The 113,759-nt window shown below is 39.7% G+C and overlaps 11 protein-coding genes and 1 non-coding gene across 20 annotated transcripts; 5 read left to right on the plus strand and 7 right to left on the minus strand.

The window, feature by feature from the left end:
• The first annotated feature begins 6,648 nt into the window (after nucleotides 1-6,648).
• On the plus strand, nucleotides 6,649-13,631 carry kri1 (KRI1 homolog). The gene is made up of 19 exons (XM_027003321.2): nucleotides 6,649-6,865; nucleotides 7,643-7,722; nucleotides 7,832-7,937; nucleotides 8,020-8,119; nucleotides 8,217-8,274; nucleotides 8,354-8,403; nucleotides 8,523-8,613; nucleotides 8,736-8,813; nucleotides 9,072-9,178; nucleotides 9,486-9,618; nucleotides 9,958-10,053; nucleotides 10,741-10,911; nucleotides 11,255-11,327; nucleotides 11,431-11,543; nucleotides 11,652-11,820; nucleotides 12,025-12,155; nucleotides 12,396-12,460; nucleotides 12,545-12,640; nucleotides 12,911-13,631. Exons 1-19 carry the CDS (start codon nucleotides 6,790-6,792, stop codon nucleotides 13,428-13,430), a joined length of 2,313 nt encoding a protein of 770 aa, XP_026859122.2. The 5' UTR covers nucleotides 6,649-6,789; the 3' UTR covers nucleotides 13,431-13,631.
• LOC113573278 lies at nucleotides 12,226-12,322 on the plus strand. The gene has a single exon (XR_003410194.1). It is a non-coding gene; the product is annotated as a Z30 small nucleolar RNA (small nucleolar RNA).
• Nucleotides 13,632-14,775: 1,144 nt separating the features above from the next.
• spc24 (SPC24 component of NDC80 kinetochore complex) lies at nucleotides 14,776-19,273 on the plus strand. 5 transcript variants are annotated; one of them, XM_027003322.2, is made up of 6 exons: nucleotides 14,776-14,855; nucleotides 15,763-15,964; nucleotides 16,193-16,337; nucleotides 17,035-17,139; nucleotides 17,470-17,546; nucleotides 18,161-19,273. In XM_027003322.2, the coding sequence occupies exons 2-6, from the start codon at nucleotides 15,793-15,795 to the stop codon at nucleotides 18,265-18,267; spliced, it is 606 nt and encodes a 201-aa protein (XP_026859123.1). In that variant the 5' UTR covers nucleotides 14,776-14,855; nucleotides 15,763-15,792; the 3' UTR covers nucleotides 18,268-19,273. The 5 variants fall into 5 exon arrangements, with proteins under 5 accessions (XP_026859123.1, XP_026859124.1, XP_026859125.1 ...); XM_027003323.2 differs by having other exon boundaries at nucleotides 14,781-14,851; XM_027003324.2 differs by lacking the exon at nucleotides 14,776-14,855 and adding an exon at nucleotides 14,936-15,169.
• An 832-nt stretch (nucleotides 19,274-20,105) lies between these two features.
• On the minus strand, nucleotides 20,106-23,309 carry s1pr5a (sphingosine-1-phosphate receptor 5a). Its single transcript, XM_027003333.2, is given in 3 exon segments — nucleotides 20,106-21,616; nucleotides 21,619-22,126; nucleotides 23,113-23,309. Coding segments are annotated over 2 exon segments (1,179 nt in total). The 5' UTR covers nucleotides 21,968-22,126; nucleotides 23,113-23,309; the 3' UTR covers nucleotides 20,106-20,786.
• Nucleotides 23,310-46,344: 23,035 nt separating this feature from the next.
• Nucleotides 46,345-48,814, plus strand: zgc:162612 (forkhead box transcription factor). Its single transcript, XM_027003365.2, has one exon. The coding sequence runs from the start codon at nucleotides 46,732-46,734 to the stop codon at nucleotides 47,707-47,709; it is 978 nt and encodes a 325-aa protein (XP_026859166.2). The 5' UTR covers nucleotides 46,345-46,731; the 3' UTR covers nucleotides 47,710-48,814.
• A 15,347-nt stretch (nucleotides 48,815-64,161) lies between these two features.
• si:dkeyp-69e1.8 (uncharacterized protein LOC100001340 homolog) lies at nucleotides 64,162-68,331 on the minus strand. Its single transcript, XM_027003335.2, has 4 exons — nucleotides 68,056-68,331; nucleotides 67,506-67,593; nucleotides 66,134-66,300; nucleotides 64,162-65,960 (listed from the first exon to the last, which is right to left on the minus strand). Exons 2-4 carry the CDS (start codon nucleotides 67,588-67,590, stop codon nucleotides 65,091-65,093), a joined length of 1,122 nt encoding a protein of 373 aa, XP_026859136.2. The 5' UTR covers nucleotides 67,591-67,593; nucleotides 68,056-68,331; the 3' UTR covers nucleotides 64,162-65,090.
• Nucleotides 68,332-68,608: 277 nt separating this feature from the next.
• Nucleotides 68,609-75,362, minus strand: hmgxb4a (HMG box domain containing 4a). Of its 3 annotated transcripts, none has more exons than XM_027003415.2 (13): nucleotides 75,304-75,362; nucleotides 74,256-74,346; nucleotides 74,061-74,170; nucleotides 73,453-73,531; nucleotides 72,351-72,989; nucleotides 71,806-72,036; nucleotides 71,525-71,694; nucleotides 71,298-71,379; nucleotides 71,037-71,101; nucleotides 70,836-70,935; nucleotides 70,432-70,607; nucleotides 69,609-69,731; nucleotides 68,609-69,510 (listed from the first exon to the last, which is right to left on the minus strand). In XM_027003415.2, exons 2-13 carry the CDS (start codon nucleotides 74,290-74,292, stop codon nucleotides 69,466-69,468), a joined length of 1,857 nt encoding a protein of 618 aa, XP_026859216.2. In that variant the 5' UTR covers nucleotides 74,293-74,346; nucleotides 75,304-75,362; the 3' UTR covers nucleotides 68,609-69,465. The 3 variants fall into 3 exon arrangements, with proteins under 3 accessions (XP_026859216.2, XP_026859215.2, XP_026859218.2); XM_027003414.2 differs by having other exon boundaries at nucleotides 74,031-74,170; XM_027003417.2 differs by lacking the exons at nucleotides 68,609-69,510; nucleotides 69,609-69,731 and adding an exon at nucleotides 69,816-70,163 and having other exon boundaries at nucleotides 74,031-74,170.
• A 423-nt stretch (nucleotides 75,363-75,785) lies between these two features.
• On the minus strand, nucleotides 75,786-78,949 carry ankrd54 (ankyrin repeat domain 54). 2 transcript variants are annotated; one of them, XM_035527583.1, is made up of 9 exons: nucleotides 78,777-78,949; nucleotides 78,275-78,642; nucleotides 78,078-78,125; nucleotides 77,838-77,936; nucleotides 77,640-77,711; nucleotides 77,424-77,471; nucleotides 77,152-77,276; nucleotides 76,540-76,647; nucleotides 75,786-76,041 (listed from the first exon to the last, which is right to left on the minus strand). In XM_035527583.1, the coding sequence occupies exons 2-9, from the start codon at nucleotides 78,639-78,641 to the stop codon at nucleotides 75,967-75,969; spliced, it is 942 nt and encodes a 313-aa protein (XP_035383476.1). In that variant the 5' UTR covers nucleotide 78,642; nucleotides 78,777-78,949; the 3' UTR covers nucleotides 75,786-75,966. The 2 variants fall into 2 exon arrangements, with proteins under 2 accessions (XP_035383476.1, XP_035383467.1); XM_035527574.1 differs by having other exon boundaries at nucleotides 78,275-78,949.
• Nucleotides 78,950-79,440: 491 nt separating this feature from the next.
• Nucleotides 79,441-85,231, minus strand: foxred2 (FAD-dependent oxidoreductase domain containing 2). Its single transcript, XM_027003326.2, has 10 exons — nucleotides 85,106-85,231; nucleotides 83,929-84,159; nucleotides 83,310-83,621; nucleotides 82,827-83,078; nucleotides 82,148-82,480; nucleotides 81,467-81,633; nucleotides 80,986-81,151; nucleotides 80,647-80,873; nucleotides 80,237-80,407; nucleotides 79,441-80,056 (listed from the first exon to the last, which is right to left on the minus strand). The coding sequence occupies exons 2-10, from the start codon at nucleotides 84,144-84,146 to the stop codon at nucleotides 79,830-79,832; spliced, it is 2,073 nt and encodes a 690-aa protein (XP_026859127.1). The 5' UTR covers nucleotides 84,147-84,159; nucleotides 85,106-85,231; the 3' UTR covers nucleotides 79,441-79,829.
• Nucleotides 85,232-86,018: 787 nt separating this feature from the next.
• hmox1a (heme oxygenase 1a) lies at nucleotides 86,019-89,032 on the plus strand. Of its 2 annotated transcripts, none has more exons than XM_027003406.2 (6): nucleotides 86,019-86,232; nucleotides 86,532-86,643; nucleotides 87,332-87,547; nucleotides 88,031-88,303; nucleotides 88,538-88,586; nucleotides 88,688-89,032. In XM_027003406.2, the coding sequence occupies exons 1-6, from the start codon at nucleotides 86,192-86,194 to the stop codon at nucleotides 88,816-88,818; spliced, it is 822 nt and encodes a 273-aa protein (XP_026859207.1). In that variant the 5' UTR covers nucleotides 86,019-86,191; the 3' UTR covers nucleotides 88,819-89,032. The 2 variants fall into 2 exon arrangements, with proteins under 2 accessions (XP_026859207.1, XP_026859209.1); XM_027003408.2 differs by having other exon boundaries at nucleotides 86,039-86,123.
• Nucleotides 89,033-89,412: 380 nt separating this feature from the next.
• On the minus strand, nucleotides 89,413-96,781 carry mcm5 (minichromosome maintenance complex component 5). The gene is made up of 16 exons (XM_027003405.2): nucleotides 96,430-96,781; nucleotides 95,908-96,034; nucleotides 95,438-95,566; nucleotides 95,038-95,210; nucleotides 94,651-94,806; nucleotides 94,180-94,349; nucleotides 93,906-94,077; nucleotides 93,602-93,713; nucleotides 93,256-93,399; nucleotides 93,078-93,143; nucleotides 92,776-92,952; nucleotides 92,572-92,684; nucleotides 92,252-92,380; nucleotides 91,801-91,943; nucleotides 91,401-91,528; nucleotides 89,413-89,946 (listed from the first exon to the last, which is right to left on the minus strand). The coding sequence occupies exons 1-16, from the start codon at nucleotides 96,597-96,599 to the stop codon at nucleotides 89,845-89,847; spliced, it is 2,211 nt and encodes a 736-aa protein (XP_026859206.2). The 5' UTR covers nucleotides 96,600-96,781; the 3' UTR covers nucleotides 89,413-89,844.
• A 1,078-nt stretch (nucleotides 96,782-97,859) lies between these two features.
• On the minus strand, nucleotides 97,860-102,190 carry gcat (glycine C-acetyltransferase). Its single transcript, XM_027003319.2, has 9 exons — nucleotides 101,912-102,190; nucleotides 101,168-101,298; nucleotides 100,955-101,056; nucleotides 100,614-100,760; nucleotides 99,731-99,885; nucleotides 99,384-99,466; nucleotides 99,019-99,190; nucleotides 98,595-98,716; nucleotides 97,860-98,219 (listed from the first exon to the last, which is right to left on the minus strand). The coding sequence occupies exons 1-9, from the start codon at nucleotides 102,132-102,134 to the stop codon at nucleotides 98,068-98,070; spliced, it is 1,287 nt and encodes a 428-aa protein (XP_026859120.2). The 5' UTR covers nucleotides 102,135-102,190; the 3' UTR covers nucleotides 97,860-98,067.
• Between the last annotated feature and the right edge of the window lie 11,569 nt (nucleotides 102,191-113,759).

The raw sequence follows: 113,759 nt of genomic DNA on the forward strand, positions 1-113,759 counted from the left end.
AGTTTCTTATTATACCCTCTCTTCTCTCCTGCGGAGGACTGATTCCCTGTCCACTGTGCAAGTGCACCATGCTATAACAATAAAAGTCCTTGGGCAAGACTCCTTTCACCACATTCGCATACCTCTGTAACATGACTGTATGCTGCTCTGGATAAGAGTGCCTGCCAAATGCATACATATAACTATTTATTTTCAATTGCTTTGTATGAGTCAGTCAACTACATACTGGATAAACATTAATAGTATTAAGTATGTGTATGACTCATTTTTAGTTTGTGAGAGGCACACTTGGAAATCCTACTAGACTTGAACCCTAGTTATTTCAGAAGACTTCAGAAGTTAAAAGTGCTAAAGAGAATGTAGCTTGCTCAGAATTGTTCATTTGGTGTTTCTGTTGCATGACAGCCCTTTAAAAAAATAATATCAGGCTCCTTACAGTTATCTTTCTTGCATCTTCCAAATGCAGAAAATGTCCAAGAATTTATGTTTCCAAATATGTTTGCTGTTGTTGTTTTAGTGTCATACATTGTTATTTCCTGCTTAATATTCCAGTATTCAAGTTGAGTTTCTGGTCACATCTTATTCAGACATTTGTATATTTCTTAGCTTTGGTCCACTCAACCATGCTTTATTGTTATTATTTATAAAGTATGCTATTGGTTACATTTTAATATTTGTTCTTTATGGTTTACTTGGTCACCAAAAACATCAAATGAAACACTACAGAATCACTGAAGATCAGATTTTTGTATGAGCCACCACAATATTTACTCTATATGGGTCTATAATACTGTTTCCTACTGAGGGGCTACCAAGACAATCAAATATGAGACCCTTTATAAAGTGTCATATTTTAAAACCTCAGCTTCTCAGTTGTAATTCAGTTTAAATAGCATGTTTAAAAAAACAACAACTAAGGGATCATGTATTTACTTGTAGAAAACCTGATTTTCATTTGCTGTTCTCTTGGATCATGTCTAGTCCTTATACTAGAGCATTACCTGGTCAGTTTGAGAACACTTGATTTCAGATCTGTGGAAGAGCTACTGTCTGAATGTATAAGATAGTCATATCAAACCATGACTTGGACACAACAGAAACAAGCAAACATGAGGTGAATCCTTAGCCTATATCTTCCTTCCCCAAATAAACCCATCACACTATGCCCTTCTATGATTCACAACAGCCCAGCAGAGAGAGTGGCCAACCACTAGATCTAGCCAATGAGAGGAGAGGATGTCTCTCACCCAACTATACACATAGTTTCTGTTCAACGTGATTGGTCAAGCAGCTCCACCTCCGATGGGCCAGTTTTGTCAGCCTTGAGTTTCTGGCACTCACTTCTGTGATAATCATATGGCTCTTTTGAGTATTATCCTTCAAAACCTGCTGTCCAGTAAAACAATATCTGTGAAAGGGAAAAGGGAAGGGCTTCCAGCCAATAAGGGCTAGTGTTGTTTCGTCAGTCATGTGAGTCTACCACAGCTGCCCCTGGCAGGCAAAGTCCAGGGCCTGCTCTTGGCTTCCTTGCACTGTCTGTGTGTATGTCCGTTTGTACGGGTTGCCTTATTTGATGCACCCTGCTGATATCATGTCCAAGTAAATTTTATAAAATAAGATAAACGCGTGGTTTCATTAATCTCTCTCCCTTATCGGTGAGATTGATTCCTGTTATAAAGTTCTTGTTATGTGAATGTAAACACATGAGACCAATGGCAGAACTGCTTAGCTTACATCAGAGTTCCAGTACAGCATGTTATTCCTGGTATGAAACTTTTCAGAAAAGCATTATTAATGATTAACCATTAAACACAGAATTTTTTTTTTTAATTATAAATTTTGAAAAAGGTTACAGCCGAGGTGTACAAAAACTACCTCAAATTCAAATACAAACCATAAGAGTTAAAGCTAGAGGTAATTTGTTTTAATTAACCAATTTTAACAAACAAATTAAAATTTTACTTTATTGTGCATTCTCCATCCTGATACATTTCTCTAAACAATGGCAAAAGCAGTCACTAAGCAACAAAACTCTGATAATAAAACAAACAAAAAAAATCACATTCTTAGACGTGTGCCAAATTGGCAGGGGACACTTGGATGGGCTGGAGATTTACCTAGTCTTGTAAAAGAAGGCTAAAAAATTTAATATTTAAGCTGACTTAATAAGTCTTTATGAAGTTATAGCAAAATAAGGTGAATTATACACAAATATTTAAATTTTTGTGACAAAAAAAAAAAAAAAAAAACAGGCTTTGACCTGCCATGTACATATTTAACCTATTTGCCTAAAGATACATGGCTGTTTTTGTCTGCACTTCCAAACACACAGAAAAAGCAACAGTGGTACTAAACCATTATGGCCTCTATGGCCAACATTCACAAACACCTCCATCTGCAGATACTTCCCAGGGAGACCTCAGAGCTGTATCAACAGAAAACAGTGGCAGTACACATGCAAGGAAGGACTCTGCCCTTTTTGTCTTTATGTACCTTGGCACCTTGCCAGGTGTATATATATATATAGTGTGGTGAAAATTATTTACATTTCCAGGAGATGCAGGGCAGTTCTGAGTAGAAGGGAAACAGGGCTAGAGGCAAAGAGAATTCCCCCAGATGTGTGTAGCTCCCAAGTTCTTCAAAAGACCCAAAGATCAAACCCATAACAGATCTTTAATACTCATCTGTTTACTTCAATAATGACCTTGTAAGCAAAGGTATACCACCTTGCTATAGAACCAGCATACAAAACGTTTGTTATATATTATCTTAAGGACATTCAATGAAATATGTTGATGGTATGATCCACTGCTCAATTTATATAAGCATGAATACACAAATTATTTTGGCTCTACTATTTATCCTATTTTCAATAACTAAATTTAAATTTCAACTTCCCTGCCTGTCCACACTGCTCACAGGTGGAGTTTTCTACCCCAAGTCCAAACAAACAGCAGCTCATTATGGGAGAACCTAGCTGCTCGCCCAACTGCCTGGAAATCCAAGAAACTTGTGGATGATACTTTCAGAAATTAAAAATAATAGGAAATTAGGTTTAAAAAAAAAACAACAACTTTATCCTCTTGCTGTTAAGTATCTTCTGGGGTGGTGTGGGGAGGGGGGAAGATAGAGAGAGAGAGAGAGAGAGAGAGAGAGAGAGAGAGAGACTTAAGATTACTGACAATTTAGGAGCAAATAATGAACTGTTACATGTTGTTGAGAAACTGAGTGGATCTAAATTCAACAGTTTTTTTTAATCATGAAACCAAATTGTATGTTACCATGTATTAATAATCCTTAATTATTTATCAAATGTATAAAAATCCCAGCGATTACAAAGAAACAGCTGGGATTTAATATACAAAAATCACATCTGTCAAAAACAGATAAAGGACACGGAGGGTTATTATGGGAAATCTGCTAGTCCCGGGAGACAATCACAAAACCGATTTTGCTAAGACAATATTAGTGAAAACGACAGAAAAAGAAAATAAGGTCAAAAAGGCTATGGGCACAATTGAAAATACAGACCAGTAAAAATTATTAATGTTACGTTCTTTAACAGAACAAATACTGCAGAAGTGTGTGATTAGGAGGACGAGCACAGAATTTAAAGGATGCTGTAGCACCACCTACTGGCCGTTTAATACGTGTCGATAAATTTATTTCGCATTTTCATCAGCATGGATAGTCTCAAGCCAGTCTTTATTTTTTGTCAAAATTCCTTACAGTTTCATAACACAAATGGGGCTCATTTTGAGTTTGTAATTCATGCGCATGTACGGGAGAACGTGGTGAGTTTGGCGTTCTGAATCGGCTTGCTAGAAAAGAGGATGAAGTCTAATTGAAATTGAGTGCTACATTTGTTTTACATTCCGTTTGTTTCTGGCCTGCCTGTGTGGAAGTGAAGGTAAACTTTATCGGGAAAGGTTTGCTTGCTGTTTTAACCCATGTTTTCTGCCCTTAAAGCGACAGAAACCAGAGATGAGTAAATGCTCACATACGCTGTGTACTTTTTATCGCAGTGTTGGTTCATTCGAATAATAAGATCTTGTTTTGTTGGGTAACTATAGCGAGTGGGAGACCCGCAAAAAGCCCCAGAAAGATCAGTGTTTCTTTTCAATTTTAACCTGGTTGGTGTTCCCATGGAATTTTATTATTGTTGAGACGACAAAAGGCAAAAAGGTGGGGGTTTTATTATTTTTTAATACATATTTTGTAATATTGTTTTTGTTTTTTTTAATAAATTGAGTAGTGGTAAAGGTTAGTTTCTTTGTTTCTCTAGTTTCTTTTTGTTAATTTTTGTTGTGCTCTATTTATTTAGAGCCTTCCTGACTGTAATGGTGATCCTGAGATGCTGGGAGGGTGTCCAGATGGTAAATAACTGCTTATAAAATAGAGCCCGTTAGCAATACAGGTATGGGATGCGTTATGGTGGCATAGGCAGTTGCCTACGGTGGTAAAAGGTTTGGAGGCTCGGATAGTTCTTTCTCCTTTTGCCAAGGGTGTACAGCAGCTTAGCACTTAGCACTAACCACTGTTTTGTAATATTGTTTTGTGATACATTTATTTTGTTTTGTAGTATGGGTTTTTTTTGGACTTGTAATATTTTCTGGTTTCTGTTGTCTCTCTAAGGCCTGCTATTATAAATGAAGATTAAAGTTTATTTTTTACAGTATAGTTTTGCACTTTCCCCTGCTGATAGTGGTGGAGCCCACTGGTATGCATGAGTGCTATGTATTGTTGTTTTCCTTTGTGTGTTCTTTTGATTTGCTGTGGATTTCATCTATTTGTTATTGGTTTGGTGATGTTACTGTGATTGGAGGGTTTAGTCTAAGGCCCCAGTGGATATCCTTTTTATGCTTAGGAAATGTCGGAGATCATCTTAACATAAATATTTGTGATTTGGAAGATGCAAATAAATTACACATGAGCTGTTTTTACTCATAGTTCAGATTTTATAACATTGGCTAAAAAACTATTTCTTGCACCTCTGCCAGCTGATATTCATTTAATTGTGAGGGGGAATGATTAATTGTTAGTGCTTTATATCTATTTCCTTGTGACTACAATCAATCAATATGTTGCTCTCATCCCTCAAATGAGAGTGGCATAATTGGGGCTGGGTTTCATATGCCACAGTAGCTTAACCACCTTCAAAAGGTCCAGTGAAACGCCACTAAAGTCATGGATAATCACGAAACAAGACCGAGATGGCATTGTAGCTCATTGCACTTGCATGGCAGGATGTTATTTATGCTTGCCTGTCTTTTGAGTAACTGTTAACCCTGATATAAGTATTAGTGGTGTTGCCATCACCATTGCAGACCCACAGATGAACTGGGCAAACTACAATTTCCATTTGTAAACAATAATGAAATGTCTATTCTATTCTACTCACAGATTGTCAGAACCCCGTTCCCATGTTGGGGTGGATATTTTCCACTGCACCTGCAGCTGGTGTTAAGATGCAAGATGCACAACTTGAGCCTCCTGCACAAAGGAAACGTGCAAGCAGATGATCCCACCACATCACATTTAATTCACATTTTTTACATTAAATCTAAGAAGTTGGGGAGCCCAGTGTGAAACTTTTTTGTCTTGCCTTCATTCTTCTGAAAAGACTCTTGGCTAAACTGTGTGTTTTAATGCTTTAGTCCCAAGATCATCCAGTTCTGTAGTGGTTTGCTTCAGAACATCCTAAATCCTCTGTCAGCCGTAGTGTCTGGAATCCTGCATTTGCATACAATATATGGTGGTAGAGAGTGGTATTAGGTATTCAAATTACTCTCCAAATTATTAATGCTGTGAACTGTTGTCTAGAAGTGTTCTTAGTTGTCAACATACTTATAAAAAGTACAAGTCTAGTCCAGTGTATTTGCAGATTCAATCAGAAGAAACTGTTAACTAAATTGTGTAAGCCTAATTCAAAGGTTAAATACATTGCGCTGTCAGAATCACATCTGCCTTATCCAACTATAATCTAAGATACTGGCTACACTTAATAATACAATTAATTTACCTTGTCGATACTCGGGGATCCCCTGAGTAAAGAAAAACTAACTTTGGCTAACGTTATAAAATATGGAAACGATTTTCTAGCTAACCACATAAAATAGGTAGCCAAGCTACGTTTCCTGTGACGAAGTGGTCACTGCACACAATGGTTCGCAAGCATTTTTTGGTCAGTTTCCCCCTTATGAACAACAATTTTGGGTAGTCGATAAAATCTCCTCGTGCTCTTTCGGTTAGATCGATTTGAGCAACTGTAAAGGACGCAAACCACAGGCGTTTTGATAGCGTGTAATAGTGCGTCCCATACACAAAACCAATTCCTGCTGTTCATCTGTACCTTTTTTCCCCCTCCACTTGCAGTTCGCGCCACAGCAACGCCGACATGACGTAATATGCAAACAAGCTTACAACTCTGACGTTCAGTTCAGTTCCCTTACCCTGCTGGTAGTAAAACAATATACCAATGTCTAATTTTCATCAGCGTAATTTAGTATTTCAGATTTAAACCAGACTTCGCTGATACAAACATCTACCTTTATATTTACACCCAAACGTTTTTTTTCACATTCGTGAAATGTTTGGTCCTTGAACTGTATGACGTCGTGGTCACGTGGTACCTCCTCGCGACCATATCTCTAGTTCAGGACACTTTCTTGACCATGCTGGTGTGTTTGGGAGGTGTGAGGACGTTGTGTACTTCCTTATGTGTATTTTAAAAAATATGCTGTTTTTAGAATATTAGATATCTATATAGAATATTAATACCGAGTTATAATGTCGGAACTGAAAGTTAACAAGAAGTTCGCGGAAAACTACGACAAGTATAGACAGAAGGAAGAACTACAGAAACGTAGGTCTTTCAAATGTGGCAAATTTTGCTAGCTGTTTAGGTTAGCTTGCTAACCAGCTAGTCGTAATTGGTGTCTTTTTTTTTTTTTTTTTTTCTTGTTGCTCATTGCTTATTCGAGTTAGCTGTCGATGGTACTGCGCCACATGTAGGTTAGCTAGCTAGCTATCTGTTAGGAAATTTGGATTTTTACATAGAATGATATTTAGCGGGCTGGCTAACTCATCACTGTGCAATTGTTGTTTATTGAGGTTAGCTAACCTACGTAACTAGTTATCTAGCTAGCTAGATGGTCAGCTAGGCCAGGATATGTTTGTATAAGTTAATGATATTTAAATGTTTTCAGTATGCAGTCTTGGTGCTTCCGTTCGCAAGGATCGCATGCATTAATAATCACGGGAGTGCCTACTTATAAATTTGTGGATTTCACATAATCTTTCTCTGTCTCGAGGTATATTTTATATAGCTAGCTGGATAGATTTAACTGTATCTTGATCCAACATTCGTCAGGGTTCTTTAAAACATTTCAGACTTTTTGTTTCTTATATTTGTAATTTCCAGAAATTAAAACATTTTTCAAGAATGTGGCTTTGAGACTCTCTCTTTTTCTCTCTCTCGCTCTCTTATTTGTTTTGACGCCCACCTCTTTCTTGGAGTTTTTGATTATCATTACCATTCGGAGTGATCTACTGCAGACGCACTACTGTTAAAACTATCGGTTAATGCAAATCTCAAAGTAAAATGTATACCTGACTTGTTCTTTTGTCTGTATAATTCCAGTGAAAGATCGATATGGGGACCAGGACAGGGAAGGTTCCTCCAGCTCCTCAGATTCAGAGTCCGATGATGAGAGTGAAATGGTAAGAACTTGTATTGCTGTAATAACGAGCTGATCTGTCCAGGTTTTGTGCTATCTCTTACTTGTATTCATCATAAAACAATACTTATGTTTTCTAAATTAACTTTTAGGAACTTGATCCCAGACTTGAGAGGGATTTTTACAGAACACTCTCTCTACTGAAGAAGAAGGACCCAAAGATCTATCAGAAGGATGTAAATTTCTATACAGAGCAGGGTATGTGAAGTAGCATATCCATAACTGATATGGTGTGAAACATTTTTACTCTAGATTTTCAGTGTCTTCTCTTTACTGATAGCATCATCTTCCAGCGATGAAAAACCCTCCACTTCTAAAAAGACTGAGAGAGCCATGTTCCTGAAGGACTTTGAGCGTAAAGTCATTTTGGAAAGGGGAGGGTAAGTCACATTTTTAATAGATCTAAAACTCTACTTTTACTTTGTGAAATTCCATGCAGAAAGTTTCTTGAAAGCTGGCTATTTTTGCTTATTTTAGAAAATATGATGATGAGGAAGACAGTGCTGATGAAGAGGTTTCCAGATGGATGAAGAAGGTAACTTGTGCTATAGTCATATTTCACAATGAAATTTCTACTTCAGCACTGTCTTGCTTAACCTTGTTTCCTCTCACAGAGAGCTGCATCTCCCAGCTACATCCAAGAACAGAAAGAACTGAAAGAGAGGTAGGAATATGGATATAAAGTCAGGTATTTGATAAGGTATTAGACTAAAAGAGCTTTGTTAAAAGCGCTTTGCCCATGTCTGTGACTTAAGCAGACCCGTTGCCTCGTTGTCCTGGTAGCTTTCGCAGGTTTGTGCAGGACAGTGATACTGAGGCCAGCGATGAAGAGGACCAGCTGCTGAGACGCAGGACCAAAACCCAAGACGAGAAGGTACCCCAGCCATGACCCTCCTCTGCCTCATGCTTTCAGTGATGGACTGATGAGCTTAAGATGAGCGTTGGCTGCTTGTTTGCATCTGTAATAGTGTAAAGTATTCTGGATAATTGTCCTAGGACCGAGAGGAGGCCGACTACATGGAGTGGCTGAAAGGACAAGCAGAGCTAGAGGAGAAGGAAGAGATTCAGGACATGGTAAGTGCAGACTGCATCAGTCACGTCCATCTTGCTCTGTACCATCGCAGCTGTCTTTCACCTGGTGCACAGGTGAGAACGGTTAAGCATATCATGTAAGACAGTGGCAAAGTCCTGCCTCATTTTCTCTCTGGTTATTCCGTTTGCTTGAAACTTGTGCCTATATGGGATTTGCATGCCTTCTGCATATGAGGAAGATCTAGTTCATAGCTGTAGCCATGAAGAGTCACTGGTGTGACACTAGTACTGTTTTTGCAGAAATATCTGAAAGATTACTGGAATGACCCCCATCTGGATGAGAAGGAATCTTTTTTACGTGACTATATCCTCAATAAGGGATACCTTGATCAAGATAAGGAAGAAAGGTGGGCCTTATTGATCTGTATCTCTTTTTTGCATGGCTGTCTGCATAGGCACTGTAAAAATGCATTGCATTTTGCATTATTTGCATGATGTAAGAATTATTTTCACTCAGCCTAATCGGTTCTTTTAGAGCGCCAGGTTTAGCAGGGCAGCTCAACATGGCCAAGAGTGGTGATGATGATGATGATGATGATGGCATTATTATTGAAATAAAGTATTGCTAACAAGCAGAGGAAGATTCTTGAATTGCTGTTAAATAGCAGAACCTTGCACTAGAATTGGACTGAATTGTGTGTGGCTGCTGTTCAGAATTCCCACCTATGATGAGCTGATGCAGGAGGATGTGGAGGACTCTGAGGAGGAGGGGGAGTCCTTCCTGCAGAAACAAGAGGAATTTGAGAGGCACTACAATTTTCGGTTTGAGGAGCCTGGTGCTCATAAGGCATGTCTTTTTGTTTTTAAAGTGCAAGTCTGTGGTGTGTGATAAAATGCATAGTTCATTGCTCAGGTGTAGTTCCTGGCGACTAGCTACTTTAAAAAAAGAAAAGAATAAAATTAAGATATAGTGTAAAACTCCAAAAACAGATTTAGTGTAAAACTACAAAAATGTTGGCTGTGGTGACTAAAGTAAATGTGTTTTCATACGGTAACACCCAGCTCATGCTAGCTGGCGCAAATAACCCAGCATTATGTGTCTGTGTCAGAGATAATGGGAGAGAATGGCAGTCTCTGTTCATTTGATGTTTTGATCAGTTTCTCTTGTGTACACTGTTAATCCCAGATCCAAACTTTCCCCCGCAATATTGCCACTTCTGTCCGAAGCAAAGACGACAGGAGAAGGAGGAAGAGGGATGAGGTAAAGGAGAGAAAGAGAAAGGTAAATTCTAATCAGTTTTCATATTATATAATTAATACATCAGATATGTTTATGGTTGTCTTTGAGCTATTATCAATGGTACTTAATATCGGTGTTTACAAGTAACTTGGAATAAATTTTTAAAAAAATAGGCAGTCATACTTTGTAACTACAGACACTCCTTGGATTACGATGGATCAGTTTGTTTGTTTTTTTATATATATATATATATATATATATATATATATATATATATATATATATATATATAAAAAAAACAAACACACTTTTTAATCATTTGCTACTGTTTGGAAGTAATTACTTAATTAGCAGGTCTACAGCAGAATGATCCAACCTTGTTTAAATCAATTTACTAATGTTAATAGGCAAGTATAAAAGGACAGTGGCATGGTGACCAAGTAAAGCAGGGCTTCACCAAAAAATCACAACTGAAAAATTACAACTTTAATCATACTAAACATTTGTTACATATATTTAGTAGTGGTCATGAACACTGTTCTGATCAGTTCATGGCATTTGACCTCAGTGGTAAGCATACTCCTTGGAGATACAATCAAGTCATGGTTTGTAAGTCAATTCTCTCAGTAGCCAGTAGTCATGCACAGAAAATACCCGCAGAAAGCATCCTTCTATGGAAGTGGCATCTGAAGGTATGACGCAACCTCTGCTTTGGTCTGGGATGCGTAGGAGAAGGAACAGAAACGCCAGCAGCTGAAGGAGCTGAAGAACCTGAAGCGAACTGAGATCATGGACAAGCTGAAGAAACTGCAAGAGCTGACAGGGAATGAACAGCTTGCATTCAGAGAGGGAGACTTGGAGGGAGACTTCAACCCGCAGCAACATGACCGGCTCATGCAGGTGTGACGAGAAGGACAGATGAACGTGTTTGGATCACTGCAACTAGCGCTTGGCTGGGCTGGGTGTGGGGGGTGGGGGGGGGGGGGGTGGGGGGGAGATTGTTCTGTGTGCATGTAGATCTACTAAAGATGCTGTAAGAATTTATTTAAGGAATTTTCAAATTTATTTTTTCTTGTTGGTAACTAATTTTTTTTTTACCTCTGTTTGTTTCTTATCCAGGGCCCAGATTCTCGATGTTATTTTATTAGTTTTATGTATTACAATGTTATCTGTCATAGATGTTTTAGTTACATTTGAATTGAACATGATGGCTTTATTGTTATTATTTTTTTTACATCTACAGAAAGTTTTTGGAGATGAATACTATGCAGAGAATGAGGAGGAGAAGCCTCAGTTTGATGATGATGAGCTGGAGGGTAAGGTGGTTTTTTTTTCTTTGAGTGACCAACTTTTGGGGCACAGTGGTTGAAACAGTATTGCGGAGCCAGCGTGCAGCGGTCTCAACATTTTGTGCATCAGGTCACTGGAATTGGGATACATGGACAGGTGAGGATGAAGGATGCGAAGAGGAGGAGGCTTATGAAGGTGAATCTGAGAGCTACGAGCCTAACTGTGAAGATCCAGATTTCATTGTAAGTGCTTTTTGAAGCAGTTGTGTGTCTGTTCCAGTGCTGAGTAGCTCATAGCATTTGTCTTGACTAGAGGGAGCTTGTCTGAGGTATGTTGACCTGCTTTGACAGATGGATGCTGACTATGAACCAAGTCTGCAGCCACTATCTAAGAAGAAAAAGAAAGATAAAAATCTGAGGAGAAAGATGACCAAAGACGACGCTCCTCTCATGGGCAAGAAGGGGAAGAAATCTCACTTTGCTGAAATTGTTACTAAAAACAAACCAGTTTTTAATCCAGGTAAATTTAGCTCAGTGAACGGAGTTCAATAAGTTTTACTTTGTAGATGCATTCTGTTTTTCAGAACATTTTATGCAGATTTCTCCAGCTTTCATCATGATGCACCTTGCAGTATTAAAACTCTCCAAAAAATATTTTGGTTTGGTATTGTACATAATGTAACATTTTAAGTATTTTATGTTGTTGTTGTATTGCATCTTTCAGAGGAGAAGACATTTGAGCAGTACCTAGATGAGTACTACAAACTGGACTATGAGGACCTCATACATGACCTGCCTTGCCGGTTCCGCTACAGACAAGTGGTACCCAATGATTTTGGTCTGACCACTGAAGAGGTGAGAACACTTTATTCATACATGATTATTGACCAGATTGGGTCACAGGTTTGACTGGGAAAAGCCCATCTTGCAGTGATGAACTATGGTTTGTCTGACCTGGTATTGCTGTTCCTCTGGGAATAACTCTGACCAGGGCCTGAGGACTTAATCTTCTCTCTGAGCAAACATTGCAGGAATACTCGCTGCTAAACTGCATCTAATCATATGCTACTTGGCTAACTTTCTCCTCCCTTGTAGATCTTGGGGGCAGACGAGAGAGAGTTGAATCGATGGTGCTCTTTGAAGAAGACCTGTATGTACAGGTAAATGGTTCACAATGGACAGAGAATTAAGATGTTTTTGAAAGACTGTCATTTGTATTTGTCTCTAATGGTGATGTGTGGCAGGCCTGAGGGAGAAGAGCTCTGTGATGTGAAGAACTATCAGATCAAAGCTCAGAACATCAAAAAGAAGAAACATGTATTGAATTCCTTATATAATGAGTGAGTATTCAAGCCCATGTGGATTGCAAGAATAGGCTATGCATCCAACGGTTTTATGAAATCAAAAAGCTTTCTGTAACATGGGAGGGTATTACAGCATTAGTGTTTGGTATTATGCTTGTTGAATACAAACCAATGAGATCACTATTATTTGATTACTTGTTTTAAAAACCTTGATCTTTCTTCAAAAGTTGTAATATATTAATTTATGTGGCTATAGGGGGGAATGGCACATGCCTCTTAGGTTAACAAGTACTTTGTACTTTTCAGGAATGATGAGGGGCAAATGGATGCTAAGGTGAAAGTTGGTAAGAAGAGGAGAGATCGCCTGAAGAAAGCAGAGATGGAAAAGGAGACGAGAGAGCAAAGTGAACAGGAAGAGGCACTGGAGGGGGACAAAGAAGCGGCCTCTAATCAGGAAGCTCCTACACCCTTCTCAGCTGACAAAAGGGCAGACCAGGCTTTGAATAAGACAGCGGCAGAGGAAGGTGATGCTGAGTTCTTGGTGCCTAAGAAAAAGATGAAAATGGAAAGCATTCCAGAAGCCACCAAAGATAAACCCCGGACTGAAAAGGATAAATGGCCAAAGAAGCAGAAGAGGCGACCAGGTAAAAGGACCCCTGGTCTTTTCAAGGTGAAAATGGGTGGCAAAGAGTTTAGTGGACAGAGATTGCGAGCCTATGGCCTGAATCCTAAGAGGCTGCATTTCAGGGAATTCTACAGGCAGAAACGAAAAGACAGGGAAAAGAGAGAAAAGATGAAAAACAAAAGCAAAGTGACTGAGAGCTAAGGTTAACCAACTTTTATTGCTCTGCACACAAGCAATGGCGGATTACTGAACGTGTTTTTGTTGTAACAAAAGCCTATAGAGAAAAAATGGTAGATTTCTGACCATTTGTAAAAATTCAGTATTACATACTGTAGTGTTACCTTTCAGATTGATTGATTGATTTAATTGTTTAATATTTTAATAAATCTTTTATCAACTCAACTCCTTTGATATCGGAGCATTTGTTGCATCCTCCATGATTGTAATTTCAGCAGATTTGCGTCATGAATAACAAGCCCAACAATTAGGTGTCCTTTTTTTTTTTTCTTCATTTTAACTAGTTTGACGTTAGTTACTTGTTTTACTACAAGATTACCTTCTAGCAATGACAAAGAATATCAGTTTCTATTAAGTAATTCCCTTTCTTAATATAGGTTGGTACGTTTCGTTTTACACTTATTAAACTCAATAATAATAATAATTAGAGCCTCTAATTTAATTACTTATTTGGGCCGTAAGGATTTTCCTTGATGCTTACATGACAGTACACGTCCGTCCGTGATCGTTACCAGATAAGATGGAGGTACGACAGCCGTACACCAAATAAGAAAAATAATTAAAAACAAATAGGCCTACATGAACTGTTAGACTTACAAAAAAAAGAAAAGTTAGATAGGGGTGTCAAAGTTAAGTGTTTTGCAGTTTCTTATTTAATTGGGAATGTAAGATCAAGGTTGAAACAATTCGTCTGTATAAAAGGAGTATACCATAGTATCTTGGAAAATTGGTTTGTGTATATAAAGGGTATTTAATATAACTAAATGTATTCTAGCGCTGGTCAGGGCGTTCCAGACAGGTCCTTCATTAGCTAGTTTAAAAAAAATAAAAGACAGTATGTGTGAGTTGTGGAAAACCGATAATTTTCTAGGTAATCTGGCAATGTTGTAAGGGTATCTAAGAAAGAATTCCGATCCCCGAGACTTGTTGGAAAAAGAATATTAGGTTGTCGGATAATTCCAAGTATCTGAATAGTTATGCTACTAAGACTTAATACAATTATTTTTAGCAGTTTTATTGGGTGTGGCGAAGCCCACAACGTCAAGTCCTCTATTTCTTATTCTATTTTACGACATCTCTTCACTTTGAGATGTTTCTCCAGTTAAAGCTGAGTAGCATTTTAACTAATTGAGAGGTTTGCTTTAGGCGCCTGTAAAAAAGAAAATGATGGAAGCAGCTCTAAAGAGGCCCCTGGTTTACTCAGCAGCGCTCGACCTTGGATATACAAATCTACACAAGGGGGTATCGTACCTGCCACTCTTGTGTTTTGTAGACATTCTTGGCAAGTCCCACAAGTCGCAGCTTTGACCAGAGAAAAGCGTCATCGAAGGTGAGGCATTGGGGTTGTTTGCCTGATAGTAAATGCTGGTGGAAAAAGAAAATCTGTAAGTAAGTGTTGATTTTGTAATATCTAGTGCCTAATACACAAATAGTGTTTAAATTATGCAAAAAGACGTATTAATTATGCAAACAGAATTTGGAAAGAAAAAATGCTACTTCGTAAGGTAAAGACCTAAGACGTCGTCCAGGCACAGCATCGTAAAGCGCGGCAATGAACAGCGCAGTTTGAAAACTAAACGAGGGAGGTTGGTGTAATACTTCTCGATGGCTATATATTTTTGAGTAGTTGGCTAGAACAGGAAAAACAAACGTTTAAACGTATCTCTACCTAATAACAAATGCATACTGGAACATAGCATCCAGTAAGATATACAATTTGATATAGATAGCTTAGCTAAAGTATGAAAATAGTTAGCTAACTAACTTAACTTGGTAATGTATCTAAGCTAACCCTATCTAGGTTAGATAACCTATCTAGAGAGTAAAGCTTATTTTTGTCTGTTGTCAGATACAATATTATTAATTAACAGGCTAACGTTTTTCAGCTAAAATTCAAAACAACTGCATTGTTTTGTAAACTCTAGACAGCAAGCTAGCCACCTAACTACTTTAGCTAACTAGCTGTTAGGATGTCTGTGGTAACCCTAGTCGTTTTGTCCCGTTATGCATGAAGTATTGGTAGCTTTAGGTAGCTCGACAGTGTGAATTTAAGTTCTCATTTCCAGAATGCATGAAAGCTTCTCTGAATGTTTACAGCAGACAACTAAGTTATCTCAGTGGATTTAGCAATAGCTGTCTTACTGTCTTAACGTCATATATATATTTACATTCAGCATTTGGTGGACGCGCTTATCCAGAGCGACTTGGCTAACTAGGTTAACGCTAGCTAGTTATCTAACTAGCTAAGTTCCATAGCTAGCTATAGTTATCGCCATAATTCCTTTATTCCTCGTAGGAGTAAGGTAACTTCAGCGGCACGATAAACATGTTACAAAACGACGCATTAGATCATGATCTCGAGAACACAGGGGAGATGGTTATCAAGCTCATTGAGAGCAGTAAAGCCGAGGACGCGCTGAGGGCAGCAAGAAAGAAGCAGCAGGCGCTCTTTGACCACCACCTAGAGACCAAGAAAATAGTCACCCAGCTCTTAAATAGTAAGTAATGACTATACAACTTGCACTTGGTTTGATGGTCTTTGATATTGCATATTTTGTTACCCTAGGATGTAATATGCACATTTCAGCCTTTAATGGACCATTATGAAACCGAGTTCAAAATGTTTCTCTCTTTAATCAAATATTGAATTCACAGGGCATTGTATATGATGTCATTAAAAGGAAATGTAAGCTTGTTGGTAAAAACCAATACCTACCCCACCCCAGGCCTGGTGCACTCTGAAGAAGTTGTAGGCCAGAAGCTTCTGGATTTGGAGGGTCAGAAGACCCAAATGACAAGGGAGCTATACAAGGTAGATCAGGAGGTGCAGCAGAGTCTGGCCAAGAGTCTCACTCTGGACTCAGAGATGGAGTATCCTTTAGTTACACTCCACATGGAAGGTGCTCTGTCCTGCAACTTTTACAAAGGTACAAGTTCTATGTACCAGACCTGTTTGTGAAAGCTATGGCATAGTTTGTGAATAGCACCTACTGGTGTCTTAAATATCATTGTATCTGAAGTTTGTCATCAGTAGACATCTACTGTAGACTGCTATCACACATTTGCTATCATTGATAGTGTAATAAATCAAGAAAGGTTGTGCAAAATTAACCAAACCTCAACCATCTTAATCTTCTACATCAGTAACATCAGTATGTGAAAGAATATTCGTCTTTGATGTATGGAAAAGGTATGGAGTTAGCATGGTTTTCAGCCTTTTGAGATTCTGGAAACAAACCTGTTACTGAGTTGCACACATTGTAAGAGATTATTATTTTTATACTAGCTGTAAATCAGTCTTTTTTTTTTAAACAAATTGTATGTACAATCAGCATACTAATCCCAAATTAGGGGGGGATGTAGTCCTCCTCATCATGTGACACTGTTGACAGCCAAGGGAGTGCATCACACCGTTCTATCCTCACTGTGCATCTCAATGATTGTTTCACAAGAACTTCTGGTCAGACTTGATGAAATGCAAAAAAACAACTTTGGTACATTTGCATGTAGATGCACTTGTGGTTGTTTTTGCTTTTCCTGGTGTTGTTTCTTTGACTTCATACATCAGATTCCTTCAGAAAGAGTTGGAAAAACTTAAGGAAAGTGAGAAGGAGATTCAAAGTCTGCAGCAGGAAGTAGATGAGGACACTACAGAAGTCATTCCCTCAGCCATGTAAGGACCAACTGCTGACTAACTTGCCATTTAAATTAGCCAGGATCGTGGTCACCTGCAATGTGCTTCACATTTACTGTCATACTTCACATTTAATGTCATACTATTTTCTAACATACCTGTATTAACATGAATTACTTTATAATTAGATAATGAGATGAATTGGACAGGGAAACTACTAGGCTTTGACACAGTACGTTGTCAGGACTGGAACTAACAATCGGTTTGATTAAAAGTACCAGTATTAATGTCCCTAATATTTGGGGGGGGGGGGGGGGGTTACAGTTATATCTCTTTATAATTAACTTTTCTTTATTGCATTTGTTGCAGATATTTAGCTCAGCTCTATCTTAAAGTTACTGGAATAAAGCTGGAGTTGGACACAGAACCACACATATTGCGGGGAGGTAAATCACTCAAGTTCAGTCGTACTTTCTGTCTCTTTCAAGTAACTTTGCTTAGAACAGAGATCAGATAATGAAAGTTATGTAGGTTTAGTGAATTTTACAGTTGTATGACAGCAGTGGCACCATGTGAGTTTCATTTTTGTGTTCGAGTGACCACATTTAGTGCAGTTTCTATATGTTAGTGTTTTGTAGTTGTGAAATGGGAAGTTGTTTAATGATTTACTTTAAGAACAAAGCTACTCTGCTGGCCTTAGTTGTAAATTTCATATGTTCTGGATTTAATGTGGCATTGTGATATTGTAAGGAAGATGATATACTCTCAAATACGTCACTAGGGGGCAATCAAAACCCAATTATAGGAGATCAAATTTCCTCTTGAGGATCAAGATCACTCCAAATCTATTACACTTTATTTTAACCTTTTAGATGTTCTTAAAGATTTAACTTTACATCTGGATTTAAGATCTGAATGTTTATCAGATATAAGTATACTATTTTCACTGGCCTATTACTTGAGTGTGCGAAGTTGAATCCTAATTATAATAGGTTATAACATATTTGAGCACCTATGGCAGGAATACCTTTTCACTAATTTATTATTTATTTAATCACAGTCCACTATGGTGCAGATGTGGCAACCCCTATCAACATAGACACATCCACTCGCTCCACCTGTGAAACGAGTGATGAGCTCTGGAGTTTGGTCAACACAGACTGGTAGAATTCTGTTTAGCCATTGCCATCCTATTTTAAATTTCTTTTTGTTTATTCATGTTATTTTTCTGTCATTTATATTTATTAAATAAACCCTTCAAATTTTGGTTATAACTACTCTGGAAGCAGTGGAGTAGATGTTCATCTTTTGTGCAGTCTGCCCTCTAAATCTTTTGTTTTCCTAATGTACATCACCACATTCTGGGGTGCCTTAATGGACTGGCTTTGTACAACAACAAATGTTTTATGGACGTTTGTGACATCCTTGACACTTTCCCTAAATTGTTTTTTTTTTTTCTTCTCACCCTTTTTCTAAGTTGAACTTAATGTGTAAATGTTACAGCAGAAGTAAATCAGACAGCCATAACCTTGCTTGTGTGATGGTCTGATGTTTTTTCTTTCTCTGTTACTTCACAAATGAGTCAGAATGCAACTTTTCTCTTTCTGTGGTGAGGTGGGCATGTACCAGGGTTTCAGGCCTTTGCACCTCATCTAGATGTGACCTGGCATGAGCCAGTGACCTTGTTTTGCTGTTTCCTGTCAAGGCAGCAGTGGCACAGTTGGCACATGTGTTGTGTAGTGATTAAACCACACTGAATGCAGAGTATCTCAGTGGTATGCCAGAGAGCAGTAGGGCATGAAACTGTCATGGGAAAGATTGATGTAAGTCATACAGTAGTTTGAGTTTAGAAAAGAACTGTAAAATTTTAATCTACATATAGACCTACAGTTTTCATGTGTGTGTCCATATATTGGGGTTATTCTGCCAAACTGATTCCTGGACCAGCTTCCTAAGTTAAAACATTGTGTTGTTTTAAAATGAATGTGTTTTCTTTGCATTAGATGAGGCCTGAAAACCATTTGTTGTCATTTTCTGCAAATTAATGCTCTAAATGACACACATTTTTATTTGGAATTTGTGAGAAATTTCAGTAGTTTATGGAAAAACCAAGGAAACATCATTTTGAAGGGCAAATTTCACTGCAATTTTGAATGTCTACACTACAATTACATGGAATAATCTTTGGATATTGATATATAATCATGTACAGGGCCAGACTGGACAGAGGTCCTTTTGAAGTTCTAGTCCTATATCTTTAGAATTCTCGTGTACTACTCTGCAATTTTTACTATGTCTCACTGTCCCCCATACATATTAAATCAATATATTCTCAATAAATGTGTGTTGTTTTCAAAAACTTGATTAAAAACCTTTTTTATTTTTTTTTAAGCAGCAGCTATTTAAACATCAGTGAAGTGCAAGCATAACAGGTCAGACATATGCCAAATATTTTAATATTTTCAGTGAATATGCTATAGTGTCTCTTTCCTGTCATCACTGCTGATTATTAGGTTCTATTTTTTGTCTTTTGTTTTGGTTTTTTTGTCACCACTTTTTTAAATATTTATTTTTGTACAATGTAATTTAAAAATTCAGCAACTATTGGGCAACATTAAATAACCTGGAAAAAAATTGTATGCAATGCTAACCATTCTCTAGCTTTTGCCTCAGTGTCACTAAACACTAGGCCTTTAATTATCTGGTAAAACTCCAAGGTTGACCATGTTTCTTTACGTGTGTTGACGAGGCAAAACAGCATGTGTGCGATGTGAATAATCAAAGGGAGACTATATCTCACACCTATTGCAAGAACATGTTTTAGCCAGTTTGTGAAGTGGAAGTATATAAAAGATAAATAAATCAGTATGTACTGTTGTACTGAAATATACAAGTCACTCTGGAATTCGAGCATTTACAGTTAGGGCGTTTGCCAAATGTCTTAAATGTAAATGTTCAATACCTTTGTCATATGTGGGGGTAAAGTGAAAAGAAGTAAAACAAAATACAAAAAAAATATCACTTTATTGTCAATGTACATATATTTACACACGCACATGAGTATAAATTAGGAATAGCTGAAACACAACCTCGACCAACAAATGCTTCTTTATTTTATTCACAACACTAAAATCTTTACAAGTATACACAGAAGACTACATAACGCTGAAATTATCACTCTCCACATTGCACTCTCACTCTCTACTGAAGCATCCTTACAATTAATTTATAATGCTCTTTAATGTATTTACTCTGGTAGTTTTGGAACACAAAATATGCTTTATGTAAAATTTGAAGTTAGTCCCGAGAAAAGGGGACAGATGAACAGCTTTCTTTGCATGAAGATGAAACTGATGCTCTCGTAAGTGCACTCTTGGTATGCAGGCAGTTAGGTGCTCACCTCTGGCCAGGTGTATAACTGTTTTTCTCCCCATTTTATATATATTTATATATTTTAAAGCTGCAGATAGTAAATCATATGGGACACCATTGAAGCCACCACAAATTGCTGCCATCTCAGTTTGTTTGGTCTTAAGTGCATGTTGCTTAAAGCTCTAATGAATGATAAGAAAGCACTTTCAGTACAGTTTGAGCTGGCCAACTGACTCACACTTCACCTTCTTGTCAAAACACACTTGACTATACCAGTCCATGATGAAATTACCTTGATACAAATTTCTAAAAATTCAAGTCTTTGACATTCTGGGATAAATAGCTTTGATTGTGGATGGTGTAAAGTTCCCTGATGTCACAGTGGTCTCCAGGCCCTCCAGCTTCTGGGATGGCATCTCAGTCTTACTTGTGCTGCACTCCAGGAAAAGTACTCCAAACCTCTTCACCTCTCCATCCTTAGTCAGCAGACAGTAGCTAAAGATCAACCTCAGGATGGCCCTTCGCATGTCTTTACTGGTTAATGTGTAGATGATGGGGTTGAACAATGAGTTAAGCATAGCAACACCCAGAAAGTAGTCTGCCTTCAAGAGCACCTGGCAGCTTTGGGCCGGACAACAGAAGTCCAAAAGAAGGAGTACAAAGAGGGGGAGCCAGCAGATGATGAAAACCCCAACCACTATGGTGACAGTTTTTAGCAGAGCCATGTACTTCTGGGCTTTCCTTATAGAACTTTTGCGCTGCGGTCCCCACACTAAACGTGGTGTGGTTGACTTTACAATGCAGAAGATACGTACATAGAGCACCACAATGGCTAATAATATTGCAGAGAAGACTGTGATGCAGCAGAGAATGAAGCTTTTGGAATACAGTGGCAAGACGGTGGAGCACTGGTCCAAGATGTCTATGCAGTTCCAGCCCATAATGGGTAGCACACCCAGGAAGACAGAAAGCACCCAGCTAGCAACAATCAGAGCAAACATGCGCCCACGCTTGCTCCCCTGGTATGGCTTCATCTGCACCATGGTAACGTGGCGTTCAATAGCAATGGCCAATAGGCTGATGATGGAGGCAGCTAGTGTGATGAAGACACCACCTTCTCTTATAAACCACTGAATAGGGGTCATTTCAATGTGTTTGCTCCAGATGTTACAATATTCACCATGTAGGTGAAGCCTGCCAGCAGATCTGAGAAAGTCAAGTTGCCCAAAAGGTAATACATGGGAAGATGGAACTTCTTATTCTTCCAAATTGCTGCAAGAACCACAGAATTCTCTAGGACGATGAGCAAACAGATAATGAGGAAAACAATGGCTTCTGGTTTTAGTCCATCCTTGTACTTGTTCTCTTTAAGCTTCCCTGTGAAGTTGTAATGGGTTACAATGACTGCATTGTTTTGGTACTCCTGAAACATGTTGAGGTGTCCTGCAGCTGGTGTCATGAGAACCGCTGTAGGAGGTGTGGGGTGATGTTTCATTTGTTCATGTGAAACTTTCTTTATGTTCTCTGCTCACACATTAGTCCTTTGGGGTCTCATTATTCCAACATCAAAGATGAAAGTAATAAATCCACAGAAGATTGAGGCTGGAAGATTTATTGAATATTTACCCTTTGGACAGTTTGGAGTTTTCAGAACCTAAAAGAATGGAATTAAGAATATATATTTTTAAAAGCTTAAAACATGTTATAGAAATCTACAGTACAAACAGAATCAAAATCAATATTTATTCTCCAGTGATTGTCAGAAAAGTGCTTGGGCATACAAGAAGCAATGAACCGCTGCAATGCCGGAACAAGCGAACTGACATTACTAACCAACTATGGTATAAATGTACAAGGAACAGGAAAAGCATCACAGTAATCAAATAAATAACAGATAAATAGGTGCAGGGGCAAATGACTTTTTTTTGCAATATATATGCAAAAACTTTTTTTTTAATTGTGTCACATCAGAGATTAATAGAGAGAGTTAATATTAGAAGAAACGTAAGGAAAAATAAGGAAGCCAAGGTAAAGAATCTGTTGGGCAGATAGTGACGCAAAACTAAAGTATTAGTCTGAGTATGACTAAAGAAGACGGGTGTGTTTGATATCTCAGAAGGTAAAGCCCTCGAGCAAAACAATGAAAAATGTTCTCACCTTTACATATCATGCTTTCACGACGTGCGTGTTTGTAAGGGGTGGTGGTGCTCTATCGATAAACATTATGAAGCTTAGTTACATTTCTAAGGTAGTTATCTACAATTAACTTTACATGACGCTTACGATCGTTGGGTCGTTTCTGAAATAATTAAGACTGGTATTTATTACTTTATACGTGTATCCCTTAGCTTATAAACAGCCTGTAACAAAATTTAAGGAATCACATGCATGTGAACCTAACGTGTAAAATGCGCGTAACATATAAAACGCGGCATAAACTTTGATTATAATTAGCATAAGATACTGTATCGAAAACCAAAAGTAACAATTTAATAAAGCATTACCCTATACGCAAAATGCATTTTATTTAGCAAACATGTCACAGCTGCTCATGTTACTACAACGTGTTCAACATTATTCCCTTTTCGCAGGTTTTAAAAACTTGTTCAAACACCTGTAAAATATACAAAATATACGCACCTTTTCCTGCAGGCCTATGTGCGAAAATGTACCAAAAAAATTGGAGCCCCCGAACGGTCTTCACGATCTGCGCGCTATTGACAAACTGATCTTACAAAAGGTGATGGTGAAAAGGAGTAGTTTCGAACAGGATTAGACATGAAGTGGGATGGCTCTTGCCCTCAACCTTCTTAGTCTCCCTTCTCCTCTACTTGGTTGCTTAAGCGGCACACGGGAGGTGAAAAATGAATCAGCCTACGCTTTGAATTACCCTACGTAAACATTATTATTCGTCAAATGTTAGCCATTCGGAGTTTATATAGCGTCGTTGAGTAGAAATTAGATGAAAGAACAAACGTTTTAATGAAAATAGACAGAATATGATCTGTTAAATCTTACCGATGTGTGTTTTGATATATAAAGATTCTTCGGAATACTGAGATAGGAATTAATTAATAACTCAGACCTTTTACGTTTTGAATGTTTTCACAGTACAACTCTTTTCCACTCAACTAAGCACAAAGACATTAATTTTTGTGAAGATTCCGAGAATACCACTTGTAAGTTAAAAAAAAAAACATTTAAAGAAAAATAAATACTAAGTGCATAAATAAAGGCTCAATAAAAAAGATTTTTTTGTGATACTGACTGACTCATTGTCCTAACAGAAGTAGTAAAGTACTTTACCATTTTTTTTATAGTTCTGGTATAAAAATTACATATTGGATGTTAACTACAAGTAATGATGTATATGGAAATTATGTATTTAGTCTACACTGACTGGTAGGTGGACTGCTTTCTTTAAACAGGAACCTCTGTCATTGTGCCTCGATGGGAGAGCTATTTCCTTGAGAAACACTTATGAGGTCATGCTAGGTTGGACCGGACGGAGCACTCACTCCAGGGGGAACACACTGTCCTCTCAATTTGACTGACCACCACTTCTCCCCTCAGCAGAGTACTTCACAGAACAATAGAAACACATGCCAACATTGCATAGTGTCAGAGAAAGGCACAGAGGACACATTCCAACTATTTTTCCTGCACATTTTGTTCCTTGGAAAATTTGGACCTTCTTGCACTCTTTGACATCTGGCATCTGGAGTTCAGAGTACCCTGTGTATCTGCACCATTCACCTGTTCTAAAAAGGGTCATTCCTTTTAAAGCATTCAACGTATTCTAGTGATTTCGTGTTGGGGGTCACGCTGCCATCAGTGGGTGGACACTTATCTTTATGTCCTCTCTGTCCCCTGCTCCCAGGCCCTTCCACTGACACCCACCGGCACCACAGCAAACAAACGTTTGCCCCTCCTAGTCTGCGTGTCATGGGCTCAGCATGTTACCTGCATTAGCACACAAAAGCATTATCATGCTCTGCTTTGACTGCCTTCTACGAAGGCTTACAGGCACATGGCCGGGCTCCTCCCTTCATCATCAGGGCTTGGAACTTCAGGTCTTTACAGTAACCACCATCAGTTTATACTATGTGCTTTGCCACTCCTGGTGATTTGCGCATGTAAAGTGAGTGCTCTTGAAATGAGGAAGTTGGCAAAAGCGCCCATCAATGATGGACATTTGTAAACTTGTTGTTGTTGTTGTTGTTGTTGTTTGTTTATTGCTGTCAGTTTGCTCTCTTGTGGACAACACCCTACAGAAGTGCTTGACATTTGTATATACAAAATTGTTCCTAGTGAGTTTTCCTTTCTGGTTCAGCAAATGATTTCAAAGGGATTTTGATGCTTTTAAGATAAGCAGGACAATTTGCAGTGTTGGACAATTGCAGTGCACATTGCTTCATTAGTATGCAAATAGCAGTGATAGCATTAGGCTGAGTTTGTGAATGCTTTGTATGGCTAACTTCATTATGCTTATGCAGATCTTAGGTCAGACATTTGGTGCTGCTTTCTTTTGTGTTTACTGATCACCCATTCATTTGCATGCAGTGTGGTGGATAACTAACATGCATTGATTGAACAAATACCTCACACCTCTGAATGAATGTTAAAACACACCATGTGACTCAAGCAGTGGCATCATGAAACTAAACATTAGATGTGGTCTGTATTGTATGGGAAAGTTGCAGTAATGGGTTGATTGATGTCTTATAGTGACCTCACAAGGGTAGTCCACTTGAGGAGCAAAATTCTGACCATTTGTTTTCTTTGTCAATATGACAACACAGCTTTTGTAAAAAAAAAATCTCTCTTTATTCTCCTCATCCCTCCTCTCACATTTTCCCCTAACTTTAATTGGGAAAGAGATGGAAATAAACTCTCTTAACTGCAAACACTGGTTAAAAAGAGCAGTGTGGGAAAATATTATAAAAGTTTTAAGACTTAAACTAATTTAATTGTTTGGAGGTTCACACTGGCCCTGTAATTACTAAGGATCCTAATGAAATGCAAAGCTCTCATAAGTTTGCCTGAATAGAAAAGTATTCCAGATGCACAGGCCTTCTATAGTTGCCCAAGTTCCTGCCTTTAGGTTTTTGTTTACAGTAACATGCACCAACAAAGTTTCCAGATTTCATGCATCCCATGAGCCCGGAGCTACAATAACATCTTTATCTTTATCTGTATTTTTAGTGCCGTAATCAATTACTATCTTTACTTTCTTGCTAATGTTCACTGCTTGGCTTGTTTTGTTCCTGCTGCAAATGTTTCCAGAAATGGTGGTGTTATTTTAGGTGCCCAGTCTGTGTGTGTGAGAGAGAGAGATGTGTCCATAGATTAAAAGAGTGGTTGCACTAATATTCCTGGTTTGTTGTTCCTCAGTTGGGTGGAAAGGCAGGACCCTGAGGTCATGGGATTTCCTTCCCTGTTTGAGGAGGCTGGCCATGACCCTGGCTGCCTGTCATGAGCCCACAGCCACCTCCTGTAACACTAGAGCTCTCGCTCATTGACTCAACTCTTAGGTGGCATTTTGACTCACACATGTAACTCATGCACAATGTAACCTTTAAGATGAATTGAGTTTGTAAAAGGTTTCTTCCTAAAGATCAGACGTGACATTGACTTGTGGATGTGAGTTTATGTATGTTCTGTGTGTAATAAAGTTGGCCCATCAGTGCAGGAGATACTAGGTTGCACTGTGACACTACATGACACTTTATTATGTGACAATATACTGTGTGCAAATTGAGGGTTTTAGTGTTGCTTTAATGAACTTCTTTAGCGTTAGTCTTTGAATCTCTAGGAATGACATCAATGCACATGGGTATAATGAAAGGAACTTCAGAAAGTCTTGGAGTCATTTTCCTTCCATTACACCCTAGGCTGCTGGCCTCAGGAAATAGCTTTTAGGCTGGACTTTACAGGACATTGCAATCCTATATTGTCAAGCTGCTCCCCTCTAACTTTGATCAACAGCCTCTGGAAGTAGAGTATTAATTACTATTTTAATTTAATACAACCACCATAAAATGCCATTAATTTGATCCATTGTCATTCTGACTGCACTAGCAACTAATTGACTGCCCTTTGATGACTTAATTGTATTAATTATAGGAACAATTATATAATTAATTGTATTAATTATTCAGTAGCCCTGTATCTACTGAAATTCTCTAATTTGTTTTCTTTTCTCATCTTTTGGTTTTCTTTCGCATTATCTTTAAAAATCTTAGGTTCTCCAGTGTGTGCAGAGTCAGCTGTCTTGGTGCACCTCAATTCTAAAGTATTTCTTTTAATGATAAAATCTCTTGACGTTTGTGTCTGTGTCAGAAAGCCAGAGAGCATTTATGGAGTGAAGCTGTAAAATGCTGATTGCAGAGGAATGCATCCATGCACCATGCACCATAAAGAACATTGTTGCCAATTTAATCTCATTCCAAAATCAGAATTTCCTTTTCTTTCTTTTTCTTTTTTTAGTGGGGGGGGGGGGGTGCTTTGCCGCTATAGTCATCAGAGACTTCTGGTACAAATAAACAGGAAGAGGCTGCTATTTGGAATCATTACACTGTAATTTACCATACATTAAGTCATTCCTGTATTCACTTGACAGTGATCTGAATTTCCCCAGAATGAACTTGATTTTAGAAACCTTATTTATACATAGATTAATAAGTCTGATAAACTTTAAAAACATTTCACAGAGTTATTTGCAAATAGGTTATATATATAACCCATATAGGTTATATATAACCCTTTATTTAACAAAATCCCTTTATTTTGATAAAAAAAAAAGAAGTAAAGATCTTGTGCTTAAAATGCTATATTTTAATCTAGGATGAACTTGTTTTAGATCAGGATATTTCTTATTGTCCTACTACTGTCTGCCAACTCCTAAGACATTGCTGCTCTCAGCATTTTTTACAACTTTTTTGTCCTGCTAACTCAGAGTCTCACGGCACCCTCACCCCCCCTTTGACTTTCTCTCCCTGCCGCTTTCTCTCAGCCACTCATATCTCACCACCACACACTCTTCCTGATAAGATAAACACATGGAGGTTAGAGATGATAAAGTAATTTCTTTTTGGTGTGGTAGTGATATTTGTCCTGTGAAATAATCAAAATGTAGAGGAAAGAGTTAAATGGAATCAATTGCTATCAAAGGCATAATGAATTTTCCAAAGATTTTAAGATATAATTTTGCATGATAAGAGCAGACAAGAGTGGCATGATAATAGGAAACAGGGTCTGACACCTACAGGGTAAAGAAAATATGACTGGGACAGTGGTTGATGTTTCATTTCTGTGGTACTGTGGTTTCATTTTTCTTACTGTTGGGATGATCAAAGAAGACTAATGGATGACATCTTTCTTTCTTTTCGCAAAGTTAACATTGACTGTATTTATTGGTGATTAAGAGACTTCTCATCCCATACCTTTTTGCCATTTATGCTAAATATTTTAATGATTGATTCAAGCCATGGCTCTAGTGTACTTAATGCATCTGTTTTGCTTCTATTAATGTTAGTTTATTTTTAACTGATGATAGACAAATCCTAAATAAGTTCAGGTTGTTTTCCCTAGCTCTCAAACTACTGTTTCTGGATGTGGAGGTTTCAAGACATCAAGATAAGGCTGTTAAAGCCCAACTGCAGCCAAGCCGAGGCTAATGCTGCATAGCATGTGTTCACTTCTGACACAAAGGCTTTTCACGGTTCCCTTCACTCTTCCCTCATAAGTGCTTATGCATACTGCTTTTTGTTTTCTAATTCTTGTTTTATGAGACAATATCTTTTCTCAGACCCTTCTGGTTCTGCCTCCATATATATGCTAACACATCTGTGCTTACTTGAATCCAAAACAATTCTTTTGTCTTTTCTCACATTGAAAATTTTTAATATGTGGTGTCTCCACTGTCCCAACTCTGGAAAATGGCTGGTTAGCTGTTGACTTGCAGTTGTCCTTTACTAGTGCTTCTCTTCCATTTTGCCAATAGTAGATTGTGAAACTAATCATTTGCTCTGGTCATACATGTTTCTCTGACAGAAGAGGCAGCTTTAAGTGTTCCTCTGTCACAGCTTTCCCATAATTCAGGCTAAGGTATGGTTTCAGAAGCTAGCTGGAATACTAAAACTTAAGTGGCAAACCTGACCTTGCATTTGTATGTATAACCTTTGATCCATGGATATATTGCAGGCTGTTCTTTAAAAAGATGAATGTATGAGATGTTCTCTGTAGGGATAAAACTGGTCTGTGCATGAGAGCTTTTGGCGATTGCTGGCCCTGACAGGAACTGAACTAGTCTGGCTTTTGTGACTTTGTTGTTTTTGGCTAACGTTTGCATCTACTCCATGCATCTCTATAACTCATTAAACCTGGTGAAGTCAGGGACAACTTGTGCTTTAACATAAAAAACATAAAACTGAGGCCCAGTTAAGCCACGCATGAGCCAGGTCTGCTTCCCCTATCTTCGTCTGGATGACCATGGCTCCATTTGGCAGCATATGGCTGTCAGCGTTCAATCATATGTGGTGTCACCACAGCACATGAGCCGAACACAGGCAAGCTTTAAAGATGAGAAACAGCTGCAGGGGCCAAGTGTTGGCGGGTCACAAGGTTCCGCCCTGTAAATCTGAACACCGTGGGGTTGACGGGAGCCAGCACATGGTTAGGAGACACCTTGGCTCCCTGCAGTTTTAGCGTTTCGACAATAAAATGATGGGACGTAGAGCTATGTGAAGCATTTCACTGTAAAATATACTGAGGACACAAGAGGTCTATTCTTTCCACACTCCGCTCTAGACTCCTCTTGCACCCAAAGATTATTCCTGGAAAATGCCAGATGACTGCAGCATGTACAGAGACATCTTCATATTTCTCATCATCTGTTGAAATTGATTCACATGCCTAGCTGCCGCACTTACACTTCTAAACTCAAATGTGATGGAGGAGCACTCAAATGATTATTCTGGTCATATTCTATGCTGATCTTATGGAAGGTAAGCTGGTCCTGGCTCCAATTGTGTTTGTTTCTGTAAAATGAGTGAGACACTTTCACTAGCTAATGATTTATTTACACTGTAGCCTCTCATATGTCTGACTCACCATTTCTTTTAAGTCAGTCAGTTCTATGCTAATCTACATTGAGAGAAGACCGAATACACAGAGGTAATGAACACCTGGAAGTTCTCAAAATGCACCGTGTTGCTTCAGACATTCTTACATAATTAGTGCTAACATTTATATAAAACCGAATATAGGGCATTTATTCTCCTCTTAGCTGAACACCAAACATCTGCTTCCTGTACTCTGGAACACAGTGTTTATGACATGCTGGAGGGACATAATGTCACACTCCATGGTGTAATGTTAGCATTGCCACCCTGTAGCTTGGGTTTTGATTACTGAAGACAGCAGTGGTGGTAGATAAGCACACTTCTTTACTTCAGGGTAAAACAAACATGTATAGCCATCTAAAAGTGAAACTAACTATTTGTGGCCTTGTGTGAGGGGATATGGGATATGAGTCACTGATATGGTCTCTCTCTCTCACACACACACACACATCATCCCTCATCCTGCAACATCAGGCAAGCAGACAATCACCTTTGTCATACAGCTTTGTTATGTCCTAGTGTATTTCAGAGGAACAATGAAAACAGCAATACATAATGATCAATGACACAATAAGAGATTGCTGGCACACCTGTGTTTTGAAATTAAGATTTCTCGTAATGAGATTTAGACCAGTGAGCACAGACAAAACCATTCTGTTAGAGCTCACTGAATTTTGGGACATTGGATGACATGATGTTTGCAGAATTTTTACACAAGCAGGTCTTATATCTGTCTCTGAGATACTGAGAGAAGGAGATGACTTGTAAACTGTTCCATTAAGAAACAGAAATTGATACTGAAATTGGTTAAGATATGTCTTGGTGGTTATGATCACTTTTATTATGGAGAAAAAAGATATATAATTACAGTTAGGAGCAAAATTGTGAGTCATGTATTATGTTGAAAACAGATTTAATGTTCCCTGTTGAGTTTCTGACAAGCGATATAATCTTAGCTACTGAGTCTGCTGAGAGGAACTAAAGGTGTAAAAGTGTCTGGAGTATCATTTTCTTAAACTGCAAAGTTTATAGGCCTGATTCATGTGACAGAAACAGGCTAAGTGTGACTTTGCATCTGTGGTTTGAGGGTGGAGCAGCTGTGAACTGCAGCCCCTAATAGCATATGCACTAGCGTTAAGACATGAATAGTTTATTCTATGCAGAACTGATGCATAAGCAAGATTTGCAGAGCTGAACTGCAAGTATTTTGCATTTCGATGTTGAAGCCGGAAAAGTAGATGAGCTTAAGATTGTCCTCTGCTGCATACATTGATGTGAACTCAACTGTGCACAGAACAACTGCACACAGTCCAAAGAGAAGTCTATCTGCTTGAATTCCAACCAGGACAATTTCTTCCTAATCAGCAGTAGAGAAACAGTAGGCTGTCTGATGTCATCTACCTTCTGGCCTGACAATGTTAACACCGAGAATCTCCATGCATTAGTTATTGGATTTTAATTTATTCCTGTTTTGCCTCATTTCCTTAGATTTGTTATTTGTTTGTTTGTTTTTTAATGTATGATATATTTGTTAGCCCTGCTGTTAGGGCTTATGCACATTTCCTGAATGTTTTGCTGATTTGGCAGCTTGACTTGTCCTTTATACTGACTTGACTCTTGTGTCAAAATTGTCAGGTTTATAATAAAACTTGTTTAATTAAATTTTGTTCATTAAATCATGTGATAAAAACTGTTTTTCACTGATTGTTATTGTAATGTTAATATATTGCAACATTTCAATTTCTGTAATACCATCTATGTTAATAAGAAACATATACAAAAGATATGAGAATGAGAAATGTATGTCTGAAACCAATGATGGTCTGAGTTTAAGCTGTAAAGCTGTTCAGTAGAATTCACTGAATCAAAGTTTTTCAATAAACAGGAAATGACATCACTAATGTTCCTTTATATGGTTCAAGTGAAAAAAAGTTCGTAGGGTTTGGTTTCTCACATTTGGTTACTGAGGTACCTCACGTGCTTTCAGTGTTCTACATTGACACAGTTGCTGGTTTTCACAACACTGCAGAAAAAAGTTGCTATTCTAGTAAATGTGTATTTCTTCGGAAGGTATGTTGCCCCTTTAAATATCTCACTTAGGCTACAAGAAAAGTTATAGTAGTACCTATGGCTATCATCAGGACTGTTAAATAAAATACATCCAAAAGAATTCCCACCCTTTCTGAACCACCCACGCCTGACATGAGGTCATACATTACTATTATGTGACATGTACTTAACAATCTCAGTGCCTCCACCACCGATATCTTAATGTTGTCATTAGTGGGGTTATTTCCTACCCGTATCCACTTATCCACCCTGCTCCTCTTCCTTTTTTCCTGCCTTTGCCACAGCTTTGTGGGTCTGGGAGTTGGAGAGTGATGCCTATCATTACAGCGCCTCGGAGAAACACTTCCCTGCTGTTGCTCTAAAGCTGGCAGAACTCAGGTGCTTCATGTGAGAGGGAGCAAAGCTGCAGAAAAATTGAGCTCTTACATTCAAGCTTAACTCACAGGAAACTATCACTTAACAGCTTGGTCCACTTGCCCTTTAACTAGCATTCTCACATTTGCTCCGTGGGCTTTCTGAAGTTCATGCGAAAGCCATGGGGATTTTTACGAGCACCCAGCCATAGAGACTCTGCAGAACATATCTGTACTAAGTCAGTACTAATTCAACTGTCTACTGCCCCCATTCTCTTTGCAGAATTTGCTATTCTCTCTCTCTCCCTTGACCTCTTTTTTTTTCTCCTCAAATTCTTTCCATCTTTCCACACCAGTCTGAGCTATTTGCCAGTACCTCATCTCAGACCTAGGGCATTCAGCATTCCAGATGGTGAACTTGTTTGGCTTTGCTCATTCAGTACAGAATGTTTCCTGTAACACATGCGCTCTTGCCTTCCCTTTCATGCTTCCATGTCCACCTTACTGTGTTCAGACACCCTTTAGCATTTGTCTTCAACATTTGAACCCTCAATTTACAAACAACCAAAAATTCACCATCAACTTCAATTTCCCTTTGTTACCTGGAAACAGTGATGCTCAAAAGCCAAAGTGGAGTGCACTGTCTCAACAAGTGACATTGTTAGGCCATCAGATTTGCTCTGTGCGTCTAGACCCTGAGATATGGTTATCTAAATTGCTTGCTAATCTTCAGTGGACAAAGCAGGAATCCAGAGCTCATTGTCCAGTAGGACAGATAAAAGCATTGATGGGGCCTTCAAGAACTGATAAATTGCCCCAGGTCAGATGCAAGCTGTTTGCCTATCGATAGCAGTCTCAGGAAACAGAGCACCATGGAGATGATTATTTTCTCTGTCCTCAGGTTTCCATTAACCACATATTACCTCCTGAATCTGCTTTGCTACAGGACAACCAGGGACTGTTATCTCACATGTGACAAACTCGGTCATGTGTTTTCTTTTTTTCTCTTTTTTCAGATCAGTAAAAGTTATCTGCTAGATGAGATAAATGATTCAAATTGAAACAGAATGGAGGGTAAGAAAACCATTGGTAACTGTTAGTAACACCTCTTTGACATGCTAGCGGGTTATTGCCTAAACCTATATGTTTATCAGCCTTAGATGTTCAACACCTGGAATGCCTTAGACCCCTAAATAAGAAGTACCAGTCCTCATAGTCTATGTTTCCATTACAACACCTGGAGTGACTCAAATCTGATTTTATGCCTTAATGTTACTCAAGTCTGATTTTTTCAGGGATGTATGGAAACACAAATCAGATCTTTTCAAATCAGATCTGAGGCACTTAATTATGAGCTCCTAGATCAGATTTGTATCCGATTCATGGCCATGCGACATTTATGGGAACTGGCAGCTTGGCTTTCATGTGGCTTTTTGCCTATATGTATGCACTTAGTCCTGTTGTCAAAATAACAATGGAGGAGAGCAACAGCAGTGACAACACTAGCTGCAAAACCAGCAAAACCTAGCTGTCTGGCTTTTTTTTTTTTTGCTTCCACAACCTGATCACTTACAGCTGACTAACTCCTTGACATCCCTTAGAGCAAAATGTGATGCATACATATGCAAACAATGCATCACATTTTGCCCATTTTAATATAATGAGTCATCTCAAAAATATGACTTTTGTTGTGGATGACTTGTGCAAAAATGCATTAATGTGCACATGCATGCCATTTTGGAGGACAGACAGGTCATATTACAGACAGATACAGGTCTCTTGTAATTATGAATTTCAATGCATTCTTAGCAACAAAAAAAAATGGAATTGAGCAATGTGGCTAGTAATGTAAACATAGCCATATACTCTGGGAAGAAGTAAAAGATATCCTTCGCATTGACAAATGTTCATTGTGTTAATAGTGTGGCCATTCCATGTACAATTCAGGGTCTTATGGTACAGTGCTCTTCACTGAGTCACAACAGTCAGGGCCTCACAGTAATTTGTTATACTCTGACTCATGTTGCTGTGTAGAGGGAAGAGCCTAAAAACCTCACTGCCTTCTGCCTCCCCCGTACTCCCTCCTCCCTGTTCCAGTCTTATCAGACCTTGTCATCAGATACTCATATCCTCACATTGTCCCTAAGGAGGGCTGACCTCCCAGACCTCCCAAATGGAGATTCAAACTAAATCTGAGCTGATCTCTCATTTTTGGGTTTTTTTTTTGGGGGGGGGGGGGGGGGGGGATGGAGGGGTTTCTTTTTCTTTTTTCTCCCCTTGACATACATGGCTGAGAGTGGAAGGGGCAGTGATGCAGAGGCATTTTCTATTTTTGCAGGTCTGCGTTTTAAGCCTACCCTGTGTCCTCAGTAACCTTTGGCTTGGTAAGGGCAAGGTCAGAGATCATTAGCGCCACTATGATACAGCCCCACCCACACGTTCCTCCTCTTCTCTGTGGGAAGCAGCTGTAGGTAGCATGTGATGCAGACAAGAAGTGGAAGGGTCATGAAGTCAGAGATCATGAGGTTAAGGCGAAAGGTACGGGGGTTATTGGGCAGGCATCGTGCTAGCATAGAGGCAATGTGAAGTTGAGCTCTAAGCTCATGCCATGCGAAACTGCAGGTTGGGATTGTGTGATACAACTGCTTCTAGGGAAAAGCACTATATTTATGGAGTGATCTCATTTACATCCTAAGTACCCCCTAACCTGAAGTTTAAAACTTTTGGATTAAAGCGTTATATGAATATCAGTGCCCAAGCCAGAGTCAGAGCTGGTTTCCAGGAAGTTGCAAAGCATTGGAAGATGAAATATTGGTAGATGATATAAAATATTGAATTTCTGAGATTTTGAAGATGACAAGTGCCTGGTATCTGTCAGCAGTTACAATGACCCTTCATCTATTTTGTATACAGCTACTAAAGCTTTGATTTATTTAATTGCCCTGGTATTATTGTTACTATTCTGTGGTTTGTTTATCTTGGACAGCCTTATGCAATGATGTGATCAAGAAAACATCAGGCCAAATTGTGATATCACAGTAAAATGATAAGCACCTGAAGGGTTAACAAAAAGATGTTTTTATTATTGTTATTATTATTATTGTGATTCTTGTTGTTCTTTTTTTTAACATGTTGAATTGCAAAAAGTTATTCATTAAATTATATAATAATGTTATGTAATATAGGTGTGTTTTTTGTGTGACTTCAATTTAGAGGTGGAGAAGGATGATAGTCAGCTTTAAGTGTCAAACTTCACTGTACCATTAGTGTAGCAGAGGTAAATGTGTGTGTGTGTGTGTGTGTGTGTGAGAGAGAGAGAGAGAGAGAGAGAGAGAGAGAGAGAGAGAGAGAGAGAGAGAGAGAGAGAGAGAGAGAGAGAGAGTGAGAGAGAATCAGTGAGTGAGTGAGTGTGTGAGTGTGTGTGTATGTGTGAGAGAGAGATTGGGAGCTGTTTAGGAATGTTGACGAGCACAAGAGACACATATAGTCTATTTTATGGTAAAGAGGAAAGTGAAAACATTATACCTGTAAGTTAAGGTGACCATTTGTTTATTTTATTTGTAAGGAACAGCTGAGTAGAGAGCAGGCAATTATTATTGGTCCTGTAAGTCTAATAAATAGACTTTTTTATTCCCCCCCCCCCCCCCCCCCCCCCACCCTTTTTTTTTTTAAAATCTCCACATGGTCACCTACTGTAGGAGGATGTCATAACTCACATTATGTCATAACTCACATTATTTTCCTGTTTTTAGCAAAATGGATATTGTTCAAATATTGTTTAGCTTGCAGTTCAAATGTCAAACCTGTGGAAACTGCTTAAACAGAACAGACCCCTGCTTAGCTTAGCTTCAGATGGATAGTTAACTAATGAACTAATGAATTCTCCCTTGCATATTCAAACACCAGACCTGAAGGCAAACTGTGTTCTCTAGGGGGCAGAATGAAGAGCTTGAAGAGCCAATCTGTTTGGGAAAAGAAGGTTTTGAATGATTTTGTCCATATGCATGACTGCAGGCCTAGTAAAAAACAAGATAAACATGTTGGGTTGTAATGGCTGTAATGGATGTAGCTGTAGCTATTGAGAACTAACTGCATTCTTTGAGTACTAGACAGTCTGTTCCTAACTAGAGGCCTTTTGAGCTCTAATTCTAGACCATAAACTACAAAGTGATTGCCATTTTCCCCCTGCCTTTGGGTGAAGTCATTTATACGAAATGGTCCTGAACGCCAACCACGCAGCATGATGGTGCTCACATGACCGTCTCTTCCTGGCAGCATGTCAGTCATGCAACTTAGTGCACTGTGACCACCAGCCCCTGAGCAGAGCCTCAGGTTGTTTGGTTTGTGGCATCTCGCTGAGGCTGAGGCTGAGCTAGTGGAACAGTCTATGGGTGGAGCGCAAGAGGGAGACAGAAATTGAAAGTGGAGTTGTCAGGAGAAAACTCACACCACTTCACTGGCCGTCAGAATTCTTTTTGATTTAATGTAATTAATCACTATTCTCCAGGTTTTAGGAAAAGAAAGCTAGATCCACATGAATCAGGCCTGACAAAGCAAATGGCCACAAATCTTTTGCCACTGCGAGCTCCACATCGGTGAGCAGCTCCTCTTCTGCTCACACTGCAGCCTGTGGAACATGAGTGGCAGAGCGAGTTTATAAGGGCCTGCTGAGACTGGATGCCACATGTTGATTTGTTGCTCTCTTGTAGTGGTTCAGCTAAGGATTTGGCTTTGTGATGGCTAGCAGTAGATCAGCGCAAAAGGTCGGCTCTCTACAAAGAGCCTAGGAGCATTCTGGGTGGGAATAATGATGTTGTGGAAGACTGCCATTCCCTTGCTGCTGGGTGCGGCGTTTTGGTCTTTTGGGTATGGGTAATATGCAGGTGGCAAAGCCTCCCTGACGTCTCCCATCCTGCTGTGTGGACCTCACATCTCCCACCCTGCTATATGGAGTAAGGGCAGCCAAGTCATTTGTTAGCTAGCTATGCCCACACAAATATCTAACTCTAAGGAGGAGGTTACCTCAGAATAGATGAATTACTTGGATTGCTGAGTAGTTTAATACAGTTTTAGCTTCAAACAAATTTTTATTGGAAGTTGATTTTGTAATATTTTTTCCCCTACATGGATTATGTGAAGAGTTGCTCTTCTCCAGTATAAATATTTTTTGTGTATAATTTATGGCCATCTTCTGCTATCTGGCTTTACTTATCACAAAGAGATGTCACTTGAAGGCAGAACTCTCATGATTCAGTGTGTGTGTGAAGGATTCTAGTGATGTGTGACTGGTCAAAGAGTGCCAAGATCACAAATCTACTCCTAGTAAATCTCTACTGTTGTGCTAATCTTAAATTTCTATTGGGTTTTTGTTGCTGCCAACAGGAAAGGACACTTGGAGTCAGTCCACAGTGAAGGCAGGTCTACTCATGTGACACATTCAATATCGTGGTGTGGAAGAAAGGATTTATTGAATAAGAAGGATTTCTGTGAAATGAAGAAAATATTTGGCATATTCAGGGTATGATTTGTTCTCATTCAAATCATGACTCGTGGGGGGGGCGGTTGTGAGTGATTGTGTGAGTGTGTGTGTGAGTGTGTGTGTGTGTGTGTGTGTGTGTGTGTGTGTGTGTGTGTGTGTGTGTGTGTGTGTATGTGTGTGTAAGTATGTGCTCTTGTCTGATTTATTCTGATTTAAGCTTATCCTTGCCTCCTGTGGGAAACGTGGTCAAATTCTCCAGTAACCCCAGCCAATCAAAATCACTCAGAATCTGCTGTCTTAACACAGGGGACAACAGTACTGTCTGTGTACTGTCTGTGCTACTCTGTCTAAAAGACACATTCTCTCTCAGCCACCTTTAAGTATTAATGCCTTAGTTCTTATATCAGCTCAGTTTTCCTTAGTATGAGATAAATCAGAGGATGGCCACTGTCCTTAGCCAGATACATCTTATATATAATAATAAAGATGAACCTGAATACACAGACAGAATGAAGTAACAGAACTAGAAGATTTTCTTTGTGTGCCCTTCACTGTCATGGATAATGTGATGGGGAAATGGGGAAATTTGACCTTGTTGGGATGACATGCTTGCTTTGACTTAGACATGACAGAAGGTTACTCCATAATAACTGAAGCCAAACCTTGATAAATGCACTGGACTGAAACCTCTGTGTGCCTCTAAATTTCCCAGATTCCCTCACATCTGGAAGTCATTGTCAGAGGGAAAGAGAGAGACAGGCAGAGATAGACAGAGAGAGAAAGAGAGCGAGACTGAGAGACTTCTGTCTAAAATAAGCAGATGATCAGCAATGTTTGGTTTCAGTTCTGCTTCACCTTGTAGAGAGTGATGGTGCCAACCCTAAAAGGAAATTGTAAATAAATGCAATTTCACTATGCCCCAGCCGAGACATATTCGGGGCCATCTGTGCATGCAGTGTATGCATCCAGCCTGCGCTGCATGCACATTTAAGTGGCATCACTCCAAAAGCTGTGTTCCATGAGGCAGCATGACTCGCAGTGACTGGGAGGCCTGTTTCACTGCGAAACCCACAGCAGGGGTGTGTGAAAGCTGTGAGACTGTTTGAAGTGCAGGCTGGTAAACAATGCGCCAGGGACGTTTCTGAGCATCGGCATGTGGTGGCTTGTTGTGACATGTTCCTTCGTCTTACTTTTTTTCTCTTCTTTTTTTTCTCCTTTTACTGACAGTAGACGAGCCCTAATATAAGACATCCGTGTGAGATCAGTCTTGTGGGACTAGCATGGGAGAGGTGTGGGTGTATGAACGCTATGCTTTTGCACGTCTGAACACGTTGCTTCTGAAATTACACAATAATCATTTTCTTTCAAGAGCTGAAGCAGCCATATTAACCTTACTGCACGTCCACTCATGCTGAATTGACTTGTTTAATGTTACAGAAATATTATTTTTAGATGTTAGGAGACAGACAGAAATATGAGGCTTCAGATTCAGTAGTGTGAGATTTCCACAAACATCAGTATGAAATATCAAAACCAGCTGCTCTATTTTCAATTAAAGAATTGAGAAAAAGGTTACCTTACCTTCAGTTAACTGCTGTTTTTATTCTGCACCTCTTTTTGAGGTCCTTCCTCAGAGGAGTTTTGAAAGCACTTGGGTTTATAATCACTTTAGCCATGGTGCACCTGTGCCTTCTTGCACAGAAGTCAGCTGGTCTGTCTGACTGGGCCACAATGAACCCTTGTTCATCCTCTAGTGATGATGTGACATTCCATAAATTATGTATAAGTGCTAAAAGTAAGCTTTTAGCACAGTACTTTTAGTATGTCACTTTTTGTGGATGAATGTAATGAACTGAAAATACTAATAGCTGTGTTAGGTGTGTGGGATGACCAATTAATCAAGGTGATTATCAGCATGAATATAATTTCAAGTTTACTGGTAGTTTTGTTTTTCAGATCTTTAGAACTTCAGTACTCTGTATCTTTTTATGTCTCCTTTGTTTTTCCTGGCTATGGACACATTCTACAGTCATGTTCTAGATTAAATGGATTAATGGGTGCTGAAATGAGCCTCCACTCTGCCACCCAGGAAGCGTGCAGCATGATGTCTGGGCCTGTTGTATCTTGAGGCTTTTCACAGGCAGACAAACCAACAATACATCCAGTCCAACACTCAGTCCTGAAACTAGGCAAGTAGTTTATGAAAATCACTCTCGTCTCCACATACGGACAAAAATATGGATGATATCCAAAACAAGCACCCTTTAATCCCCAGTGTTCATTATTTTGGGCTGTTCTGTAGCACATCATCTGTTCTGTAACACATAATCTTGTACATGCTCCAGTGTGGCTATGCAGGTCATCATACAGCATTAAAATGGTTATAGAAATCAGATTCACTGGCAAATGGTTCTCATGATACCCCTCAATTTAACTCACAATTTATTAACCCTTGTAATAACTGCCAGGTAATACCTTACCATGAAGGCTTATTTCCAGGTAGCAGTACGAAGATGCACTTCTGAGCTGTAATTGGTTGTGTATAATTTAACCACAGAGATCTGCTGGAGGGATTTCCTGTGGGGGTGTGCAGCACTTGCCCTGTGCAACATGCACCACTCACTTGAAATAATTCCACACAGAAATTGCTGCTCATCTATTCACTCCGCTATTCACTCCCAGTTACAGTCACATTCCCTACTGATATTTTAATGTCAATCAAATCAGCTTAGTTAAGTACTCGGTGCTAAATTAAACTTCTCATTGTTCATTCAGCTATTGTTTATTTGTGTTGAGACCAGCTAGTGAGTTACCGGCAGCTAAGGTGAAGTTGAGAAAGCACTGTAAGAGTTTTTTGGGGGGGGTTTTCGGTATTGTCTGTCCTGGAGGACTGTGACAGTGTACCAGTTAGAGAATTCCCTTCTCCCACAGCCATTCTTAGGCTTGCCTATTCATTCTGATCTCCTTCAGAAAGGTGACTGACTGAGGGAAAACAATCAGCTTGATTATGATTCATGCGAAGATTCATTTTCCATAGCCCACCAAGAGTACCAAGACTCTTGCACCTGTTGTAGGTGCATGAAGCATTCACTGTCTCAGCACAAATTAAAGCACATGTGCTGCAACAGGGCGTGTGTTCTGACATCCAGGTGGAGCTGTGGAATGTTGCTGCATGGAGTTTCTCTGTTCCCTCCACCCCATCTGAGGTGCTCTGTTCAGTGGTAATGGATGAAGGACTGTCACTCAGACTCCAGATGGGAGTACTGGAGCAGTTGACGGCACAAGAAGTCTCTGGCAACTGGGCTGACCTCTACACACCAAAGGTCAGTCGTGGAGCAGCTGCTATTACTTTTTGCATTTGTGGGATTTGAGACACATGCAGGGACAGGTGAAAGTTGAGAAGGAGGGTGATATTCATGCACACATGTACTATCCTTTAGTTAGTACCACTGCACTCTTCAGTGTTTTACTTACTCTGACAAACCTGGCTCAGTGTGTGAACACCTTTGTTAATAAGATAAGAAATTAAGTCAGGAGTATTTGGAAAACACTAAAATATCAGTGGAGTGATACTCCAGAATTGGTAAATACTGTTCATAGTTTATTGTTATCTGCGAGCAAATTTCCATTTAACATGGGGTTAACGCAGTGTGTTGTAAACTGTAATCTTTTGCTAACAAGACATTCCCCATCAGCTCTATGTGTGCTTTGATTGAGCTGTGGTCACATCAGTCACTGACCTCATGACCATCAGTCATACCATGGCCCAAATAAAAACCAAGAGGTAACAGGTTTGGTCCCAATATCCTCCCATTTCCATCACTGCACTGCAACCCCCACATAGCCCTAACTACTCTGTGGGGAGTGGTTCTAGGCACCTAATCCCACCAATCTGTTCTGTCTCTTTTCATTATGCCCCATCACAGGGATAAAGACTTGCTCAGAGCAGTAGTGATGCTGGAATTGTCTGGAATGATTATAGTACCATCATGGTGTAATTGTTATGGACTAAAGGTCATTAATTACCATTTTCTTTCAGCGATGGTTCTCAGGTCACTCCCTGGTTATTAAAGGTGTATAGCCTTTCTTTTCCATCTCTTTTATCATTGATTTACAAACTATGTAATGTACTACATACCATACACCAGCCCATGCTAGTAGTGTTTGTCCATTGGAATCATGGTTACTTTTGGTCTTTGTGGGTAGAGGATACTTAGAGACATATGTTACTGGAAAGCATGTTGCTAAAGACAGCAGCTTTTGAAATGTTTCTGTGTGTGTGTGTGTGTGTGTGTGTGTGTGTGTGTGTGTGTGTGTGTGTGTGTGTGGTAACCAGTTTTCTGGTAGAGCAACTCTTCTGCTCAAAGTTAAAGAATAGAAATGGGCAGGTAGTAATACTGCTCCTGTCTTTTAGTTGAGTGATCTACCCTAATCTAACCTTTGAAGTACAGATTACAGGTATTTTTCATTCTCTCCCACTAAGAGCCAAGTTGTGCTTCAGTAGATTTTACAGAAAATCTCTCAGAGAAGAGACGTCACAATCATAAGTAGACCGCTACAAAGAGTAGTGGTTTGATACATTGCTTATACAAAGAAGTAGTCAATACTACATTGCCATGCTGAGCAAACCAGAGGTCTGGAAGCTCCAGACAGTTCTACCAACCTACCTATATTAGTAAAATAATGAGGGGAAGGAGCATAGACTAACAATGTAAGGAAAGCACTCTCACTTGCCACTAGACTGTGCAGACAGTCATTCCAAACACGCTAAACAGCACAGCGACTGAAGTGAAACTTGGCTCCCTCTGGAGGTGAATGCAACACCCCCAAGTAGCGATTTTAGCTTCCACCACTGACAAATGGCTCCCCCTGATGTCAAATGGGTTGTCTTTATTATTTCCACGTAATGTTAAGAAAACTGTATATTGTGTTTAAAAGACGATTATAGCTAAAGGTAGTTAACTGTTAACTTGTCGATAGGTTACAAAAGGTTTCATATGCAAGAATGCCTTTTTTTTTTAATTAAATTAATTCACAGATTGCATTTCACATGCCATCATCATCTGGCCTGGCATGGATGGTAAATACATTTACAAAATATAATTACAGTTTTTTAATCTATGCTTTATTCACTCTTATTGAATTTCCTTCTTTTTCTGGGTTATTCAGTAATATACACCAGCCTAGATTTAGTTTAACAGTGTAAGATCTAGTATGGCGGATTATACTGAGACAAAATACAGCACGGTGGCTCACTGGACATCGGCATTTCGGGAGACTCACATTTAGACACAACTTTACACTTCATTACCTAAATGCTGTAACAAAAATGTAATCATCTACGTTATGTCTACATGGCATAATTATTAGTACATATTTTAAAGCAGCCTCTGGTAGAACTCCTGGCACTTAACATTTATCTGACACTTTTATCCAAAGCAACTTACATTTATGACTGAGTACATCTTGAACAATTGAGGGTGAAAGGCTTTGCTCGGGGGCCCAATAGTGGCAACTCGGCAGTGGTGGGGCTTGAACCAGCAACAAGTCAAGTACGTTAACCACTGAGCTACCACTTAATCATGTTTCCATCTCTAGAATGCTTTTTGTTTGATAATTTAAAATATTTATTGTTTGTGCTCATTAATGTTTCAAGTCCCATTTCTGTTTTAGGGTTATGATTATTATAGTTTGCAATCTAAATTAGTTTGCAATCAATCAGCAGACTGGTACGTCTTTTTATACCATTTGATGCTCTAACGTTAAATTAACGAACTGCTTTTTTTTCCCACAGAGAACAGTTTCACAGAAAGATCCCTTAGCCTGCAAAATCAATTTACCTTACATGCATCCTTTACAACATCAGTAAACCAGTGGCCGTAAACGTAGCATGCGCAATTGCAATCCTACTTTCCCACAGAATTCTCCAGAAGCATTATCGGGGTGACCTCTAGTGGCCAATGTGTATTACAACAGCAAAAAGAGGAAATAAGTTCAAGAACTTGAACAAAGTTGTAGCCTCGTGACTGCTGTATTCTTTTGGTTAGAGAGACAACATTTCTGGACTAAAGATTTATAGACTAATAAAATTTTAAAGACTAAAGAATAAAGACTAATAAATGCTTAAAAGAAATGATAAAAAAATCACGTAATCATATAAATTGCATATGATGTAAGAATGGCCATTTTAACATTTTTAAAGAATCCCAACGGTCTCATTATTCAGATTTAATTAGAATAATATTTGCTGACAGAACTATTAACATTGCCTAAATTATCTCTTAAATTCAGACATAATTTCGTTTTGTAATTGTTCATTTCAGAATCAGTGTTCATTTGGGACTAATTGCGTATGAACGTAAGACCTTATGACAATTCAAATATTATAAATATTTAAATTTGACTTTATTTAACATAAATGTCAAGTAGAATATACCCGATTATAAACTTGCTGTTAATCTGTTGTTATTTCTGATATTCTGTATAAAGGGTAAGTCCGTTTATATGACGATATGTTTTTTGTTTTTTTTTATTTGAACTCGCTGTCAAATATTTTATGAATTGTTAGACAATGCGTTTATGGTCTTACACATGAAAGGCCACAGGATGGGTTTCTATGGGTGGGCGTTGATGCTGATCCCCGGAAGGGATTTATAGTTGGCATGACTAAGTTGGTCCGTATGACCAACATGTTGCTACAGTAAAATAATTATATTTTTAGTGTCAGTGTAGTTGGGAAGCGCAGTGAGCTCAGTGACCACAAATAACTACATTTGCCGGACAATAGTAAATACAGAAAGCCCCTAACTATATTTGTGAGAAAACTGCATGTTTTGTAAATGATTAATTGAAACTATCGTCTGTCATTTGCTTGTAACTTTAACTTTTCATTTTTATTTAACAATAAATAAAACTATTGTTCTGCGTTTTCTAGAGTTTTAGACAAACTGTGTAATAACCAAAATATATTAGTAAGCTAATTTACTATAAATAGTTTCAGAACTAGCAGTGTAATATCGCCTATTAGCTATGTTGCGCTTGTGCATCGATAATCTTTTTCAACTAAATTAAAGTGGATTCTAAACAATAAAGCGTGGCATGTTCACAGTAAGTAATTTGTTAGTTTCCCCGCTTTTCATTTCCCTGTAAGTGTAAGATATTTGATATTATTCAATTACTGTGATTAGGTTTGGCTCTTTATCCAATTGTTTAGGAAAATATTTCAATAAATACAGGCCTGTTTATTACAAGCTGTTTAGTCTTTGTGGTAGTTTCATCTAAGTAAGCAAGGCTAGACATTTGTCTCATCTATGCCAACCACATTATAGAACCCCATCCGCTGAAACACATCCCTTCCAGATTCTATTATTATCCTTTTTTCGTTATTGAAACCACCCCTCACTCGTCTTTTCGCGTTGCTGTAGCTGTTTCTAATATGAGGACATGCGTGATAGATTTGGCAAACCATATGCAGCTTTCTTGTACCATAGCCCACCCACGTCAGTCTCGTCGCCTGCTGGCCTCGGGTATCAATACGATTACGGGCAGGAAATGTGGGAATCCCAAACAAAGAGGTCCATCATTAAACGCAAACAGCCCAAGGCCCGTTGAAATGAAAAACGCACTCCCGGAGCTTCGACTGACTGTCTTTTATCTCCGAATGCCAACGAAATCTTTTGCTTTAATCCTGCCAACGGTACAACTTGTGGACTTTATTTTTGCCGTGTCTTCACGCGATTATGGCCTGTGCAAGTGATAGTGCGCGGTCTTAAAATTTAAACGCACTCTTTAAATTATATAAATGCCAAAAGCCTAATGTTTCTATTAAAATGAGACATTTATTGGGACCGTAATTCTAGATTTTCTTTTTGAATTTTCGTTATTCGTTAGCTTGTACGATAGGGTAAATATTCGTCATCTTTAACTGCATTAATGATTAGAATTAATTAGTTATTATTATTATTATTATTATTATTATTATTATTATTATTATTATTATTATTATTATTATGCTATAGGGACTCTTGATTGGCTAGCATCACTATTTCTAACTGGTTCATTGACTAATTGGTATACAATATATAACATAATGTGCACCGTCAGGTTATGAAAATTTCAATTTCAAATGGTGTCAAATATTTTATGCGATGATCTAACAAATATTTTAAGTATGTCTGGCATTTTTTCTCTATAATCTAGGTTACATAATTTATAGTTTCCGGCTGTAAATCTGCGTTATAATCCGACCGATATGACTAAACTGCTTCACCCGATATAGGATACAGGTCTATAATTATTTAATTTACAGCTGGTGGTCTATACCGCACGATTAATTTGTGTACGTTTTACTGCTTTGCACAATCAAAGGTAAACTCGATTAATCAAATAAAAATAATGCAACGTACTTCAGAATACTTACTTAATACTTCAAATAAAGCACTTTTGAAATAGATAAATTACCCAATGAAAAAAGTATTTAATTCGAAATAACAGATCAGCACTAGGTGTGGTTTTTTTTTGTTTGTTTGTTTTGTTGTTGTTTTTTTTGAAAGAAGACGCCGTGGTTCTAAGAGTGTGCTTTAAACGTCATGTGTATTTTAATTTACATATTTGTTTGGGAAGAGAAATATAACCTAGGCCAATCACACATGTGAAAATCTGATGTATATAGTAATCATAAAAATGTTATTGTATTATAGGCTTTGTTTGGTTTAAAACAAAATGTTCGCACATTAAAATGACACATTCCTTGTGTCAATCTAATGTTTATGATGAAAAATTTGTATAGATCGGACGGTTGTTCGTATTGGTAAGCTACTGTTTCTCAGAAGTGGCTCTCCTTCACAAATACTTCATAATGACATCACAGTCATCTGATCCAGCCTGGGCGCAGCGCAGAGGAAATCCAGTTGGTTTGGAGAGGGTGCTGGACATTGCTGTGAATGTATCCCGTGCCATCGCCAGTTGTTTTTGCCCCTGGGTCAAATATTGTGAAATGTTTTGACGTGAACTGGAGAAACAGTGACGCGAATTAGAGGGGTTTTTTTTGTTTGTTTATCTGGTTTATTGGCTGCTGTTCAATGTAATTCTTTAGTGATCCGAAGAAGCATATGAGCATAGGCTGTACTTCACGGCGCGATCTGCTGAAGTGAAGAGCAGAGACTCGAGCGCGAAAATCCTCTCGTCTCCCACCTGTTGAGACGGGGGAACGTGGTGCCGTTTGTGGATTACTATGACATTGGATACAGATTTAATGGACGACTTCGTTATTGACGTAGTAGGAGAATGTAGTAAAGATTCGGGAGAAGAGAACCTCTCTAACTTATCTCTCGTGGACGCGAAAGTGTCCGACCGAGGATTGAACTCTGATAGTCGTTTTGATGATAAGGGAAAAGATGCCCTGGCAGCCAGGAGCCCTCCAGCGCCGAACCAAAGTACCTCGGTGAAGCCACCATACTCTTACATTGCTTTGATAACGATGGCCATTCTTCAGAGCCCAAAGAAGCGACTCACCCTCAGCGAGATATGCGATTTCATCAGCCACCGGTTCGTGTACTACAGAGAGAAATTTCCAGCTTGGCAGAACTCTATCAGGCATAATCTGTCGCTAAATGACTGCTTCGTCAAAATGCCCCGCGAGCCTGGCAACCCAGGCAAAGGAAACTACTGGACCCTGGATCCGAACTCGGCGGATATGTTCGAAAACGGAAGCTTTCTACGAAGAAGGAAACGCTTCAAACGACAACATTTCAAATTCAGCATGCTCAGAGAGCAGTCAATAGAACCAAGCGGCTTTCTAAATCTATCCTACAGTACGTACGGGCTAGGTGCATCCTGTGTGCAATTACCAAGTCTGGATATTTATCCATTTAGCTGCCATCATCACAACCCCACGTCTTGCGCACCGAGCGTCCCGCCTGTAGGCAGCATTCTTCCGGCACTGTCATCTGTTTTTTCAAGGAATTCTTTCCCTACGAAGACTTTACCTACGTCGCAGCCTTTGACAGCGGAGTCATTAACCGCTGGGCGAAGCAATGGTTTGACCGCTCCACTCAACCCATGCTCTCCATATGCGTCACCTGCTGTCTTTCACCCTGTAGCATTTCCTCAGTTTCTCAGCCTTCAGTATGAATACCAGAAATTGCAAACATTGAGAGGTAACCCGGACATGTCTAATAAACATGTATACTTGGGCAATGTCATTAATTAGTAGCGGTTCAAGAAAGACTTCTTACTCTTCTCAGGAAATACGTTTGTGGAACGTTTCAGAGTGCAGGTATAATAGGAGATCTCTAGTGACACAGTGGACGCTGAACTTCATTTTTGAGAGAGAGAGAGAGAGAGAGAGAGAGAGAGAGAGAGAGAGAGAGAGAGAGATTCTCGACTAAAGACTGATTTATGGGCTAGTTAATGCTTAAAATAATTTCTTATCTTGTATTTCATAGCCTATAACTGAAGTGCTTTGAATGAATTAAAAAATATTTAAATTACGAATTTCCCCTTTATTGTTTAAAAGGAAATAAAACGAATTTGGTAAAATACACCATTTGTCTTAGGTTAAATAGATCTGACAACTTTTTTTAAATAGCAAATTCTCGTTTAACGTAATACGTTAAAGACGATTAAGTGCTATTGTTGTATTATGTTAAAATGTCAGCAAATTTTAGAAATGTGTCATTCCAGTCAACAATTTAATTATTCCACGCCATCTAAATATGTTTCTCAACGTTATATTATTGCGATTAGTCTCATTTTTATTTAGATATCCTAAATAACGCTGGATTCTGATTGTAATATATTCCAAATGCGATTAATCTCATTTGTCATAACAGCCCTATGTTAAATGTGTAACAATTGTTTTATATCTATAGTTTAGAGTGTAACGTAATCTTCAATAAAACAAATTTAATTTGAGAAACTGAAATGTTTAAATTTCAATATGAGAGCACCTCTAGAGTAAATAGTGTAATCAGTCTCTCATCCCGTCGGAAGAGGCCGAGGAAGTACAAGCAATAAGCTTTTAAACAGTGCAGTGCACTAAAGGTTCAAACCCCTGTTCTTCTTTAGAAACCCAGCGGGATCTATGTCATAAAATGCAAATGATTTCTATTCGTGCTGTAACTAGCTATTAAATGCTACATATACCGTGCGGGCCTGTGATTCTGTCTCTCAATATGTTTCACCACATGTGCTGAAATTATATGTCAATTTGAATGAAAGATTTTGCCAGGCTAAAATTCAATGATAACACTTTGTAATCTTGTAGGTCGTGTGAAAGTGTATTTGTTTTAATGTGATCATAAATGCATTTTATGTCCATGTAATGAGACAGATCATCACACCTAACTATGACCATATTTTCCGTAGAGCGTATATTATAAATAATCGTTTCAAGACATGACGTAACGGTTTTTGCAGCTGTGCCCAATTCTTAGATAGCGGGCAAATTGTAGACCTAACAAGAGTATCAGTTAAATATCATTTCATCGTCTTGTTTGTAGTGCGTAGGCCACTCGTAGCCAAGCCCTGTCTAAACCATATGACAATCTGCATAACATTTTGTTTCAAAGGTTTCTTCTGGCCCTAGACAGCACAACAGTGCATGATAGATAAATTCTTTCAGTCATCAGTCAAACTCTGTAGGAACTCGTTTAAACTATAGACGTAAAATCTAACTGAACACTGCTTATTTCACTCAACACTGTTTTAACGTGTGAGGCTAATGTGGGTATTTTGAGAGGTAATGTTTATGTTACAAGAAAACAGATGTCAAATTTTAAGTTCTTTTGATTTTCTCAAGACAGGTGACCCTGGTCTGCTTTTTAAATGTGGTCATAAACCTGAGCATCATGACAAAATTAATTTTGATTGACAATCCCATGTCAATTCCATGTCAAAATTAATTTGTTAAGTTAGCTATAGCCTGCTATACACAGAATACTCACTTCGAGAATTCGAGATAAAGGAAGGAATTATTAAAGCTGAAATTATACAACGCACCAACACCTTTCTTAGCCTGCAATTTGACTGATTACATGCGCAACGTACCTTGACAGCATTGGTGAGTATTACACAATGGCTTTGTTGTTTATCATATCGAAGCTTTTGGCAATATTCTCCTGAGTAAAATAAATAGAAAGATTGGTACCGTATGGTGAGATATCCAGTTGCGTAACGGCAGAACGTAGCTACTCTTTTTCTGTTTTTCTAAATTTAATTCAGGAAGTTGATTAATCTGTACCTCTAACAAATTTTAAGCATTTGCGGTTCTCTCAGTAACGATCTCAATGGAAAGTGGTGCCCTATGTAACCAGTTCTGTCATCTCACTTACAGACGGTCCTACCCTAAGCAGGCTGGGGTTTAGCTGTATCTGGTAATAAACGTATCTGGTATCATAATATCTTTTGACAGTTGCCGATTAATCCTCATAGCATGATTTTAGACACCATATTAAAATTAATTAACCATAAATATTATAGATAAAAATAGGATTCGTGGTTGTTGAGCATGCCGTTGCTCAACGATATTTTGCGGTTATTAAAGGTGCCGAGAGTCAAAGCTTAGCTAAATCTCAAGTGCACAGGCTGCGGATTAGCTTCAGGATACAGCTAATAGTATCCTGTGGCAAAATCATAAACCCAGAACGAATTTTCAGAGCTTGGACTACCGTCCTTATGAGAGCATTACTGGTGTCTCTAAAACCGGAGTCTTCATTCCCTATGGGAATTTATCTAAGAGATGCAAGGGGCAAAGACATACAGGCAGAGAGAGTTGGTACAGCAGTCATTCTGACAGACACGCTCTTGAGATAAGGGATGGAGGAGTGAAATCTCTGCACCTGACAAAATAAGAGGAGACAGAGGGAGAAAGAGAGATTTTTCTGGTAGGTTGCATCTGCCTTTGGATTACAGACATTTTTTTACTTCTACTTCATGGAGTTAGCATTGGAAAGATTCCTCTGTCACTTGTGCCGAATAACTTTCTGTTTATAGCCTGGTCCCTGTAGAATAACAAGAAGACACTTCTTTACTCTGGCCATCCAAGGCTGTCGCTGAACTAACCCTCGCATCATGTTTACATTAGAACCTCTTCCTTCTGTGCTTTGCCACATCTGAGCTAGACATCTCATCCTCCACTGAAACTCACTTAATCACAAGCTTTTTTTCCTCTGCAATGATTTGTAAAAGAATGTTTAGGAAGACCCTTAATTCCACATGAAATAAGTCATTTCTTGGTAAAAGTCAGCTAAAATAAACCTTGGTCTTAAATTGAATACGTCATCCCCTAAAACTCCACAGCATGCTCAATCAACATCATATTAGGCATGTTAATAATATTATGAATGTGATGAATAGCTATGTCTGTGACGCCCCTTCTGCAGGGTTGCCAGTGAAAACCCTGTGCGTCCCTGCACGGTGCTTTATCAGCTATAACGTATCATAGCTCATATCTTCCCTCTGATGCGAAAAGCCTTTTCATGTGGATAAAACACATCCAGGTTCAGCTTTCGAGGACCTACTCATGTCTGACACCAGAGGCAACCACTCTTTCCTGCTCTGTAATGCCAAGCCAAACAGGTTAGGCAAAAATCAGCCTTCAGACAGGGGAACCAGCTAATGCAGGCCTCCCCTTGGCAACCACTACGCCAAATTAGAGAGCAGGGTGAGAGAGTTGCACTGTGGGATAGTGCGTTCCTACCATGGCTACCTGCAGAAAGGACAAACTATGCCCCACAGGATGGACTTGTATGTTTGAGGTGGATCCTCTTTTGATTCAAGGCATAGCACATATCAACACTGTATAATATATCAACAAAGATCTTTGAGCATGAAATGGAAAATGGTTCCATTAGGACATCAGGTTGTGATCTTGGACTCAAATAAATCTATTCTATTGCTAAAATGTAATTATAAATTGAAATACAAAGATTTGTACAAAGATTTGTTTGTTGAAAGGTGTCTTATGTGGAGCTTTGGAATAAAATGTTATTTCTAGATTTGTCTGAGGTACTTGATTGGTTCAGACAAATATTCTTTCTGGTCCATGTTAAAATAAACAAGGAAAGGAACCTTCTGAATGTTTTGGTTAGGTTATTGCTCATTAACCACACCAGCCAAGACATTTAATGTTTCTGGAGAACTTGCATTCATTTACCAAAAGTTCACTCATGTAGATTTGTGAGGCAGAAAGAAAAATGAGGAAAGCGAGAGTGAGCTGGTCTGGTGTGGTGCGGAGGGAGAGAATTGTAATGAGAGAGAATGAGGGTGGTATGGAGGCGCTGGCTGCTGTCGGCACTGCACTGGCCACTGAGGTGCCACAAAGATCAGAGGCATGCTCCTCACCCTGCTCTTTGATGACTGACTTAGCCACACAAACACGCACACAAGCTATGTCCTTACAACCCATACACACATGTATTCATGCTCATTTTTACCCCAAAATGTAACACCCAGCCTACTTCCCTGCACTCAGAGGCATGTTGGGGCCTTTGGAATTTGCATTCTCTGGCATACCCGACTTCACTTTTTCATCAGTTTGAACTATTCAGTTATATATCAATCCTTTCTTTATGCCACTTTTCTCTGTTCTTTTTATTGAGCTTGTCTGTGTGTCTCGTGCGCATGCTCTCTCTCTGAAAACATGGAGTCTCCATGCACCAGCACTGGGTCTAGTGCTTAAATGTTTGTCACATATTGAAGTAGAGTGTGTATTCAAACACGCATGTGTGTATACGTATGTTTCAGGAAAGGGGATCCTCACACCCCTCATTACCCTTCTCGCCGTTTGCTCTCTTGCTCAAGTGTGCCAGCAGATGACAGCGGCATACTGGAAGAAAGCCACCCAGAAGGGGCATGAGCTCACTACTCAGCCACGTTCACCACCAACAGCTAGGGCAGTGCAGGGGGAGTCGTGGCAACCAGACGGGTGTAAGAGAGATAAGGTGGTTTAGAAAGGTCTACAGCTGAGCTGCTCCTTTTAAAAGGAAGTATTTGTTTGCGTTTGTAGAAATGCTTGTTTTCCTTCCAAATTCAGCCATTCATTGCACAAGAGTTGAACTGACTGCTGTTCCCTATGCAGAAAGGCCCCAATTGTCACCACCTGTTCCCAACCTCCCAGAGGAGTGAGGGGCCTAGAAAATATCAAAATATCCCTCCTGCTCTGATCCATTTGGATTTAATCCTGATCCAATCAGCCTCATTATAACATCTGAGACCAAAAAAGGCAAGCTGTATTTTTACAGCATGTCCGGATATGATGTATTCCAACGGGCGGTGCTTCCCCGCTACCTCCACCACTGCCTGCCTTTCCCTACCCCAACAGAGTCTCTCTGGCTACCCTCTATGGCACCCAGCTGCATTCATGCAGATGGTGCCCTGATGCCCATTCTTGTTGCCTCGGCCCGGTGCCCCCAGGCTTCAGAAGGAAGTCTCTGTTTTCTTCTTCCTCTTCATCAGGAGGCATAGGCATGGTGTGCCTACCACTACCACGTTGAACTGCTAGGCCTATTCACCCTCCTGTCCCATCAGAGTCAGCAGACATCCGCCAGTAAGACTTGTTCCAGAAGCAAAAACGATTTTTCCTGAAAATACACTCACGCAATCAAAGCAGCAGAAATGGGTGACGCCATCTAAGACAAACCCCAAATCCCCATCCCAACCCTGGCCCTCCCCTTAACCCTGACTTAGACTGCGTCACGCCCAAACTAGATCCATTAACAGAGCCCTGTCATGCATAAAAAATGGCTGTCATTTGATCAGAAACCAAACGGGAAGTATAATTAGCATGAGGGCAGGAAGGTGCCATAGCTGGGTCATTGTGTCCTGGGCTTTGATTGGAGCTATAGTGTTTCTTAAAAGGTTCCAGTTCATAGACTTGACTATGGTAAGCCCAGGCTGGTTACTTCTAACAGATCTCAGTGCAAGTCAGAGCACTACACTGGCCATTGCCATAGTAACAGAATGGGGATTGGAAAGGGCAACAGAAGCAATGTCCTAATATAGGGGATCATTCTTTTGTTAATGTGTCTAATAACCCCAAGCTTTTTCATCTCCTCTCTGTAATGTCAGCAGTGGTGGATAGACCTGGACCTGGGTTTTTAAAGAGCACTGGAAAAAATCCCAGTGGCAGTTCACGAGCTGGACCAGATAGATCATGGCTGCCTGCCAACCCTCACGTTTTGCATCAGGCACAAAAAAACCCTCCTATTTATCCTTGTCTGGTGCTTAATCCAATAGCCCAACCTCAAAGTGTGCTGGCACAATTTTTCTGTAAAACCCATTCTACCCTGTTCAATCACAACTTTAAAATCTTCCTTAAAAATGCCTGCCACCCATTCAGCTGTGAGATTAATATGCCAGGCTTGTTCTCACTCTCTATGTGGTGGGCCTATCAGAGGCCTGGGGGGCTTTATATAGCCATTCACCAGAGCCTAAACAGTGAAAAGCCTGTGCCCTCAGACTGAGTAGCTGCTTTGCACTGTACCACACACATTAAAGCATCCTGAAACTGCATTGATCAGTGTATGGATCAGCAAGACTGCAACAGTGCCCTGCCTCCCGAACTCACGGCAGGCGAACATGCACTTCATCTGTCGCCGCTGCCTCCCTTGGTGGTCCCTGGTGTAAGCTATATTTTTCCCCTCGCCTTTCTCTTTACTTTTTTTTTATAGCAAACAGAAAATTGTTCCTAATTCACTGTTGCTAGAGGGGGGTAATTTGCGGCTTTTGGCAGACCGTTGTAAGCCTCAAATTTAAAAAAGCTGCTGTGGGGAAGTTGTTTTTTACAGACATGCAGCACAAGCTTTAGCAGCAAGAGAGACAAAATCCAATCACTGTCATACATCTACAGGGCAAACACAATTAAGGAGAGGAGGCACGTGCATTCAACAGGAAAGCGTAAGCCTGTGTTCATCTCAGTAGAGATGATGAAATTCTTGTTGAACACGATGAAATCCTTGTAACTCTTATATATGGCTCCCTAAAAGCTCCAAGTCCTGGTAATATTGGCCATTATTTTGGTGTCCAATAGAGTTAAAAGAATATATATGAATCATGGTGGTATTTGGAATTTGATCAGATTCTGCTATGGAAAGGTTTCTAGATTTGCTGTTGTGGTAGATAGAGGATAGATTGCAGGAGAAGTTTGGTCTATAACTTGGTGTGTGAGTGCAGCTCTTTCTAAAAGAATCTCTCCTTCCTTCTTAGTATCATTATCTATTATCTATTATTCTTTTCTCTGTCTATTTTTATACTGGCATGTTATTCATATCTGCTGCTCGTTTTTTTCTCTCTGTCCACATCTCTTGTTCCTTCCCATGCATCTCTGTTTATCTCTTTCTTATCTTCTCTCTTTCTCTCTCTCTCTCTCTCTCACACTCATTCCTTTCCTTTCCTCACGAGAGTGCTAAAGTGTTTCGTGTGTCTCTAATTCCTGCATGGTTTTTCACTTCCACAAGGTTGCGTCAATACCTCGGGTGTTTAAACACTTAAAGAAGGTTTAAGGATTGGGAGGGGCTCGGTGGGCTCAGGGGAGTTAGGTGGGGGGGGGGTGCTTGCAGTTATACATTAACTCCGCATCACCCAAGGGCAATGTAAAAGCTGCCCTCGGAGTGAAATAAAGTCAATAAATAAAATGAGGCCTTGTCAGAAGTCTGGAAGAGCTTTAGACGATGTGAACACAGGGAAAGACACTGTGTTGAAATTTGTGCCACTAAGCTGGAAGGGTGTCTGCTGTGGAGCTCAGAAACATTCGAGCAGTTGTTGTATGCCAGTAACTAATGACAGTGGGTGTGCTGCTTATATAGCCAAATGTAGCAGAGCATTTGAGCCTTAATAATCCATTTTGCTGAATGACACGATGCACTTGCAATCTGAAATGGGAACACCATCATAGAGCACGATGTTCTCTGTGCCCACTTCAACTGGTGTGGTCTCCAAGCACATTTGGACCTTATGAGGAATTCAAATCGCAGTGATTTGCAAATAATACTACCAAGCCATAAATTAGGAGATTACAACTACAGCCAATTTATTAATTGCACAATCCCTGAAGCACAAGAATAAGTAATCTGCCAAAGCGATAAGGAGTTCTTTTGTTGCACATGTAGCCCTTCCGACATCTGCTGCAGGAAAGCAGGATAGCTGAAGCACTATCAAATTCAGACCCCTGGGCCAAAGTAGCCCTCTAATAAACCTACAGCACAAACAATGACACCACTTTAGCCAGTCTTTTCACAGACACGCTGCCGTTGCACTAAGTAGGGGTGGCCCATGGTTCACTCCAAAGCTCTGGTGATGGATGGGTCCCCTGGAGGACCTTGCAGGTGTTGCGTGGGCTGGGCGATATCACACACCAAATCAGGCCAAGTGTTGTTCTTCCCTGATTGAGACGGATGGGGACGAGCATTCCACGCGAGCACATGAAAGCGGTGGGAGCCAAGGGCTGCTCTTGTTGGCCGTGACACAGGCTCTGTACCTTACCCAGCTGCAAAGAGCCGCACAAAGGTGAAAGCTCACCTCTTATCTGATTATCTAGGGCATCTGAGAGGGCCAAAGGTCACGTTGAGGAGTGGGCACCAGGGCATGGCCAAATATGTGTGTTAAGTGTTCAGTGCAAGACATCACATTTGTGAAATGCTATTTTAAACCAGGTTAGGTTCACATGTGCTGGAGCTCCAAGACTGGCAACAGGTCTTAATAGTCTTCAAACTGTTCTTTAGTCAACAGACTACTTGATGTAGCCTTTTCCTATTTACATAGCAGTTTCATGTGAGCATGGCCTTGTTGTTAGATATGGTCTTGAAATAGACTTGCATTACCTTGGTCTTGGTCTTTTGATTATTTATGCCTGAGCACTTTTGATCCTGACCAGTCCATGTGGTCAAAGCAAATTTCAGTAGCTAGTTTTTCAGCACACATATAAAGTTACGCCATGCTTTTCATTGGTTTGAAACATGAAGCAGTTTAAAAAATGAGTATACTATAACATTTACAGTGTTCTAGTGCAGTGCTAATATAGCTGCTAAAATAATGTTCAAGTTTCATTACACCATATTTACAAGCCCATGGCATGGATGTTTCAAATGGCAGTCTCTGGAACCCCATGAACTTCTGAAAATTCTAACAAGGTTAAAATGTCACCATACTCTCTAAGGAATGGCAACATTTACCCTTCCTGCCAAGAGTCTGTAGATCACAGAGTAACCACTTCCTTCATAGCTCACCTCTCTTGGCTAATTTACTTATTCCTATTCACTCCTGCCCCCTGCGCATTCTCTCAGTGACACTTGGGAAGGTACAGCCTCCACCTGAACCGTACTTCTCTCCTTATTTAAGGCAGGTTCTGCCCACGGCATGGCCCCAGGAGTCCTGTAAAGCAGCTAGGTTTGTGTTTTGTCAGCATGTCTTAGGACGAGCTGCCGCTCGTAAAGCGGCTGCTCTGAGGGCACAAAGGGTTCTCACACGCTGTAAAAATGTGAGCACTGCAGCGAAAGGAAAATATAGACCTGTGCATGTGGGAACACCTTGGGAGTAGTGAACGTAGTGATCCCTGGGAATGTATGCCGTTCCGAGAGGTCATGCTCCATAAACTCTCCTCCCCTTGCTCTCAGGTAAGACTGGGTCTCGTACTCATAGAATGAACTGAGACACAGTCACACGAGGATGACAGGTGCCAACACAGGGAATGTGGAAAAAGTGTTAGAACCTCAATTTTGTTACACCTGAAAGCACTACAGAAGATTTATTTGAACAGATGTGTGCCTTAATTGGTATAACCTCTGGTCCCACTTGGCTAAAATGAGCTAGATTTTCTTCTGATAAGGAAAAACTCAGGCAAATCAGATAAACAGGAGCATATAACAAGAAAGCAAGTGATGACACAAAGACATTTAGGCAATTTGTTAAATGTGTCAAACAAATGTGTGTTATTTCTTAGCATTAAACAGAAAGGCGCTGTGTAAATGTTGAATAGTTTGTGTTGCTGTTGCCGCAAAAGGTATGATGCTGGAGCAGCAACGCAGTAGGAGATCCATGGAGCACGTGGTAGTAAGTGTAGACATTGAGCCATAAAGTGCCCAAATTTATGTTCTGAAGAGAGGAGTAAGATCAGGGGGATCTGCTACAGAAAGAGGTGTGGAGGGGTCGCTGGTGGGGAAAGTCAGGAAAAGGGGGTTTAGGCAGCATGGAATGGGAGACAGCGAATGTTTAGATAGAAGAGGGGGGAAGCCATGCTAATTTATACACTGCTAATTTGAACCAGGACACCCCTTGCACCTGAGACACATTCCACTGAGCATAGATGTGGGAGGTGGAAGACTAGAAGGAGGCTCTGTGTGTGTGTGTGTGTGTGTGTGTGTGTGTGTGTGTGTGTGTGTGTGTGTGTGTGTGTGTGTGTGTGTGTGTGTGTGTGTGTGTGCTTGTGTGTGTGTGTGCGTGTGCGTGCATGCGTAAGTATATGTCTTTCTCTGCAGTGAGGTGTGTGTGTAAGTGAGTTAGTAATAGGTGTGGGAGTGTGTGTGTGTGTGGAACACATGCAGAGGGCTCTGAGGCTTCAGACATGTAGGAAGGCGAGTGAGGGTCACTGTCAATGCTGTCTTTGTTAACGCCTCTAATGCCACACATGCAGCAGGGTGGTCTGCGTGTGTCAGGGACTGTGCTGCCGTGACAGTCCCATGTAATCGTTCATAGAAGGACCACCCTGTATGTCACACATACAAACACAAATCCCTCAGTCAGTGTGAAAGAATGAAAGTGTATCATCAGATCTCTGTTCATGTTTACATAGAGACAGATGGATATGGTACTAAAATTCTTGCTGTACCTCAGATGATGTGTGGTAGTCAAGTCTTCCATTAAGGTATTAGTCCTAATAATGGTAAGAATTCCATGGATGCAGCTAGTCAGAGCTATATTGTATTGCAGCTTGTTTGGTGCAGGACTTTGGGACTTTGATTATTGTCTGTTAGTGACTGGAGATACTGAGCAGATACTGGCATCACACTATGTCCCAGCTGTAGTTGGACTCTTCCCACTGTAGACTTATTGAATTCCTTCCTCTTTGCTGGGTTATGCAGCCTATTGATAAAATGAAGTGTAGAATCACTGCAAAGTGATGTGCTGTCATCATCATCCAAGGTCTCTTTTTAATCCAAGAATGCCTGTATAAATCCCAGGAGGGAAAAAAGGCCAGATAAATAGATGAGTGGAGAAAAACCAAATTCCATGAAAAACAAAAACACAAGCCGGGTTGAAAGACAGCGGTAGAAGTCAGACATATGGAGAGCATATTGGGCACAGAGGTTCAATCACACAAATGCTACATTCTCACTATTCGCTATTATAATCTTTTTTTTTGTCCTTCTTTTTTGAAATAAGAAGAATTATTACAGAGGTTCAGATGTGGTGGAGGGTGTTTTGTCTTCCCTAAGGAAGGCCATGTCACTTGGGAAGTTTGGGAAGCTTCACTTTTGTCACTATCTTTTCCAATTCCATCAGATGTCTTGATGGACAGCTTGATAGTCTGCACACATGAATGAGTTTGAGTCTGGGGAGACACGCAGAGTGACACATGCAGCTTCCCTGTGGTTTCCATATAGACATTTGTCCTCTTCGATTTGTTTTGTTTTTTTTCCACCATACATCTATTCTAAGCGCCTGACTCAAAGCACTTCAAAGTGGCCACAGTATGTCTGCTTCTTCCTCGATTTGTCTCACCCAAAGGCACGCGCATGCAAATGCACACACTTCTCTCTGTCCCATCCTGATGGCCAGGGACCACAACACAAAACCAAGGACATCTGTATAATGCCTGTGTAAAATAGTAGGTAATGATCCTTTCATACTGTACACAGGTTTTAACATTAGCATCTTTTTATCTTTATAAGCCTAGTTATTCATCTGTAAGTGATAGAAAATGAAGTCCCAATGTTTTAAATGAAATTATAGATTCTTCAGTCAGTTTTTATTCATAGATCAAATTCAAACCTAAATAAAGAACAAACACAAAATGATTCCTCTAATGTAGTTTAAAAAGACTGATTACTGGTGATTATTTCTGCAATCTGTTACTTCTTAGATATTGAAGATAGGAAAGCCCTCATATTTCTCATTCACTGATGTGAAAAACTCCACTAATATCTTGTTGGCACTTTTAGTTAGTTGGGATGGAGACTTCTTTCACAAATAAGGAACAATATTTGCAGAATGTGTTTGTAAATCCTCCCACCCTTAAACAAAACAGTCCCTGGAGATTTCCACCCTTGCTTTTTTAATGCAATAGCTGTCATTACTACTCCATGGTTTTATTTCACTCTCACTCCCACTCATGCAGAACGCTTCCTTTCAAAGGGACCACACTGCAAATCAGAGGCCTGGCTTTTGGAACCCAACACTGCCTTTTCTCTCAAGCTGACGCCGAAGGTCTTTCTGCCTCTCTGGCTCTCATTTTTGGGGGCCGTTGGGTGCTCGTGGGCTCTATTTCTTCCACGCCAGAGGTGGACCGTGTCCTAGCGTAACGTGATTCGAGTGGGACTGCCGCCGAGCGCTTTGCTGCGGCACTGCACAGTGTCCCTTCTCTTCACAGCCCTCGTCAGCTCAAGGCCCCACACGTGCATGTTTTGCATTTGCTCCCTTTTGAAGCAACTTGACGAGAGAACCAACAATAAGCCGTCAAGCCGATCCGGGGTGTCTTTTTGAACGACTGCTGTTTTTTGTCTCAGCCTTTGGTTATAGCTTAACTGCTCATTTTGATAACTTATTAATACTTGGCCACCGGTGTGGGACAAAATGTCCTGCCGTCTGCTCGATTTAGCCATAATGTGGGTCTCTACTTTGAACATATCCATTAGGTCTCAAAGCAGTCCTTCCTGTGGTCATTCCATTGTCTTCCTCGCTCCGGGCTTCTGATCAACCAATTTCATATGACTCAAATGATCCGAGCCATAAACCGCACGCCTGCACGTTGACTGAGCTGACATCGGACGTCGCGACATATGATCCGTCACCTCTCCCCTTCGTCTCCCACTAATGTGGTTGTGGGTAAGATTAAGGTCCGATCTGCCGTGCTGGGCATGAGGAAATGGAGAGTTCCCCCCACCAGAACCACCCTGCATTAGCTCAGCTCGTGGCTAGTTCCAGAGCCCATTCCCAGTGCGGGTTAACGGGAGGAACAGTGTGCTTGCTTTGGCCTGACCCTTAGCTACGCTCACACCGCAAGACGGGGTCCGTTACAAAGAGCGGGGGTGTCTCTGCCGTATGTTCAAACATGGCCCGCGTTCCCCACCTCCTCAACTTCAAACGAGTTTCGCCGCACCAGTGGCACTTGTCAATTAGTGAGGTCAGCACGATTAATCAGGCAGAGCTTTGCTTGGAGCTAGGCTAAGTCCCCGGTATGTAGTGATTTAGGGGAAAAGCTTTTAGTCTTCACATTAGTCTATTTTTGAAATCTCTCAAGGCCACATTCATGGGAGGTGTGTGTGTGTGGTAAAACCGCAATGCTCTTTAAAACTCGAAGACATTTTCTCACTCGCTTTCACGTGCACCGCGCCTTTTGAGCTGCTCTACTGTGTGTTGGAGGGCGGCTCATTATATGTATTTGCCTCTTGTCCATTAATAGTTATCTAGTCTTCCGTGAGGCAGGGCTTTAATGCATTCGTTTTCATCGGTACCAAACTCCCCAGTATTTGTTCACGAGGTCGCGGGCCTGTGTGTACACGTGGGTACGCTCGCAAGACAGCCTAAGCCTCTCTGCTCAGGTTTCTACCGCGCATTTGGCACAACGCAAGTTCAACTGATGTGAATAGCTTGTAGAACTAGTGTGATTGGCTAGATGCATATTTCCCTGGTCATTTCCCTGTCTGCCAATAAGATTCTAACTGCCAGTGCAGCTAATTCTGCACACAGTCCATGCTGTGCCATGAATCATTGTATCGCAAACCTAGTGACAAGTGAGAGCCTGTAAAATGTTGTTGTGTAGGTTGTGGTTTTCATTTGGAGAACGCTGTATTTCTTCACCTATTATCTTTGGCCCAGACCTTATAGAAGTAGTAGTGTCAGGGCATTTTTGTGATGCCTTTCTAACTTTGAAGCTTTTGCTTTGTATCCCATGGTAGTCTTAAACTTGTGTTTGTTATTCCAGGTGAAACTGCACGCACTCTGCCATTTTTCTTTATTTTAAAACAACCGGGCATGGTTCATGGTGTGCTAGTAGCTTATTCCTTCAGACTGCTATTATTATTTTCCGTTTATTTTGCTATGGGGGCAAACAAAAACTTGATTGCCACCGATTACCAAGTCTGACTGTACTTCGGTTAGAAGGCAAATCTCTAAAAAAAAATCAAGAGCATTTTTTTTCTCAATATGTAACCTACTTCTCATGTGTTTGTCATTAGTCACGGACAGAAAAGCAATAAATAAACAGCCATTTTACAAAGTGACATTTTGCCAGATTCCCATAAATGTGAACGGGCTCGAACCGTGTTTGCGTATACAAATGGGCCTTCAGCGTTACGGATTGAATCTCCTTTTGGGTGTGGGTTATGATTTATTATTAATTTGGCCTTAAGTTTGATCCGTGCTTATTCGCTGCTTGAAAGCCACACACGAGGACAGAACATGGACGTTAAGCAGAGGCTTTCACTGTAAACAACTGCAGACAGCCACATCCACACGCTACAGTGAGGAACATTAATATAGCACTAATGGGGAAAAGATGAGAGGAGTCCAGCCGGGTGGAGTCCACTCGGACTGGCCACTGGACACCATAGTATTTTAGAAGAATAACACGGTTTGTAGTGAATCACCAGCGGTATGTTTTGGCCTGAGTGCATGTAACCACGCGGTCAAGCAACTGTCAGATTTATGCCACGTGAATAAAATATTCGCATGGTACTTTTTAATACATAATTCGGCGACCAACAAATATGACATAAAATAATTTTCTATATGGGGGCGGCATGTCTGCCGAGTGCAGACTGCAATGGTCAAACACAACCATTTCTTCAAAAGCCTAGGTTCAATCCATTATATGATAATATAGCCTAACTAGGTCTATGCGATTTATTAGCTTTCAATTTCCTATTTTTCTGACTAAATAACTACTCAGTATTCTTCATTAGCATTTCCAACGTGGTGTATAGAGTGTGTTCTTGCAGCTGAACCTGACCGCTGTATGCGCTTCGGGGAAAAAGTGTGTCATCCTGTTTATTTCCTTTTGGTTTTTGGCCTTTTCCAGCCCACGGGGCGTGATGATAACATAGAAATATTGCGGCACCCGCAGTCGACTGCTCCTCTCCAGTGATAGGACCGCAAGGCCCTCGCAACATTTCAGCTGTATGGTGAAGCGACATAACTTCTTGTGTCTGCGTTAATAATGGGTCACTGGTGATTACGCGAGCTACTACGATTTTGGCCGGCATAGTGCACACGAGCACAAATCAATTCGGTTCTCGAGGACCGATGTGCATGTGCCCTGAGGGAGGTAACCCTTAGCGCCTCTACATATGTTGCAGTTGTATATTTTTACTTGTTTGTGCTGAGGGGCGAACACACACACCGAGTCCTGTTGCGGGGTGTTTGTTTTATCTATTTCCTTTGTCCGTCTCTCTCAGTTTTTTCTCATATTAATTCACCATCTCCTCCTTTCCACTCTTTCCATTACTTCTCCCGCTCCTAACCAATGTCTCTCCTTCATTCTGTCGTCTCTCTTTCCCTGTCCTCTGCCAGACGTATGTCCAATAGGACAGAATAATATTTGGACAGGTGTTCCTTTTTAAACATGCTATCCACAAATCCAAGCTTGCAGGGGACCACACTACATCATTCCTGTATTTCCCTTCTTTAAAAAAAAATAAATCTAAGGGAACACGCATAGGCTACGGTACAACCTTGCACACTGATTGTTAATCTGTATTGTTCTCCTTCCGTAATCCCAGACAATAAATATGTTTTGCACCAATTTTCCATTATTTTTTAAACTTTCTTTTTGTTTCCAACAACTGCTGAGACCACATCTGGAAGACAGATGTGTATTCAAGAGCAAGTTGCCTCTCAAGCTCTCTCGCTTTCTCTCTCCACCTCACCCTTTCACTCTTTCCCCTTAGAAACATGAGAGCAACTTCTTTCTCGTCTCTCTCCCTGGGTGGACCACCCACGTATGGAAACGCCTTGCTGTAGAGAAGGCTAGAATACAAAGATTTTTTTTTTGACTGATGGCTTTAGCAGACTATCACTTACATCAATATCAAAACCATAACCTGCCCCGACAAACAAGGGAGTGTAAGAGCAAAGGGAATAAGTGACCGAGTGTACAAAGCAGGCATGCTGTTAGAGGAGAGCTATAATTCCACATCTCTGCCTGATGGCTTTCGCTAATGGCCCCAGACACCCTCTCTGAACTTACCCTCACATCTATCTCACGCTCCCACAAATAAAGCCTGAAAATTAGACCCACTACTAGTGTTTCTATAGCTCATGACCTTAAAACCATTACATGTCTTTTAGTTCATTGGGATGAATTCATCCCTTCCATTTCTGTTGTGCATAATTTTTTCATTGCTTTTTTTTTTGAGCCTCAGTCACTTCAGACAAAAACTTTGTTCACGAAATGTGTAAAATCAAGTAATTCATCAATTAATAATGAGCAAAATGAGCAGCAAGATTCTCATGAGTTATTAGTGGATTACTTAAATTATTTAGTTTTATTTTTATGTTTTCATACAGCAACAAAAAGTGTTTTGTAATCCATTTGTAAACAAATCATATACTACAAAGCAATAAGATGTTGACAAAAGACCGGTGGAATACAGATGTTCTTCACTGTAGAACAAAAAGCTATTTAAACAGCATGTGTTGTATGTTTAACATGGGACAGGGATCGCTAATGCAGCAATAGAACAGCTTCCACACAGCGTGTTGTATTCTAATGTTAACTGCAATTAGTTACACGCTTATAGAAGTTATTTAAAAAAAAACAATACAACCTGTACAAATTTACAGTACGTGCAGTAAAAATGACTGTGATAGAAATTTCAAAGCACTGTTATTTAAATTGGTGTTCCTGTTGAAGTGCATGACGAGTTAGCATAAACATGAGCATTGGGGTTGTGTGTGTACTGTACCCTATGAAACAGTTTATCCTATAAACACCTTTTAAATCCAGCCATTATTTGTCATGTAAAATGTTTTAGGTCTGTTCCAACAATAATATTCTTCTCTTCTCTCTTTTCAAGAGATAAGCACCACAAAATACCCTTCTACCATTGACCAGGCATTTCAAAGTCGTGTAAATAAATGAACAGGCTCAAACCTGTGCGGTTAACAAATTTTTCTTGCAAACAATTTCACTTTGTATCATTACTGACAATAGTTTCTACTTTGGTAAGTGCTTGATTATCCCAGGCATTATATAAGTTTTATATTAAGTGAATGTAACTCTTTTTAGCTCAAAAACCTACTCATTGTATAAGAACCAAGCTTGAAAACATACAGTAAACTAATGTAGATTGTTCCATTTGCTCACCTGAGCCCATAGCTTTGTATGAATTTGGGTCTTTGCTAAATTTATGTTCCATAAAGTGTTCTAATGCATATAAGTTATTTTGATTTTGTTTTCTGGGTTTTCTTACGTCTGCCTACCTCAGTGGCCACAGAGCCCACTGTAGCCCCCATTGCGCCTCCAAACATCCCCCCAATGAACATCCCTACAAAGGAACCAATTAAAGTGCTGCCCCTCACCAGGCTGGGCAGCCAGAGCACCCAAGAAACAATGGTATCCCACATCCAGTGCAAGAACGGGGGTGGGGGAGCGGGGGGAGACTCACTGAGGTCCTCCTCTACCTCCAGATCTTCTGTTTTTCCCTCAGCTTCCTCCTCGATCCTTTCCTCCTCTGTCAGTGAGTCTTCCTCCTCTGCACCTCTTTTCCTCCTCACAATGGACAGATCTTCCTCTTCACTCCTTTCTGCCCACTCCTCAATTCCATATCTCTCCTTCGCTCTCCCCTCCATCCGGAAGAGTGGAGGTAAGGTGTAGAATTCCTCCCCACTCTCTTTCACCATCTCATCGACCTTCTCCATCAGCTTCTCCACACTGTCTCTCTCTTTTGCCCCGATCTCCCCTTCTGCTCCGAGCCCAAACACATGGTAGCGGTCCCCACACCTCTCCACCAGTTCCTGCAGGTCTGTGCGCTCTGTACTAAGGTGGTCCTCCAGGGTTTGATCCTTTGGAAGCTTGTCTGTGTGAGTGAAGAGAATAATTGTGTGCTTGCTTATAGCTGCTCGGCCATATACCTTCTCTAAGGCATCTAGAGTTTGGAGCTCCAGTTTGTTTGACTGATGCACAGAGACACACAGGAGGAATGCATGGGGTCCCGGGGCAGACAGGGATTCACAGTGAGCAAGCTGGCGCCGCACTTCCTCTGGGGAGCACTCTGAGTAGAACCAGTCGGGAGTGTCCACCACAGCAAGCTGAAACAAATAGTCAAAGTTGATACTGAGGAATCAATTAAACTTGATATTGAGCAAAAATTATCAAAAGGGTCAATTATAATACATACAAAATAAAAAATTTAAAATGTGGCATTTCTTGTAAATTATGATTTAAAAAATGGCAGAATTGTCAGGAAGATGTGACCTCTGACCTGTCTCCCTGCCCTGGTCACACATTTCTTCTCACACTTCATGGTAACTGGTTTCTCAGAGGTGGTGTCACAGCGGGTTTCAAACACTGGGCAGCCGAGGACGGTATTACCCACACTGCTCTTCCCTGTGCCGGCCCAGCCCAGCAACACCAGCCTCAAGTCACCCTCTATATACATACATATACACACACACACACACACACACACACACACACACACACACACAAACAGCCCCCATATTTTTCATGGATGACTATTTCTGAACCGGTGTCAGTGGTGCTTTAAAGCAACTTTTGAAAAATGCAAGATAGGTTAATGCATTTATTTCAACACATATGATAATCTAAATTTAGAACCTCATTAATATATATTATTTTCAGCAACATTTAAGCAATTTGCTGTAACTATTTAAATTTTAAATTATTTAATAAATATTTAAAGGATTAAATATATATTTTACACTATGCAAATTCTGTTGTATAAGGGGATTTTTTTTCCAAACATTGTAATATTTCAAACAATTCAACACTGAACCATATGTTTTCAGATAATTTTCTTTATAGTTTGCAGTGAGTATTATTCCATTCTTTGTGAAGATCTTCATACACAAATTTGAACATTTCCAATATCTTGATCCAAACTTTAAAAAATCCATAAGGCAACAGCTGTTTTGTGGTCTTATTTGCTTTTGTTTATTTTAATTATTCATAGGCAGCAGGACTCTGAAAACTAAATTTTTAGTCTTTGCTTCTTTAAGAGGGTCTCAAGGCTTGGCCGCTTCCACGCCCTATGATGGAGCAACAGCACCATCTACTGACAACGGAGACACACCATATTGTTGAAATAATTAAGATAAATAATAGTCCCTTTTCAAATATATCGTTATCAAATAGCAGTTTAAGGATAACTAATACATTGCCAAATGTCAAATATCAGGCCAATATGTATGCTTTATTACAAAACAGCCTAAACTGATCCAATGGCATTTGTTAAAGCCAGGCTGGTTTTAGCCCTGAGCTAAGGTGTTGTCTTAAAGCTCCTGACAAAAGCTTATGCAGGTGTGCTTTGTACATATTTTCCTTTGTGTAACACAGCTTAGTTTTAATAGTTCCTCTCTCTCTTTAATGGTGCACTTCTTTCCAAGTTTTATAATATGTACCCTGATCTTCATTGGAACAACACTCAGAAGACACCAGGCCCTGTTTGGTGTACACAAAACATCAATACTTGCACAAAACAGTAATTGTACTTTCGACTCTACAGGTGCAATTCTATCTAACCCCCACAAAACTGTCCCTTGGCATGAGATATGACAGCGAAAGCATTAGTGAGGGTAAAACCACTAATGGTAACAGAACAAATGAACCTCTACCTTCTTCCACAGGATCACTTAGTCTGCTCTTCTCCATCTCCCCTTCCATCCCATGAGCTTTGCTCTGTGCTGTAGTGTCCTCCATGGTCTGCAGGTGAAACCACAAGGCACATCCAATTTGCAAAATGCAAGTTAAGAGCTTAATAAAGTACCTCTATTACGGCATAATACATGGTTATAACCACTATTGCAGTGTGGTGGGTGTGTGAGCAGTGTGGGAAAGAGAGGAGACAGAGGAGAGGATTGGCAGAGGAATGGAGGATGGGCTCTGCTCATATGACTCAGCACAACATAATTTGTATATACACCAAGCTCTACATTTAGAATATTGGACTTTCAGTACTTCAATGTTACAAGACCTTCCCATATATTCTACTTTCTGTTGATATAAAATAAGATAACATAGATAGGTTCTATATTCAGATATTGAGTCCTAGTTGTGTATTTTGATGCGCCATAATATGCCATTAAAGCTTAAAAAACAACCCCCAAAAAACCCCCACACTGAATAGTGACTAACAACACATGCTTTAAAGAGTTTAAAGCTTACCTCTGAGCGAGAGATTTGCGTTAGTGTCCTTGTGTTGTAGTGTGTTAGAGCTTTGTTCCACAGCACTTCCTCGTTCTCTTGCGACTACTGTGCTGTACTAGCAAAAAAAAAAAAAAAAAAAAAAAAAAAAAAAGCACAGGAGAAAGTCTCCTAGACACATGACTTTTAGTGCGTACTGTCTTTTTCCCCTCTCATGCCGTCTCTCTCACTCAAACTGTTCACTGGTTTGTATCTTAATGCACATCCATGAGAAACTGTTTTAAGTCTAAGCTTTGGGACCAGACACAGGAAGTCACACATAGCTAAACCATGTTGACTCCGCTCATTTTTTTTTCCTGTTCAAACATTCCGGTTTAAGGCGGGGTTTTTCTGAAGTACTGGACTAACTGTTAGTTTAGGCCAAAGGTATTATGCTAAGTTAGACGTCTTGTAAAGATAAATGTTGTTTATTTACGTGTCTTAACTGATGCGTCAAAATTCAAAATGCAAGCGGGGTGGGGTTGAGACGCTGTAGACATTTTAGAAATACCTATGCAAGTGAAATAACGAGGTGAACAATGCGATTTTTTTTATTCAAATGTTTGAACCCGAACGATAAAAAATATATATATATGTAATCCATAACTACTCCATTGGCAAACAAACGACTTCCTCAGTTCACCTGTCATCTAATGAACCCAGACACCAATTTCTTGCCGGTTTCGGCCAATGTGTTAATGAAAATGAATTACAGACATATGCTTATAAATGTAGGTATTTCAACTGTTTTGGTGACACTTTAAAAATGATTTCATACATACCTTTACTATAAACAAATTATAACATTTAAAATCATATTAAATTTTTACAAATACAAAACTCTACGTGAGACAATAAAATGACTACTGCAGTTAAACTGCTGTTTCTTTATATTAACTTAATGGTAAATTAATAAAATCAGCCTTGGGCCCTGACATGAAACTGTACACGTTTGCATAAAAATAAATTGCTCTGGATGTAATGAATGTATGTAAGTTCAATAAGAATACTAACAAATTCTCATACAAGACACACTCACACAAACATACACACATGCACAGACCAAAACATTGTTACTGTAAAACCCAGCGATCCCACAGTCGTGTTCTTCAAAATAGGATTCCTGATTCCTTCTTTTTAAAAAAGTACAATTAAAAAATATCTAATGTTTTAAAATTGCCTTTAAAAACCTGTCTATGACGATAAATGTCGTTTTTGACCCAGATTTGACTGGGCATGGCTAAAAAAAAACAACCAAACAAACAAACAAAAAACACCCTTCTGTCAGACTTTTTGTTTGATGCCACTAAAAGCGAGTCCTGTGTGGTGAAGGAGGCCTGCTTCTGGTGAAGTACAGCTGGGGCAGTGCCATCTGGCCTCAAGATAGAGGCTTCATAGTCCTGGCATTATGTAAGCTATATTGTCCAGGGTGTTTGACTGAAAAAAAAGGAAAAGCATGCTTTAGGCAAGTGTTTCAAAAGATGTCATGCTCACTAGCACATACCCTAAAAGTTAATCTTTTCTAAGCGTCTTACCAGGACACTGCGAGGACAGCCGTTGAGCTGGGGCACCTGGGCAGTGAGACAGGTCAGTGGACCAAGCGCACATAAAATGGAGTCTAAAAGGACAGAGAGGCTGCCGGACACTGCCACCATTCCCTACAGATAGAGGAGGAGCGAGGCCAAATTAGCACACACAGGCAGCGGCTTCTGCTCATGGATAGATACCCCTTGACTGTACACTATGAACCTGCTTCTGGCTTATTTACCATGCCCAGTTTATTCTAGACTATCCTCTATGGATGGAAGTTTGTTTGGTGGTGTGACTTCCTAGCTTTTGTGACATTGCTTCGATTACATCCTTCAAAAAAAAGAGACCAATAAATGTACAGATATATAGACACAGATCTTTATGTTCACTGTAGAGCAAGCGCTCTCCATGTTATATTAATATGGTTGGTGTATTACCCTTATGTACAGTGTGTAGATGTGCTGCTGTTATTTGTTCCATGAGCTCATTGCCAGTCTTGATTTTGTGTAGTGTAGTTTTATTCTCTTATTTGTTCTATTAGTTGACCAATGTTGTAAGAACTTAAAAAAACAAAACAAACGAAAGTTCATGTGATCACTAGACACAAAAAGTAACATGCCCACAAATCTCAATATCATTATGTGCTATGGTGTTGCTATCAACCCCCCCCTCCCCACCTCGAAAGAAAACCCACAACCCTTGCCCTTTCCATAACATGCCAACCTTAAAGATAGGTCAGACTATAAACATAATATAGAATAGTATAATAATAGTATAATAAGTCATTTTCTATGTAATTTGGCTTAAATCATTTTTCCATATGCTAACCTCGGTCTCTTGTAGCCGGTGGCCAATGAGGGAGAGGGACTCTCCCAGAAGCTGTAGGTGAGCAGCAGCATCAATGGGATCCACCTCTGGCACCCGTGCCGGAGAGAGAGACATGGCTAGAGAAGAGCGTCCTGCAGAGGTTAGCCCCGCCCCCAAGCCCACGCCCTTACTGGAGCCTGACATGGGGCACGACCCAGGAGACACAGAGCAAATCAACAGAGCAGAAGAAACACATGACACGCAGCTGCAGGAGACAAGGTACACTAACTATATACCAAGATGACTTGCATTTTAATCCAGTTTAGCTTCAAATGATAAACTGTTATGCATGTAGGACCAATAAAAAAAAGACCTCATTAAGAAATCATAGTAATGAAGCCACGTGTGCAGGTGATGGCTGCTACCTTTGCTTTTGCTCTCTGATGAGGAGCTCTTCTGCCTGATTGTAGAGGCCTCAGCTTTGTTCTGCTTATGTTGAAGATACTGAGCTTTCTGCTTCCAGACCTGCAGACACATGCAAGCATTATTCAACTGACAAGAACAAACATCAACACCACTCAATTTCGCCATGCAGTAGAAACAAGGTAGATTAAGCTGATTTTGACCTGCTTGTCTTTTTCAGGCAGCTGCTTCCAAACCTCTGCAAGCTTCTTACTCAGTTCCCCAAATACTACAGAGCAAAAGGACAAAGTAAAAGATGATGTACAGATGTTGGTATTGATGTGATGCTTCTACTCACTACATCAAACAACCCAAAACATGATTGCATCCCTTTATTCTGCAGCATGTCATTTTATAAAGTCAGAAACTGTCCATAAAGAGTGGTACTGAGAGAAAGAACTGCACGCGTTTCACTCAGCACCCACCGAGGCCAGGCTGCTCAGCATTTATATTGACCCTGTATTCTTTGCAGAACACCTGGTATGCTGTTGTATTCTTCTTCTTTGGCTAAATGAATCAAGCAGACACACATTAATATTACACAAACATAACACTGTGGATTCATGTGAGCAAGGTAAGTGCTATGCTGTTGATACTGGGACATGGTGCTCCGAAGTAGTGGCAGAATAAAGCTCAGAAGTCTCCATTTTACCTTGTCATGCTTGTCCCGCTCCTTCTCCTCTTTCTTTTTCTTCTTCTCAATCATCAGGTCACTGCTGTGATGATGATGGGAGGAGATTGGTGGTGGCATGGCATACATCACTCCTGAAGTGCTATGATTGGATGAGCTGTGAGAATGGGAGTGGCTTCTGGATGTATCCCCTGCCGAAAACAACAACAACAACAACGACAACCAAAATGTTTTTTTTTTTTTATAATAAATCTCATAATGGGGAAAAATGTTTGAGCTCCTGGAATGCCGGAAATGCTCACCTGTGTGCCCCTTCTTCCCGGCACTTCCTCCTTTGCTGTGCTTCTTCTCCTTCGAGCTTTTGTCCTTGTCCCTATCCTTCTCTTTTTCTTTTTTCTTTTTGCTCTTCTTACTCTTTTTCTTTTTTTTGGAGATGTGCGTGTAGGAGTCATCAATGACAAGCTCGCCTGCTTCCAGCTCCCCTCCTGAAGATGAACTGTCTCCTCCCAGTCCTAAAGACCCACCATAGTGCCCTAACAGGTAGGTTTTGTAATAAGAATACAAACAAATGCCAATGCATAATTAACCATTACATAAACCACAAGCAATTATCCAAGGTAGCAACCCTTACTTAGTATTATCTTTGCACATGACCCGATCATTAACTATATTTCCCTTTGCCAATATCATAAGTGTCTTATCAGAGTTAATCAACTGAGTGATAGTAGTATGTACTGGTAGTTAATCAGGAACGTTAGTATACAACACTACATAAATAGAGCTGTTTCCATGCATCCCAATCCTGACGCTATGCTAAGAATCATTGTGGTGGTGAGGTTCCTCTCACCCTCCACTTCCACTTCCTTCCCCACCACAGGCAGCGGCTCTCGACTGTGCTGCTTCTTCTTCGGCAGCTTGGACGATGTCGTCCGCTCCCTGTCCTTCTCCTTCTTCATCCCCCCTTTCTTCACACCAGAGGAGGAGTGGTGTCCCGAGGAGGAAGTGTGCAGTGGGAAGGAGAAGCCCTCATTAGGCCCCACTCCCTCGTTCTTCTCTTTGGGCGAGAGGATGAGCTTCATCTTCAGCCCCTCAGCCTCTCGGAGAGTGAGCGGTTCGCCCCTCCCTGCACCACCATGAAACAGGGATGATTTGGAGGAAGAAGATGAGGACGAAGAGTGCTTCTTGGAGGACAAGGACGATGCCAGTGGGCGGGAGTGGGAGAAGGAGTGACCACTTTTGTTTCCGCCTTCCCGCTTGCGGTCTTTGGAGGATGAGTGCGAGGAGTGTGGGGGGTAAGAGGGCTTTTTGTGCAGGTGGGGGCTTGGCTCAGAGCCCGTGGCCATAGGAGAGGTGATGGCCTGCAAGAGACCCATAGCGGTATCTGCAGAGTGGGCTGGCTGTGAGGAGGATGAAGATGACAGCGAGGGAGAGTGGTCGGAAGACTTGCGTTTCTTCTTATGAGGAGGAGGACCGGAGCCATGGTGGTCTGAGAAAATTTTGAATGCAAAAAGCTAAAAAAAAAAACTACTGTCATCTGTGACAATACTAGCTAATATTTTAAAACTATTACTTATGCATGGTAGAGTGCCATGTTGCTGCAGACATAAAGCAATTTTCACCAGGTATTAAAAATGTTTTGCAGTTTAAAAATATGATTGATTCCTATTCTAAACAGGTTTAGGCTAAGAACAAAGTATATTCCACCACTGTTCTGCACTCTTTTCTGTGAAATGCAGTATCAGGGTAACAATACATTATGCCTTAAGAATTGCTATAAAAATTGTAGAGAATTGTTATAAAAATAATACAGTGGAAAAAAAAAGGTTTTATCTAAATAGGTCAAATGAATTAATGTTTCTCTCTTCAAATATGCATATTAATTTTGTCTCTCTGACAATTTTTTAATTTGAATCATTGAGAAAACAATCTCTCCTCTCTGTCAAGCCTACCTCTGTAGTAGCAGTCATCACTCGAGTGCTTCTTCTTTTTCTTGTGTGAATCACCCCCCATCAAAAACAATTCTGACTCCTAATTATTAGCAAACAAATCAGGATTAGGTGAAGAAAAAAAAGAATGAAATTGATATCTAATGGCAAAAAATCCACCATTCTACCAGAAATTCACTGAAGCTACACTTAGAATACCAGATGCCACCTGGAATGAAGGGGAGTAAAATAAGATCGCATGAAGACCCCATTCAATCCAAATGCCATATCTATATAGGTAACGTTACATCAAGTTGCATGTTTTCCAATTTACCAACAACGTGATGAATACTATGTCACTGTGTTGGTGCTTAACAGGAGGCAGATAATAGTAGTTAATACACTATGCATAATACACAAATGTAAACAACCATGTAGTGTTACATTATGATTATAAGCAACATCATCATAGCAATAACATACATAGAAACTACTTAATCTACTCCTGCTTAGCAGACAACTTGACATGACCATCTAAGGAACTGCATAAGAGCAGTGCAACTTGATGTATACTGTTACCATATCTACCTCCCTGCTGTTACCTTGGAGCGTTTCTTGGAGGTTTTAAGCACCTGCGCTGCAATTTCTTCCTCTTCCCTCAGCAAGTCTTTATATGAACGTCTTTTCTCCCTCTGACTACGACCAGCCACTAGGCCAACTTCACCTTCCAAACCTGGCATCTCTAGAAGTTAAAAAGGGACATTACATATTTTCACAGCCTTTAGCACATGTGCAATTCAAAAGTAATGAATTCTGACTATTCTCACCCATCACTCCTTTCTTCTTCAGCTCCTCAAATGCCATGCTCACCGTTCACTCGACTGGGGTTTGACCAATCAGTGTCTTTGACTGGTAACCCTGTTGCATAATAAAAAGTCGTCAGTTAAATCTTAAAATTTAAGTCAAGTTTTAAAAATTCCTATGTGGCCACTTTGGTAAATAAATAAATAAATAAATTTCAGCTCGAAAAGTATTAAGGAAAGGTGGCTCTGGTATTATCCAGTCATTACAGAGTATAATGTACAATGTTAACTTAACCTGTTAGCTAACAAAAGAGCAAACCATTTTATAACGGCATATAAAATATTTAACTACTTGTAGCTAGACAGTTATACGTTTTAACAATATCCATTCCCAGCAGAAAGTTAGCTAGCTAGCGTTAGCTAGGTTGGACCAAAAGTTGACAACTTGAAGTATTGTCAAAGTTTTTCTTTCACGTCCAAGTACGGTATACAGTGATAAAGTATCTTAGCCTAAATTAGCGAGTTAGGAAGACCAAATACCGTTCAAATACAATTCTGGGTGTATTTTTTTTCTGTGACAACTTGCTACACATGGAGAGGTCTGAGACGGAAAAGCTGCGATACTGTGAGGATGAAAGATACATTTTGCGGTTACCAATTTTACCCCATTGTCAATACAGCCTAGCATCATGGTTTGCATCCAATCACACGAAACTAATTACTCGTGAAATTAAAGAGCGAACTGAAGTTCGTAGTTAATTGAGTGTATATTTCCCGCCTACTTTCGAAAAGATACACAAACACACCCCCTTCGCTCCATCGGGGTCTACTCTGCCTTGTTTGAAGTAAAGGGATTCAAACAGCTGAGGCTGTGCTACACGTAGCCGGCTAGTTCTGCGATGACAACCCGTGGCTTCCGCTCATGAAGGCCGAAACAGGGTTACAATTAAATAAATGAACGTTTTGCTGTGCGTTTCACCTCCTTACTACAGTACTGTGAATACAGTGCGGAAAGCAGCTTTTTTTAACAGAACAGAAAATTGCTTAATCTTGAATTAAATAATAAAATTACCTTCACCGATCCCTCAATTTAAACGGCGCCAGACGCCATCTTTGATTTCAGTCAACAACAAAGCGTGAAGCAGAGAGGAGGGTCTAGCAACCGAACCATCATATCCCAACAATGAATACCATCCGCTACATTTTGACATGAAAACAAGCGGTTACGGAAAAATCTAATATATAGTTAACTGCTATGCGGGTATTTAATATATGATTTGCAATATACAAACGTACAACGTTAGGTCATAAAAGACACAACGAACTGAATCGATTGAACAAATATTTGGGCATTTTTATTGTCAGTGTGGTACAAGTTTATACATTTGAAAAAATGGGGTACAGTGAACAATAAGGACTTTCAACAGATCTACATGCAAAACAGAAAGGCATATATATATATATATATATATATATATATATATATATATATATATATATATATATATATATATATATATATATATAATTTTCCTTTTTCTTTTTTAAATTAAAGGGGTAAACATATGAGTGAAGGCAATTCATCAATTCATTTAGTCATATTCCTTGTACAGCAACTAACTAAAATTATACAGCATTATGGTCACACATAAATAAATATCTCAGGATTTGTATTTTTATGCAGCCCTCTTCCAGCTTCCTGTAAGCCTTCTGCTATTCCACATTCCATCTTTTTCTACCTGTCTCCCATATTTTGCATCTGTATACTTAGAGATGTGAAACTGGCCAGCAGATCAGTCACCTCATCCACCTGTGAATTGCAGACGCACAGAGTTACATAAAATCAGCTGAAAGTAGCCGACAAGCAAGCTGTGTACCTTCAACCATTCCTCTAAATGCAAGAGCTGAACTCAGTTACCTCTGGAATAGAGAAAATGAGGGCAGAAATCTGAACATAACTACAGTGGAAATGCAATAGGCCCAAGGGACACCAAGGCCTCTCTACAGCATGGAATTCAGGAAATGCCCTGAGAGCTATTTCAGCATTTAGGTGCTACCACTACATTTTGGACAGATATGTACAATGGCTTTCAATAGTAATGTTCTGACTAATAGGAGTGGCTATATAACAGTCATATAAATGCATTTTTAAAGACACTAGACTCATTTACTGACATTCACTTTACTATCCATTCCTATTGTTTCCCCTCAGGCTCTGCAAACTGGATAGACAAGTGCCATAGTTGTTGCCTACAGCACATGCTGTAGGAAAACCAGCAAACTCTTAAGCTCCCCGTGTGGTTATTACCTGTTCTTTAGTACAGGTGTGTTGTAGTTGGGTAGAAATATGCTCCAGTTTCTCTCGCTCCTCCCTCTGTCCCATGATATTCAGGTACTCCCGCAGCATTTGAATGATCTACATAAATATGGTGTTTCAGAAAGGGTAAAGGGAGGTGCTGTGTTAACAACACATTTAGAGGAATATGTTATAATTCTAACAATCTAAAAGCTTTCTATTTTGCTTTTTCTGCTTCATATGCCTTCACGGGAGATGGATGGAACATTAATTTCAGCTTCATCACACCATTGGGTGACTAGGGCCTGCTAAACCATGGATACACTTAAAAACTACAGCTGTTCTAATGTAAAAGCTGACCATCTTTTCCGTTACCTGTTTAAGCCTATAATAACAAGCTTAGTAACCACCTCCAAATACTGCACAATGTGAAAATGTCCCCAACTCTGAAACTATGCATAATGTTATCATTAAAATCCACACTAGCACTAGATTGCAAGAGTTTCATTGTACTACCAATTTAAATTGAATCACAAAACAATTAGTTGAGTGAATAACAGGAAGCCTGTGGGGCACAGGGCAGCTGCTACATTGCTGGAGAAATAATCTTTCAAGCACTGTAACCTGAGTGACTTCTCCTCGCAAGGTTTCCAAACTACGTGATTCTCCCTCCTGTAAGATGTTGAGCTTGGAGCGGGCAAGATGTAGAGGGGTCCTTCCTGCGCGATCCAAGGCATCTACACGGGCACCTAAAAAACCACTCTAAATTATTACTGGCTCAGATGTGAGTGCTTGTATGTGATCAGTAGAGCGCATGCATGGTGCAGCATTAAGTGAATTGTGGACATCTGCATAACCTTTAATTCTTATTAATTTCCCTTCTATTCAAGTCTTACCCCCTCTCAGTAAGGTAGTGATGACAGGCACATGGTTGGTACAGGCAGCTGTGGAGGCAGTTCAAACCAACATTAGTTCAAAAATACTTAACTGCACTAGTTGGTTTGTTTTTTTTTACTTTAGGGAAATGTAGAATTGCATTCTGTAATTCTGATTCAAGAATAGGGACTGCACAGTTTTAAATACCTGACATTATTATTAATTGATTTCCTTACCAAGATGCAATGGAGTGTTTCCAAGGCTATCTCTCTGGTTTGGGTCAGCACCATAGCTCAACAACATCTGAACTAGATTGTTAAAGACACAACAGAAAATCATCTACATTGCAAAGTATACTGTGACGAGAACATGCCAGAATCTCCTGGTCATTCCAAGGCATTCCGAGTGCTGCTCTCTCAGACAGTCAGCCTTACCAATGCTCTCATTGCCATTACATGAGGAGAAGTGTAATGCCGTTCTTCCCTTGTCATCTGCAGCACAAGGGTCAATGCCGTCCTGCAGCAGTCTACGAACTAAAGAAACAAAGTTCAAATATGTGGCAATTAAAATATATATATATATATATATATATATATATATATATATATATATATATATATATATATATATATATATATATAAAAAACACACACACGCATTCATGCACTTCCTACCAGTGTCAATGTCGTTTCCATTGGCTGCTTCTCTGAGCCTCTTCACAGCTAAAAAGAAAGCAGTGGGGGGAAAAGGAAGCTGATAAAGAACAGGCCTACTGAGGTCTGGATTCACATCACTGGTTACTGAAAAGTGTTGCAGTTCAACAGCTGCAAAAACCGTTGCAATTAGGTATACGTTTTAGTTTAAAGCATACCATAAATGTCTTTTCCTATAGGTCCCAAGTTCCGCCTAATTCTTCCGAGCCTTCTTCCTTTGGTGGACATCTTCCCCGGCTTGCTCGTAGCACCCACTTCTGTCTGCAGTAATGCACCTGGCGTCCATAATGAGTGTATGTATCGAAGGTTTCTCTCCGCTGACTGTCCGGTCCGGTGTAGTCTCAGGGTGCTCAAGGTATCAAAGCCAGAGAATCCGATTCCAGATGTGGCTCCCACAGCCATGCGCGTCCCGTCCTCGCTTTTCTCGGAGTCTTTCAATGGCGCATTCCGTACTGTGTATTCGCCTTGGGAACTAGACCGTTCATCCTCAGAGGCTGCTGTGGCAATTCGACTCCACCCGTCCATTCTTATGAAGTCATTTAACAAAAAAGACTATAAGTTTGTTTCCTTGCATTACTGGATCATAGTTACTACTGATGTGTTGTTTATACAGTCCATTAGCTGCGCAGTGAATCTGAAAATAATATTGCATCAACCTACCTCAGTACCTACGTGTTTGCATATATTCCACGGTTAGGCGCTACATTACTTGGTCAATTTACCAATGGGGAAACAAGACTGCTCTATTTCCCATTCTGGTTCAATATCGATATATTGATCAACTGTTCAGTTGTATGATAGAGCCAAAATGTCGTCCGTTTCATGTTAGTGCTGTCCTCCAATAAGACACACGGCAATTGCTCAAACATTAGCCAATCACTAAGGTCCTTAGTGTTCTTTCACCCAATTGGAAACCGAAACTACGTATACACGTAGCCCACGGAAGCGCTGGAGATTTCGATTGAAAAATCGCTCAAAGGTTGGATGTGTAACGTGCCGAGCTTTCTCCTACGTTTTTAACTTACTCATAGCATTCTGGAATTTTTAATAACTTTATAATCAGCTAGTATATGTATTATGTAGGTACTACCCTCCTTTATGGCTCTTAAAAATCATGAAACGCAAAAACTATTCATATAATCAGATATGTATCTTGTGTGTTGCTTTTAAACTCAGTATTGACTTGTCCAGTAAATTTGGCAGTATTTTCATGTTCAAAACATTTTAACTGCTGGGATATTCTCAATTAAACTACAGTTGAAAAAAAAAGTTTAGTACTGTGTAAGCAGTACAAAAATAAAGTGGACATGTTGAAACAACTATATTGGTTATTGTAGAAGTCCAGCTTTATTGAATTCCCAATAGTATCTGTAAGTGTGGGCTACTTTCACTGTAGTTTCACACCAGAAAAATAAATCTGATTGTGCCAAAAATAGAAGAGCTGGTTTTATCACACTGAAAATGAGGGTTTTACTGTGTAATGGCATTCACTCTATACTGTCATGTATTTGTGTACATACAGTACATTTACAGTATTCAGGAAGTATTAAAAATAAATTATAGTTTAAAAAAAAACATTAAATTATAGTTAAAAAAACATGATAGTGATAATCATGGACAAAAATATGAGGCATTTGCTGAAATAAGTACCACAAAGAGGTATGGAAGTAAGGAACCACATTTCATACATCAGGGATTCAAACTTTGGCTTGTTTAAAAGTTGATTGTCGAAGTCATGTCAGCACCAGCATGGGACAGACAGTCAGAAAAAGACCCATCATCACCAGGAACAACTGATCCCTGATGGGTTGGCATGAGTCCTGCCTCCCGGGCATGCTGCCACAGGTGGCTATTACCCACAAAGCCCTCTTTGTTAAGGTAACCTTGACGACAGAACAGGGGTGGCTTACGACTGGTGAGGGAGAGTCGGAAGCATGATTCTATAAGATTAAAAAGACATACAAACATACACACAAAATGAAATAAGGATATGCAGCATGTAGTGAATTACCGTTATCATTTCTGTTATTTAGATACTGATAACTGAATACTAATTCTTTGCATGTTTAGAGCAGGCTGACAGATGTGTCTCATTTTCATTGACATAATCATACACACACCTGCGTAGAATGCTCGGAGGTCCATGTGAAGGCAGTGTTCCAGGAAGCGTCTTAGGGGCTGGCTGTGAGAGACAGGCTGGTCCCACTCAGTCAGGAAGTCCTCAACCATATGATGCACAGCATCAGGACGTGGCAGGGGCCAGCCAACTGGGCGCCGCCTCATGTCTCCCTCTATGGATGGATGGGACAATAAAATCCCTCATTAAGTCATAACACAGAGTGCCTCAACATGCTTGAGCAAGAACATGATTTTAGAAGTAACTTCCAAACATGATTTCTAAAGAGAACAAATGGCTATGATTAGAATGAGCACTTCAGATGTACTTTGCTTTAGATCTATGTTCCTTTACTATAAACGCAATCATATATTTACTGGAAGCATCAATTCCAGTGACTTTACACTCCCTTACCTGTTGGCACAGTACGGTAGTAGTAGATTACAGGGTGAAGGAAATTGGACTTCCAGGCTTTGGTCCACTCTGACTCTGCACGTCCTGGCCCAAGAGTGTCGGTGCGGTTTAGTCCATACTGCATTACCACAATCAGGAGACCGTGCTCAGAGACGTGTCGACCAGACAGAGCAGAGAACCGAGGTAGAGCCTGTAGAGGAAACTCCTCCAGATACTCACAGTGAGAGCTGAGTCATGGAAGGTGAGGGAAATATGATTGTAAGACCTTAATTAAAACAAATATCCAAAATATTTGCACGTATGGTTTAATTTTACTCATGATAAAGACAGAGCACTTACCCTTGCAGTAATATAATGTCCCCCAAAACCTCAAACATTTGGTATGGTCCAGAGGCTTCATTCACTCTCTTCAAAATCCAAGGCAGCAGTTGACTGGTGGGCAGTTTGTTGGCTGGCCATGCATTATTATGGTAACGCTGCTCCAATATCTTATGCACAGCACGCACTGCAGTATAAAACACATGAGGCAGTTACTAAAACATGAACAACACTAAATCTAATTGACATTAAAATGCAGAATTTATTTTATATTGCAAAGCGTTTGCTTGTTCATGTTTTGTCATAATAACAGAATAACTAAGGCTTATTATAACTACAGCAGAAATTTCCTTAAGTTTTACTTATTATCACTGTATAACATCCTAACAAAAATGCTGGAATTTTTCAGCAATAATTAACAGTATTTCGTTTAATGTGACTTTCAGTACACACTTAACATTCAGATAAGGTGCAAGGAATAAACACAATCTGCAAAGCTAACCTATGTAGCGAAATCCGTGAACAAACCCTCCAGCTGACATGCGGTAGTCTCTAGAGTGGGCTGCGGTTCCCAAAATAAAGAGGTTGGGGGTTCCCCTGCCCTCATACCATGCCGTTACTGCCGGCAGACGCCCTCGAGCAGTACTGCTGTGCGGTGGACAGGCAGAGCTGGAGAAACAAGGAGGAAAAATTGCCATCATTACACAGTCATCTTGTAAACTGAAAGAATTATTGATTAAGTGGTACACATTATCTTTTGGTTGAACTGAACAGACATATGAAACATCATTCTTTTGTATATATAGTTTTGACAAGAAACCAATGATATACTTGACAACATACCAATGATGTATACCCAATGTGAATTTAAAAATGCTATACTGTAGTTATACTGCTATAAACTGTGACTGCTAGAGACCTTGCTTTCAGGCCTGTATTACCATATTTACTTTACTGTTTGTTGAGTCATTTAATATGAACACATGAGCAGAAAAGTGATCTGGGATTAACATCTGAGATTGGTTAAAATGTTCACATCTCCCAGGGGAAAAAAAAGTGACATCATCTGCCTTTGTTGATATTAGTACTGCAAAGGTTGATATTTGATTACAACTAACAAATGATGTATTGTGCAGACTTAACATAAAGTTAGTTCAGGTATTTTGTTGTAAAATGGCCATACCCATCAAAGACTGAGAAGTTGAAGCGAAATCCCAGGCAGCGGATTACGCGGTCATATGGTTGTCGTAGTGAAAAGTTATCGTCATGGTACCCAGGCAGATTTTCTGCAGTGATCGCAGTGCTCCGGTTGCCGTCTTGGCGGTCCAAAAGCTCGGACAGAGTAAAGTAGAGCTGCATTTTCCCCTCTGAAGACTTTCCCATCCTGTTCTTCCCAGCTCTCCTCTTTCCGCCGTCTTTTCCTCGCTGAACAATAGCAATGTCCTCCAGTCCACCCTCCACTAAGCCATCCAGAGACTTCAGCTGGTATGTGTCCAACAGCTCGTTGTTCACTGCCCTATAAAACAAAGCAAAGTAAAGTTCATGCCTCATAAAATAAACTTGCAGCATCCAACATACAGTCAGCTCTAATGTAGAACTAGCAGCTCTGGACACCAACACTAAACACACGATTTTCCTTTGTGCTAAAGCACTGCTGACATATGATTGTTGTTATTAGATATGAAATGCAGAGGGTCTGTGTTTACTTAGGACTATTTCAATTAATATGAAAAGAGCCATTTGGAATCTGCTGTACAATTTGTACATATTCAACTTAGTTCTCAAAAACATGATTTGTTTGTCAAACCAAACAAAAAAAAAGTAAATGAGGTATAACTCATAATAATAACAACATCTAGTACCTGAGGTCCCCTACATAGTGTGTCTGCCAGGCCAGCCGTACGGGACTTGGGCTGTACAGATGGATGCGGCTGGCTCTGCCCAGGATACTCTGTGCCACTTCAAACGCAGAGTTACCTTTGCCCAGGATCAGCACGGCCTGATCTTTGTACTCTTCAGGATCAGTGGGGATGGACTCATAGCCCTCCACCAAGTCAGAGCCCACAAAGTGCACCTCCTCAGGAACCCACAGGCCTGTAGACACTAACAGTACTCTAAAGAGAGCAGGAGGGAGAGAATGATGAAAGGAAAGCTATGGTAACATATTTCCATGGTAGGGGGATGGTAATAGCCTTTTGCCTACATGCTCAGGTTTTAAGACAAAGAAAAAAATATAAGTGGCCATAACAACTATGGAAATGACTTATGGATTTGTGACACAGTTAAGAGCTAGAATATACTGCAAGGAGCATCGCTGTCATAGAACAGAACCACTGCCATAGTACCTGCATTTATACTCTTCCCCATTCTGGTCAGTCAGTATATAGCTTTTGTTTCCATTCAGTCCGAACCCTGATGCTTGAATTCTCCCTATATCAGTGCCATACTGAACTTGCAGCCCCAGCTCCTTCTCAAACATTGAGAGGTAGTGAGGGAAGGCATCAGCCTCAGGGTACAGGTCTCGGCTGACTCGCTGAAACAACAAGTTAGGTCTGTTACTCAGCAGGGAGTTCCAATCATGCCGCAGGTTGAATTCCCTGTTTCGCCTCCCTGTGTACACCTTGTTGATGCTGATTAGTTTCCTGTGGCGAGGATACCTGAAAAAAAGAGCAGAGAAGACAATATAACTTGGGCATTAAGACACCGTAAGTGAAATGTATATCCTTGTGATGTAGGACATTCTTGAATGGCAGAATGCCAAATGAAATTCATAAGGATGACAAACTGACTTGCTGCATAGACACTGACACAATACAGGGTTTAATATTAATTCATATTTTTAATATTCATATTTTCACTATTTATTGCCATTTTACTAATAGGTTTAAGATTTTGCTAAGAGAAACTGGCCCAAAATGAACATAAAAGCACCACTTGTTCTTGCAGCACTAAGATATCACTTACCTTTTGAAGAAACTTCCTGGACCTGAGTTTCGCTCCAGTATTATGTAATCCCTTTGACTTTGGGCGAGGAAGAAGCCCATCTGCAGACCTGCAGGCCCAGCCCCTAGCACACAGTAGTCATGGTGACGGGTGCTGTTATCACCATGGTGATCGCCAGGAACAGTTAGGACCAGAGAAAAGAGTGACAGGAGGCAGATGAAGCATAGAATCAACTCCATGGAGATGGAGAAACTAGATGGAGAAACAAGATAAAAGAGTTTATCATAGAAAATGACATACAAATAGTTTAAAGCAGATAATATTTTGATATGTTGTTAGAGCATCTTAAAGAAGGTGAGTAATAAATTAATGCTTGTATAAAACATCTCTCTTTTAGCTGGCACTTCCGATTTTATTTTACAGTATAAGACATTCCCCAGTGCTAAAACAATGAGAGATGTAATATTTATGACAGGCAGTATAACATAAACGGCTTACTAACAAACAAACTGTGTGAGAGGGTAGTATGGAAGCGCCACTGTGACTGACAGGAAGGCCCTGCAAAGGGTGGCGCAGCTACCTATCATCGACGACCTTCAACATCAGAACTGTGGCATAACTACTACCACACTGTACACACTGGACTTATTTAACTCTATTTCACTTACCATTCACTGCATGAATATGTATGTAGATGTATAGATATGTATATAGAACTACAGCTGCTATATGTTGTAAATATAGTCTGTCCATAGATTTATATTTATATTCTTCATATATTCTCCCAAATATATATATATATATATATATATATATATATATATATATATATATATATATATATATATATATATTCCTCATATTAATTACACTCTATTATTTGCCCTCAGTTCTGCGAATGGACAGTACTACTATTGCACTCTTCTTCAAATGCATTATGTTACTATTTGGTAGACGCTAACCCCTTTTCATTGCATGGTACCGAGCAATAGCAATAAAGTTGAATCTATAAAAATAGCGCATATCAACATGCAAAATGAAGGGCCGACAGGCTATCCACGCGCTACTCTTGAAATGTTATACGACCCCTGTGCTTGAATTTCGGGGGATGCCGCTGGTCTCACGGAGACAACACGGAGTGGGCAAGTAACTAGGTTACTAGATTAAATTTCACCATTTTGTAATTGAAGCAACGTACCGTTCATCAAAACCGATCCATCTGTCCCTTAAATGCTGTATTTAATATCTTGAATTGGAACAGCATCTTCGCAGTGATCGCAACCTTTCATAGCTAAACAGCTAACCTCTACCTACATGAATCTCAGAAACGAAATGCACAAACTGCATACGTCACTAACATAATCATAAAACTTCATCTCCTACCCAATGAGAAAAAAGGAAGGCGTGACCAGTAAACAAACTATTTAAAGTCAGCGCTACACTCCCTATAGAAACCTGTTTGAACTGGCGATGGTTGTTCCAAATGTGTACCCACATTGGAGTACCGCAATATACATTCCTGCATAAGTTGTTACTTGAATTATAGGTTAGTTATATATTGATACACTAGTTATTTTCACAAAGATACAATTTGAACAATGTTTAATATTGGTGGCTATAGGTAACTGAAATAATCAAATAAGAAAAGGTAACGACTGACACTAAAAAAAGCATTATGGTTATGCAAAGCGACTATAAGGTAGCTGTTACATAGTCGCCTAAATTGTTTTCCATCTACCAAATTCCAGTGCAATTCCTTTTAGCTAAATTAAGGTGTGAATTTGTAAGACTATTGGTCCATGTTAAGAAATTACTCTAGTCTATTTCAAGGCACGTTTTCCTGCCGTATCATAGTTCTTAGGTGGCTCGTGTTCGTTTTGCTGAATCACGTTGAAGGACACGGACTAAATGCTGAAGTCATGACTTCAAAATGACTCAGAACAGTTTGTTTTACGGTATATAATTATGTTGTTCTGCTGTGACTTTGTTGTAGGCCCATGCTCGTTCTTAGCCTACTCGTGTGTAGAAATATGTCAACTCATGGTAAACCTCAGCATGTGAGAAGTTACTCAATATTTCCACTTCCCATTTGAAAGAAATAACAATCTGGGGAAACTGTAGGTATAAAAGAGGTAGACAGAACGGAGAGATCAAGGCCAGAATCAGCCCAGTGAAGTCAACGTGAAGCATCAGTGAACTGTCTTACTACCTCACGCGTAAGTTGAGAATAATTGCAGTGGACAGACTTATTGCATCAACTCGTCAGGGATCTACATATTTTGACATGGACACCACCAATAATAAATCAGCAAACAGTGCTGGCAGGTAAGCAGATAAAAACATTTGTCAGTGCATTGCACATTAAATATATGTAGTCTGTTACAGGTATATTAATTTCCATCATGTATAACACATTTATGTGACACTTTTTTCCAAAGCAACTTACAATTATGACAACTTGAGTAATTAAGGGTTGAGGGTCCAACAGTGGCAACTTGGCAGTGGTGGGGCTTGAACCAGCAACCATCCAATTACAAATCAAGTACCTCATCCAGTGACCTACCACATTCACATTATAGTGTGAATTTAAAACAGTGAAGACCATATTTGCTGCATCCCTACAGTGAGCTGTCCGAGCAGATAAAAGCTGTGACCAAAGACAGTCACATCCGGGCTGAGAATACACAGTTAATGGCTAACTTCCAGAAAGGAGAGATCACTCTGCCACAGTACAAGGTAATAATCCTTAGCATTGACTATGATAGAGTTATATACTGCACGTTTTATTAGGAAGATCGACCTTATCTACATTTTCTTCATTGGATCCAGTTTATGGGTGTGTTTTATACTACATTTGCTGACCAGATATTGTTCAGGTGGTGGGGTAGTTTATATAGTAGTAACACTGATAACAGAATGTACTAGGCACTGCAGTGGTGCAGGTTTTTTCCAAATATGTGGATTCTGCTGGGTCCCGAGAGTTATGCCATCAATAGCCTTGTGATCAGAAACAGACCACAAGTTAAAAGTTGGAGGATGGCTAACACAAATTGGGCATGGGAATAAGTTATCTAACTGTTCTCTATTCACCTATAAATTTCTCTAGTGAAATGCAGTATTATCCACACATTCATCTTTCAGAATACAGACATGTTCTTAAATAGTGGATGAAAATTGGGAAACTGAATGAAGGTTATTGATGTAGTTAACTACTTATTGCAGCATATTGTAGAAACATGGTAATAACCTTGTCACACAGCTCAAAGCAGTCTTCATTCCTACAGTAAGCACAACTTTCAGGAGAAGCTTAGCTGTTTAGAAACTAACCTCAACTTCCCTATCGTTCTCTTCATTTCTCAGGAATGAATTCAGTTCTCTAAATATGTATGGCCAGTAAACGATTTCCTTCTCTCTGTGTTCACAGCTACTCCTGTGCTCCCTGTATGAGATATACCAAGTACTGGAAGAGGAACTGGACAAAAACTCAGCCCACCCAGCTGTGGAGCCCATCTACTTCCCCCAGGAGCTGGCCAGAATAGAGTCCCTGGAGAGAGATCTAGAGCATTTTTTCGGCCCTCAGTGGAAACAGAGGGTTATAGTACCTGCAGCAACACACAGATACACAGAGAGACTCCGAGAGGTACAACTCTTTACACAATATTACACATTAACCGCCACTTATTAAGTTATTTGATCACTCCATTGTGGAGGTGTTAAAGGAATGCAAATTGGATTTTAAGAAAGTACCTGAGGCTGCCAAAGAACAAGCAAACCATTATTGCACAAGATAACACCAAAGGAGTATGCTTTTGTCGTGCAGTTTATGGAGGGGAAGTCTGCATTAAAAATATCATTGTAAATGTTGTAACCCCATTCAAATAGGATTGTGGTACTTGCATGGTACCTGACCCTACCAGTTTATGGAGGGGAAGTCTGCATTAAAAATATCATTGTAACTGTTGTAACCCCATTCAAATAGGATTGTGGTACTTGCATGGTACCTGACCCTACCACTTAAACTGAATGATAATGTTAGTGTTATGAATAAGCATATTGTGTCTGGTACTATCCTGTGTTACACACAATCAGTGCTTCCTAACCGGTCATTCTTTCTTCGGCTCAGATTGGCAAGAATAGTCCCAATCTCCTGGTGGCTCATACTTACACCCGTTATCTTGGCGACCTGTCAGGAGGCCAGGTTCTAGGAAAGATTGCCCAGAAGACCCTGGGATTGGGCGGCACGGAGGGTGTGGCGTTCTTCACATTCCCAGGGGTGACGAGTCCCCACCGCTTTAAGCAACTGTACAGGAGCAGAATGAACAGCATCGAGCTGACTGAGGAGGAGTGCAGGAAGGTTCTGGATGAAGCCGTCAGAGCTTTTGAGTTTAACATTGGTGTAAGCATAAGTTATTTATATATATATATATCTTTTTATATATATATATATATATATATATATATATATATATATATGTGTGTGTGTGTGTGTGTGTACTAGTTAAAATTCCTTTATTTTAGCCCAATTCTATTTACCTGGTAAGTTTTTTGACAGCAAAGATATTTTAAATAAAGCTTATTTTAGAGGCATCTAATTATGTGACAAATGAAATGAATATCTTTTCTTAAATAGGTCTTTGAAGACCTTCAGAAAATGTTGAGCATTACAGAACAGGCTGCAGGTAAGAGTTAGCACTTTTCTTCTTAGATGCAAGACAAAATGTAAATGATAGGATATTGCTGAGTTCCTGCATAACAAGAAAGTTTGCAATTCTTTATTTAGGAGGCAGTGGAAGAGAAAAGGCACCTACCACCACACTGTTAACTGCCATTTCTCGATCTTCAGTTGCACAGTTTACACTGGGAGCATGCGTTGCACTGGCAACTGTTGGAATGGGAATTTACGCTTTTTGAAAAGGAAAAAAAAAAGCAACATAATAGGGCACTAGTCACATGTCCCCCCAAGTGAAACATTTATTCCTCTCCATTTTCAAATGATACTTTTGCTCAAATATATAAAAGTAGAAAATAATCTTTTTATTCATTTCCATTTTTAGGTTGTTTTTTTTTTTGTATTTGTTTTATTGGTGACACAAAGAAATTCTAAAAGTAAAAAGGTATTTTAAGATTTTCATAATTTTGTCTGTTTTTGTACTCCAATTCAGGTTTTTGGGGTAGGCTATTTCTCATCAGGCTAATGTAAACTTGCGTAGTTTTTGAATACTCTACACCCCCCACCCCCGAAATGGGCAACAATGGTCTATGTTAATGACAGATTAGGGAAAAAAAACAAAACCGCAAAACATTGTTCCAATGTGGTCATGAAAATGCAAGACAAAGTTCTGTTCTAATTCTTACATAATGTTTATACCTGCTCTAGATTTCTTTGCAACTTATTTACCTTCAGTGTTTGTGTGAAGCCAAATCATTACAAATAGTGTAAAATAGTCAAATTATAAATAGTGTCTCCTTTGAACTTGCTAGGGCTGGGTTGCAATGAAGCACATCACAGTTCCACCATGCTTTATTACAACAACTTCTCATACAAAATGATCCAAAATTTCCCTTTTAATTGGGAAAGCACTATACAAGCCTCACAGTCATCAACATTAAGTAGAAAAGCTTTTAACATTACTGAAGCATGAAAATCTAAAAGAGCAACAGTAACACACAATTTTCATACTATACTCAAATCATTGCTGGGATTAATATGCCTCAGATGTCAAGGTACAATGCACAAAATTAACTAAAACTTTGCAATCAGAAGAACACAACAACATTTGTAAATAGGTTGGACAATTTGTATTTATTTATTCATTCATTCATTTATTCATTGTCCCCCCCCCCCACTTTTTGGGATTTTGGAAAAGACCTTGCTCAGTCCATTTACCTTGGGCATTTATTTAAGAGGAGGTGTGCGTGTGCGCACACGCACAATATCTACTTGATCCTGTAGAGCACCTTCCTCTGCATGCGGTGCTGCAGCTCTCCTCTCCGCAGCATCAAATGCAGAACCTTATGGATGGCGTGCTCTGGGTATTTCTACACACACACAGACACACACACATAGACAGTCAGTGACACCAGGTATGCTATGTAGCATTCTCTAGGACAGCATATTGTAATGAGATGGCCACACTATGTAAACATATCAATCGAAACAGTGGAATGATGAAGTGATCAAGTAAAAATGCAGTAATACACACAAACCCAAAAACACAAGCAACTGTAAGGCTCCACCCTTACAGACATTCATCATGGGTAAAGAAGAGAGCAAGAAGTCATGGCCAAGCCTTCATAGCCCAGCAACACTCTCCAACATCTCCTATCCATAGGGAGACTGAGGAGAAAAACCATGAAGTGCCACACCAGGTGACACCTGAACAGCTACGAGAACCAAAACCAGTGTTTCGGTCTCCTAAATAAACTCTTCTCACAGCCTCTCCCCTGACACGCACCTCACATACACAAGTTCAGAACTTTGACACACACACACACACACACACACACACACACACACACACACACACACACACACACACACACACACACACACACACACACACCAAAGGTATTTGCTTGTCTGCCTTCGCATGCAAATTAACTTGGAACTAAGGGGCCAAGACCAAGTCCTGAAAAACAACCCCACACCATAATCCCCCCTCCACCAAACTGCACACTTGGCACAATGCAGTCAGCATCGTTCTTCTGCCAAATGCCAAACTCAGATTCGTTTGGCCAGATGGAGAAGCAAGAATCGTCACTCCAGAGAACTCATCTCCACTGCTCTACAGTCCAGTGGCGGTGCGCTTTACACCACTGCGTCCGATGCTTTGCGTGATGCAAGACTTGGATGCAGCTGCTTGGCCATGGAAACCTATTCCATAAAGCTCTCTACACAGAGTTCTTGAGCTAATCTGAAGGCCACATGAAGTTTGGAGGTCTGTAGCAATTGATGCTGCAGAAAGTTGGCGACCTCTGTGCACTATGCGCCTCAGCATCCGCTGACCCTGCTCTGTCATTTTACATGGCTTACCACTTTGTGGCTGAGTTGCTATCATTCCCAATCGCTTCCACTTTGTTATAATACCACTGACAGTTGACTATTTAGTAGCGAAGAAATTTCACAACTGGACTTGTGGCACAGGTGGCATCCTATCATGGTACCAAGCTGGAATTCACTGAGCTCCTGAGTACGAAGCATTCTTTCACAAGTGTTTGTAGAAACAGTCTGCATGCCTAGGTGCTTGGTTTTATACACCTGTGGCCATGGAAGTGATTGAAACACCTGAATTCAATGATTTGAATGGATGAGAATACTTTTGGCAATATAGTCCTGGGAACAGCTAAGATACTACACAGGAATCTCAAGCTCCCAGACCTCTGGTAGAGGACCCAAGCTTGAAGAAGAAAAACCACACAGAGGGCGAGTGGGGAATTTATTTACACATACATAGTACGTGTGGATTCTGTGTGTGGAGCTGAGCATTGCTCACTTGTTTGGTGAAGTCCTGGATGATGCTGTGTTCAGACACTTGGGAGCCAATGGCGAACCGCCTCTTCAGCTGCTTTTCAATGCGGGAGATCATCTCCTGATCCTCCTGGGTGGTGAAACCCTCCACACCTAAACAAAAAAAACCCAAGCATGTTACAGCACAAAGCTAGCACCCTCCTCCACAAAGAAATAAAACACTGGTGAAGCGTCACACAGACTAAATGACATCCAGGCAAAGCATCACAGAAACTTACAACCACTAGCCCAAATGTCATCACTTAAGATTCCTCCAAATTACAAGAGCTAAACTGTCCATTAATATGAAATTATTTAAATATATATAAAAAAATATTACCATGTGATGAAATTCAGAAAACTCGACTTTAAGCACAAGCGCACACCTGAGAGGCTGCCGGACAATGCGGCGTCCAGTGTGGACACCTGGAAGAGTCGCAGAGCCTCATCAACCTCCTCCTCTCCAGCAATAGCCTGTAGCTTCATCTTAGCCAAGGACTCGGCAATGCGCACCACTGCCTCCAGTTGTCTGCAGGGGGAGATGGCAAGCGCAACGGTCAATACCGGCCCTGACAAAGCTTAAACTTGATCTTAAGTCAGCCATCCCAATATAAACAAAACCAATCTACTAGGGTTTGTTTTTTTTTTTGTTTTTTTAAATCTTTGCTGCTCTATGAATGAACAACAAAAAAGTTAACAACTCATTAAATAAAATTACGTTTTTACAATTCCTCTAATGTTAATAAATGAATTATGAAGCATTTTCAGTACAGCTTAATGCAGCAGGGAAGGCAGACATGGCTGAAGCAGGTGGGGGTGGGTGGGAAAAGTCCTCACCTGACGGTGATGGGGATGGAGGCTCTGCGCTCACTCTCTCTCTCGTGCTCCCTCGCACCGCTGCGCATCACCACATAGCGGTTCTTCAGCTTCTCTGCTGCTGCGGCAGACAACCGTGGCCCGCATTTCCTGCCAGAACACAGCTGATTGTTACGCACTCACTCGCTTAAGATCCGCCTGCGCTGGTGACATGGCCACTGAAGCACGTGGAGCTGGTCCATTTATCAAGCCCAGGCCACCAGGGTTACAAGCTGTAGAGATGTGAGTAAATCTGAGACCTGAATTATTTATCACCTTGGGGATAATGTGTGGACACTTACACTCTGGCATATGCAATGTATTTCTTCAGAGTGGCCAAAGGAATTTCACCCTCCACACCCTCGGTCTGAGTCTGGGCACTCAAGTGCACATTCATCACATGCCGAGCCAGCGTCTTTACACACACAGACACACGCTTCAATTTAGGACACTTTGCATAACAAATTAACACCAGAAATGACACAAGGCTTATTACGTCCACACACCATGTCTCTCTGCTGGTCGTGCTGATCCTTGATAATGAAAATCATGTCGAAACGGGACAGGATGGTGGGCATGAAGTCAATGTTGTCCTCCCCCTTTGTGTCGTCCCAGCGGCCAAACACAGAGTTGGCCGCAGCCAGCACCGAACAGCGAGAGTTCAAAGTGGTCGTAATGCCAGCCTACACACAGAAGAAGACGACGACGAAGAAAAGTTAGCAATAAGACACTGCAGCCACAGGAAGGTAAAACAAGTAATAGACAATAGAGGAAAAGATGACTGCAGCAAGCAGAAGCCTGTCTGCACCTTGGCAATAGATATGGTCTGCTGCTCCATAGCTTCATGGATGGCTACTCGGTCATCCTCTCTCATCTACAGAAACACACAAGAGTATTTAAAACATGGGCAGCTCATTGGGCAAAGCACATTATTCAGGAGAACGTTCACTTTGTTTAGGCTGAAGTATGTGCTTCTGGAGCTTTACCTTGTCAAACTCATCAATGCAGACGACACCCCCATCAGCCAGCACCATGGCCCCGCCCTCCATAATGAAGCCCCGTGTGTTGGGGTCCCGGAGCACGGAGGCAGTGAGGCCAGCGGCACTGCTGCCTTTACCAGAGGTGTACACCTAAGAGAGAGCAGCGGCAGTTCAGGTACTGGGGTACATCCTTCGGAATAGTGCAGTGGACTGCAAAGTCGACAACCAACCATGCAGAGATTATGCTGACAGTATTCTTTTTTTAAGCAAAAATAAAAAATAAAAATCATTGTGGGAGGAGTCTTCCCTTAAAAACACAAGTATTTAGCAGTAGGGTCTAGCCAAGGCTTACCCCAATAGGAGAACATCTCTCCACAAACTTCAGCAACTGAGACTTGGCTGTTCCTGGGTCTCCTAGCATTAGTAGATTAATATCCCCTCTACGAGTCAGACCGTCTGGCAATCTAACACACATATCCAAATGATTAATACACTGGTTACATATAATCTCACTGATGATCTAATAGAAATGGAAGGAGAGAAGGGGAAAAAAAAAAAAAAAAAAGATATAACCATGATAATTACTGAACAAAAGGCACACACCAGAAAATTCCTCACAAACCTGGAGGAATTCCATTATAATCTTATCATCTCACCTCTTCCTGGAGCCTCCGAAGAGGAGGCATGCGATGGCCTTCTTCAGATCGTCACTGCCATAGATGGATGGGGCGAGTGAGCAAGCGAGCGAGTCATAGATTGAGGGAGAAGAAGCCAGAGCCCTCAACTCCTCTTCCTCCTGAGGAGAGACTGACCCAGTGGCTCCTCTGCCTGTGAGGGAGGAAAGAATGAACGAAAGTACCGTCTTTGCTAGTTCTAAAAACAGCCAAACAATTAAGACTTCATTAACCATACGGCACTGCTTGTGCTCACCTGCTCCCTCCGTGTCCACCTGAATACCCACTACGCGGAGGTAGGCAGAGCGGATACCTACACCAGCCCCTTTGTCACGACCTTTGTTCTTGAGCTGAGCAACTTTCTTAATTGAGTAGATGCCCATGATGGTGACTCTGTTCCCTGGTACAACACGGTCACATAAGTACCTGAGAGAGAGAGAGAGAGAGAGAGAGAGAGAGAGAGAGAGAGAGAGAGAGAGAGAGAGAGAGAGAGAGAGAGAGAGAGAGAGAGAGAGAGAGAGAGAGAGAGAGAGAGAGAGAGAGAGAGAGAGAGAGAGAGAGAGAGAGAGAGGTTTTACAGTTAACTATGACTTAAGTGACTTTTTTTCCTTCTTAGAAATAAGACAATAGACACAGTGTTTCATGATATGCATTACATAAAGCATGTCATTCTAAACATAAGCGCAAAAAGTAAGTAATCTTTCTGTGTGTGTGCATGTGTGTATACCTGTCGCAGTAAAGCTGCATGTGGCGGGGCATTTCACCGTGAGGTACTGCGTCAGGAGACTCCTGCAATCGCAGGGTCTGGAAGTCCACGCACACACAGCGGTCTGGGATGATGAAGTAGGGATCCACGGGACACTTCACGCGGCCTGCCTGCTCTCTGAGCTCGGGGAGAGAAACACCCTTACTATGCTTCCAATCATACATAACATCAGTGAGAGCCTCAGGGAGAAAAAGATGCATGTTAAAATGTACACGCTAAGGTTTCCCTTTAATTCATACAAAAGGTCCAATGCCAAATATCTGAAAGGAAATTGTCTTACGCTCATGCACCTCAGCACATTTTACTTTAGTGTGAGCCACGTCATGCAGTCATGCTGAAGAGACTCACGTGTTGCACTTGCGTGGCAATGCGTAGCCCTGGAGTCCCGGGGGCAGAGGGATGTTACTGATGACCGCACGGCAACCCCTGCACTGCAGACACACTCTGGTGGCTTTGGCCCTAACAGCCGATGAGGAGATGATTATACCAGGGATCTTCACCAAACGAGATACCTGCTCTGACTGCAGGAAAGGGATGAGTTTGTAATGTATCACATCCATATGTCAAATAAGGACATGATGCCAGTACAAGTAATGTTAAACTTAATGGACAGGTTTTTTAGATTAGGGTGATTCAGCATTGATAGGTTTATGACTAATCTTGGTCTGGTGAAGCAGTCCAATGAAAGGTAAATTCAGCAATGATAGTTTGATAAATCTGGTATAGTATGCACACTTTGGCATATTACCTTCAGACTACGAATTGAGGCTGGATGGGCGTCACTCTTCAACAAGACCTGGATGTCCTGCACGGTCTCTTCTCCTACTGGCCGTGGGCGTGTTACCTCATCAGCTACTTCCTGTGCTGCCTCCTCCAGCTAACAAAACAGAGCCACATTTTAGGATAATAATCTTTTTTGACACATAAAATGATATAATTACTTTAAATTTAGTATCTATTGCAATTATATATATATATATATATATATATATATATATATATATATATATATATATATATATATATATGTGTGTATGTATGTATGTATGTATGTATATATATATATATATATATATATATATATATATGTATGTGTGTGTGTGTGTGTGTGTGTGTGTGTGTTGGCATATTTGTTTAATTAAACATTGTTAATGGCCCTGTACAGCTGTTTTGTAGCTCTGCAAAGTATAAACATGCATGCACTCAGTTTGGGTTCACCAGAGGTAGGTTCTCTGTAGGCAGTTTGTAAAGGCAGTCTGACAGATCTTCATCAAAACTGGCCAAGTCTTCCATCTCCACTTCCACCCAGTACTCTCCAAGAGTGTAGTGCCTCTTCAAATCATCCCTATTGAAAAACAGAAAGTACATTACATTGGAAAATAAGAGTACATTAACTAAAAACTAAATAGAAAAAGACTGAATAGACAAAAAGAAAATCATTCTTATAAGCTACTTTAATATTAGTTTCTACCTCAATTATTAATTACCGATTTAAGATGAAATTCAAGTTTATTCTTGTATGCATTTATTCTTCTTTAAACTGTGAAGAATACCTAAGAGTTTTAGATTTACAGTAGTTGTGAAAGAGCAGACAATTGACTACGTAGCTAGCTTGTGAAGGGACTTTAATGTAGTTAGCTAGATAGCTAACAACATAGAAAATGTACTGTCTATGAAGACAATAGACGAGATCTCGAATCCGTTACTGTAAAGGCTTAAACGTTCCCGTTCTTACTATACCTGTATTTATAGGTAAATCCAGTGCGGTCGGTACCGACTCTGAACTGCCTCAAAAACTCACGGAACCGCTTTTTTATCTGGCTGCGTTTCACAACCCCTTCATCCCCAATGCCTTCTCCTCCACCGAAACTGTCACTGTAGTAAACTCCTGGGTCGTCAAATCCGGACATTTTGAAAGATCTTTTTGCTGTGACTCACTTTTAACAAATAATAGACTAAATTGTTGTCGTCTATAATTGCTAACGTTATAACAGATGTGCAATATAATTTCCTCCCGGCTTTGACGGAACTCCTGTGTCCAAAATGCCTGCCACGCTAGAGGTTTCGCGGCAAAACGTTCTCCGTTTACGTTTAGACTCAGCCCATTACTAACATCTTGACCAGCTCATTGGTTGCGCAATACGCTTACGTCACTAATAGGTGGGACTAGAGAGCCGTACTGGCGGGAAACGATTCTAAGTTCTGAACAAGTTTTCTAATGCGCTCTATTCCATATTAGAATCGAGGCTTTTTATACATTTTATGTTAAATCGCACCTCCATCCAAGGTCTGAAATAAAATATTTTTGTAGCCTGTAATAATACCTGTACGTCGATTACACTTCCATCCAAATGTTGAAATACAATATTTAATGTAAGATGTAATAATACCCGTTAGGAGGTACCGTTAACGAAGCATGTATTTTCTCTCAGCTTTATTACTTCTGATAACACAAAGTTTGGGAAAAAAAAACCCATCTATACGTGGCGGATAATTTATTATAAAGACTTGCTTAATTTACCACATGGAGTAGTGCTGCCTCAGTAAGCAACAATAGGTCTTTATTTTGGAAGTGCAAGGACCCTAAGAGGTAGTGGAAAATTACTGCTTGAAACACTTATTATCCAGATAAACTTTAGCCTAAGGGTACCACAGGTTCAGGTTTCCCAGTAATCTCAGAATTTGTGCATTCTCCCATAACTTTGTATAACCATCTGATTGAGAAAGTAAATAATTTAATGCAAACACACACACATATGCCAATTTGACAACACAGCCTTCTGTTTGACTACCAGTTGCAGGGAAGGAGGTTAAGACTAGGACAGAGCATCAACCATTACTGGACATGCATACACATACACTATAAACATACACACAACACAGGTCAATTTAACATATCCATTCAACCTAGCTGACATGTTTTTAGACTATGGGAGGAAACACTCAGACACAGAGAATACGGAAACTCCACACAGAAAGGGACTTAAAACAGCGAACTCGGTGTTGTAGCAAACATGCTAACCACCAAGCCTCTCTGCTGCCTATGATCTCTTTGAGCACAAAACATATACAAAGGATGTATGGAAAAGGTGCTTAATTCGACCAAATACTGAATAAAGACAAAGGAATCCTGCAACTAAGAAAAAAATGTGATGACAAGGCAGCAAAAACATGGTTTACCAAAAGCATTTATTAGTGCAAACAAGCAGATCTCTTATTTTCAGATGGGGTTTTAAAGTTTTATTTCCTCTATTCCCAGTGTTAAGTGCTTTTGTAACAGTCCACTAGAACAGCTTCACTGTAATTTGCTAGAAACCTGTTCTTTCTCCATGTTGATCTTTCAAACCCACGCATTACTACCCATATCAGAGTAACACACTACGATATAACGCCATGCTTTCGGCCAGTCTGAATGAAGGCATCTACAGTGTGGTCGATATCGGAATCAGTGTGTGCTGCAGAAATCTGGACCCTGATACGCGCTTCCCCCTTGGGAACCACTGGGTAGGAGAAGCCGATCACATACACTCCTGTGGAAGGAAAGGAAACTTTAGTTTACAAACCAAAATTCTTAAAAAAAAACAAAAAACATTTATTTTTATAGACCTGCAGTGGTTAAGGCACTTGACTTGTAATTGGAAGGTTCCTGGTTCAAGCGCCACCATTGCCACTCTTTGGGCCCATGAGCAAGGCTCTTAACCCTCAATTGCTCAAGTTGTACTCAGCCATAATTGTAAGTCGGTTTGGATAAAAGAGTTAGATAAATTCCATAAATGTAAACGTAGATCCTTAGCAGTTGTTAAATAAACCAGAATTCATATAAGGTCCCAAACTACTGCATGCCAGTTATATAATTAAATTGCTAAAAAAGACAGACAGACATTCACAATGATCTGCAATCTCACCCAATTTAAGCATGTCATCAGCCATTATGGAAGCCAGACGAGCATCTCCCAGCATCACAGGGCAAATGGGGTGAGCTGTGCCAGCGATGGTGAACCCTGCCTGGGACATTCCATTTCTAAACCTGATGAATGAGATAGGAAAAACGGATGCGTTTCTGTCAGGCTCTTCATGTGAATTTATAAATTAATAAATAATAATAATAATAATAATAATAATATTATTAACAATAACTTCTGCATTGAACAAAGAATTGTAAAACAAAAATCCACATAAACACATCTTTATTGTTTACACAGCATAGTCTTTTGTAACATGAACTTGGGCGTTTTGTACCCAGACAAATATCATGCGTATTTGTTTTTCTAGAAAAGATAAACCATGGCCAGCATAAGGGTGTAACACCTAATTCCCCTCTAGTCCTACCTCATGGTTTTGGCTGCCATGCTCTGTGCAATTTCATTGGATGCCAGAAGTAGTTCCAGAGCACGTGTGGCAGAGCCCGCGACCGAAGGAGGGAGAGAGTTGGAGAAGAGATAAGGACGAGAGCGTTGCCTGAGGAGGTCAATTAAAGGTTTTGGTCCAACGGTGTAACCACCTGAAATGAGATATGATAACATTAGGATTTAAAGGGTAAACCACACAAATGAACAGTACATCAAAAACAAACAGATAAAGCAAAAAACTTTGAAGGGTCAGTACTTTTCTTTGCAAATGTATACTGGCTGAAACCCCTTTTGCATCAGCCTGTGATTTTCACCAATAATTCATGAACTGTTAGAGAGACTTGCCTGCTGCCCCTCCAAGGGCTTTTCCCAGAGTGGAGTTTACTATGTGCACTTTGTCCATCACACCTAGCAGCTCATCAGTACCACTGGGTGAAACAAGGCAACATAGTCCTCTCTCAATCTTTTTTGCTGAACAGCATGCAGAACCACTGAGCTGAGATGCTAAATTAAGATAAACGAAATATGTTTCTAGCAAATAAGAAAATGTCAGGTTAAGTCAGTGATTAAAATATTCACAAATCCTCAGATAAAACCTGTATGCCAGTGTTTTTTTTTTGCCGGCACAAAACTTCCAATTACAAATTTCTATTAAACAGCTTGCAGGTGTCCCTGCCTCACTTCCTACCCACCGGCCACGTGGGCCCAGGAAGCCTGTGGCGTGGCATTCATCAATAAAGACCAGGGCTCCATATTGCTCAGCAAGGTCACAGATGCCCACCAAAGGAGCCACGTCTCCATCCATAGAGAACACGCCATCCGTCACCACCAGCCGTAGACGAGATGACTGTGGGTGGAAAAGTTACATGTACATGTAGTTTTTGATATGCAGGAATCCACTGAAACAGCTACCAGTTTTACCAAATATTTGATGCAATTAAGATGCATGGTAGTGCATTTAAATAACTTAACAGACTGAGCAAATGTCATTAGGAATGAAACTAGAGGACTAGTGAGGATATATACATAGCTCCTTCTATCTGAGAAAAGATTTTTTTGCAGTTCCACTTGTCAGTATTGTTTCTGAAAACATATAGCTTTATTCACACAGTGCACTGCTGTCCCTATAGAGAGTATAGTGTAATGAACTGAGCAAAATGAGAATTATTTCTGATTTCGACACTACAGAACAAAAAACAAAGTGTATCCTGCTCTGACTGTTTGTATTTTTTTAGTTTTAAGTTTATGCTTTAAAGAAACTCAGGTACATTTGTTTTCATTGCAAAGACAAAATTTCATTGCAGTAACTAAATGTTTTAGCAAAACAATTATTGCCAATTGAAAGCCTTTAATAAATGGTCCCAGAAGGCTTTCAACCATTTTTAATGGTTTTCCACCATTATACATCAATGGACTGTCCTTACCCTACAGTGTGTTCAGCAAATTCCACCATAGTCTTGCATAGGTACTAACAGTAAGAAAATCTTCTTACTTTAACAAAGTGAGCAGGGAATTAGCCAGTTTAGCTCAATTTATATTTTACTAACAAGTACAGCTATAACTGCATGTGTCTACCTGAGACTCTCTCAGCTTCTCCTCCAGGTCATTCAAGTCCATGTGCTTGTAGCGGAACCTCTTGGCACGACACAATCTAATGCCATCAATGATTGAGGCATGGTTTAATTCATCGGACAAGACAGCATCATCTGGGCCCAACAAAACCTATAAGCAAGCAACATTTTTGCATGAATGGATTGTATAGTTTGGTTTGGTTTATTATTTGTCACATACATAGTCATACACAGTATAAGTCGCAGTGAAATAGTATAGGTGGTATAACAGTGCAAATAGTGTTGCAGTGGAAAACCACAACCATCTAAATATCTTTAGGGTCACATATGAAGCTTATGAAATACCTCAAAAAGACCTGCATTTGCATCAAAGCAGCTGGCATACAGGATACAGTCTTCTCTTTCATGGAACTGAGAAAGCTTCTTCTCTAGGTTCTTGTGAAGGTCCTGAGCAAAACATATTTTATGTAAATCCTATACATTACACAGAAACATGTAAATGTGACAACACAATACATAAAAGAAAAGTGCTGTGTACTGTAAGTGGTCTTTCTTTACCTGTGTTCCACAGATGAACCTCACCGAACTCAAGCCAGCGCCATACTTCTGGAGTGCCTCAATCCCAGCCTGAATAACCTCTGGGTGACTGGACAGGCCCAGGTAGTTATTTGCGCAAAAGTTCAAGATATCTAGTGTAGATAAAAAAAATATAGCAACGTAACCACCCGCAAGAAATCTCCACCAAACCTTAAAGAACTCGCTAAGAACTCTTTCGATTAACTAAGGTTGTTAGCCCATAATTAAAACACTATAGCGTTAACTAAATGACTGCCCTGGTATCGGTTTGTCGAGAATACATCAGTTATCTTTTCTAAATGAGTAGTGTTATTCGTTGTTACTCGTGCCACTATGTTGAGACAAAGCAACATACAACAGTCAGCACTAGCAGTAATGGGACATGCTAGCAATAAAAACACGACCAGATTATTGGCCATTTGTTAAAAGACAAGCAAAGGCAAACAGATGTTAAAGGTTCCAAATAAAGAAAGGGTCAACATTAATTCTGTCGATTTTCACGCAAATGATGGCGCAAAATACATCAGATAGGGTTGTTACGAGTGCTCCTGAAAGAAAACTTAGCTAGGTTAGCTAGCTACTTCGTTTCCCCAAAAAATACACTCCAACACAGGACACTTAACTTCCCCCGTAAATTAACTCGTATGCAAATCTGGACCTCAGCTCTCTGTGGGAATACATTAAAAATGAAGAAAAGCTTGGGTAGCTACATTTTCAGTTGCTTACCGTCACGACTGCCGTCCACGTTAATATGAGGTCCTTGCTTGGAAGTGATCACTCTCTCGCCTTTCCAAGTGCCCGCAGCACGGATCGTATCGAGTTCCTTCTCGAGCAGCAACCGCGCTTGAGCAATTGAACCACATGTTCGATTCGAATTAATAATATTTCTAGATTGCAGAATCCATTTCAGAGGAACATTAAGATGACGAACAAAAGTACGAATTGACATGGCGTATGTGCTGTGAGTTGAGCAGCAACTTTGTAACGTAACTAAACGTTTGGTCTTCCCTTATAGTGGGCGTAACAATTTCCACCAATAAACGGAAACGGGGAAGTATTCTAGGCTCCACGCATTTTCAACGGCGGCTTTTCACAACATTGGGTTATCCTTAGGTTATGTTACTTTGCTGCTAGAGTTACAGTTCCCTGTTTGTTGTGGTTTCTCAACTAATACAGCTATATATTTGTAGATTGTAAAACGAATATGCCAGTTTATTAAGGTCTTTAAAGATATAATGCACGTCTTATAAAATAGGAACCATGTAAGGAAACTTTTCGAAAACCCTCAAATATGACGCAATCCCAAAGTGTACACAGGAGCGAACAACCAAATTTAATTGCGTTAACTGTGACGTCGGTAGCGCGGGAAATTTGCTCTTCGCGGTAATGGCGAAGTATCAGGAGAGGTAGACATTCATTACGTTTAAAAGTGTCTTATTTTAATAAAATGGTTTTATATTGTAAAAGTGCCGTTTTATTACGTTCAAACGATATCAGTGTTAGAATACTTTATTTTACTTTTGCTCAGTTTATAACCTCATAGAGCTCAAGACAAATTAATTGGATTAGTTCAGTTGCAATAACATGAAAAGTGCAGGGGCCTGCCATTTGACCAAAGGTAAGAAGCAAACAACGCCTGAACATACCTTTGATTAAAATCAAACTCACCATCACGATTTTAAAGTACTAGAGCCCGGGTATTCGCGTTAGTGATTCCGACTCAGTAGTGAGTCATAGAAGTGGGCTCAGTTCACCGATAAGATCTAGTGCGATGTGACACGGCTCTTCGTTTACTTTCGTATTTTTTCTAACTTTTTTCCTTTCTTGCGTTTTTTTCTAACCTGTCAATAGATTATTCGTTAGCGGTGTGACTCGTCGTTTATTCTTTATAAGTTAATTTGTTAAAGATGATCCATTAGAGTTAAAAAAAAACGTTTCAATGTTAAATTTAAATTTGAGGTATGGATGCGAAGTTGCGTTTGGGAAGCTAGATCCACATAAGCGAAAAGATGGCATGACCTAATTATTTCAGTTGTTCAGTCGTTCGCTTAAAAGAACCGTCTCACACACTGCTTTTGTTAAATATGATTGATGTATTTAAGACTCCTTGATTAGACAATATCGTGGTTGCTGCTTATGGCTATTCACAATAACGTTACTGTCTGTGGAGTTATTACATATACAGTAGTTCTAGAAGTAGGCGTACCTCACATATTTAAAAAGCAGAACTTCTCCAGAAGGGGGCGATATTAGCATTCTAATAGTGGCGCTACCTATGTAAGATTCCGATATGGAAAGACGAGTTTGGAGACTTAATATTAATTTGTGCTGAGGGCATGTCACTTTCTGAAATGGCTGATTTTTGTCCCCACCACGTTTTGAAAGTGTACTCTGAAAATATTAGTTTTTTTACAAGCTGTCCTTGTTTAATTTATTCAATAATTAGTGTAATCAATGCTTGTTTTAGTCAATATCACGAAATATATGTTCCTAGTGATAAAATCAGAAAGAAATGTGTTTATTTTGTTACACGATGCTGAGATATGAAATGCGGCACAACTGACATTTCGTGAAATTAAACAAATATTTTATCAAAAATAAATAAACTACTACAAATATATTTTAAATCATAGTGTTGGTATTTCTTGTATTCTTCAACAGCGATAGGTTTGACAAAACGCGGCAATATAAACTTTCGTGAACTAATTCACCTCTTCCATTCCAGGGCTGATTGCTTTTCAGGGAACACGCGTGCTGATGGGTAGCCTCGGAATTTAATCCAAAACAGGATCCGTTTTCCTGTCCCAACGTTTTTCAAAACAAAGTTACGACAATGCCTGTCATTAAAAACCTCCAACAAATTAAAGCTTGCTTTACATGTCCCAGGCAAGCCAGTGGATGACTGCCCACATCTGTGACAGGTCTGGAAAGCAGATAAGACGTAATAATGCAGTGGAATTCTTAAGAACACACTGTATCTTTAAAATAAGCGACAGCTACTAATAACAGCTTTAAAGGCCTATTATCAAAGACATCTTTTCCACCCTCAGTCCTCGACTTTCTAAAATGTTTAACTGTGCCATTTAATTTGAGCTAGCTAGCTAATTTTATAAAAAATAATTTAGCTAAATGTTAGCTACCTATACCATTACACAAACATTAAATCAAGCAACCTCCGCTGTTTACTGAGGTGACCATTACTTAACCACAATCAAATTAATTTATGATACATATATCTCAAATGTCAATTAAGAAGTCTAGAAACGGGCCATTGAACAATTTAGCCATTAAAATGGCACCTAACATCTTGGTGGCACTGCTAGCTAGCTCACAAATTAGCCAATTAGCTAGGTAGCTACATAGTTCTACTCTCATTGAATACATGTTCACAGCTAGCTAAATTACTGTTAACTATAGCTAGCTAGCTTAATCAGTTATCTAATGGTTTCAGATGTCATAGTCTTCAAAAATGTATTCACAAAAATAGTTGTTGAAGGCTGCTTAAAACAAACAAATGGCTTTTGTAAAATGAGTTTCATCGCAGCTAGTCGTAATCAAACGTTAGCTAATGTCAGTGATTATGCAATATTCTTGTTTTACTTTCACACCTGCACTTTTTAGTCTGGTTAAATTAGACTCTGGTTTATTTTCATCCTTGATACAATTCATTTGGGCAGGTATGAATACAGTAATCACACAGCTGTAATCGCCCATGAGTGGCGGTGGTCTCAGTCCAGTCCGAACTAACTCTGGACCGGTTTGTTGTTAAAAAAGTGCTCTGACCTCGGTTCGACCCAACTATCCGGTGTACTCCACAAGTGTGAGCTAAATGGCTCCCATAGCCAGGTGTGCTTTGCATTATGGGATGCAACATAGCATGTACATGAAATAGCCTACTACATATTGTATACTGCATACTGTACTCAATATATACTGTATACTGCACACTGGTCCCCCTAGTAGTATGCTGTAGGCCTGTACGCATCTAGTGTGCGATAAACACAAACCATAATACAGGGCTGCACAAATGTTTACATTTTCCTCCCAGCAAACAAAAATGCATCCCAGGCATGTCCATTGTTTGCTAGGCCCCAACTTATGCACAATTTCTGCCATTGTTGCATGGTTGTGTAGTGGAATATTTGGACTGAGAAGTATGTAATCCAGATGTCTTTTGTGCACTGGAAAAATTAATTTTGGTCACATATTGTATACAACATACTGATTTGGTTCCCAGTCAGTACACAAGTATTATATAGTAGGGTATTTTGAACACAATGAGAGAACTGGCTAAATTTTAGCAGCTAACCAGAGAAGAAGAATGAAATATGCATTAGCCCACAACACAGGACCTTCATCCTGTATTTACTTTCATGCTCTGGCCCCAGAAAAGCCTGACCAATACATTTCTTCAATAAAGTTCTCACTTGTTGTGATGCATCTGCTGCACCTGGATCACCTCCTGTGTGAAATCAAACCAAACTAATGGGAAAACACTGCAAGTTTACAACTACAAATCTTTAACTGATTCGGACCAGAAGAAATTAATTATAGGTGTGAAAACCTATAGTTAGTTGCAGTGGTAGCTCAGTGGTTAAGGTACTCCTAGTAATCAGAGGGTTGGCAGTTCAAGCCCCACAACCAAGTTGCCAGTGTTGGATCCCTGAACTAGGCCCTTAACCTCAATTACTTAAGTTGTATTCAGTCATAATTGTAAGTTGCTTTGGATGTAAGTGTCAGGTAAATATAAAACTCCCTTAATATTAGCTATCTATCATGCTAACTTGTTTAGCTAAGTCAACAAGCGCAAATATTTAAATTTCTTCATTACCTAGTTAGCTAACTACCTTACTGACTAACTTTACATTTCATAATTTTCTATTTAAAGGTTCACCAAAATCACTTTGTGATTTCACTTATCAATGTTTTTTGTTCACTGAAGAATCTTTTACTCTTGAGGATTTACTAAATCAAGGTTGTTTCATCTTGGCAGAAGATGACACAATCTTGCGTTATTGAACATTCACTGCCACTGATATTTACAGTCGTCGCTCTGTCCAACAGTTGATACACCTTAATTCAGTGCTACTACTGAAATAAAGTCAATTAAAATGCCAATCACAGCAATTTGATCATAATTAGAGGGCAACCAACATGTGCCCCCCCAACAGAAGGCAGAAACCCAGTCCAACAAAGTTCTGATGCTGGGCCTGTGAAGCATCCTGCTGATTTAATTGTAGATAAGAAATTATTATCTATGAGGTTATAGTTAAATGAGTGATTTTTGTAGAGTAAGCCTATGCCATTATTTAATCTTGGCACATTTTATGCATATTAAGAGGATGAGTTGTTTAACCTAATGGTAATCATATATGTCAGTGTGAACCTTTTTAAAAATTGAAGACCATCTATATAATGAAAAAATTCTGTACTAATCAAAGTTTCTTCCAAGGACCATAGCACTAAAGCAAAAATACTGTTTAAGAACCTTTTAAAGAGTGTAGCAAAGCTTCATTTATGGTAATGGAAGTGAGCACTATCTCCTGCTTCCTGATGTCCACTGTTCCCTCCTTGCCTATGACATTGAGTACATTGTTATTTTCTTGGCACAAGTGTGTAAGGGGACTAACGTCCTTTCTGTAGGCTGTCATGCAATGTCATCCAAAATCGTAATAACGACAGTATATCTGTAGGCTGTCATGCAATGTCGTCCAAAAACGTAATAACGACAGTGTAACTGAGTGTGGCTTTGTATGCTATTTTGCGAATCACCCAAATCGCAACGAAACATTTGAGTCATTGATACAGTTACAGTATGCATGCAGACGTCAAGTAGAGACGCCTCTAAAACGCCTCCTAAATCCCGACAGGGATGCCGCGTGACCTGTGAAAACACCTTCAGACGGTGCATCTTCTGTCTAACATATTGGTTATCGGTTTTGTCTAGCTATTGGTTGTATAAATCACCAAGTTGCGGTGTTGTATAAATAGTTATATTTTGTCTTCACAGTATTGCCGAATCGCTTTGTTATGGAGTCAAATTGCCAAGGTAAGAAGTAACGTGATTTTAAAGTATTAGTTGGCTAATTCAAGCCATCTTGATATCAACAGACGCTATCGAATAGGTTGCTGATTGTTATATATCTTTAACTATTCCCCGGAATCGAAGTTTTCAACTGACGAGCAAACTTATTGTACGATTTCATTTAGGATACTTATAAGATTGAAAAAGCAAAACCGACTGCTTTAGCTAGCTAGGTTAGCTAGTTAGCTAGCTAGCCCGTATGCATTATAGATAGATTTACCGGGTATCGCACCTTGCGTCTGTTCTTGTCCGGAGTTAGTTGGAACAACTAGATGAAACTCCGGTTTTACAGATTTAATAGATTCTTGAAGGTTCGTGGTGATATAGCTTGCTTTGTTTCTGAAACTGATTTGTAATTGTCAGGTATTGTTGAAGGTGAGGCATTTTAAATTTACAAAACAATATTTAATTTGGCGTTTACTGGAAATCCACGGTTGTCCTTGTTGGATTTTTATGGAATGAATAGGCATTTCATGCATTTACAAAATCACGGTTATTTGACGAATATGTGTGAAATATCTATTAAGTTTTTAATTCCAGTAGCAGTATTTACAGTTAATCGAAAGCCTTGTTTCTTCGGTATACGCAGCACTGTCCCTACCGCTCTTAGAGTTATCGTCTGCCAACCGTGTGTGTGTCTTTGTTAACAAAATCATGTAAGCTACATTCATGCTAGATCTCCACAGTTTGCAGCTCCCCATCAACAGATCTCCATCAAAGGTTTGCAGCCTCTGTGTTTATTATGGAAGACGCTGGTGTTATGTGTTGGGACATGTTCCCTTACTGTACGTGATCCAAATTGTCACCTCACCAATTGTCATGAACACAAATCCTGCACGCACATTGTTGTGTAGTTCAGCAGCCTGATTATCCCTCGTGGTTTTTTTTAATTTATGTATTAATTTTAATACCCCAGATACCTTCATTACTCTGATTCAACGCATTTTCCATGTGGTGTATGGATTTTTCACCTGTTGTGGCTACAGTGATTCAGGTAAGTTCACATTTGTGCAGATGTAATACAACAATGCCTTGAAATAAACATTAAAAAGGATTTGTTTATAGCAATACCAGAAATGGATCCATTGAGTGGTGAATACATGTTTATGTTTAAATGTATGGCATTTAGTGGATGCTTTTATCCAAGGTAACTTACAATTATGATACAACTTGAGCAATTGAGGGTTAAGAATCTTGCTCAGGGGCCCAACAGCAGCAACTTATCAGTGGTAGAGCTTGAACTGGCAGCCTTCTGATTACAAGTCAAGTAATTTAACCACTGAGCTGAGTACATTTGCTCAGTTTACATGCACACAATAGTTTGACCAAGAACATAGACTACACCAAAATGTTAAATGGGTTAACAACTAAATAAAAATAAACTCACAAAATCTGAGATCTGAATGTTTGCATGTTCAGTCTAGCATGTACCATTGTTTAATCTGAGTAACATTAGACAAACTAAGACTTTAGCCAACTGTGACAAGTCATATTTGGCTGTTTACATGACCATATCCTAGTAAGCATAACAGTGTTAGACTGATATTGTACCATCTGTTTGCAGATAAGAATAAATATAGAATGGTTTTTCCAGGCAATGGTGGAAGTCTATTGGAAAAATTCAATTATATTTGAATTAGGATATTGATATTCTTAATCTAAAAAGAGCTCTACTATTTTCGTTTCCAATATATCAGCTGTGGAATATCAAGTCAGCCTTTCTGTGGAGGAAACCTTACCAGCATCTCTTAACCAGAGTTCTGTAATGCCATGGTGTCTGGATGAAGATGGGACTGTGGACACAGTTTTTGCAGTGTGACATCCATCAACCTTCACTGAACCTATGCACAATGGCACATGCACTTCACAAACCTGCAGAAACTGTGAATGAGCTTGGATTCACAGCACAATTTGAAAAAGTCAGGTATTCTGCCAAGCCAGCTGCCTTAGGAAATATGAAAGGACAAAGGAATCTCAGGGTCCTGGGACCTAATACATTTCTGTGGCCCGGATAAAAGTGTTTTATATGAAAACGTTGCACTTGAATGGACAAGGAATGAAGGAACATAATTTCTCAGGATGGCTTAGTGTTACCAGCAGAGTAATAAATAAATAAAGAAATTTCTTCTTGTATTTAATGAACATACATTGAGATGAACAATGGTTCGGTGGGTTCAACTTCCATAACTATGCAGACAATAGCAAAGTTCAGGACTCTACATTGGAATAATAAATAGCGATTTGCCAAAATAAAATGACAAAAAAACATGTACTAAGGAATTGTACAAAGAAATGTTTTCTTTGTTTCTTTGTTTATTAGAAACCATGTGCTATACATTAAATGTAAAGTTATAAACATTTATATTAGTAATGATAATTTCTCCCAATGGTGCCTTTTTTAAATCTCAGGGATTTGCCTGCATTGTCTCAGTCTGCTGGATTTATAAGCCTGACTTATGTTTCTGGTTTTCATCTGAATATATCTTGTAGTGTACTTCTCACTTCCTGCCTTCTGTTGTACTTTTTGCTTGATCCTTTATTTATTCATTTTTAATATCCATTTCTTTATGTGTTTTTATTCCTTCCTAAATTTAATATATGAGTTTATTTGGTGCATAGCTGTTTACAATTGTAGTCAGTATTATTGTTTTGGATGTTTTGTAGTATGGTCTATACCCTTGATTGTTTTGACCAGTATTTTTAGTAATTAATGGATATATGCCAACTTTGTATAAATAGGATATTTTAATAGCATTGTCAAAATCAAACAAAAAAGATGTCCATTCAACTTACATGCAGTCATTTAAAAGGAGAAATAAAGAAGGAAATATGACATGGACAGGATTAAAGGCACTCTTCCCTAATATTTTGTTGGACAACCTTTGGCAGGCATGACAGCCACCATACATTTTTGTAGCCACCTGTGAGCTTCTTGCACTTCTACCCTGGCAGTTTCTCCCACTCTTCCCACTCATTTTCCCAATAGAAAATCCAGAATAGCAGTTTTCAAATTTGCATTTTCAATCCAAAGATTGCCAACTGGATTGAGCTCAAAACGCATTGCTAGCAAATTCAAAACTTTTCTCCTCAACCTCAACTTTTCTCATTATGTACTTTTGGATTTGTGCTTTGGGTCATTATCCTGCTGAAGGACCCATTTTTTGTACCCAGACCTAGTTTTCTTACACTTAGGAGCACATTTTGGCCTAAGATGGTTTGATAATGATCTGTTTCAATATTTGTGTAACACATTCAAGGCCTTCAGTTTTGTGACGGGGTGGTAAATTTCATGCTAAAAGATAATTTCTCCAAGTTCCTAACCTAAAATACATGCTTTCAGTTTGAAATATAGATTTACTTGCATAAACAGTACAAAGACTTTAATAAAAATGTTTTCCCTATCTGTTTTGTGTGATGGCGTGGCTGGGTTGAGCATGATAGACCCTGTCTAACATGAAAAACAATACAACAAATAAAATATATATAAGCATGTCAACTTGCCTACTTTTGATCGTGGCTGCTCTGTAAATGGTGAAATGATGTCACTTAATCTTTGTGATGTAGCAATAGTACATTATAGACAAAAGAAGTTAGTGTGATGGGGTGGGTGGTAACTCCAACTGAGAGATGCACACAATATTTTTACAAAACATTTTTTTAAATAAATGTGTTTTTAATAAATATATTATTTGTAAACAGGAAAAAAAACATTTAATGCTGAAAACAGCTTTGATAAAAAACATTCATTTGGTATTTTAGATGCAAATGTCATGTTGATAAATACAGATGTGAAAATGGCCATGTACTAATGAAAGATTATTAAAAATAACATGTTGCTCTTTAAGAATAGTATTTTCTCTTGTATCATGTTATCAGTAACACTTAGATTTATAACTTAAGCTTTGGAAACACATGGGCACATTTTTTTGTGTTTTATGCATCTCATCAAACCTTCCAAACACAAATAGCACCTGAATGACTCAGAGTTTACGGTCAGGGTTTTTATGTCTTTTCAGTGTCAAACATTCAGTGAAGTATTCTCAATATTGTCTAAGGTATGTCTATTGTTTAAGATATTGTCCAGAGTGCAATGTGCTGAGCAAACTAATAGCTTGTCCAGGGTCATGTTAAATATGAATGTTGACCATGCCAGTGGTTACGTTGTCATAAATTTGTTCTTCACATTACCTGCAGAACTGTTGCAGCTTTGGGTTTGTCTAGAGTAGAATGTTGGGTGGTGTATGCAAATTTTTGGGGTGTAAATTTTAATCAGTCTAGACAGTTACATAAAAGTCTAGGATTTTTGGATTTGGTCCATTTTAAAACCCTGTTTTGTGGGATTTACATTTGAAGGAGATGACAACAGTGTGTGAGGTTCATTATAATCAGTTCCATGTGCCAAACTCTCCTTGTTCAATTATGCTGAGGTAAATATGATTTTTCATTCTATGGCACCTTTAAAAGAACTGTAATGCGGGTTAAGGACACTGCTAATACTAGAGCAGTAATGCGCATCGTGGCACTGGGTTAAAACACAAACATTCAAATACTATTCCAGACAAAGACGTTGTAATGGTTAACTTGCAGAAACCATACCTTTTCATGTACTATGCCATGAAAGAAAAACCATCAGTGCCATAAGAATAATTTATTTGGCCATTGCTTGCTTTTTAATAAAAATAACTTTAATACACTTTAATAAAACAAATTTTTAAAAAAAATCTACAGCAATCCTCTTAAGTTATACCTTCATTGAGTCGATCAGGTGATAAATACAATGAAATGGGAACATGTTTAATTCAGTCTTAAGTTTAAAGTTAAGTGGTTTGTGCACAGATTGTTCTTAGTACACACCCCTAGTATTTGTGTTACTCAGCTGGACTAATAAGTGCTGTCTGTATAATGTTGATCTAGGCTTTGTTTTGTTTTTTCTCTCTGTGTCAGATCCCCATTCCCAGTAAATGCTTGTTGACGGTGGAAGTGTGCATCCTGTTGGCCCCGTAAACCACTCCCACTCAAACAAGTTTTGGCGCCTTCTACGTGAGTCATCTTGAGTTATTTTCATCTTGAGCATATGCCCTTTATATATATATATATATATATATATATATATATATATATATATATATATATATATATATATATATATATATATATATATAGTTAGTTATAATGGAACGATATAGTTGACAATAAAAGCTTGTTGGCTCAATGTTTGTGTCAATGTACGATCTGTTTATTAAAGTGAAACCATAAGTACAGGTTTGTTTGTTTTGCTTTTTGACAAAAATATCCCAATGTTGTAACGAGGCGTAGTAGATGAATATGACAGATCCCAAGTTTACGCAATCGGCAAGCAGTTATACAAAACGAGGTATACGAATAGTCATAACTGTCAAACATGAACGCAAAATGGTTAAGTGTAGCCATATGAAATGTAGCGTAAAATTTGAACTGAATATTTTAATATCGATTCGCAAAAATATGACAATAGAAGCATACATATTAAATTTATCACAAGTTGCATATTTACCAAATAGATTATGGATTTACGTTTCCTAAAATACGATTCCCATATTGCATTTGTTGTGTATGATTACTTCTGACAGGAAATGAATCCCAAATTCCACTGATATGCTGTATTCGTGACCAAGTGATTAATCGCCCGTCTTCACGCGGTTGTCATATTTATGTGCCAGATTTAAAATAAAGGAAAGGTATTTTCTGATGATGACTGAGAGGATGTATCTCGACAAAGTTGCTATTTATTTAGTATTTACTAAATGGGAATCACATATTTCCAAGTAACGCTGTTATTACGCTGACATATAAAGCTGATAGCAACAGGTAAAGTTATAAGCAATGAAAACTATAAATAAAACTGGGAAGGGTGGACCAGCATGGCAAGCTAGTTAGTAGCATGCTAGCTAATACAGTCTAGGGTGGAACCAGCTCAGCTGGCTAACCGGTATAATGTTAACTAGCTACCTCGGCTGGCTAAGTATCACGCTAGTCAGGAGGGAATCGCGACTTGCGCTGATACTCGCCGAATGAACTGCTACAGTATTGATATGTAGGACAGTATCCTAAAATGTTAACGCTTAAATATGAAATACAGCACTGAATATGTCCTTTTAATAAATCGCTTTAGGTAAGCTTCTATTTACCTGCTCACTAGCGCAACATTTGGCAGATCATTGACTGTCCTTCTGTAAAGATGACGTCAGAATGGACGGGCTATTTCCGGGGGTGGGGGGGTTGTAAGTTACTCTTACTTTTAGATGTTCCTGTCATGTTTCATTATCTAAAATTAATTTTAAAAATATAATGTGTCTTTACATCGGGGGCGCAGGAATATCGTGGATAGAAACAGAGTATTTCATTAGTTGATTCAGGGGGTTTTGGCTTCCCCCAATTTCTATGCTCTTTAGAATATATTATAAATAAATAGAAATAAATTAAAATGGAAATAACACGCACGAAAATAAA

This window comes from Electrophorus electricus, chromosome 1, assembly GCF_013358815.1.
Source record: "Electrophorus electricus isolate fEleEle1 chromosome 1, fEleEle1.pri, whole genome shotgun sequence".
Taxonomy (NCBI): Eukaryota; Metazoa; Chordata; class Actinopteri; order Gymnotiformes; family Gymnotidae; genus Electrophorus; species Electrophorus electricus.

Coding starts and splice junctions, on each gene's coding strand:
- kri1 (XM_027003321.2), top strand. CDS start 6,790: ATGTCGGAACTGAAAGTTAACAAGAAGTTCGCGGAAAACTACGACAAG. Junction 10,054..10,740: donor TAAAGGAGAGAAAGAGAAAG/GTAAATTCTAAT, acceptor TGGGATGCGTAG/GAGAAGGAACAGAAACGCCA. Junction 10,912..11,254: donor AACATGACCGGCTCATGCAG/GTGTGACGAGAA, acceptor TTACATCTACAG/AAAGTTTTTGGAGATGAATA.
- spc24 (XM_027003322.2), top strand. CDS start 15,793: ATGTTACAAAACGACGCATTAGATCATGATCTCGAGAACACAGGGGAG. Junction 15,965..16,192: donor AGTCACCCAGCTCTTAAATA/GTAAGTAATGAC, acceptor ACCCCACCCCAG/GCCTGGTGCACTCTGAAGAA. Junction 16,338..17,034: donor ACTCTGGACTCAGAGATGGA/GTATCCTTTAGT, acceptor TTCATACATCAG/ATTCCTTCAGAAAGAGTTGG.
- zgc:162612 (XM_027003365.2), top strand. CDS start 46,732: ATGACATTGGATACAGATTTAATGGACGACTTCGTTATTGACGTAGTA.
- si:dkeyp-69e1.8 (XM_027003335.2), bottom strand. CDS start 67,590: ATGGAGGACACTACAGCACAGAGCAAAGCTCATGGGATGGAAGGGGAG. Junction 66,301..67,505: donor AAGTGATCCTGTGGAAGAAG/GTAGAGGTTCAT, acceptor GTATGTATATAG/AGGGTGACTTGAGGCTGGTG. Junction 65,961..66,133: donor TGACCAGGGCAGGGAGACAG/GTCAGAGGTCAC, acceptor TATTTGTTTCAG/CTTGCTGTGGTGGACACTCC.
- hmgxb4a (XM_027003414.2), bottom strand. CDS start 74,292: ATGGCATTTGAGGAGCTGAAGAAGAAAGGAGTGATGG. Junction 72,990..73,452: donor TGATGACTGCTACTACAGAG/GTAGGCTTGACA, acceptor AAATTTTCTCAG/ACCACCATGGCTCCGGTCCT. Junction 71,102..71,297: donor TGCTGAGCAGCCTGGCCTCG/GTGGGTGCTGAG, acceptor TTTGCTCTGTAG/TATTTGGGGAACTGAGTAAG.
- ankrd54 (XM_035527583.1), bottom strand. CDS start 78,641: ATGGACGGGTGGAGTCGAATTGCCACAGCAGCCTCTGAGGATGAACGG. Junction 78,126..78,274: donor TATAGGAAAAGACATTTATG/GTATGCTTTAAA, acceptor CTTTCTTTTTAG/CTGTGAAGAGGCTCAGAGAA. Junction 76,648..77,151: donor TGCGAGGAGAAGTCACTCAG/GTTACAGTGCTT, acceptor ATATTTATGTAG/ATCATTCAAATGCTGCGGGA.
- foxred2 (XM_027003326.2), bottom strand. CDS start 84,146: ATGGAGTTGATTCTATGCTTCATCTGCCTCCTGTCACTCTTTTCTCTG. Junction 81,634..82,147: donor AACTTCTCAGTCTTTGATGG/GTATGGCCATTT, acceptor TTGTTTCTCCAG/CTCTGCCTGTCCACCGCACA. Junction 80,408..80,646: donor CTACCGTACTGTGCCAACAG/GTAAGGGAGTGT, acceptor ATCCATCCATAG/AGGGAGACATGAGGCGGCGC.
- hmox1a (XM_027003406.2), top strand. CDS start 86,192: ATGGACACCACCAATAATAAATCAGCAAACAGTGCTGGCAG. Junction 86,233..86,531: donor TCAGCAAACAGTGCTGGCAG/GTAAGCAGATAA, acceptor GCATCCCTACAG/TGAGCTGTCCGAGCAGATAA. Junction 87,548..88,030: donor ACACAGAGAGACTCCGAGAG/GTACAACTCTTT, acceptor TCTTCGGCTCAG/ATTGGCAAGAATAGTCCCAA.
- mcm5 (XM_027003405.2), bottom strand. CDS start 96,599: ATGTCCGGATTTGACGACCCAGGAGTTTACTACAGTGACAGTTTCGGT. Junction 95,567..95,907: donor CTACAGAGAACCTACCTCTG/GTGAACCCAAAC, acceptor CTGTTTTGTTAG/CTGGAGGAGGCAGCACAGGA. Junction 91,529..91,800: donor ATTGTCCGGCAGCCTCTCAG/GTGTGCGCTTGT, acceptor TTTTTTGTTTAG/GTGTGGAGGGTTTCACCACC.
- gcat (XM_027003319.2), bottom strand. CDS start 102,134: ATGTCAATTCGTACTTTTGTTCGTCATCTTAATGTTCCTCTGAAATGG. Junction 100,761..100,954: donor CAAATGCAGGTCTTTTTGAG/GTATTTCATAAG, acceptor GCTTGCTTATAG/GTTTTGTTGGGCCCAGATGA. Junction 98,220..98,594: donor TGATGACATGCTTAAATTGG/GTGAGATTGCAG, acceptor TTCCTTCCACAG/GAGTGTATGTGATCGGCTTC.